The following is a 121896-nucleotide window of genomic DNA, read 5'->3' on the forward strand; positions in this document are numbered from 1 at the left end:
CTGTGCGAGCTTGTATTAAAGTTTCCTGCCATGGATGCTCGCTTGACATGATTCTAGCTAACACAGGCGTGGGTGTGGATATAATGTGGAATAATAGAATCACCGTTTTTTTGATGATTCAATAAATAAATAGTATAAAAGGTTATTTTTACACAAAATGAGTAAGTAAACTTGAAATTCAACGTGAGCTAAAGTATACTGCTACAGCTCAAAATCACCGTCTAGTTAAGTTGTCGGAACTTGGTATAAGTAATTATTTTTAAATTGGGATTTAATCGCGCATGGCTACATATTAAACTGACCTCCAACGGCTCCAACGTTTCAGGGATGGCATTTTCTCTGAGACTACGGGGACAACGCCGTCCCTGAAACGTTGTAGGCCAGTTTAAAATGTAGTCAGATTTAAAAATAATTATGTGTAATAATCGTGAAAGTTTAAACCAATGTTTTGGTATAAGTACTAAAATACAACCAATGTTATTAGAAGACGGTGGCGGCACTAGGAGATGAAGAGGCGAGACGAAGAGTCACTACAACGTAGACATCAAGAGTTTTGAGTATTCACGGTTTTTTTCATTAGACTTATATGACCGGGATATAGACCGTGATTACCTATTTGATTTTTCCGTGATCATGATGCGTGCAACTGCTTCGAAATATCGGGTGCTCGACAAAACGTTGACATCGATCTCGACTCCTAAATCACCCATGGTAAGTACGTGCAACGTCGCGTCGTTGTCGGAACTTGGTATAAGTACCAACACTAGCAATGTTATTAGAAGACGGTGGCGGCACTGGCAGACGAAGAGGCGGCAAGTTTTTGTGACGCCTAGCGTGCAAGTTCGGAACGAATCAAACTACGTGTTTTGTATTGCTGCTTGGAAGCTTCGATTCGGGAAGAGGGAGGTGTTTATGCAATAACGCATAATGCTTTTTTATAAGGATTAAAATCTTCAGCAGCAGCAGTTGTTCTCTTTTTTAAGACAATGGATAATTATAAAACTGTAGTTTGCTTGTTAGGATTCTTATTGCTCAATCCCTCAACTTATACGCAACTATGGGAACAAATCAAATTATTTTAACAAATATTCTGATTTGTGTTTTTTACGTAGTCACACTACTATATATAAATTAAAAATCGAAATAAGATGTCATATATTAAAGAAAAAATGACGAGCACAACCAGTGGTGAAGGCCGGATTCGAACCGGCGTCTTTTAGCAATCCGGGCCAAACGCCATCACCCCTAGGCCACCTCGCCACAGCGGAAGCCGTCGAAATTTCTCTTCTATATGTCATATTTGTAAGACTAGGCGTCTTTGACCAACTCTAAGGGCAAGCAGTAGCCCCTCAACTTATGTTAGCATCAATAAATAATTATGGACGTCATGACGAGAAATTAATGTTCTGTTATTGGCAAGAATAAAGTAGCCTACTTGAAATTACTTGCTTCATTAACACAATAATCACACATCATAGCACAATCTAGGCAACATTCAACATAAAGTTTTTTTTTTTATTTGCTATTGGACATATCACCCAAGTACACACAAAGACCAAACATTCATGAATCGTTAAAAGATTGTCTTCAATATTGAATCAATTGAGAACACTATAATAATGAACATCCCCGTGTGGTGACGGGTTAAGAATTTCACCACCCCCTTCCTTCCCGTGGGTGTCGTAGAAGGCGACTGTGGGATATGGGTTAAATTGTGGCGTAGGCGAGATGCTGGCAACCTGTCACTGCAATATCACAATTTGGATTTCTTTCAACCCCTTATTGCCAAGAGTGGCACTGAAACTTAGTAGTTCATGTGCTCTGCCTACCCCTTTATGGGATACAGGCGTGATTATATGTATGTATGTAATAATGAACATAAAGTTTAGTGAAACTAAAGCATTCCAAAAATCCATTTAAAATCAGAGATCCAGAAGTTACTATCAATATTAAACCATCTTTTACAACCGAATCTCTTCGTATGCACTTTCAGAACTTCGTATAAATCTCACTTCTGCCACTGTGTCTTATTACATAGCGCGTTTCAGTCGTAACCGTCACGGTCACGAAGCGTATTGAAAAGTTCCACCTGAGTTTATTTGAGTTATTCGATTACGACGTCGGAAGTCCGCGGAGGTGGCATTAATCTGCCATGTTACTCGAAAACGACTTATTCTCCATGGACTTTTAGTGACTTAAGCCCTTTTTAGAGATCGTGGAGGATTTTATTTGGACAGAACGGCAGCTGGCGCCGGATTGGTTAAATTTAACTTTTGTTACTTCGAAGAACTATTGGTACAAGGGGAGAGGCGATCAATAATTTGGTTGGTGTTATGTATGCTAACGATAATTAACTAAAGAGTATGTGATCTGGGTTCAGATCAGACAAGTGCTCAGTTTATCTTTTCAAATCACGCATAATAGTTAAAAACTTATTAATCTTATTATACAACGGTATTTAACGTATAAAGTGTGTGTTTATAATTACCTACACAAAACTGCGATTTGGTTACGAAACCGTGTTACTCGTGTATATGTTATGGACCAAGTGATAAATCGGGCACTATACATAATGCCCGGGCATTATGAATAATGCCCATTGTGAGTGGGCAGTTTGATAATAACTATTCAAATAATTAAATTGCCCGGGCATTATACATAATGCCCATCCTCTGTTGGGCAAAGTAATAATAACACAGCGAATAGCTGAATTTTGCCCGGGCATTATACATAATGCCCATCCTCTATTGGGCAAAGTGATAAAAACAAACCGAATAGCTGAATTTTGCCCGGGCATTATACATAACGCCCATCCTCTGTTGGGCAAAGTGATAATAACATATCGAATAGTGGAATTTTTTCGGGCATTATGCAAAATGCCCATCCTCTGTTGGGCAAAGTAATAATAACACACCGAATAGCTGAACTTTGCCCGGGCATTATACATAATGCCCATCCTTTGTTGGGCAGAGTAATAATAAAACATGTAGCAAAGCTAATAGCTAGATTGGCGTAGCTTCAGCAGACTTTCGTGCCGATCTGTTCAAGAGACTGAATGCAGTTTCATATCAAACAACAAAGCCTAATAGGTTGATAGTGCAACCTATTTGATGGGTATGATTTTCTCGGAACTCAAGCTGGGAAATAAATTTTTCTCAAACATGCAATGAAATATTGTCTTTACGTTCCTTAAAATGGGCTGGGAAGTATCGCTTTTTGGGCGCAACAACTCGAGAGGACTGTAAAGGGATTTCATATTATTTTTTAGGCCTAGGCCTGCAAAGTAACTTTTTTAAGTAAGCTGTCAGTACTGTCATGTCACTTTTTTTTTAATTTTTGTGTGACCTGGATACTTGTCACACTTGACGTTTGAGTGTATTTGTATTTTGTCACTTAATAAATAAAATATTGTCCTTCAGATCATTTTTTTTTATTTCATTGTATGTTTGAGAAAAGCACTATACATGCCTCGGCGTGAAAACGGATTCCCGGCCTCGTATCCCTATCCGGCCTCGCTCGCACGCTCGCTCGGCCGTATATACCCACTTGGCCGGAAATCCTCATTTTCCCGGCCTCTGATGTAATGTACTATTACTTTATTCAATATTTGCCTAAAGAACCCGAAATCTGGCACAATAACAGGCCAATTCGAACTTACACCGTTATCTGAACGATACCCGTAAAATGTCATTCAGTCATCGTGCGTCTCGACTCGCGCTCGCGCCAATGGCGTGTGTCACCGAGTGGTGGCGCTGATTGTCACAATGACGTGTCATCTTATGGATATGTCCAACATAATTGCTAATGGCGGCAGTTGGCACTACTTTAACACTGTAAAATTTAAATTAAACAGTAGCCCACAAAATAAGGGCAGCACCAGTTGTGGACGTAGCGAATACAGCTACAAGCACGATATCCGAATAACATCCTTCAGATGTAACATCAGTTCAAGTTGACGTGTTAGACTTGGTTTCCCAATGAATTGGAAAGATTTTACGTTGGGATGTCAAGCACCTCAGGTGCCGTCGTAGTCAAATGGCATTTCTGCGACGCGAAACGAAAACGAAACGCCGCGTAAGGTAGTCTGGCTCTATTGCGCCAATACGCAAGAGCGATAGAGAAAGATATCTACGAGCGTTTCGTTTCGTGAGCGTTTGTGCCATTCGGCACCGTAAGCTGGTATTTACAATTCAACAGGAAAAAAGGATATGAAAAGGAAGGTTAAGGAGGAAAGGTTAAGGTTAAGTCTGTATCATTTACGGTACCTTAACATTGATTAGAATTTTGGTAGCACCGACTTTGTATCTTGCACAAACAACCCCTAATGTATGAATATTAATACAAACACGTATTACGAGCAACACTGAATATTTGATAGTCCTTATAATTATCTCCTCCACCTAATTAATGCCACACGACGTGCTTATTAACAAACGCTTCCGCTGCGATGTTTACGTACACGAACATAATCATAGAGAAATAAGTGAAAATAGAAGGCTCACTCCATTTTTTTTTTGATAAAACGCCTATTTTTTTTAGCCGCCATCACTGATGTGCCCTTCCCGGAGAAATTCGCAAAAACAGAAAATATTTCCCACAGAAGGCAATTTTTCTCCGTAATCCTTAACCCACCGTGGCCAGCCACGTTTATCGCATGCATCCGGATAGGTGGGCTAACATAGCCACCAAGTGGATGCCCACGAAAAAGCGTGGGCCGGGCAGGCCTAGGCAAAGATGACGAAACGATCTTGACACATTTCTGAAGAACTGGCCGGAGGACACGGAGAATCAGGAGTCATGGAGAGCCAGGGGAGAGGCCTTTGCCCAGCAGTGGGACACTCAAATAGGCTAACAACAAAAAATCCTTTGCACCCGAGCTAATACGATAGTGAGGTTGTTAACATGGGTTATCCTCATCTGGCAGAATAATTTTAGTCAGAAACACACTTTGCATGACATGTTTCGCAGAAGCACTATCGGTCAAATGGTTACTTTGCAGAAAACTTAGTTGGCATTATTACTACCACGCATAAGACACATTTGGCAGAATATTGTTTTACAGAACATTACTTTGGTCGACTTTGATTTAGCATAGTTTTATGTACCATCATAATAATCGTATAGCATACTATAACATGAGCAGAATTATTAGACGCTATCAAAAAGGAAATACTGCCCCAGAGTCACCGTTAGGTGCGACGACGAGCGAAGCCAGGAGGAGTGTTAGGTATCTTGAATCCTCAACACATCCAACTCGCTGTCAAAATCAAATAGCAACATTACGCAGCCTAAATATTATCTGCGAAAGTATTGTTCGACTAGAAGATTATTCACATCACCATTACGACAACAGACAAATATGTATGCCAAAGCATATTCTGCGTCAGGTGTTTCTGCCAATCGTGACTTCTGCCAAGAACTATTATACGAATCAAATATATGCGAAAAAAGTTTATGCAAGACAATAGTGACTATTATATGGCAGAAACTTTTTACGCATATATTTGATTCGTATAATAGTTCTTGGCAGAAGTCAAGTTTGGCAGAAACACCTTACGAAGAATATGCTTTGGCACAAATCATTTCGAAGATTTTTGTAATACCGAATCGTCTGTTGTCATAATGTTGATGAGCATAATAGTCTTCTAGTCGAACAATACATTTGCAGATAATATTTGTGCATAATATTTAGGCGGCATAAAGTTGTAATTTGCTATTTGATAGCGAGTTGGATGTGTTGGGGAACTTGGGGATGCAAGATACCTAACACTCCTCCTCGCTTCGCTCGTCGTCGTACCTAACGGTGACTCTGGGGCAGTTTTTTTTTTTCTGATAGCGAGTAATAATTCTGCTAATGTAATATTTTGCTATAAGATTATTATATGGTACATACAATAATTATGCTAAACCAAAGTCGACCAAAGTAATGTTCTGTAAAACAATATTCTACCAAATGTATCTTATGCGTGGTAGTAATAATGCCAACTAAGTTTTCTGCAAAATTACGAAAAATTGCGAAACATGTTATGCGAAGTGTGTTTCGGACTAAAATTATTCTGCCAGATGAGGGTAACCCTAGTGAACCTGTTAACATATTATTATAATTGTCAATTTTAACACAAGTCATTAAAATTCAAAATTAAGTTAATAAACCTCGATTTTTTCGGTTGCGAAGGGATAGGGAAGATCCCTACTAAGGTAATTTCATTGGACATCTTGCGAAAAGTACTACCGGCTAAGTGACAATCGTTAACGCTCCGCGGCGAACGATACACAACTGAATCTGTCGCGCCAATACAAGAGCGATAGAGAGAGAAAACTGTAACGATACGGAACGTCAAAGATTGCACGCTTGGCTGGAGGGCCTAACAAAATCGATGCTTGACGCATGTTGCTACGAAAATGAAAAGCGCTTTGGTAAGTAAACTGTTGTATGGAGTGAACGCTCTATCGTTACTTATTTCTGTATGACATGTCTGCCGCCGGGGACACTGTTGTGAACAGGATAATTAGCAGGATAATTATGACAAAATAACTATAGCGATTATTATTAGAATAACTATAATCGTACATACAATGCTGTTCCTCAAGATGACAAAATTATAAGATACTCCTGAATATAGCGTTAAGTTGCAATACCTGCACTCGGGTAAATTTAATTTGTAACAGTAATCTTGAATTGTTTTCTCCAGCAATTTCCTAGGTTGTAACTCTAATAAATAAATAAATGTTTATTCCGCACAAAATTAAGATCCATCCACGATAGGTGAATAGTGAAATTACATGTCGCTATAATTAGATGTCGCTTATAGCAATACGAGAATACCAAACAACCTAAACTAAACCAAGGACGATTATAAAGGACCAGCAGAGTCCATACTAAATACCGTACCCCGTTGGCAGCCGTAAATCTATGTCGCTAGATGTCACTAAGAGTGTCATTTGAATAAAAATGTTGTTTTTTTTTTAAATACGCACGCGGTAGTTCAACGGCATTACAAAGTGATACAGTGAAAAGTATATAGATGACGCTAGGGGCCCGTGTCATGTTTCAGTCCCTGTTTACAACGCAAGCCATCGTTCTTATTTTGAATTATGACAATCATGCAAAAGAGTACCATACTGTCAAATTTTCTATCTCTTTCATTTTGAGCGTGACGTCAATGATTAGTAATGTTACTTGCAATATATTTAAAATTTAGATTTTAATGAGGCCATTTCGAACGGTGTTTATGATAGATATCATGTTGACAATCAATCTCCTGACCGTCTCGCTCACACCAATATATTCCCCTATATTTGAACGAGTGCGACCGAAACAGTTGAGTATTATTGAAGATTTTTGAATGTTTAAAATCTTATTGGTAGTTGTCGAAAACCCGCTTTTTCCATAAAGTGTTGGCGTGACGTCAAGTGGGTGATAGGCGTACGAGCAAAGTACGCGTTGGATGGTCGACTACTATGCGCGGCGGTTTTTACGCGTACTTACCACCGTAACCATACACACAATCGAAAAAGGTCGTCGAGCCATAAGTACGCATACTTGCTCGTATCGTACGTCTATCACCCACTTCAGACTGCTTCAGACTTCGATCGGCGTTTAGCGTCAATAATTATCAGCTTGGCTTCATGGCTTTACGAACCTCAGCTCGGACCATCGAATATGAAACTTATAAACTTGTTTATACACAAGGGTATAAAGAAGTTTATAACCAGGTGCTCCATGACACCATTGCACCAATCTGTCGCCAGCACCACTACACTTAAACGGCCAAGTCACACAACATCCATACTAATATTATAAATGGGAAAGTGTGTGTGTCTGTTTGTTTGTCCATCTTTCACGGCAAAACGGAGCGACGTATTGACGTGATTTTTTAAGTGGAGATAGTTGAAGGGATGGAAAGTGACATAGGCTACTTTTTGTCTCTTTTTATATCCCCCCACTTCCTTAGAATGGAGGATGGAAGTTTGCGGAGAGATTTTCGAATTTAACGCGAGCGAAGCCGCAGCAAAGGCTAGTTAACTATAATAATAAAGAAATCGCAGTAAGGAACTTTATGTAGATTTCATTACTTTTTAGAGATAAACAAGCAGTTCCATCGAGACGGCTATTTATTACAGAATGTTTTTGGTGGGATATACATAGGCATATATAACACTAACCAAATATCAATTGTCTTAGTCCGTTTTCACATTATCCGATCTCATATCGGATGTCGGAAGGATTTAAATGGAAAAAATCCAAGATAGCGCCTGTAATGTATGGGGTATCAGTCCTACATCCGATATCGGATCGGATAATGTGAAAACGCGTAGTCTCATTAATTATTACTTATGTCAGAGTTTCACTAATTATTTCTTTTTATTCATTTATTATCTCAGTTTAGGTTTATACGAGTACCAAACGAGTAGTATAAGAGTAGAAAATATATTATCAAAACAATACAATCTATCATTAATTTATTATAAAAACGTAATCCAAAGTGCCACACCTAGTCGGCCAGTGCATGGCCTACGCTGCCGATGGTTAGGGTGCTCGGAGTGACATACAAGAAAAGAAACGCTGAACTATCCGCGTTCTGTCCAAGACGAAGCCTGACCGACGAAGCTAGCAAGTCTCTCTAAATGTTAGCTGAAATACTGTCAAACCGTTCACTGTGATTACTCAGATTATTATAAGCAAAATGATCTTCGAATGAACTTTCTGGATAATTGAGATGCATGGGCGCAGTCGAAACCAGCTCGCCCCTTCAGCCGTGTCCCGTTGAAAATCGGAAAGATTCTTTTCCTTAGCACATTTAATGTTTACAAATTGGATTCGCCTTCTGTCACCTAAACTGGTAAATTTATGTATGAGGTCATTGGTCAATACAATTATTAATTTATACAGTTATTAATTCTGTATCTCTACTCGCATTGCTGCTGCGATTCTAAAATGTTTAATATCCATATTATGAATATTCAATAAATCATACAATGACATTTGTGACGTGACATGGATGTCACATCTGTTGGCACAATGATTGCGTTTTGTTGAACGTATTTGAGCTTAACATATAGGTTTATTATCACTAAGTATATTATATTAATGAACAACGAAACGGATGTCACATTTTCCTAGTCCACCAACGTCATCTAGTCATTTTATTTGGCAATAATTAGACAACATGCGAACAAACTTAGCCAGCGATGCGATCACAACTACGTCGAGGCCGACCAAAAAATACAATTTGTAAAAATTGTGTTTTGAGCCAATATTTTGATATTAAAATAAAGTTTTTTGATAGTTGTTCATAGTATAATATAAAAACAAGTAAAAATATGGGTGAAAATATGTTTTTTTCCACTCCCGGGTTACGAAACAACGCCATCTAGTTTTAAAGCAAAAACTAAGCTTTTTTCAGGGGTACGCTTTTTAGTATGGGCTATATCAGTCTAGTATTAAATGGTCCTTGACTAAACTAAAAATCTTAGACCGCGGTTCCATTAACTCAATATCCTTAACAGGCAAACGTTTACTATGTTTTACAAATTCATTTGCAGCAACATCGTGCAGGAAACCTTTCAGCTTATTAACATAGCAAAGACCCGAAAATCACAGTAGCATGTTAGATGTTTAATCGATTGGACCTACCAGTATTACCAACGTTAGAAGCCAATTCTCACGCCTAAATCAACAACTTAAGCATCTTGTAAACAAATTCCTACAATAGACTAGCATGTGGATCTTCATTTCATAATTTACAATCAAAAACCAAATATGAATCTTTTGAGCTTACTTTTTGAGTCGAACCTTGCGTAGGCATTCTTCATCAATATTGAAACCTCTTCGTATTGACTTTGCCTTTGTAAACACTTATAGGAATTCAAAAGTGGGAACTAGTTAAAATGAAACAGTGAATATGTTAATTTCGTTAGTGTAGTAAGGCTGACCGAGCCCCAGAGAGGACTTTTTCGTTTTATCTTCACCTACTGCACCTAATTTTTTATGCAGTCTCAATCAGCAGAATGCAGTGGCAGGACTACCTAGTGTTTTTCGTGGCGTGTGCGGACGAGTGCTGAAGGTAAACGGACTATGGAACTCGTGGCTATGCATGAAATGGCTGAAAATAAATTTAATACCTAAGTAATTTCAATATAACAAAAAAAAAACAATAGTCTAGAGTCAGTCTAAGATAATTTGGCAAAGATTTTGACAGAATAGCCAGCATTGTAATTTAACCAGGGTGGCTAGCCGAATGGCACAATCGCTCACGAAACGCTCACGAAACGAAGCGCTAGTAGATATCTATCTCTATCGCGCTTGCGAATTGGCGCGACAGAGCCAGCGGCGTATCGCTTTCGTTTTTGCAGTTTTTACTTTATTCAAGGTCAAATTACTTTACCCACTAGTGGATAAAATGCGTTTTTAGCTGGTAAAGATTTTGACAGAATCGGAGAAATGCCATTCGGCTACGGGGCCAGTAGCCCACTACTTTTCTTTTGGTATGTCACATCACATCTTGCTCAGCATCCTTTAAATAATAACCACAAAATTTAAATTTTGAAAAGAAAACCGACATAGTGGACCGATTTTCATGAAACATGGCTAAAAGCACTCCCGATTAACTCAGCTTTCAAACAAAAAAAAAACTAAATCTAAATCGGTTCATCCGTTCGAGAGCTACGATGCCACAGACACACACACACACAAACAGACACGTCACATTTATAACACCGCGTCGTTTTTGCATCGGAGGTTAAAAATGAAATCATAAACGAAAGTATCAACGACACAAGAATAATTGTTTAAGCTCCAATCTGCTTTTTATTCCCTTTGAATTACGTTCTCGATGTCTTTATACAATTATTTTATACGATTTTAAGTTAGTACAGTCGCCATCAAACACATCGAACCTGCTCTCAAAAATATCGGAATACGCCTCTAACGTTTTGACAATAGAGTACGTTTTCCGATATTTGTGAGAGCTTTGGAGCTCCGATTTATCTGATTCTACCTTCAAATAAAACGATGTGACGTACCTTCAAATAAAAGCTGTCGTTTTCAATCTAAAGGATAGGTACCGTCAACCAATTGCAACCCTAGGCCATTGTAGAACCATGTCAAAATGACAAGCAGTAAGAGATTTCTTACAATCTGATTTATAACGTCACTATGGCATAGTTCTATAGTGGCCTAGAATTCCAATTTAGAAAAAAACTGCGGTCCCTTACGGATACACGTCGAGTTCCAATTGGTTGACTGTACTTATTGTCGGCTGCAAATAAGGCGCTAAATCCATAATAGCTTCAATGTGAAATCGATCTTATCGACATCCGACAATGTGGTTGGTGCCTTCTGATTGAATGTGTCATGAGTCACATATTCTCTTCGAATATTATAAATCATGTCGTAGGTTTACTGTAGTACCTCAACTGATCACTTATATACAACGATAATTAGAATTTTGTGTACGGAAATCGTCTCCCACAACAGCATTTTGATTAAAAATATCATCCCTTAATGTTGGTACTAATTTGTATGTAAATCATGAGGCAATATATAAGAAGAAAGCAGTATCTCAGTAATTTACGTATCGCGAGGAATTCTTGTCACGCTTTCTTATTTAAATTCAAATTACTTGAGCGTTTCCTCAAATCTCAGTCTGTGTTAGATACGTAAACTAGTAATTCCAGTTATTTAATTATATACATATCAATAAAATGTATCTGTATCGTATTCCTATCCAATTCTACTTTAACAGTGTACCCCTTACATTTCATTAAAGTGTCAAAAGGGCCTCTACGCGTTGGCCTCGGCCCCGCGCACGCCTCCCAAAGGTCCGGAACACCATTGTTCCGTGATGGGTAAGACGATGAATTTAAGACCTGTTCTGGGAAAGATATTATTCAACTTAATACTACAAGCATTACACATAATAATTACGAAATTACGATATCGATATGACCAAATAAAACGTACGTGAACATGCATAAATTTTCCTGGGTAAGCATTTTTCCCAAAAAACTATTCAGGCGAAATATGCTACCGAGCTGGTTTGAAAGTACGATTAAAAATTGGTTTCCATTTTTCAGTAGTAATAAAGCAATTACGATCGAAATTCAAATTTCTCATCTCAAATCATCTGGCAAAAAGTTAGCTCGCTTACCTATACAGGATAAATTTTTTGTAACCGGCAATATTTTTTGGATATGACTTGGCTATGTAAAAAGTTTGTTTCCGTTTCAATAAGTCTCTACGCACCTATCTATAGCACCGCCGCACGCTCAATGCCCATAATTAATGGTAATTTAGGAAAATAAGGGGTAAAAGTAACGTACACTATTTTATTGTTTCGGGTACCTATCAGCGATATAATCACCTCATTAAACATCGCCTGTTATAAAAATAACAACCTGTATTAAGTCAGATTCTACTTTTTTTCTACTGGACAGTGGACGCAATCATGGCGTCTCGGGGATAATAAGTCCCATTTAACTGCACTTCCACTTGTCATGTTTAATCAGTGTGAGTTACAATTTGTAATCTTGCAGGAGTAATGTCTGGGCGTCTCAGTTACATGTGACCATTCTTAGCCGACGGGATTTAAACCCTTGATGACTTATTGTTAACCATGCATAACTTGAAAGTGCGAAGATTGTTATCTCAATATGAAATAATCTGTATGTATTTAGATGAACACAAATATCCCTAGCCCATTTTAACAGTGTAAAATTAATTATCTGAAATTAACTACAGTTCAATTTCTATAAAACGCTCGCTGATCAAAATTGACTATTTTCATACTCGTAAATAGATTTCATTGAGAATTGAGACTGACTTCCAAAACCATTTAAATCTTTGTTCCACCACTACAACCAATCCTTTCCTTTGGGATTTATAGTTTAACAAATTCAAGTTCACCTATGTAGGTGCCTCCGTAAATGAAATTAGAATTTCAATACTGTTAAGAAAGCATTTTGATATTACTGAAATGGCTTAAGGTTTAATTGAACTCAAAGTTATAAAGATTTCCTAAAAGCATTAAATTTCCATAGAATCTGAACATAACGAGCTGTAACAGCTCAAAGCTGGGATTTACTTCTGTACGGAATGGACTATAAAATACAAGTGCTAACTGACGGCATACACGTTTAACGAACACTTGATCTTTGCCTTTTAAAGCGGCGTTTAGGTCCAAGGGAAACTCCAATGACGAAATGCTGCAAGAACTATCAGGTATCCGAGTCAAGATTGTCCAGTATCCGTGCGCTCTTCGATTACATGCAGTTGTTACAAATATTAGGGTCAGGTTACACTGGTTGCCAACCTTGCATCCGCCGGCACGGTCAATAAGAGTGCACGGGCAGTTCACAAGTAATGCTAACAACCCGCATGGACTTGACCCTGTACTATGAGTTTGTGACGTTTTGGAACACGTTAGTCGATAAAGTTCATTTCACACAACCTTTATTAATTAAAAACACAAAGTTTTACACACTACACAGGCAATCTTAAATTAAAATCAAAAACACTAATCACATTTGAAAAGTCATCCACAACGCAGGCTTCGTCAGGTGGCCACAAATGCAAATCAGCACCATGCTTCGTCACAACCAAACCAATGATGATATCCGCAACAGGCTTCGTCATATGTATATAATATGTCGTCATATGTCGATAAAGTTAAGGTTACCAAAAATGTTCTCATTTGGTTTTAGTCCAGTGATTCAAAAGTTCAAACCAAGAGATCTATCTTCGGACCAGTGCGCGGGTGTTGTGTCTTGTGCGATGGGAAATGAACATTAACTAAAAGCGGGTAGATTACATTTATTTTTCTACCCTGAACATTTATGTAAACTAATATGGGGTATTTTTGTGTTGTTTACATCTCCGTTGACACTTTGCTGGGACGTCTTCCGCGACCACAGCCAGAGTGTTAATTATTCGCATTCGACCTGTGAGTGACTTGTGAGTGCGAGAACTTAAAGTCTTATAATATAAACATCCGTCGGAGCGCTCTTCACTTTTTCCATACAATTAATATGATTTTCCGTGACGCGTAAAGCTATCGAGGAAACCAGTGGTAAATGTGAGAGAAGCAAGTTAATGATGAGAGGACGGACGATAGAGATAATATGGAAGAGCAAGACAAGTTGCGTCCACCTCAATGGACTGGGGTAAGCGAGTAATGTAAAAGCTATCGAGTAACGTAAGTAATTTCAAACTTCAAATACTCATGGTAGCGGTTTTGAGTTAAGGTTTGAATACGTGCCACCGGTGGCGGTGTATGCGCATTCAGACTCGAAATAATCATGATACTCATATATCATTTGGCTAAAAGCACTGTTAAGTGCTATTAAACTTTTTACACCTCTGTACGTAATAAAGTATCTGCGCCAAAGAAAGTCCGGTTCATGTCCGGTCCTTAAGTTTGCCTGCGTTTGTAACCAATTGGAACCTAAATTGTATAATATTTATGTGTACACAGAAGCAGTTTGACCTACTACAGATAGAGGTAGACAAACATTGAAATCTGTATAAAGCACGAGATAACTTAAAAATGAATACTCTTGCAGACAAACTTTTCATGTACACAAACACATAATTTGAAACTAAGACAGTCCACTTCAGTGGGACAAATTGGCTATTGGATGCACACCACAGGTTTTTGCAGTGACAGAAAGGGGCATATACTTAACCGTTACGTGTAGTTAAAGAATGAAGGCTTCAGTGCTGTTGGAGATAAAAGAAGCTATTGATATGTCCTCCAGCTAATCTAAATTTGGGTACATTTCAAATCTTTCATCAAACAAAACAAAAAATCAACATTGGTATTTTGCTACAAGTTACCTCTGTTACAGTACCGTACAGTTAGTCTATAGTCAACTGAACACTATATGTGACGCCCACCGCTTATTGTATGGTAAATAGTGCATTTTCCTGGCCAGGCTGTAACTCGATCGGTCGTACATGGCCTGGGACGTCCCGTATTGGTGTTGCGTCGCTAAATACGTGTGGTGTATTAACGCTTCGCGCTGACAACCAGTTCCCTAACGATTTTAAATGACAACTAACAAGTTATTGTTTTCAATAGGGGAATATATTACCTATACAATTATTTACCACATTGAAGTTGCTGCAGAGCTGTTGCAGAGGTACTGGTATGTTAAGTCCGGACGTAATTGAAAGGATTTTTTCCCCTCACTAGCTCGGAAACACGTGTTTTGTCCTTTAATACCAGCGGGTAAAAACGCATTTTATCCACTAGTGGGTAAATTAATTTGACCTTGAATAAAGTCAAATTAATTGCTTGAATCTAGTAATAAAGATGATTTACCACCTGTGGAACTACTACTGGAAGCAGTGATAAACGCATTTTTTGCGTTGTTGTTTCCTCGCTATAGTGAGGGGAAAAGTTTTGTGTTACACTCGGGTGCAAATGTATTTTACTTCCCGTGTGTTAAAAAACTCGCAAGTTCAGGATTCTATTCTCAAACCACTCGCTTCGCTCGTGGTTCAACTATAGTATCCTTTCACTTGCTCGTTTTTCAATTCCACACTCGGCGTTAAATAAAATACAACTTTGCCCCCTGGTATAACAAATAACTATTTCACCACATCGAATGGTAAAGGCTCTCTTGGCTATTCGAAAACAGATAGCAAAATTGCATTTTATCCACAAGAGTGCAAAGTAATTTCATGCAAATTTTAACTTGATGTCTTAAGCTGGCTGGTAGGTTTTACATATAAATGATTATATTGAATTTTAAATATTGAATAGAATGGATTTGATTAAGTTTGATGATTTAAAGTCAGTATTTTGTTCGTTTTGGTGAAAAAAAATGTGTTTCACTCGGTGGCAAAGGTTGTTTAACCTTCGTGCCTTGAAACCGTCGCAACGCTTAAGATTCCACATTTTGAACCACTCACTACGCTCGCGGTTCAATATTGGAATCTTTGGCTTCCTCGGGTATCAATATAGGCATGTGCAGTTAAACAAGTAAGTGCCTCCTTGTAATACAAAATAACTATTAACCGATTTCATCAGCTAGTATGTGCCGTTAACTGAAGGCAGTCTTACAGTTGAGCATGTTCTAGTTCCCAGTTCTAGGAATTGTCATCGCTATTTTCAATTAAACAGTCAGGTTAAAGACAATCGAGCTTCGCGTATGTGGGGTACGGTATGAGCAAAATAATACTTTCAATCATAGTCTCTGCAAAACAACTTTGGCAGTCGACAGTCCTTTAAAATGTAAATTAAAGATTCTACTACTGAACCTGCAAATAAATACCCATACCTCGAGTAGAAAAAACCATGCTTTTAAACTGTGGGATGATAGTTTAGTATACTGTCGAAGTTTAGAAGTATCGTACGCTGTGCTCCACCCAAGTAAGGTAAAGTATAAAATAGAACTCTTCCACTTTTGGAATACTTCGGTGCTTATACATGATACATGGTTAATCTCTTTGCTGTTGGCGCAGTGATAATGTGGAAGTTTAGAACGCAAACTCGGTAGTTTTTGAGTTACGGTAGTTTTTCTTTAGGAAACATTCTACACCTAAAGCCGTAAAATGTGGTTTTGTGATAACGGGTCCTCTCAAGAAACTGGGGGTTCGTAAAACTTCCCAAGTTCTTAAAATAATAAAACTAGCAACTCTTGATGATAAAAATGCTTTAACCTGTTTCACGGCGCCATTTTGTCGTAGCTGCGGTAATTTTTGTTATTTTATTTAAAAAGTTCATGACTGTCTATATCATTTAAACATAATTCAATAGTAATAATGAAAAGTAATCTGATGTTCCCCTATATTTGACAGCAGAATATCTAATTATTTCGATGAACTAGTTCGTTTCGAATAAGCAATATACACTAGGTATGTACCTTATTAGGTTGCGGTTATATTACCAAAGGGTGAACATTGCTGCGGAATCCGCGACCTACTGTACTGTAAGAGGTTTCATATACGGAATGAAACCTTTTACAGCATTTTTGATATTCGCTGACTGGCAGTCCCCGATTTGAATTTTGAATAATAGATAAACGTCAAGGAGGACGAACACTTGACAGGGCATTCAGATAGAAGCAGCGATTGAGAGTGGTTTCTTGTTTTGCTTTTATAGATAATATATGGTTATTCTATTTACCTTTTTTCCGACGTTTCGGCCTTGCACTGGCCGTGGTCGCGGAAGACTGATCCCGGCACAGTGTCAACGCAGATTTAAACAACACCAAACTACCTGATATTCGTTTTCATAGATACCTATTCGGTGTTGACAAATAAAATTGATTTTTATCACGTTCGAGACGTGTGTTACTTTACTAAAAATTTGTTACTAAATAACTATATTCGCGTCCGTGTGTCATACAGGAAACTAGTGTATAAAAATGTAGTGCGAAAAGGTTTAACTTCGTATTCTTACGGAAACGTACGAACGCGTCATGCTATTTCAGTTAGTCTCAGTACAAGACGTATACTGACACTGTCTGAACCAGCATGACAAATACGAACGATTCCGTAAAAATACGAAGAATAAGCTCACATGTGCGCATTCCCCCACATTCTCCGCTGCCGCGAGCACCAAGCCCGCTTCCGCTAGTCGCCCCAGGTCGCGCATCAGTCATACTGCGTCAACCTCGCACGTCATCTGTCAAAACGCGAGCTCCGCTTTAATGGATTATTGAATACGCCCGTTTTCAATCAACACGCGAAGCGATTTTTTGCGGTCAAATCTGTCATGTGGCCTTAGTTTCGTGATTTGCTTTCAGACAGTGGGCAGGTTATGAGCAATTAATGTCAGAAAACACTTTTAGTAACGACAGGGTTGACATTCGTCAGACTGCATTGTCATAGGCTGTAAGTTTTCTATAGATACGGTTTGTCTAGATACAGTAAATAGGTAATCGTTTGCTAAATTTGATTCCTTGCCGGCGGCTATATTTCCGAGCTCGTATAACCCGCAACCTTCAAATCAAGAGTGAACAGGCATCTTCTGGGCGAGCTCACTGCATCGTAGGCCACGTCTTTGCCTTTGGCTATTCAGTGGCCAAGAGTAAAGTCGCCGTCAATAGAACTTGTGAACAATGTAAACAAACCTTGTAGTCAAAATGTATGTAATTTCCATTCTAACTCATCAGATACTGGCTAAATCCATGTGGTATTTAATCAATTCATATCACATTATAATCCTCAACATTTAAAATAATAAAATTGTGCTAAAATATTGATATTTTATATAATGGTTTGTTTACATTGTTGAAAATTTCTATTGACAGCTATTTTAAGTCCATTGATAATAAAAAAAGGACAGCGTGATACACATGCCATGTTAATAACATTTACGCATGCCAATGTTATATAACATTTATGACAGTCATGCAGTGTGGAAGCACCACAACGTTATAGAGCAGAATATAATAGAATGGCAAGAGAGTAAGGAAATGAATATAATTGGGCCATCAACAGCGGCGCTCAACCTGGCTTACATACTCATTGATTTTTTACTACATTATGTCTACTAGATGGCCATTTAAGTTTTTACGTACCTATAACAACTTAGGTACATACATTTTATTAAAGAATTCTGATATCAACAGACTGCAGATTTTATCGACGAAAACAAGTCTGAAGCAAATTATTCTAGTGTCGCTATGGGGTGACTTAGAATTTTAGTTTGGTATACTTTTATGGTCAACTGAAACGGTGATAAAAATAATATACTAGTGCCATCAACTTCATTTATTTTTTTATAGAAATCGTACCTATATGTACGGGTATGCTAGGTTTGTCCGAAAATCTCTATAAGTAGAGTATATGTATGTATGCTGACTGTCGTCTTTTCTTCTCACACAAACTCTAGCAGATATAATATAATACGTAGATGTATAATATAATAACGACTATATATTACAAAATAAACATAATATATTTCTAAAACCATGTAGCCCACATATTTATATTCACTCCCTTTCCGCGTGTTTGTGACAAAGACACGTTCATAAGTCCTTGTCGCAAAAGCTTTTAAAGTAGGCGCTTCGCTTCCTACACATGTAGTGTGCAAATACTTGAATAATAAACACACTAAATTGTGCAAACACCGACGGAGCCCTGCAGATCTCGTACTTACTCAAAAAATGTTCCCCGTATAAACAAATGTAGTGAGGGTGAGCTTTTTTAAGGTTTCTGGGGGTTTTATGTAAACAGAAAGAAATGGTTCAGTAAAAAAAGATGACATTTTAATTATGTAAGCGCAGAACAAGAGAGTATTACGATGAATATTTCAACTATATATAACTATACAAGAAACTTCAACTGTTCAACCCGGTAATTATATTTACCTACGATATTTACATATCTACCTACTGCAAACTTGTTAAAAAATATTTGATTGAAGCAGCCATTACTGTTTAAAACAATATGTGTCATGTTGCTTTTATTAAATCGACTTGTTGATTCAAACAATTATATTGTTGATTCAAATAACGAGTAGGCTAACTGTAGAATGTACCAGTTATATATACTTAACAAAGTCTAACTTGTTTGAACCAAAGAGAACGTAGGCGCTATTTTAACCAAAAAACTTGTTGAACGAACATGAAAAGTGGTTGTTTTTTTCTCTTAGTGTGTAGCTGTGTAGGTACTGAAAAAGCGTATTTTGGCATAGTTCGTTCACAGCGCACTGTTAAAACCAGAAAGTATGATACTAACATTACCATTTAAACCAGAAAGTATGATACTAACATTACGAATAAAACCAAAAAAATATGATACTAACTCGCTACAAAAAAAGACATTTTTAACACGATTTCCGTATTTTTCCAAGCGCCCGTCAAAAGAACCCCAAAAACATGCGATGAACAAACAAAATACCCCAAAGCCCGCGTTTAACATCAAATAGTTTTACATTAACATCCCTCCGTTTGTTTATTTCACGAGGCGAGCCCTAATAAATTTTAATATGCTCTTTTTATCTACTAGAGGCAAACAGAGTCTGGCGCGGATCAAGTAGCTTCATCGATGATATTTTTATGAGCAATCTAAACAAGGTTGGATCTTTAATGTTTTAACTTATAATACATAAATATCATCCCTTTTCTACCTTGTTTTTGAAAAAGCATATTTTATGATGTAGATTCGATAACGCAAAATTTGCAGTTTTCAGTTCTTTGGTAGATCTTTATAAAGATTGTAATGTATTTCAGCCGGTAACTATGTATTGTACACATTTATATGAAAAAAAAAGAAATAAGATCTCAACATAATTTCCTTTTTTTTTAATTTTCTGCTCGTATTTGTGTTATACTAATTTTGAGAAAATCACCAAACCTTTTTAAATAAAAGCGTAGGTAACTAATTAACACGTTTCATGCACCTCGTAAAGTAGCTAGGCTGGAGTTTATGAAGTAGGGGCTGTTATTAATATAGTTTACTTTTTTTATTTTCTTTCATTAGCAACGAGCTTTCAACAGGGTTAGTAAAAACATGCAGCGTTTTAGGCGTAATGTAATCTAAACAAGGCCCTATCCTAATTAAGGAATAAAAACTCTTTTTTTACATAATTTAGCTCAATTTTGTGAGTGAATCGTTTGAGGGCTTAGACCTCCATATATCTGACATTTTACTGCGTCGATACGGCTTTTACCGCGCAGAACTTAAAGTGCCGTAAATATACAACAAGAAACGTCTCATTGGTAGCGTTTAGGAGCAATTCCGACCAATAAAGCGGTACGCGTGGGCTGCCAGCATCGACCAGCGGTCTCTGACCCCTGACTCACGAAATCCAGCACCCTTATTAATTAAATAAATGTTAAAGCTGCTCTGGGACGAAGCTCGCGTTAAACTGGTCAATGTGATATTAAAAGCGATTGCGCCGCGAATGCAGGAAGGTGCGTGGGAGTCATTATTTTATTAAAATAACTCTAATTCTGGAACAAGTATTGAGCTTATGTAAATTCCAAAAATTATGTGACAATCGCAGTGCAGACATGACTTTTTACGTTCCCAAGTAGGTTTCATCGGCGGTTATCTTCCTTGAAATGGTATTTGCTGATAAGCACGGTGGAAGTTTACTTTGCAATATTTTCGCATAACTTAAGTGCGACAACTGGTTTAAAAGTCTCGTACATACTGTTTTACATAATAAAGACATATTTAACACGGTGCTAGTCGCCTCTAGCACCTCATTTTAAAGTCATTCCCCGTGTTTATCATACTCAATTTAAAAATTATGCGGGCATTTGTTATTTGCATTTACATTTAATTTTACCAGTGATTAAAAGAATTTAAAAAGTGATTTATAACAACAAATTCTACTATTACTATGCGGATACATTTTGTTAAACAAATTTAAATTCCCAGGCATCAAAACAGGAAAAAGAAAACAATTTCGTGTTAAGTATCACATATATAGATGAATTTCCATTTACAAATTTAGAAAAAAAATTAAGTATGCAATACAAATTAAGTATGCAATACAAAATATTTTTATTTCTCAGCGCAAAAATATTTGTACTTTTGTGTCTACAGCCGACAATGCACCCCAATTTGTCAGTTGCCATAAAAATGCTTTGACAGGATAGCCATATAAAGAAACAATCAAATATCTTCCTTATTAGCAAGCAACAAAGTGAGTCGTTTTGACAGCCACATCATGATTTTTTTTAAACATCGGAAAAAATCAGCAAGTAATGTAAAATCACGCAATATTTTAGACATTACTAGTCGACGTCCCAACATACTTTGACATCCACCGGACACCACGCCGAAAAAAAAAACAATTTTTTTATCCGATTAACTCGGCATTCGAACTAAACAACTAGTTGATTTACAGCTATATCGCAATAAACAATCAAGTCTATTCAGTACGAGCCACTAATTATGTGCGTGCACGCAGGCAGGCGGTCTTTGTACGTGCACTTTTTTCCTTGGACTCTTAAAAAAAAAACAATTACGTCAAGAGGAAAGGGGACGATTCTCCTTACAAACTAAGCCCTAATTTTCTATCCTGGCTTTTGACATTCCTCGTGAGGCCCAATGTACATTACAATGTACATAGTTGTTGCAATCTAATTTGAATCTTTCATGAACCAAATAAAGTAGAATTTCCATTGATTTTTTAAACAAACGAAATTCGTACCAATTTACTTATAGAACAAGGCTCAAATTCAAAATGGGAAAACTAACTATGGTGGGCCTTACGAGGTTATAAAAAATATTTTTACATAATTAGATGAATAAAAACCATGGATATTTCCATACGTTTTTTTACCATTTTGTCATTAATTCAAAAATTTAAAGAGAAAAACAGTGTTCATACAAAATGTTTTTGTTAAATATGTGCGTCAAAATGCTTATTTTACTTATCAATTTGTATCTTTTTACTGTACTTAATACACGCGGTCTAAAGCCTTTGGCGCCTTATACAGTTTAAAGTGTTGCTCACGCGGTGGAAAATCTTCGACGTCTCACACTTATACAACATTCGAAAAAATCGCAAAGCCATTGTTAAAGTAGCAGTGGCGGCTGGTAAAAATTTCTGCTAGGCAACATTAATCCAAAAGAAACCAGCCTTTACATTAGGTACTTTACTAGTAGGTAATCAATTTCAGGCAAGCCTGTGGGAATCCGCTTGTATGGATCGGACGCTACTGTAAAATAGATATTCTACACAAAATTGTATCAAAACATTTTCAATAAATGTCAATATCCATGGAGGAAAATGAGGACAACGTTTGTATTGAAAGTCTTTTTCACGGGAGTCGACCTCTTTCATCTTAAACAATTGCAACTATAAACTGAATCTTATACAAGTTAAGGTATAAATTGAATGGTGTTTCTTATCTCATGTGTCAGTTTGTATTCGAGGCCGGGGGTTAATTTTCGCTCAAATGTCGATGTGTCAGCGCTGATGCCGCGTGACGTGCGCCGAGCTTTTGATGTCACCGCGGTAGCGGGGAACTTTTGTTTCTTCGTTTGCCAGTCGTTTTTAATTTGCGATTGGCTACTTACGAAACTGATGCGTTTTTAAATATCCATATAAATACCTATATTTCTGTAGTTTTACTTGTACGATGGTCGATGAGTTACAAAATTGCATGGCAAAATTATGGATGAAGTTATTGATAAATTTAGCATGCACAGTTTGCAGCTCACTGTGTGAGGTTTATCACACAAAAATCAAGGAGTGTACAAGTTTCTAATGGGTCGGCAACGCTCACGTGAAACCCCTTGAGTTGCAGGCGTCCATAGGTTACGGTGACCGCTTTCCATCAGGAGGGCCGTATACCTGTTTGCTACCGACGTGGCATTAATCAATCAATCAAAAATTGATTCAATAGTTATTTGTTATACAAGGATGCAAAGTCGTATTTTAACGCCAAGTGTGGAATTGAAAAACGAGCAAGTGTACTTTCTTCCCTCGCGGTTCAAGTATAGAATCTGCGAGTTTTCAACACACGAGAAGTAAAATACATTTGCACCCGTGTGCAAAGTGCAACGCAAAAAACGCAAATATTCAAGGTCAAATTACTTTACGGTTTACATATGCTTATTTACCTACATTTATATATTTATGATGATCACATGATTTCTTGTATTTCAGACGAATAAACATAAGTGATCATTAGTATTATCATAGACTAAACTAAATAAAGGAAGACATGTAACTCAGTACATCGCTTTATATGTTTGACTCGTAAAACAATAGATGGCATTACTATACTCTCGCGACAAATGGTATTGTTCAATTCACGAAATAATTTCATTTAAATGACCCAAGTCGTAATATTTAAAAATTTGGAACTTGATCATACAACATTATCATTATATAACACCGAAATTTACAAAAACAATTAAGTATTTTTTTACCAATCGGGATTTTTCGTACAGTTCGCATCAGAGTAAAGGACCTCCCCTAGGAAATGACATGTGTAAGCGTTACATTTTTTCGTCAGCATCGGTAAGAGGATAGTTAGTGTAGCGGCTACTCCGTCTGATTCGCAAACGTGAGGTCCCCGGTTCCAATTCCAAGAATGACATATCTTTTTGTATTTTTTCTTGTTTTACTCTGATATTTTTTTTATTATATTTATAATTAAGAAAAGTAACAAATTTTTATTATAATATTTATAATAAAGAAATCTTTGCTTAAATGAACATGAGGTATACAGAAAAAGAAAGGCACTTTGCTAAAAATAAAATTATTTATTTACTTAAACATAAATTTTCGTAACGTTTATTAATAAACTTCAAAATAATAACACGAGCTTTTTTATAGTCATACTTGTTATGGAGAATTTCTGGCCAAAAGCTGCACTTTTGGATGGAAGCAAGCCGCTTTGCATGGTGATATTAGACATCATAGTAAACGATTTTTTCCGAAAATATTGAAATTTCATCCCTTAGGAAACCGAGCGTAGCGAGGTGTTTTATGAAAATGAAAAAATTCTATCTTTTTATTGTATCGTCCGATTTTGACAAAACGTATCTCAAATGAAAGGTATTGCTTTATGTAATTAAAAAAAAATATTATAAAAAAAAGTAAGAAAAAACTTTAAAAAAGTAAATTTACGTCTCACACAGCTCACACTGAATAGCTTCAAAGAATGACAGACAAAATGTACAATGTCGATATATGAGTTTTTTTTATATCAAAGACAGATAAATTCATAGTTGAAAACTAAAGACCGCATCGAAATCGGATTAGCGTTTTTTAAGATACAAGTTGCCAAAGTTGGGAAAATTTGCTTTATATGGCCACTTTGAAATTCCTTTGCCAGAAAGTCAGAAATAGTATATTTTTCTTACACCGAAAAGTACATAGTGACAGTACAACTCAAAATTAAATAAAAAATTCCGAGGATATCATAATTTCATGCCTTAGGTTAGGACGACGAGCGTAGCGAAAAAAAATCTTATTTTTTTGTACGTCGTCCGATTTTGACAAAACATATTTCAATTGAAAGGTATTGTTTTACGTAACTGTATATGTGTGTATGATGTCTATTACAAATGCATACTTATAACTGTAAGAAAAATATAATGTTTCTGACTTTCTAGCTAAGGAATTTATAAGCGACCATATAAACAAACTAAGCCAACTTTGACAACTCGTATCTTAAAAACTACTGATCCGATTTCGATTCGATTTTTAGTGCTGATTATAATCATGAATCTATTTTTCTTTAATTAAAAAAAAACATATATCGATATTATACATCGTGTCTACCGTTTTTTGTGATACGAAAATTTATTTATTTTTTAATCTTACATTTTTCTAATTTTTTTCAATATTTTTTTTGAGTTACATAAAGCAATACCTTTCAATTGAAATATGTTTTGTCAAAATCGGACGACGTACAAATTTTGTTTTTCGGTTTTCTTAACAGACTTCGCTACGCTCGTCGTCCTAAGAGATGAAATTATGATAATTATCCTCGGAATTTTTAATTTTATTTTGAGTTGTACTGTCACTATGTACTTTTTTGTGTAAGAAAAATATATTATTTCTGACTTTCTGGCAAAGGGATTTCAAAGTGGCCATATAAAGCAAATTTTCCCAACTTTGGCAACTTGTATCTTAAAAAATGCTAATCCGATTTCGATGCGGTCTTTAGTTTTCAACTATGAATTTATCTGTCTTTGATATAAAAAAACTCATATATCGACATTGTACATTTTGTCTGTCATTCTTTGAAATTATTCAGTGCGAGACGTAAATTTCCTTTTTTTATACATTTTTTTTTTTAATTTTTTTTTCAATTACATAAAGCAATACCTTTCATTTGAGATACGTTTTGTCAAAATCGGACGATACAATAAAAAGATAGAATTTTTTCATTTTCATAAAACACCTCACTACTAGGGAATGCAGAACCGGTACCAGTCCCAGAACCGTGACTGAGATTTCCGGTACTGGGAAAGAACCGGTAAATCCCGGTTCTTCCGTACTTTTTGGTACTGAGGGTTTACTAGTACATTTGTTGAGGTTACATACCTACAATTTAATGTTCCTACTATACAACTCATGATTTAAATAATTCATATGATCTATTATTTTATTCCGTCCTCTTGACTTCGGCGGCAAGTGATTAGAGAGTCGAGTAGGTATAGGACCTATACCTATGGTTTTTAAAAACAGACAACAAGTAGGCGCGAACAATACTTAATTTTCTATGATTCAACTTCAAATCATACTTATTTTTCTAATATTCAATTATATATATAAAAAAAGTAAAAAACAACAATATAACTGTTTTTCAAACATATTAAAAAAAATCCGGACCTGGGTCTCGAACTCGGGATCATAGACGTGCAAGTCAAATACACTAACCCCTAAGCCAAAAAACAAGGAGCCGCCCGGCTCAAAATATTGAATCATATTCAGATATGGTTACTCGGCAATGTAATTAATTATTATCTCACTAGACGGCACTTTTAAACATTGAAAATAGCGCCATCTGTAAATAACTCGAAAACTAAGAGGTACCAGCGACGATAACTCGCGTTAAGTAGGCCGTGTAGCGATGTACTGAGTTACATGTCTTCCTTTATTTAGTTTAGTCTATGGTATTATAATAAAAATGGTAGGTACCTATTTTATGTTTCATTGCCTGTTGCTCATTGCACGTGAAGCAATCTTATGTCTTATAACCGGTCTTTAGGTTGTTTTTAGCTTATTCCGTTAGCCATATTTTGTGATGTGAACTTATCTGTCATATTAAGTAGCCAATAAAATTAATAAATGCCCACACTTATAGATAAATAATTTTGCTTTCATACAGATACTTTGCAGTTCACCAAATTTTCCCAATTCAAAGACCATTTGACGGTCTATCGATCCAAACTTAAACGAGACTCAACGCGAGTCAAATTGCAAAAACCGCATTGCTCCTTAAGTGCAGCGTGGCATGCACCGTGCTTACTGCGGAATGCCCGAAACGAGCCCAGCTGTCGGCGCCGCCACTGCTATAATTGAAGTGAAAGAAACTGAAATATTGTGTAATTATATTCGGGCGTTAGCCGCTGACAATTTACCCGCAAAAAATCTGGTGTAAAGATTGACGCAGGGCTGTCAATTGGGAGATTTTGCCGCTTTGGTCAGAATCGGCATTCCGACCGCTTACAAAATGCAGATAATCGAACGCTGTGGCCAGTAATATAAATTACGCTTCTCGATTTTGTTAGGCATTTTCTTTGCTTCCCACGGTTAAACTGGACCACTTCTGTATTCTGTTAGAGCAGACAAAACTAAATTGGCAACAATTTTGTTATTCCTGTCTGTGGAAGGACAGTAAACGTCATATTATGTAGAATAATTATAGTTCATGCATTTATAACTGAATGCGAGTAGGTAGGTAGCAAGTAGCATAATATGTCCCTCCTCCTTGCTTCACTCTCTTCAATGCTGAGGTGTCGTGACCACCTACGAGGATCACATGACTCCGGATGACAGATTTCCGGGATTCCTTTCGTCCTCTTTGCGACTTCTAAAGGAACTTCTCGTCCATCGTGTTGGGCGCTAATAACGACGGGTTGGAATATAATATCGTCACTACTTTTAAAAAAACTTGTATCTTCGTCTGTCAATGAAAAGAAAATTGCAGTAAGTATGTATGGAATACATATAGACTTACTGCGTTTCAACTTTGAGGAACAGCGTGAGATACGAGATTTTTTAAAAGTAGTGACGATATGTACATACTCGCAAAATCACCTGTGACAAAAGGCCAGACCGACTTATCCCCCAACACACCCGTATTGACCCGACTTATCAGATATGGCATGCCCCGTGCCTCATGCATGCTCATGTCTGCGAAGCAAGTTTAAAAATGTAAAGATACAACTTTAAAATAACATAACAAAAAATAAAACCGCCTTCAAAAATAAGCGCGTTACAAAACACGGAGAAACTAAAAAGCCAAAAATAATAAACCTTTCAATTCAGATTTCTTATCGTATTGCAATAAGCTAAACATCCAAATTATAAACAAATCAATTATTTTTGTAGTCGGTACCAGACCTGTTCGTCGCCTTGCTATTGCCTGTTTGCCCCACCCAACCATACACAGGCTGGTACCGACTCCAAAAATAATTGATTTGTTTATAATTTGGATGTTTAGCTTATTGCAATACGATAAGAAATCTGAATTGAAAGGTTTATTATTTTTGGCTTTTTAGTTTCTCCGTGTTTTGTAACGCGCTTATTTTTGAAGGCGGTTTTATTTTTTGTTAAAAAGTTTATTTATTTGTTGATTTTTAGTGGTTCCTAGTGATATTATATATATCAGTCCGAATACATGTACAGTAGTGAAAGAATTATCCTTTAACTCCTAACCATTGAGGAGTTGACCTTCCATCATCAGCTCAGTTGATTTTTAGTGGTTCCTAGTGATATTATATGTATCAGTTCGAATACATGTACAGTAGTGAAAGAATTATCCTTAAACTCCTAACCATTGAGGAGTTGACCTTCCATCATCAGCTCAGCCACATAAAATTATTACCATCAGACGTAAATACTGGTGTACCTTTGAAAAATAGACTAAAAACATTACATAAGCCTATAACATTTGAAGAGTTCCCTCGATTTCTCCAGGATCCCATCATCAGACCCTGACTTGGTGCCAATGGGACCATCTCGGGATTATACCGGTTCGATCAAAAAAAAATTTTTGAAAATCGGTCCACGATTCTCGGAGATATCGAGTAACATACATACAAAAAAAAAAAAAAAAAAAAAAAAAAAAAAAAAAAAAAAACATTCAGTCGAATTGAGAACCTCCTCCTTTTTTGAAGTCGGTTAAAAATTTAAGAAGCCGCAATGTAATCTGACCCGGAATTGCCCCGGGAGCTGCTTTCATATTAAATTATTTTTGACTGACGTGCTTTTGTTGAATTCTTCAGCCCGCGCCTTTTACCTAGGGAATAGTGGGAAGGCCAGTCAAAAATGTTGTCTACAAGACACTTGAAATAGGATCCAACGTAAATATAAAAGCAGGCGTGCACTGCGGAAAATGTTATAACCAAAGATTTTTACACCGTAAAGTATTTCAATAAACTTATATACATTAATAAGGAAGACATATGCTTCTATTCTAATATGACTGTATGGCAAGCGACAATGTGAGGATTTCTGCGAACGACATTATACTTAGTGAATTAAAAAATATGTTTAAAAAAAATCATGCTGCAAATATAATATTTTACAAAGTTTAGATACTTTGTTCTTAGCTGTAGTTAGCATCCAAATATTGACTGACCTTACTCGCCTTACTCGATCGACAATCAGTATTTCTCAAAAAAGGTAAGTACTTAAATAATTATTCAAACAAAACAGTAAACAGCTCGATTCATTATCACCTTAAATCTTATAACAGCGGCATCTTTTGGTGAAGATAATGGTTAATGTGGCACGGTTCTTGCACCCAGTACCACTACGACATTTAAAAAGGCCGTTTGAAACGTTCTTTATCCACAGACATATATCGTTTTAAAACATGTCGTGTATCCACGACAGACTGACTCGCCGCCCACCGGTTCTAGTACACAACTACAACGATCTATTTGGGTAATAAAATTCTTTAATCTGATAATAAAATGGTAACATTATTGACAGTGTAAAGTTTGATAAAGCGTAGTAAACTTAAATATGTCAGAGTACATATTTAGCTATAAATTAGAAGGTATACATATAACAAAGTAACAACATAGGTTAACAAACTCTTGCGTAAAGATATTTTTATACTTACCTACTCGTTAATTATTTTGTAACATTTTACTTCTTACATATTTTTTAAACGTTTTCCTGGGTGCTTGAAATCGCTCAATAAAAGTAAAATCGTTAGATGACTAAAAACAAACCCACTTCAGTTTTTTTCTGACATGCTGATTATTGAATTTTATATTTATTTTTTATATCAAACTAGCTTTTGCCCGCGGCTTCGCTCGCGTTAGAAAGAGACAAAAAGTAGCCTATGTCACTCTCTATCCCTTCAACTATCTTCACTTAAAAAATCACGGCAATTCGTCGCTCCGTTTTGCCGGGAAAGACGGACAAACAAACAGACACACACACTTTCACATTTATAATATTAGTGTGGATTGTGGGTAATTCTAATTATGACCAATGAAAAATTATTAATAATTTTATATTTCATTCTCACGCACTGTATTCATGGCTCAATTGCATTATTGATGTCACTGCTTTTCTATCATTTTCACGATTGGAATGTTCAATTTACGACCCCATTGTTTTGATATAGGTCCGTAATATTAGGTCTAGAACTCTAGACACGATATTGCACATGCCAATACCAAAAACACGTTTATTGGTTGAAAGGTCTCCTTTGTGATTGACGGATCGGAATCATATCTTAGACAAATATTAAAGTATTGTTCGAATAGGAACCAAGTCACTAATTTGGTACCTACATGATCTCGTCGAAACAGGGACGGCTCACTCCGCGATCTTTCGCCGAGCTACAAGTACATATCGGCGGCCGCTCGATCGCGGCCCATTCAGTGGTGACAATAATCTTCGCGCGACAACTCAATGTCGGATGCTCGCCTGTGGTCCGTTTATTACTGTAAGTAAGAATTATTAAAGACGCATTTTGTGAACATCAAAGCAATGAGCCTTCTGTACTTGTACTATTAATATATTCTGTGATCGAACTCCGCTGCTATCGCAATTCAAATATCGCAATTCAAAATAGAAAGTATCATCTATCAATCTCACATAAGATTGAGACATGAGATTTTCTGAAAAAAAATTCTTTGACAGTTTAATTATGAATAAATTTTATTAGTCAACTACCTACAAAATTATTTAAATCTGTTTCTTGCTTAATCTGCATTGTTCACATTTACTATATGAAATAAGGCACTAGTAAATTCGATATCGATTCGGATTCTGTAACGTTCAAAAAAGAGTATATTAAAGTAAAAATATTCTAATTTACGTCTATTTATAGAGCGGATATTAAGGTACCTACATATAGGTTTGAAAGTATTCCATTGGTACGAAATTTTTGATAGAGTCATTACTGAAAAAATTATAGTTAGGTATTTCATGCAGATTGTGTGCTAATTAAAATTAAAATATAAAAGAGTACAAACATTAACTGAAACAACAGTTTGATTAGAATTAGTCGAAGAAAGTCAAGAAACGAAGCATAAAATACATTATTTCGGCATGTCCGTTGTTAGACCGTCCGAGCCTTTGTTTCGTAATCAATTTGGACGAAAAAATCTGTCATTTCATATCCGATAGCGTAAGATGTCCTCTATTTCAATTCGTTTTGAGATTTGAGATGTTTTTATTTTATCAAGCAAAAATACTATTTTCAGTAATTAACCCAAAATGTATGAAAAAAAATTGTGAAAGTAGAATTTCTAATAAAAGTGGCCTACTTGCAGTTATTTAATTACAGAATACTTAGGTATCGAGAAATATTATTCATCTGTAGACAATTCAATTTTCTCAAACAAAATTCTTGCTAATTCAAATGAATAAACGAATTCCAAGTTAGCCCTCAAAAACCTTTGTAGCTGGATTGCTCTCGACAAATTTAATTCATCGGCAGTTTTGCTCGGTCTTCAGTTACAAAAGACGGGCTTCGAACACTCCACCAGGCTTACCCAGTTTGTTGTGTTGTACCTTGTTATTCCTTGCCCCTACCATGTTTTACCAAAAAAATGGTATGTTTTTTTTTTTTGCATTTCAACACAATTTATTGTTCATTTATGATAATAGGTATTGATAAAATACAAAGTTACCATCTATAGTTGATCATTCCACTAACTTAAATTGTATATAGGTATTTTATTACTATCAAATATTTTTATTAGTCATACTAGTTATGAAAAAAAAGCTGCACTTTGGATGGAAGCAAGCCGCTTTGCATGTTGATAGTAGACATCATAGTAAACGATTTTTTCCGAGGATATCGAAATTTCATCCCATAGGAAGCCGAGCGTAGCGAGGTGTTTTATGAAAATTAAAAAAATTCTATCTTTTTATTGTGTAGTCCGATTTTGACAAAACGTATCTCAAATGAAAGGTATTAATTTGTCTAATTAAAAAAAAATACACAGAAAAATTTTTTGAAAGAAAAGTAAGAAAAAAATTAAAGAAAGTAAATTTACGTCTCGCACTGATTAACTTCAAAGAATGACAGACAAAATGTACAATGTCGATATACGAGTTTTTTTTAATCGAAGACAGGTAAATTTTTAGTTGAAAACTGAAGACCGCATCGAAATCAGGGGCCTATTGCATAACAATTTACAACTTGTATTACAAGTGGAACTCTCTTTCTTATAAAATGAATTGGAGGGGGACTACCGCTTGTAATATGAGTTGTAAATTGTTATGCAATAGGCCCCAGATTAGCATTTTTTAAGATACAAGTTGCCAAAGTTGGGGAAGATCGCTTTATATGGCCAGTTTGAAATTCCTTTGCCAGAAAGTCAGAAATAATATGTTTTTCTGACACAGAAAAATACATAGTAACAGTACACATCAAAATAAAATTAAAAATTCCGAGGATATTATAATTTCATCCCTTAGAACGACGAGCGTAGCGAGGTCGGTTACGAAAACCGAAAAAAAAATGTCATTTTTTTGTACGTCGCCCGATTTTGACAAAACATGTTTCATTTAAAAGGTATTGCTTTATGTAACTTTAAAAAATATTGAAAAAAATTGGAAAAAAAAATGTAAGATTTTTTAAAAAAAACCTTAATTTTCGTATCACACTGAATAACCGCAAAAAACGGTAGACACGGTGTATAATTTCGATATATGATTTTTTAAAATTAAAGACAAATAAATGCATGATTATAAACTAAAAACCGAATCGAAATCGAATCAGTAGTTTTTAAGATGCAAGTTGTCAAAGTTGGCTTAGTTTGTTTATATGGTCGCTTATAAATTCCTTAGGCAGAAAGTCAGAAACATTATATTTTTCTTACAGTTAAAAGTATGCATAGATAATAGACATCATAATAAATAATTTCTTACGAGGATATAAAAAAATCATCCCTTGGAAAGCCGAGCGTAGCGATGTCTGTTACGAAAAACAAAAACCGGCCAAGTGCGAGTCGGGCTCGCGCACAAAGGGTTCCGTAGCAGCAAATATAATAAACTTATTATGTCAATTTATACACCTGCCAAAATTACAGTTAAATCAACCTATCTCAAAAACTATAAGAGATACTTTGATCAAACCAAAAATCGTTGAAAGAGGTTATTAGCATGCATCACCTCTATTTTTTTTAGAATTTTATACCCCGTAGTTATAAAAATAGAGGGGGGGGGGGGGGACATACTTTTTACGACTTTGAGAGCTGATATCTCAAAAACCGTTCACTTTAAGAAAAATGTTTTTTAGAAAACTTTATATCATTTTAAAAGACCTTTCCATTGATACCCCACACGGGTATGTACATCGAAAAAAAATTTTCATCCCTCAGTTACATGTATGGGGGCCCCACCCCAATTCTTTTTTTTACTATTTAGTGTCATAATTTTGTAGCGGTTCATACAACACATATTCCCATCAAATTTCATCACTGTAGTACTTATAGTTTCCGAGTAAATCGGCTGTGACAGACGGACAGACGGACAGACGGACAGACGGACAGACGGACATGACGAAACTATAAGGGTTCCGTTTTTGCCATTTTGGCTACGGAACCCTAAAAAAGGCAGTTTTTTTTTTATTGGATCGTCTTTCTAAGGGTTTCTAAAGAATGAAATTTTTATATCCTTATAAAAAAATGTTTATAATGATGTCTCTTACCTATGCATACTTTTAACTGTAAGAAAAATATAATGTTTCTGACTTTCTGCCTAAGGAATTTATAAGCGACCATATAAACAAACTAAGCAAACTTTGACAACTTGCATCTTAAAAACTACTGATTCGATTTCGATTCGGTTTTTAGTTTATAATCATGCATTTATTTGTCTTTAATTTAAAAAAATCATATATCGAAATTATACACCGTGTCTACCGTTTTTTGCGGTTATTCAGTGTGATACGAAAATTAAGGTTTTTTTTTAAAAATCTTACATTTTTTTTCCAATTTTTTTCAATATTTTTTTTAAGTTACATAAAGCAATACCTTTCAAATGAAACATGTTTTGTCAAAATCGGACGACGTACAAAAAAATGACATTTTTCTTTCGGTTTTCGTAACCGACCTCGCTGCGCTCGACGTTCTAAGGGATGAAATTATAATATCTTCGGAATTTTTTATTTTATTTTGCTGTGTACTGTTACTATGTATTTTTCTGTGTCAGAAAAACATATTATTTCTGACTTTCTGGCAAAGGAATTTCAAAGTGGCCATATAAAGCGATCTTCCCCAACTTTGGCAACTTGTATCTTAAAAAATGCTAATCTGATTTCGATGCGGTCTTCAGTTTTCAACTAAAAATTTATCTGTCTTCGATTGAAAAAAAACTCGTATATCGACATTGTACATTTTGTCTGTCATTCTTTGAAGTTATTCAGTGCAAGACGTAAATTTACTTTTTTTATTTTTTTCTTACTTTTCTTTCAATTTTTTTTTCTTTGTATTTTTTTTTAATTACACAAATCAATACCTTTCATTTGAGATACGTTTTGTCAAAATCGGACGATAAGATAAAAAGATAGAATTTTTTTCATTTTCATAAAACACCTCGCTACGCTCGGCTTCCTAAGGGATGAAATTTCGATATCCTCGGAAAAGATCGTTTACTATGATGTCTACTATCACCATGCAAAGCGGCTTGCTTCCATCCAAAAGTGCAGCTTTTGGCCAAAAATTCTCCATAACAAGTATGACTATATGTGAACTAGTATCATGTGGCCATTGTGTTGACAAGTAGGTAACTTTTTAAATTGCACAGTCAGAATCAAAATGACGATAAATTGGCAAATTATCGTAAAGTACCTTCCTTAAGAAAAAATCAGGCACGTTGGCTTTTGATATCTACGAGTATTTTATCCTGAATGTGAGTTAATAAGCAATAATCCAACTGCGTATTAAAATATGTAGAGAAAAGACATATTTTTTTTAATTTTAGAGCGAAATTAAAATAAAGTCGAGTTATTAAATCTTGACAAAACCAAAAATACCATTAAACGTGTACGGTAAAGCAAGTAAACAACTGCTTACAAATTCAAATACAACTATAACTTTTTATAAGTAATGGTTACTCAACACCAAGGACGATATAATACGCGACAGAAAAAGCCCATACAAAAAAGCGTACCCCTGAAATGTATGGGCCTTTTAGGATTAAAACTAGATGGCGCTGTTTCGCAGCCTGGAAGTGGCTAAAATCAAAATTTCTCTCAAATAGTTTTGCGCGTTTTTATTTTTTCATAAGAACAAATGACATGCTTCTTTATTTTAATATCATGATATCACGTCAATACAGTTTTTGAAAAAAAAATGTAGGCATCATAAGTGGCGCATCAGTTAATAGGTGGCGCTTAAAAATCGAAGTACGATTCTTAGTATGAAGTATGTAAATCCAAACTAATATTATAAATGGGAAAGTGTGTATGTATGTCTATTTGTTTGTCCGTCTTTCACGGCAAAACGGAACGCCGAATTGGCGTGTTTTTTTAAGTAGAGATAGTTAAAGGGATGGAGGCTACTTTTTGTCTCTTTCTAACGCGAGCGAAGCCGCGGGCAAAAGCTAGTCCTATATAAATAATCCTTGCTTAATAGCAATCGAGTTCGCAAAAACAGAGTAGCACCCCGAAATGTTAACCGCCGACCGCAAGCGGGTCAATGAAGCCCTTTGATCCGAGCTCTCACCTGTCTCCAAAGCACTCGACTGCGGACCAGGCACTCCACCGGCACTTCGGGATAAATTTGTTTCTTGATTAACGCTTCTACTGAATAAAATGTGGCCATGGATTCCTGATCTTATCTTAGAGAACGCAGTGCCTTTGCCTGGAAAAGGTTTGAAAATTACAGATGTAACTATTGGTTTTAAAATGAAAGAGTATTTTTAGGAAGATTATTACCCTTTGTGGCAAGCTCTCATCTGTCTCCAAAGCACTCGACTGCGGACCAGACACTCCACTGGCACTTCGGCATAAATTTGTTTCTTGATTAACGCTTCTACTGAATAAAAAGTGGCCATAGACTCTTGATCTTAGAGGACGCAGTGACTTTGGATGGCAAAAGTTTGAAAATTACAGATGTAACAATCGGTTTTAAAATGAAAGAGTATTTTTTAGGAAGATTATTATTATTACACTTTGTTGCAAGCTCTCACCTGTCTCCAAAGCACTCGACTGCTGACCAGGCACTCCACCGGCACTTCGGGATAAATTTATTTCTTGATTAATGCTTCCACTGAATAAAAAGTGGCCATGGACTCTTCATCTTACCTTAGAAGACGTGGTGACTTTGCATTGCCCTGTGCATCGGTCAGTATAAATTGTTCATTGTTTAGCAAGATTATTCATAGGTATATTTAGATTCAAATATGGTTCAATGTTCGATTTTTTTGCGTGGACAACCAGTTTTCCTTCTATTAATATTGCCGAAGACTATGGGATATGGGTTCAAATGTAGTATAGGCAATGGTCCAGCAACCTGGCACTGCAATACCACTCTCTTGATGGGCACAGAAACTGGATCAGTTTCATGTGCTCTGAATGTCACTTTGTTTATCCACTTGAACGTTTTGCATACCAAGAACTAAAATGGAAACTTCTCCGAAAATGCCATAGTACCCCGAAATGTAAACTGACAGCAAGCAGGTCAATGGAGCCTTTGATCCGACCTCTCACCTGTCTCAGCGCACTCCAACCTGCAGACCAGACACTTCGCCGCCACTTCAGCCCGCGGCGACGTTTACACAGCACCCTGTGTACGGGATATTAGGGATTAATTGTTTATTAATTCCTGCTAACAGCCAAAATGAAAAACCCATATCCATCTACCCTTCCGGAACATGAAAACCTTATGTTGTAATTGATGTCCTCTGGCAGTTTCTGATGTATTTTTTTATATCTTCAAATATTAAAACACTGGATGCTACACGAAATACGCCAGAAGCAGCTAGTAATTTATATATTTCTTAGCATGTAGGTAGGGTAAAAGCACCAGTGCCCAGCCGTGCGCCAGTGGTCAGCCTTTTTTGTACATTTCGGGCTGTAATTATCAAAGTGTTTGTTAAATTCGTGTCAAAATTAGATAAAATTATAGATGGATTAAATGGTAATTATAAAATATCTCAATATTTACAATTGATTTCAAGAATTAAGCACAAAAAAATTCAAAGAGGTGCAGTCTTCTGACATGAAGCATTATGTGCTTTCGCCATTTTTTTTTTAGAATGTCACATGATATTTTGCTAAGATGTTAGCAGCCAAATTATGATTTCTTGGTTAAGGAAGAAGAACTTTTTCGCTTAATTAATACTTAAACTATCTGAATAAAGTAAAGAAATAAAAAAAAGTTATGTGAAAAGCAGATTTTTAAGGGGGCTGGTTATTGGAAACTACTTTTTTACACAAAATCTAATAGTCAGCCACCTGCGGCTGACCACTGGGTTCAAGGAAATATGCCATAATTCCAGAAGTCAGCCTCCCCGGCTGACTATAGGATTTAAGACTTCGTTTTGTTTTCAAATGGTACGTAACCCTTAAATATTTATGCACTTATAACTATATTTGCTTGACATATATAAAATATCCAGTAGTCAGCCCATGGTTGACCACTGGGCACTGAGGTCACGGAACACAGAACCCACTAGTCAGCCGAGGGCTGGGAACTGGATACTTAATAGGCTATATTTCTAGTACAAACAATAAACTGTAAAGGTTTATTCTTTTCTTAAATTAAACTTAATTAAATTCTTGAAGTATAAAAACCTTAATCACTCAAATCGGTCTATTGGAGATCAAATTAGACCTCTTTGAAAATATAATTTTCGATTTGAGGCTGACTACTGGTGCCTTTACCCATGCACTTTCTATTGGGAAAAAGCAAAAATAGGCATTTTTCTTACATAGATCTATCTATCTGTATAGTCGCTACATTTTGGGCCTAGTCTTAAATGTCGCTACCTTTTGGGCCCGCACAGTCTGAGACCATCGACACGAGAAGAAGAAGATCTATCAGTAGATTATACCAAAAACGTTATTCATATAAAGGCTTGTGAATATAATCATCCAATCATAAAGCGATCACACATCACCGTCTTAAGTATCGACAGGCTCAATCTTCTTCAGTACGTATTTGTTTTTTTATTGACGTTATTTTCTCAGCCCTTCTTTGACTACTAAGTTGACAGAAATACTTTTATGAGCCACCCTAAATCAAAACATTGAATAATGACAACAGATGTTAGAAGTGAAGCATGCTATTTAATAAAAAGTGATAAAAAACAAACTACCGAAGAGTCCCGGCCTAATCCCGCATGAAAGAAGCGTCGTAACAATTTAACGATAATTTATTAATAACGTACACATGATCAAGAATACGGTTGAAGGACCAGCGTTTTTCTAAAAATATTTTGTGAATGAACGGCCACCGATAAAAAGGTGTTTGTATTTTGTGGGTCCAGTACCGATTTGAATAATAATAGTGTTCGAAATTTATTTGGCCATAAAACCTGCAAGTGTTACATTGGCTTGTGACAAAGGCGGTTTTATCGCTGTCGGTGAGCGGTCATAAATTGTGCTTCGGCTGTCAAAACAGTGTGCAGGCCCTTGTCGCATTCTCACTGCTCACGCGGTGGAAGTAAGTTGGGCGCCCAAGCAAACCTGACTAAAAGTGACCTTGAGGCTAAATATGCCAACACTGATTTTAACCGTTAGCCAATTTCTCGTCAGGTGAGATACGTACAAAATAAAACTAAGCAACAAAAGTGTGTTACGAATGATTTACGATAGCTTCAACCATTGAACGTCACTATCTACATCCTCGTATTTACTAATTCTGATGGTATACTTTAAACAAATTAATGACAGATAAATTCAATGCAACTAAACGAAATTACGAAGTAACAAGATTTTGTTTATCGTAGTTCAGTATTAGCCATGTCAGTATCGATAGAGTAAATAAAAGCCATCGGTACGCGATCAGAATAACGATTTTGCCGTAGAACCCAACGTGCAAGATGCTAAGCAACGGAGACTATAAAAACTCTATAAAGAAAGAAACCTTACAAACTCTTAACAATATTACCGACGAGCCAAAATGGATTTGAGTACTTATTACATATTAAGTTATACCTTTTGACCAGTTAACTGCTTATTGTAGTGAGAAGGCGTTGACAAAGTTATTGTGCATTGCAAAGTTTATTTAAAGTTTTTACATGAAAAACCATCAGTCCACCAACAGCTACGCTTAGGGCTACTTGCACTACCCGCTTAACTCAAGGTTAGTGGTCTGTCAATAAAATGGTCCCATTTTCAGTGGTGCAAGTGGCCCTAAGCGTTGCTGTTGGTGACCTGTAACCTGAGGGTTAACCCACCAATTTATATGGAATTTGACAGATGACAGCCCACTAACCCCGAGTTAAATGTTTGGTGCAAGTGGGCCTTAGTAAGTTAGTTGCTTTTAAATGCCACATGATGATGATGCTATGTAAACTATGTACATGGAGCTGTAACCGTGTAAAGAATATCAGTTTGGAAGCTTGAATTATTTTTTATATGAATTTTATTCAGCGAATCTCGGTTCGCAGTTCATAGATGGGCCATTTTTTAGGGTTCCGTAGCCAAAATGGCAAAAACGGAACCCTTATAGTTTCGTCATGTCCGTCTGTCCGTCTGTCCGTCTGTCCGTCTGTCCGTCTGTCACAGCCGATTTACTCGGAAACTATAAGTACTACAGTGATGAAATTTGATGGGAATATGTGTTGTATGAACCGCTACAAAATTATGACACTAAATAGTAAAAAAAAGAATTGGGGGTGGGGCCCCCATACATGTAACTGAGGGATGAAAATTTTTTTTTCGATGTACATACCCGTGTGGGGTATCAATGGAAAGGTCTTTTAAAATTATATAAAGTTTTCTAAAAAACATTTTTCTTAAAGTGAACGGTTTTTGAGATATCAGCTCTCAAAGTCGTAAAAAGTATGTCCCCCCCCCTCTATTTTTATAACTACGGGGTATAAAATTCTAAAAAAAATAGAGGTGATGCATGCTAATTAACTCTTTCAACGATTTTTGGTTTGATCAAAGTATCTCTTATAGTTTTTGAGATAGGTTGATTTAACTGTAATTTTTTTGCTGCTACGGAACCCTTTGTGCGCGAGCCCGACTCGCACTTGGCCGGTTTTTTAACATTAAAGTCAGTGTCAAGTGTTAATTTTTTTTTAAAAATTCGATAACAGTAAAATTAAGGACGCTAGTTTCTTTGACAAATCAATAGTATTTGACCTAAAGAGCCTTCCCTTAACGTTAACGGAATTCAATTAAAACACGGTGTAGATATCGTATAATTATTAACTATACGTATATATGTAGTATTAAGGTCTTTTTGTCTGAAAATCGATTCTAATATAACAATTTGATTTGGGTTTGATTTTGATACGTATGATCATGAATAGTAAATAGTGTGGCTGACAAGCAACTTGATGATGTGCCGTTTCCAGTAAATTTTCATGGCGTGTGTTCCCAGTGACGTCAGCAGCTCCACACCTTGTTATTGTTTTAATAATGATTCTACAATTTGTTATTAGGTGCTCAATTATGACAGATTTAAGTACTATAATTTATGAAATAAAACTATGGAAACTGATTATATCGCGTATCGTGTAATTTACAAATTCATCCCGACGTTTCGAACGCCTTACAGCGTTTGTGGTCAACACACTGAGGAAAATTACAATGTGCTAAAACTACCCACATACAAGAAATATTAATGAAACATACATTTTAAAGGCTGGTTCAAACACTGTTAATAAAGCTAAAATAAAAGTAAGTAAAAGTAAATGTAATGTTTTATATTTGAAAACAAATTATTATGTCATTAATGTATATGCCAAATATCGACACAACCCTTCCCTGTTTTAAACGATTAATATAATATATAATATTAAATGTTTTAAATTAGTGACACGTGGAAAATATTACTCAATATTTCATACTTCCATAATTGTACGTCAATACGCGCGAGATAATTATAACGACAAAACAGATTATATGTCATGAACTCACAAAGTTAATAATTTTGATGAACATTTAATTGTTATGATAAACATAAATACCGGGCACAATCTATGACAATAATTAAACTATCGTTGACACCATTTCGGAGATATAAATTGAATCACCGAACTAATGTGAGGAAAATTAAACAATAATATTGGACATTGCTGGACGTAAATAACTACGTTTATTTTACAGACCGCTTAGCAAAAACTGAGTAGCAACGAAGCGTGTAATTGTAAGTACCTACATAAATAAATTAATCTATTTAAAATCGTGTTGTGTTTTAAATCGACATGTTGTCGGTAGGCTCTCATTTCCTGTAATTATATTTGATACATTACTTTGCACCGAAAAAAAAATATTTTTTTCGTTTTCATATATACATAACAAATTAATTAATAAGTGTCAGAGAACTTGAAGAATGTAAGAAAAAAATGAAATGATGAAATGAAATAAATGTTTATTTAAAACTAAAACTTAAAACTAAACTTTAACTTCTGCCAAACCCGAGTATAACACTAGTTTCTAAGAAAAATTAGTAGCATTAGACTTAAACCCATCCCTTAAAAACAGAAATAAAAAAAACACGGTGTATGTCCTTTTTAGACCTTTTAGAAAGCGATAAATGATCATAATCATTAATAATCCTTGTCAGCTCATAAAAGTCAAAAAATACATACATTGTTTATACAAAAAAAAACTTTCCCTGGCTGTCAGTACCAAGTCGACAAGAGACGAGCTTCCCGCACAAAAGTTTCCCGTTGTATAATAACCAAATTATTCTCGGTGTTTCCCTAAATCGTTTATACACAGCGTTGTTCACTTAAATATTAGCTGAACTAATTTTCTCGGCGTTGTTTAATTTATGCGTAGTTTGTACCATTTGGGATAGTTTAACTTAATAAGGGTTAACATGATGACATTAATATGGTTTCAAGGTTTCATTAGGTACTAAACAATTTCCAATTTATACCTTCACCCTGTTTTTAGGGTTCCGTAGTCAACTAGGAACCCTTATAGTTTCGCCATGTCTGTCTGTCCGTCCGTCCGTCCGTCCGTCCGTCCGTCCGTCCGTCCGTCCGTCCGTCCGTCCGTCCGTCCGTCCGCGGATAATCTCAGTAACCGTTAGCACTAGAAAGCTGAAATTTGGTACCAATATGTATATCAACCACGCCGACAAAGTGAAAAAATAAAAAGTGGAAAGAAATGTTCTATTAGGGTACCCCCCCTACATGTAAAGTGGGGGCTGATATATTTTTTCATTCCAACCCCAACGTGTGATATATTGTTGGATAGGTATTTAAAAATGAATAAGGGTTTACTAAAATCGTTTTTTGATAATATTAATACTTTCGGAAATAATCGCTCCTAAAGGAAAAAAAAGTGCGTCCCCCCCCCTCTAACTTTTGAACCATATGTTCAAAAAATATGAAAAAAATCACAAAACTAGAACTTTATAAAGACTTTCTAGGAAAATTGTTTTGAACTTGATAGGTTCAGTAGTTTTTGAGAAAAATACGGTAAACTACGGAACCCTACACTGAGCGTGGCCCGACACGCTCTTGGCCGGTTTTTTATTTTCAAAGTTGTCCACCCCACTTTTTTGTATTTGGAAACTTTTATGTGATTTCCACTCAGAATCGCGAGCTCCTGATAGGAGAGAGAGATCAATCCTAATAGGAGAAAAAAAGTGTCTCAAGGTTTTTTCTCATTCCGTTACCATTTTTTCATACATTTTGTATGGAGGTTCTGAAAATGTATGGAAATCTTGAGACATTTTTTTTTTCTCCTATCAGGATCGAAAGACCTCGCGATTCTGAGTATGAATCGCGTAAAAAATACCCATGTTACAAAAAAGTGGGGTGGACAACTTTGAAAAAAATGGCCCAGTTAATAAAAGATCAAGTGCGCACCTAATTTAAAGGTGATTTCTTACAACTCACTCATGATTATTGTTTTGAACTTATTCCACACACATGAATAGGTCTAATATATAATAAAGTTATAGTACCTATCTAGTAGGAGCACTAAATATAATCCACTTGAGCACATTTGTACCTAAACCCAGTATTCGTTTTTTTACCACATTACTATTATAAGTGTTCTTTGAACGTTTAAAAGGTTAATTTACCGACGTAATTTGCCCGCCAGGCATCAAATTTTACAAGCGATCAAGTGCTATCGAAGTCTAATCGTTAAAGTTTTATCGCCCGTTTTTGCATTCATATAGATTTATGGTCAATTGAAAAGCAATAAAAGTACTATGGAGCTACTAGACTTTATTGCCTTCTTGGTGAAATGTCCGCGAATGCAAAATGGCAGCTGTTTTTGGCAGTTATTTTATTTTATTGAATGAATGTGGATGATATGATACAAGTAATCATAATTTTATTGAACTTTTAAGTACCTATTTCAGTTACGTATTTTTATGTCTGTGTGTATGAAATCCTCAAATTTGAAATTGCGTTTATTGCGTCACCCTGTTTTTATCGAATCCTGTTAACTTTAAGGGAAGGTTCTTTAGGTTAAATACGATTAATTTCTCTAAGAAACTAGCGTCCTAACTCTTACGGTTATCGAATTATGAAAAAAAAAATTATTGACCACGTGTGTTTCATCTCTTACCACTTCCTTATGTTATTTGTTTTGAAATCCGTCAGAAACTTGACACTGACTTTAATGTTATGATTAAGGTCCTCTCACACTAATTATGTATGGAAACGAAAACATTTTTTTTTTTCAAATTTAACGAAAAGCGATATACAGGGTTGTTCCAGGTGATGAACCTAACTGCGTGTCGAATTTAACGGAAAACAATAAAAACACGGTGTATTGAGTTTTCATTAATATGGCCCTAAACTATCTGTATCTACGTGATGTTAGTGTTTTTTTGGGAGGAGGGAGGTTTTTGGAGGGGCAGCTATTTGTAAGTTGTCACCTGTACTTTATCATATAATTACACGTATGAAGTTGTTTAAACTTAAATATCTAAATAAGTATTTGTCTCCGAATACATAATAACCACAAAATTAAAATTTTGAAAGAACCCCCGACCGCAACATAGTAGACCTATTTTCATGAAACATGGCTAAGAACACTCCCGACTTACTCAGATTTCAGAAAAAAAACTAAATCCAAATCGGTTCATCCGTTCGGTAGCTACGATGCCACAGACAGACACACACACAGACAGACAGACAGACAGACAGACAGACACGGACAGACAGACACACACACAGACAGACACACACACAGACAGACACGTCAAACATATAACACCCCGTCGTTTTTGCGTCGGGGGTTAAAAACATTAGCAATTTGAGTAAATCTACAATTTATATTTTACAAAAAAAACCTCGCGTCCAATTTGCTAAAGACGGCAAAATGGCCCAATAAACAATTTAATTCAGAGTAAAAAAAGGCTTCTAATTTAGTACTTTATGCATATCTTATGCCTCGCTGCCTTTGTTTCCCGATAAACAGTGCTCGTTCCGAGTTTCCCTATTCCCGCTTTTTTATTGTTACGGCCACATTTACCTGGCCACATTCTCATTGCTTGACTAGTAAACGATTAGAATTATGCGTAAACCACAGAGTTAAATATTATGAAAAGTTAAATGTTTCAAGATTATGAATATTATGTTTCTGAGCAATGTATTGGTAATTTGTCATAGATCAAGGATTATTTATATAGGATTTACATACTTCATACTAAGAATCGTACCTCGATTTTTAGCGCCACCTATTAAATATCATAACAACACAGATGATGCCTACAAATTTATTTATTTTTTCATATGTGTATTGACGTGATATCATGATTTTAAAATAAAGAAACATGTCATAATATGTTCTTATAAAAAATAAAAACACGCAAAAATATTTGGGAAAATATGACTTTCGCCACTTACAGGCTGCGAGCGCCATCTAGTTTTAAGCCTAAAAGGCCCATATATTTCAGGGGTACGCTTTTTTGTATGGGCTTTTCAGTCTAGTATTCGATAATACTAGACTGAAAATTTACTAGAGATTCTTGTCATAAATAAAGGAGTTTATTTAGTAGGTAACGTTGAATGACTGAAAAATATGTAAAAAGCTACCAAAGCGCAAAGCGCCTGAGCTAGCTACTGCGCTTCTAGACCAGTAATCAACAAACTATATTTGTTATTGATTAGGTATTTGATTTTGGGCAGCATCCTAAATATTTATTATCAGATTGTCTGTCTGAATGTTTGGCTCTTTGAGGGTATTTAGGTCGTAGGAAAAATACCGGCAACGTTAATATCCATGAACGGACTATAATCGTGGATGCATATATATGTAGGCATGTACATTATAATTATATTACTTATATAAAACTACGCAGTAGTTCCGTGTAGGTATCAATCTCACATTTAGGGACATATATTATTAACGTTACATGACAGAGATATCTGGTAATTCCCACACAATCAAATTTAGCGAACGCTAAATTGGTGACAGACAGTCTGATGCAACTGACCCTTCGTCTTCCTCAGTTCCTCATGGCCGAGGGTCGCGACCACATGAAGTCATTATTTTGCGCACCAAAGCTCTCCAATCAGCACGGTCTTCTGCAGTCTTAATAATAGGCGCCTGTGTCAATCCCTGGCAGGTCTTCTTAACGCTGTCCACCCAGCGGGTTGGTGGATGGCCACTCCGTCCTCCATCCACCATGCCAACCGTAATGCGTTTCTCAAGGTTTTCCTAAATTCTGACCCTCTCTGGACCCTGAACTGACCCTTACACTGGTTCTAAGTAAGCGATAGCTCGAGGACGAAGGCAAGAAGAGCCGTGCGACTGTTTAGTTCTGAACGCACAGTTGGAGCAACGTATTCCATTTTGCAGAGAATCTGTTGCGGGAAGTCGTTTGGGGTAACGCTTCAAATAATTTTACCGAAATTACTATTTATTTTGACTTACAATAGGCATTTACAGAAATATACAGCATATATCTGAACGAAAAGCCAACACTTAAACCCGTTAACATCTAGATCATACTGAGTAATTTCTGCTATGAGACCAAGACTGAAATCGCGAAAAAAATATTGAAGCTCCCATAGAAAAATTCAGCTTCACACGACCAAAATATAAGTTCAAACAGCCAATTTTTTTTTGGGAATTCAGGGTTGGTCCCTTAGTAAAAGTCGCTCAGTATGATCTAAACGTTAACGGGTTTAAGTGTTGGCTTTTCGTTCAGATACATGCTGTATATAGAAAGTCCGACTACCAAGGACTTTCTTTAGAAAGTCTTACTATCAAGAACTTCTCCTCCGTATAATTAATTTCAAAACTAACAATTTTGACAATTCTGAGTAGACATAAATTAAATATGCAACAAAAAGGTCTTCCCAGAATAATTAATCTCAGAATTAACAATCTTGACAATTCTGAGTAGCTCAGATTGGCCCATAATATTTATAAACGCGCTAAATTATACGGAGGACTAAACAAACAGCCTGTACAAATAGAGCACGTAATAAACTCTCGCTTAAGTTTAAACAATAAATTCATGTATCATAACAAAACGGTAAACAAATACATCAATTTGTCACAATCCCAATTACTCTGAGTACGAAAACGCCAGGGCTCGCGTAAGGCATCCCTCACAATATTGTCTCACAGACGAAACAAAATTAGCCTCCTCGTAATAAATTTAAATCACGGCTCACCGTAATTTGAGCCTCCTTTTTCACCAACGTACCTAACTAGCGGCAAAATTGCTTACGCTTCGTAGCTAGCTATCCCTATCGCTCTTCTGTAGTGGTGCGACAGAGCCAGATTGCTTTTCGATCGTCACGTAGCGTCAACAATTGTCACTTCGGCTAGGCCGGCAGGAGATATTCGCGGTGGATTCCTTAATTTGCTTTTGCGTTATTGTTGTGGTTACTTCCGTTGTTATTTCTCGGTTTGTTTTACCTCATTTTGGTTTCATATTGTACCTATAGATGAATTTGATTTCTGAAGGGTTTGTTACATATAACGTTGTCTCATTTGATTTTAGAATAATTGCAAAAGTGAAGTCAGTCATGAAACGGAACAAATATTCTACTTAGTATCCAAACGATAGCTCAGCTCAATCGCCAGACAAAGCACGGTCAGAGTCACATCATGAAGGTTAATTTTTGTACATTTTGCCACGGAAACCTGATATTTTTTTCATAGAAAAAGTATTAAAAAAAAACTAGTGCCAAAGTTTTAGATGAATGAAGCTACTTCGTATCAGAATGTATGTCAACATTTTCAAGCATAAAATAACTAAGATAGTAGGTAACCATGCAGTTGCCAACATCGCGAGGTCGTAACCACATCATAATAAATCATAATCACTGACTATTAAGACGAGTTTCAGCGTTAGTTGCAATCGATAAATTAATAATAAAGCTACCGAGAGCGGTGCATTAATCACTACTTCACGAGGCTTCCGTTATGAGCGGTGTTTGTTCAAGCTTGCCGACTGCGGGTGCTTAGGCTGTGTTCCAGGTTCAGGTAGATTCAAACATGTTGAAACATGCTACCAAGAGGATAATGCGGCTGTGTTCTAAGTTGACGTTTCAAACATGTTGAAACATAGACTACACCTTAGTCGTTCGTACTCGTAGACTTAACATGTACACATTACGAGTATCATTCACTAAATGCAAAACAGGGCGCAGGGTGCTTATAAGAAGAAGGAAACCGTACACAGTCTACTTCTTATAAGCTTTGTAGTTCCTAGAGTTGCTTCTATTAAGGTCAGTGTGGGGAAGACCGTCTACCCGGAAAGACCGTCTATTGACTATAACTTTTTTGTTTATATATCTACGCCTCTCACACCTCTGGAGGTATAGCAGTTTTTCATCCTTAATCCATTGGTCTTCAATACATATCCCTAAGACGAACACTAGTTAACAATAAACTTGTTTCTCGTTTCGAACTCGAACATCAAGTTCAACATGGTTCCGCAAAAAAATAAAATAAAATAAAAGCAGTCGGAATATTTGTATATAATGTATGTAACGCAGTCATTTAATAACCGTTATTTCTGACTTAGTACTATTATTCTACTCAAAACGCGCTCAATTTCTAGTTTTATGTTCTGAAATATGTAACTTAGAAATTGTGCCTAGTCAGAAAGTCCGGCATAAAAGAGAAAGGCAAGACCGGCATATGATGAACAAGGAGTTGCCAACCTTTTTTAGGCTTTATTGGAAATAAGTCGAGTCTAAACAATATCAATATATAGGTACGTTTTTGGCTTATGATAGTTGTACCTTTTTGATTTTAACTTCGAAATACAGTTTTGATAATGATTCGTATGGTGTTACTAAAATCATTCGAAAGTATTAAGTAAAAATAAAATATATGTGACATGGTTGTGAAGAATGATAAGAGGTGAACAGAAGTAAGCCTACACTGCATTATTATTCATCATCATATTTAAGTTGGTAGAATTATCGTAAGCTCTATTTAGCTTTATTAGCCGTTTTTTATTATTTTTGTTTAAGTACATTTAGATTGTGCAATATGCGGTGACAAATATTTCAAAAGAGAGTAGGGTTTCAAGTTGGTTATTATTTTTATAATCAGCATTACCCAACAGGGACCGTATGGGTACCCTTTAAAACGGTTTTGACACTTTTGACCGACTATTTTACGGCTACCCGACCGTTAATTGACATTGCTGGCTGTCACTTTGACAAAAAGTCGTCATGGGTGTCGTCAATAGGTTTTCGGGGGTGGTAGCTCAGGTAGGTGGTAACTCTGGTAGTAACTATAGAAAAACCAAGCATTGCTAAGAAATGTTACCAAACCAATTCACGACATCTTAATATCCTATTACCTTTTCTTAATAAAAAAGTTTCAAAAACAGATAAGTAGTTGGATTTATATGAGTCTGTAATATCGTGACTAAATTGTATCGCAGGTGTTCGTTGTAAAAACAGTATTATGCAATATCTGGACCTGAAAAGAAAAGGTTATGAACCCCATCTACGGGACTTATGCCGGTCTTGCCTTATAAATAGAAAAATGCTTATATGTTCAAAATTTTAACATTATTTTATTAATTATCTAGCACATTCTGCCCTGTTATTACGTAAAATAACAATGATCATGATTTTGGAACCTAGTCTCATAGGAAATTACGCGACAACAAGCACTAGACGGTCTTTCTGTACTCATCGCGGGAGGACGGTCAACCCGCCGAGCCTTATAAAATGTGATTTTTATGACTTAAAAGTACCTTATTTCACCAAAATATTATAAAAGCTTTGTAAAATATAATATTTGCTATCTCATAGGACCATGCGCATTACGCCAAATTACATTAATTATAGAGTTTTATCCACTCAAACTTTATTTCAAATAAACTATGCCGGTCTTGCCCGCACTGACCTTATTTTTTGACTGTTGGTGTGACATTTTTTCCGAGTTTGAAACGGAAGCAAACAATTCGCAAAGGACGCTAGAATAGAAAAACCAACGCATTTATAAACCAAATCAATAAATCAAATTAAAACATGGAAACAACAGGTATTTAGCACACTAATGATACTATTAATGAGTGCGTTTGTATTCGAATGTACCTAAATACTGAAATATTGTCATTTTGTACATATTCATTGTTTATATTGTGTTGCCGGAACCAATATAACCCTACAATTTGTTGCTTGTTCCATTTATCCCATCCCACAGTGCGATGAAACCCCGATCTAGGTGGACAAAAAGGGTCACGCTATTTCATTATCTGTGGTGGCTATAGCGATAGCCAACATCCTAGAAGGAATGATTCCAGTAATAGTTTTGTCCTACTACCTTCATAAAATTAATAAATAATGTCGAAGCGAACCGAAACACTGTCATCGATAGTGAAATCGTGCGTTTTACTGCTCTTCGCTTATCAATATTTTATAATAATTATCAATCAGATCGTGCTACTTCTAGTCATGGATCGTGAAGTAAATGGTAAGGACTACATTTTAAAATATTAATTGTTAAAAACGGATATTCCTTTGCCAATAAAAATCAACTTTAACGTAAAAAATTCCAATTTTTTTGCATGAGTTTCGTGTTTCATAGACAAGGAAAAGGATGCCCCCCCTTGCCCCCGGGCTGGTTTTTTTTTTAATGATAGAGTTTTTAATGTTCTTTCGTTTGATGCATGATAGATACTGCGATCTGATGCGAGTCTTTGACTTTTTTTTAGAAATCGAACTATTCGTATCTAGGAGGGAGTTTTATGAAGAATGGTTAAAACACAAACATTGGTTGCATTTGAATTAGATCGTATACCAATTGAAAAACGTACCATGACGTACTCCACAATTTTGGACTTAATTAGAAAAGTACGAAATGAAGACAGTTTACGTGACGTTAATTTGCCTAGTTTTAGCGATTCAGAGTAAGGTACTTACCTAATAAACCGCATAAATTATTAGTGTTGTTTTATTTACTTCATAGTGCTGTGAAAAATAATATGAATATAAAATGTGTGTCAAAAACTACATTTGTACTGCCTAAAACAATTCCAATATAAATTGGCCTTCACGCGTGTAGTAATTATTAGTACCAATAGGTCAGCTTATACTGGTTATTAATTTTAATGTGAATTTGTAATTTCATTTCTATTTTGACATCATAATATGACCTACTAGAGTCGGTTTTGAGGCTTAAATAATATTGTCCACCTAGATCGGGGTTTCATCGCACTGTGCATCCGTTCTAATAAAATGAAATTCCTCTCGTAAAACACCGAAACATCAAAGGGAATCGACAAAAAGCCACAAAGTCAAAGTTGATTCCGATATAAGTGTTAGGTACGTATAGGCGAGTTCATGTTATATGTTGAACACTACACGCGAGGGATGGGCAGCGCGTGACAAGAATGATAGATGAGGAGTTCGGGATCATGCCTCTAGGGACTCCTTTTGGCTGCGAGGGAAGATTTAGGAAAAAACACAGCATCCTACCAAATCAAACAACCAACACCAAACTCTAACCCCCCGATTTAAAACTCAATTCCTTCCGACTGCCCATTTCGTTTCAGCGTAAAAATACTTAAGCTACTTCGAATTAATATTGCAAAAAGTAGCTGTTAGGGTGCCAGTGTAAAGCCAACCTAAGTTGTATTTCTCAGATATTAAGATTCTAATTTGGGTGGGTTATGTTGTGGCTGAAGTCGACGGAAAACGTTAGCCGTGAAAAGCCAGACAGCAAATTTTAATGTGGTTTCAAGACAGCCAAGTCACGGGGAGCGGAGTAAGAAGTATTTACTGGTTTTAAACAATAATAAGTAGTATTAGGGTTTATGGATAAAGTTTCTGTTTCCTGCATTAATTACTGCACATGTTTCACTTTGTAATTGTTTCTAATTGTTATAAAATAAATAAATAAATATTACAGGACATTCTTACACAGATTGACCGAGTCCCACGGTAAGCTCAAGAAGGCTTGTGTTGTGGGTACTCAGACAAAGATATATATAATATACAAATACTTATATACATAGAAAATATCCATGACTCAGGAACAAATATCTGTGCTCATCACTCAAATAAATGCCCTTACCGGGATTCGAACCCGGGACCGCGGCGTAGCAGGCAAGGTCACTACGCGCTAGGCCAGACCGGTCGTCGTTATGGTAAGTGCAAGAGTTGATATGATTAAAATTACACACACATCAACTTCATAAACATATATGATGATACTTTACGCTATTTTACGCTATTGTAATATCTATAATACAAATACAATAAATACAGCAAATAGCAACAGTAACATTTTACTAACTACATTCAACAAATTGTGGTTTAGATGTGACACTTGTGTAAAATATAAAAAAACATGTTACTTATATCTAAATAATTAACAAAATCAACACAAATTCAGTATCAACATGGCTTTTGCAAGTTTTTAAGTTCCAAAAAATATGCTTGGGATGCATTTTAAATTAAAAAAATCAATATACACAGAATCAAAGCGCATGTAAAATAAATTAAAGGTTAAAGCTCCCAGTTCGTTGCACTTGCCCTAGTGTTGGTTTAGCTGTTTAATGTTTGAACTCGAAGCCATAAACCCGGCACACCTGACAGAAACACTTGTATGCACATATTGCGACTTGCCAGTGACAACTCAGGGTTCTTAGCCAACATCACAATCGCTTATGGTTTGTAAGCGTTTCGCAGCTAGCTCTATATTGCTCCCCTGTAGTGGCTCGAGAAAGCCAGACTGCGTTTTGATAGCCACGTAGCGTTAAAAATTGTCACTTCGGCTCAGCCACTTGACAAGTAGACTTATCGCGACAAACGTTCCCCATAAAACGGACGTTTTCAAACAACGAACGTTTCAATCGTTCATATTTTCCATTGTATTGTGCATTGTTTTAAAATTTGAAGCCTGGTTGATCTTGCAATATTTTATGACATGCGTAGTTTCTCGTAGCGAGAAAGCGATTACTGCTGCTCATGGACAGACCAGAGAGGTTTTACTTACATTTTAAAAGTCTCAAAACAATGTTTATTATCTTTAGTTCACTAAATTATACCTAGTGTTAGTAATCTAGGTACTGCAGAGAGTAGATGTCTAATAAGCCCTATATAGATTCCTATGTTATACCTACTTCCAAACACCGCAATCCGAGATTATTGTGACATGTTCTTTTTGCGTTCTGTTTACTTATTAAAGCGAAGCGCCGGAGGTCATAATCTTCTCCATGTCTGTTTTCCCCTCCTGTGTAGGGCGCCGAACGCACTGGCTTTGCTTCCGGTATTACCCCGCTGAAGAATTAATGTGCAAATATTGCAGTTATTTCCGAGAACATCTTTAGCATCTATAGATGCGATAGATATGTCATTAAATATCTGAGTAGATGTCGAGTGCTTCGTGGGTTTGATGTGACTTGTATAAAATATAACGAAAAATTTATATTTTATTATATTTATTTATCTATCTGTAAATTATTCCTACCGATGTTATTAAAACTGAAAAGTAAGTTAGGAATCGTAATTTTGTTGACACATTCAAAATTGCTGAGATTAAATGTTTTAAACATACCTACTTATTTCCAAATATGATTCAGATTTTAAATAGAATTAAGTATGTGATCTTAATCTACTATAGCTGCCGGGTACGGGTACATTTAGCTTGTCCACGGGTACATTTATTTTTTATAAAGACACATGAGGTTAATAACTCATTAAAGTCATTATGATACCTAATCATTCTCTAAATGACATCAAAATGTCAAGTCGAAATAAAGAGCACTTTTTAGTACAATGCTACTATCGGTAAAGGAGCCATAAGATATATCGGAGCTACTAAGTGTGTTTTCACATTATCCGATCCGATATCGGATGTAGAACCGATATCCCACATATTTAAGCCGCCATCTGTGATTTTTGCCTATGAAATCCTTCCTACATCTTGACAGTAGGGGAGTGTTCCGATATTTGTCAGATCTTTGCCATCTCCGATATATTTGATGGTAACTGTATACCTGCCTACAAGGACTATCCATCCCACAGAGTCAAGCGCTAAATAATCCCAGGACTAAAATATCAAGATTGTGGATAAAGAGGGCATCCTCTCCCGTTCGATCAGATCTGGTGCAGGACACGAAACCACTAAGTCATCTGCTGCGTGATCTTGATCAATACATTGTAGTGGTAATACGGTATAAGTACGTGTATAAGTATAAACTCTCTGAAAGTCTAGCCTCACATCTAATAATAGTGCTTGTTGGGATTCCACGCGCGTTTCTCTTAAGGTTGCGTATTTCGTTTCATACACAAGCGGAGCGGATTGTTTTTGAGTTATATTTGGCATGTTATAAACTGTTGTTTAAAAGTGTAGAAAAATAAATCTTAACCAAATAAAAAACATCCTTCGTTTTTACGTAAAATTCTGTAAACTACATACCTATAATACCTAGTTATAATACCTAGGTACTTTAAGTACATATGGCACTTATGCCAATCATACTACTCGTAATTGTGCAGATAAGAATGGTAAAAACGTACAAAAATAATATGCCTAATTGATTTTTGCTAGTAATAGGTATATTTATACCTAGGTTCATAGAAGTAAGATGAGGTGTTTGAACTCTGCTACTATAAATAAAGTGCGTATTGGTCACCTCTTCTTTGTTATGTGACCTTTATTTCCTTTCATAGTAGTGGGACTACTTAAACTACAATAAAATAAAATAGAATGTCACCTGGAGGCGGAGCGTAGAGAACAGGGAGAATAGAGGTAAGGAAATCTGTCGAAGTAGAAAAGTAGTAAAAATGACCGGCTGAGGCTCTTTAATTGCAGTTACAAATCTCTCCGCTTGGAGCACATGTCTCGCTCAATGAACAGCGACGTGACATGACATTAGACTTAAGCCCTTTACATTGTTTGCCCTATCTTAGGATTCTTAGGTATTGTTGTAAGTCTTGCGAATGAAGTTTAAAAAAAAATTGTAACAAAATATTTTTGGATATTAAGAAAATAAAATAATTCAGGAAAAAATATTAGTAGAAAAAAATAAAAAAGCTCTCACCAGGATTTGAACCCGGGACCTCTTGCTCCGTAGGCGGGGTCACTACCGAAAAGGCTAAGAGATTGTCAAACCCTTATGTACCTGCAATTGCAGCGCCACCTATCTTTTCTTTTATATGTGCACTTCTGATATTTAAAGCTTTCGCTCCTTACCTCTAATCTCCATAGTAGAGAACGAGCTGCCGGAGTTCGGACAGTTGAAACGAGGCCAAGGCGGTGGCTCAAGATAGAAAGGCGTGGAAGGATCTTGTGGAGGCCCTATGCACTTATGGGGTGCCCTAGGACAATCAACAACAACAACAAAATAAAATGCAAAAATTAATTTGTCATCTGTGTCAAGTTGTCCACATAAGTTCTCATACAATGATGTCACAACCCCGCTACCCCGATCACCCTCACCTCAGCCTTAGAAGCTATCACTTGAAAATATAGGCTCTGCAGGCAATGGGCTCAATAGGTGTAGATGAGTGGACGATCGTTATCCGGAGTTTATACGACCGTTTTGGCAGTCGCCGCCGCCGCTATACTCGCGAGGCGTTAAAGCCTTCTATTTTGCTTTGACTGAAGGACTTGAGAAAGCTGCAATTTCTTCTATAAGAGTCTATAAGGCTGCAAAGCTATTTATGGATTGCTGTATTAGGTTTTATTATGTGCATAAAATTTAACTAGAGAACAATCCATACTACTTAATATTATACATGGGAAAGTGTGTGTGTCTGTTAGTTTGTCCGTCTTTCACGGCAAAACGGAGCGACATAGTTGTAATTCGACTTGAAGAGACCTTATACATCTCTAATTAATTGTAGTAGCGTTATACATTGGGTAAAATTAGTATTGTATCAATTGTAATTTAAATTCAAATATAAAAATTATGTTATGTATGTGACATAATTTATTTAACAACCTAATATATGATAACTAATTTCCTTCATTCACATTACCTTCTTATTGTGAATTCAATCGTATGCAGTACCGTATTTCAAAAGAACTAATACAAATCTGATGGCAAAATTAAGTAAGTCAATTGGTCTAAGTAAAACAGGCTTGAAATAAATTAAAATGAACTTTAATTAAGTTGCAAGACGGAACTAACGCATGGCAACTTAGTTAGGACGCCATTAACGTAAGTTGTCTCTAAACTTACGCCTTGAGAAGGTCAGACACACTATAACACCAACCGACGTAGCAGTTCCGGGCCCCTAGACATGTGGCCGATTGTTAACACTCCATGGCGAGCGATTCCCAACTGTCTATAATACAGGCGGGCAAGTATTATAACATGATTCTCAGGGTTCTCAAAGGTCGGCAACGCATAAGTGGCTCCCCTGATGTTGCTTATGTCCATGGGCGGCGATGACTGCTTACCATCAGGCGGCTCGTCTGCTCGTTTGCTGCCTATTTCATTAAAAAAAAAAAAGATATAGTCTATCGCGTAAGAACGTACGAAAAGGACGCACCGACGCGATAGGCTGTAATATCATGTTATAATACTTGCCCGCTATATGACACTTTGTGTGTTAGGCCCGCAGAACAGAGCCACGGAGCGTTTGCGAATGGCCACTTGTCTACGGACTCTGCTCGGCTTACAAAGTAGTACAAAGATTATCGAGCGACTTACTACCGTACCCACGATATCAATTCACATAATAGGTTCTGAACCATTGCGAAACCCATTAAAAAGGGTGAAGGGATCCATAAAAATAGCCTAATCTCTCTTAATTGCAACCCGGCCACTGATCCAAGAGTTCAATAATAAAAACGGACTCCTTAAAGGCGAACCCTTTTAAAATGACCCGAAAAAAATATCTTTGCATTCAGGGGCGGCGTCCGGTGGCCCTGTCCGCGGTTGATTGCGTTCAACCCGTGAATAATACCCACTTTGTACCCAATAAAAGTTTTCTTCCCTTCCCCAGATATTGGAAACAATGGCTTTGATTCTCAATTTTCCCGCCGCGCTCGGAGCGGGCTGCGGAAACGGGCCGGATTATAACGTTCTTTTGATTTGAGGCTAAACGTGATGTCGTTCCAAATAAGGACGCTTTGTTTGTGGATTTACGTAAATACACGTTTTATGTTGTTTTTATGGGGAGAAAAATACGAGCTTAACCAGCTTTTGAGCGTTAGCGGAAATAGATACCTCGTGGTTTGGATTTTTCTTTAGGTATTCAGTTTTCTCCCCAATATTATAACCAACCTGATAATCGCAATAAGCTTTTTTTTGAGATTTTGCCGGGATAACGCAAGAAGGATGATGAAAGACTTGAAACATTCATTGTATAAATTTTCAGTAACATTTTTCGCATGACTTTTCATATTTTATTAATTTTAGTTAATAACAATATAGTACACATCTAAATAAGATATGTTATCTTCCTGCAAACCACAGGCAAACTGTGCTGCAAACTAAACAAAAAGAGCAGCGTATCAACTTTTTCAACTCGATTGCGCTCGTTATCTCCAAATCCAGATTGGGCTCCCTTCGGGTGGTATTAGCCCTAAGTCCTGACTTAGGGCTAATACCACCCGAAGGGAGCCCAATCTGCTGTACTTCTTATCTCAATTTGATGCTCGTATTAATTCAGTCTTTGTCTCATTTGGAGATAACGAGCGCAATCGAGTTGAAAAAGTTGATACGCTGCTCTTTTTGTTTAGTTTGCAGGATAAGTGAGGGCCCGATTGTTTGCAGGGAGTTACAAAGATTAGCGGAGAGTGATGCGACTGGACATCTCGTTGTAAGCAATTTTGCGACCTATTCGCCATAACTTCACATAAAAAAGTACCTAACATAATAATCCTTAGTGTGTATTATCCGTGCGATGACCGGCTACCAGCAGCGGCTGGTCCATACAAGCCGATTCCCACCGGCTTGCCTAAAATTGATTACTAATAGTAAAGTACCTTAATGTTAAGGTAGGTTTCTTTATGTAGACCACTCCATGCTTTTGCAGAAGTTAAATAAGTATGGCATAAGAGGACCTGCCTTAAACTGGATTCAGACGTACCTGTCTGGAAGAAAGCAGTACGTTGATATATCGTCATTAAATGACCAGGGTGAGGAGATCCACTACCATTCACAAACTCTGTATAATAATGTCGGTGTACCTCAAGGTAGTGTTTTAGGTCCTTTAATGTTTATTATCTATGTAAACGACATATGTGATGCAATTAAATATAAATCTATTTTATTTGCTGATGATATTTCAGTTGTTGTTACATCAAATAAATATGAGAGTTTCAAAAAGCACGAGGAAAAAATAAATGAAATGTTGAATGTAGTAATTGAATGGCTAGGTAAACATAATTTACAAATAAATATTGACAAAACTAACTATGTACAATTTAACACAAAACTTGGCAAAAGTCAAGAACTAAATATACACTATAAAAATAAAACCGTAGCTGAAATGGATAGTGTATCGTTCTTAGGTTTAAAACTAGATAAATATTTGGACTGGAGTGAACAAATTGAACATGTGTGCTCAAAAGCAAACAGATTTGTCTATGTTTTGAGGAGACTGAGACGCACATCTGGCTTACAAGCCTCATTAGCTGCTTATCACGGGTATGTCTCTTCCAATTTAAGGTACGGCCTTATACTTTGGGGGGCCTGTTCAAGTTTGGATAGAGCATTTATTGCACAAAAAAAATGTATTCGAGCAATCTGTAATTCACGCCCATTTAAATCGTGTAGAGAAATGTTCAAATCTCTAAAGATCCTTACACTTCCGTCTTTATATATTTTAGAGTCATGCATGTTCGTCAAAAATCATATGGACCTTTTCACGACGGCTCAATCCGTGTTTCCGAGGGGTACGAGAAATGAAGGCCGCCTCGTGCATGACAGTATTCCAAGAACTTCATTATATCACAGACAGTGTTTTGCAATGTGCATTAAATTGTATAACAAGTTACCGAAAAGCATGAAAGAGTTACATGTAAATAAGTTTAAAAAAGTTCTTGTTGGTTATTTATTAGATAAAAATTATTATTGCCACGATGATTTTCTCAAAGAAAACATGCAGGAGCAAAATTGTTAATTAATTAAAAATAGTTATTAAGTATTTTGTAAAATTTTGCATGCTAGTATTTTTAAATACATATAGCAGAATAAGCAACAAATTGTCAAAATAACATCTGTAGACATAAATCATGTAATACTTATTCTATGCAAATAAAGCTATTCTATTCTATTCTATTCTATTCTATGCTCAGTGTTGCCCAGCAGAAATTTTCACCAGCCGCCACTGCCGGCTACAGATGTAGTGCGAAAAGGGTTTCCTTCGGAAACGTTCGTATTTGTCATGCTAGTTCAGTCAATGTCAGTACATCTTGTATTGACACTGACTGAAATAGCATGACACGTTCGTACGTTTCCGCTACAATTCGAAGGCAAATCTTTTCGCACTACATTTCTAAGTATTTTGCTCCCGTGTGTGTCATAGAAGTTGACTGTGGATATACAGTGACGTGCATAGGACGTCTACGTAAACACAAAGTGATGTAGATAAAACAGTTTTATCTATATCATTTTGTTTTTACGTAGACGTCACAGAAATGCCAATGACCTGATACGTACTACACCAAGTAATCTATATAACCTTGAACTTGTTTCCCTTATATCTTTGACACTAAATAAAATGGACATTTTAAATCACTATAGACCGTTAAGCAAAGCATCATAGTGATAGTCAAACTTTGACGATAGATATATAATATGTAATAAGATTAACCAGGATATTTCCGTTTCGTGGGTTAAATGCGTCTTTTGAAGATATTATTGTAAACAAAACATTTTAGAACTATTACAACCTTCTAAATGCCAAGTATGGCCATAAAAAATATCTTCAAAGACGCATTAATCCCAACCAGACGCAAATTTAATATCCCGTTTGACCTTAGACTTAATAGATACCTAACATTAGAAAACTTTATCATTTCATGGAAAATGTAAAGCTAATCACTAACTAATCTAACTATATCAATGAATAATTAATCATCTAATACTTTTTTCCGGATAAAAACTTATAAGTATCATCATAATTATCCATATCTTACCAGTCCAAGACATCGTCTTGTTATGCCATAAAAACCTACTAATTAGATAAACACTTTCTTACTATAGAGTAGTATTAGTTCATGCGCTGCTTCGTCCAAACGCATTTTATTTTGGCAGTTATTATATATTTTGTCACAAAATAAGAAACTCCAAAAATTTAAAAAAAATCGCGCTTATTGGGGCAACGGTAGACAACTAATATTATAATATCACCTTGTAAGTACTAGAGTCAGGTTAAGATAAGTTCGCAACGATTTCGGTACACTGAGAGAAAATACAACCAGTTTTCATGTTCGTTCAACAAGTTTTTTGGTTAAAATAGCGCCTACGTGCTCTTTGGTTCAAACAACAAGCTACTTGTCATTTGAATCGGCAATATATTTGAATCAACAAGTCGATTTTATAAAAACAACCTGACACATATTGTTTTAAACATACGTTTGGCTGATTCAAACGGATAAACCGCAACAAGTCGAACTTGTTCAATTCACAATGCAAATTTCTCTCAGTGTAGCCCTGGCTCTGCCTGGGACGCCTATGTAAACGAAATAATTTCATGAAAATTTAACTTGAGACTGTCAAAATCGTTACCAACTCATCTTCTTACCTTATACTAACTCTAACCGAAGCGAGTGTACTGTGTAGTGTTAAACAAAAATGTTATGCTTCATATCGTCTCTGTCTAAGTACTGTAAAAAAAAACTTGTATCTTCTTCTGTCAAATGTAAGTAGATTAAGATTCAGGATTCACCTTCCCGAATGGAGGTTGAGGGAGGCGATGGCTGAGATACGCGTCATACTCGTGAACGGGTGCTGTTTGTGGAGACTGTCTGTTCAAGCTTACCTGGGCCACATGTTTTGTTAGATTATTTAACTTTACTTTTGAGCGGATTGCGAGACACTACATTCGGTTCTTGTAAGAATTAAACTTAAGTAAGTAATGTCTTAAGGATGACACTAGAGACCATCACGTTGTCGTTTAATTTAGTTAATTTTAGCTTTTGGACACTTAGAGACTTTATACATCTCTGAGATTTTGATTATATTTTATTTTAAAATAGATTCCTTACTTTAATGACCTTGTTGTCGTTTGATTAAGTTAATGTTAGTTTTTTGGACACTTAGAGACCTTATACATCTCTGAGATTTTGATTATATTTTTAAACTTAATTTGTAACCTTGATTGGCCCTTATTTGTAAACTTGATTTGTTCTTTAATGATTGACAACTAGAGACTTGTACATCTCTTGAAATGTGTAATTTAGCTGTTCATTTTCTGTATTTTTTTTTTGTATTATTTGACAAAGGTTTTTACTTTTAAATATTTTAATTTTATAAAATTTGACTCTTGGAGACGCTATACATCTCCATGGATTATTTGATTAAGTATAATATTTTTACTTGTAATATTCAGTCTTTTACAACTATTGAAGTATTATAGATTTCTTTTATCTTTGTATCTGTTTGCACTTTCTTTATGTATTGATTATAGTTAGTAATAATATGACATTTAGAGACTTTATACATCTCTAATTCTATATCAGTGTATAGCTACTTTGCTTATGATTAATATTTTTAGTTAATATTTCTATTAATTTCATTTGTTTAACTTTAATGAATACTCTGTAATGTTGACATGTAAAAGTGCCCCCGTGGCCTATTTGCTGAATAAATGATTTTGTATTTTGTATTTTGATTGGTAATAAAGTTACCGTCGTCATTGTGTACCATTTTATGTAATTTGTCAGTGTCAATACTAAGAGTACTGACGTTAGCAAATGACAAAGGCTTATTCATTTCATCTGTACAAATATTAAATTGGCATTGTAGTTCTTTATACCTGATATGATGTGAGTAGTTAATTATTTGGCTTTGAATTTCCTTATTGCGTAGGTACTATCAGCTGCAAAAGTGCATGGCGAATTTATCAATGAATTCATTCATATGAAATAAAACTATGGAAACGGATTAAATCGTGTATAATGAATTTTAAATTCATCCCGACGTTTCGAACTCTTTACAGCGTTTGTGGTCAACGGGTGACTGAGGAAAAATTACAATGTGCAAAAGCTACCCACATACAAGAAATATTAACGAACCATGACCACAAATAATATAGATTTTTAAGGCAGGTTCACACACTATTAATAAAGCTAGTTATACAATATTCAAAAAATTTACCATTACTATGTTATATTCATTATACGCGATTTAATCCGTTTCCATAGTTTTATTTCATGAGTAACTATCGCGGTAACCGAAGACAATATTAGAATTCATTCATAATTTTTCCATGCACTTTTGTAGCTGATAGTACATATAATATGTTTGTCTTAATTTGAAAAACGTGCATAAATTGTCCTACATAATTAAATTCACATCACTTAGTTTTTAGCTTCGGCGAACTCGCACCTCAAACCAGTAAGTTATGTAGATGTCATATATATTTTGTATGTATCTGGTTTCCAGTATTTTTCGTCTCTTTTCCGTAAACAAGACAATTTTAAAATATCCCCGACAGGTGGGAAAAAAGGAAAAACTGATAGTTGAAGTAGGGTGCATTGGGGTAATTTCGGAGCACAGAAATGCTCGGGTAATTTCGAAAGGGGAATCTTGATATGATTAAAATAATGGCCTCGAAATGACCTCAATGCACCCTAGCACATCCTGGGTTTATTTAATTATTTAAACACATTTTCACTGTTCGCATAACGTTAAATTTCAGAGACACCACCAATGACTAAAATGTTGTTTTTGGGAATATTACTTCTGAGCGTAATGTTGGTGGATGGCCATCTACCACATGAACTGCCGGATTATGTGTTACCCGATTCAGTGCCCTTAAAAGGTAATCGTTATTATCAATATCACTTTTAAATGAACTAGCTCAAAGTGCTTACTTGATAAGGTTTAAATTGAATTTAACCTTTTCTCCACCTCTTGGAGATTGTATGAAATCTAAAACTAGGAATGGGATCGTCTGGCATCAAAACGAAAATATTGCCTTTTTCTGGAAACCTGTATGTTATTCCGAAGTTTGTAACGCCAAGCTTCATTCATTTGAGGGAAGGTCTTCTAAGACCGTTTTCACGAAACAGCACAGGATGTAGCTGCGCCCATGCACTGACCCACTATCAAAATAACTTCTGATTCCGTAATTCCAAGAAACCTTTTTAGGGTTCCGTAGTCAACTAGGAACCCTTATAGTTTCGCCATGTCTGTCTGTCCGTCCGTCCGTCCGTCCGTCCGTCCGTCCGTCCGTCCGTCCGTCCGTCCGTCCGTCCGTCCGTCCGTCCGCGGATAATCTCAGTAATTGTAAGCACTAGAAAGCTGAAATTTGGTACCAATAATGTATATCAATGACGTCAACAAAGTGCAAAAATAAAAAATGGAAAAAAATGTTTTTTTAGGGTACCTCCCCTACATGTACAGTGGGGGCTAATTTTTTTTTTTCATTTCAACCCCAACGTGTGATATATTGTTGGATAGGTATTTAAAAATGAATAAGGGTTTACTAAGATCGTTTTTTGATAATATTAATATTTTCGGAAATAATCGCTCCTAAAGGAAAAAAAAGTGCGTCCCCCCCCCTCTAACTTTTGAACCATATGTTTAAAAAATATGAAAAAAATCACAAAAGTAGAACTTTATAAAGACTTTCTAGGAAAATTATTTTGAACTTGATAGGTTCAGTAGTTTTTGAGAAAAATACGGAAAACTACGGAACCCTTCACTGAGCGTGGCCCGACACGCTCTTGGCCGGTTTTTTAGGATATATTTTTCTAGTTTCGAATTTTCTGGTATCAGTTATCGTGGTGCAAGTAACAATTCTTATTCCGCAATAATCCGTGATGATAATTCTCCACGCTTGCTTTGCTTCCTTATTTGCACTTAGATGGTGATTCGTTCGACTACATCGTGGTAGGCGCGGGCGGCGCAGGTACTCCTGCCGCGGCGCGGCTGGCGCTGTCCGGCGCTAGCGTGCTGCTGGTGGAGGCAGGCGGTGACCCCAACCTGAATACCAGGGTAACAATTCCTTTCAAACCCTTCAACAATATTCATGTGTGACGTCAATCAAATATGTACATAATTTATCATCCTTCCAGATCCCTGGATTGTACTCAACGCTACTCGGCTCAGCTCTGGACTGGCAGTACCCAACCGTCACCAATAACATGTCATGTCTCTCATCTGCGGGCAAACAATGCCCCTTTGGTCGAGGAAAGTGTCTCGGTGGATCCACCAGCATAAATTTCATGATGTATGTTCGAGGTAATCACCGAGACTATAATGAACTTGGCTTTAACGGCTGGGCCTGGGAGGATCTCAAGCCCTACTTCTTAAAATATGAGGGCTTGCGGGACTTGAACAAGTTACCTTATACTTCTATTCCGTACCACAACACCACCGGCACTATGAAAATAGGATTTTTCGCTAATCCTGAAAACAGTTGGCATTCAAGGACCATAAGAGGGTATAGACACCTCAATTTTCCTTACAACTATGATGTAAACGCTAAGTCACAAATTGGAATATCGCAAGTAATTGGGTACGTACATGAAGGTGAGCGCATGAGCACGGCGAGAGGTTACCTAGCACGCGACGACGTCAAATCAGCACTGAAAGTGACCAAAAATACACACTGCACAGGCGTCATCCTGGACAAACGCAATAATGCTATAGGAATCAAGGCGGTAGTGAAAGGGAGAACACTTCAACTTTATGCGAGAAAAGAAGTTATTATTTCAGCAGGCACGATCGGAACTCCGCAGATCTTAATGCTCTCTGGCATAGGACCGAAGGCACATTTAAAAGATCTAGGTATCCCAGTGCGCGCTGATTTACCTGTAGGCGATAGCTTAACTGATCACGTGTTTCCCCAGCTCTACGTATCAGTAAATCCTGACACGTCAATGCCTTCACAAGATGAAGCCATGGAAAGGTGGTTGTATAATCGCACGGGGCCCCTCGCCTCCATCGATATTACCGACTTAACAGCATTCCTCAACACACGCTGCTATGACGTCGTCCAGCGGAAACTTATTTACAACAGCTCCGACTGTGAAATATCTACCATGCAATTAGCCAATTCGTACATTGGGTTGTATCAACCAAGTTCCAGCTTGAACGAGGGCATCGCACAACAGCTCACTGCCGCAAACAAAAACAAGGCCCTAATTTTTTTTTGGCCTCTGGTGCTGCGACCATTTTCACGCGGCAGTATTCGTCTTGCCAGCAGGGATCCTTTACAGAAGCCATCTATTTTCCCAAATTACTTATCAGACGAGAGGGATGTCGATGAGATGCTGCGCGGTATAACTATCGTGGAGCATTTGATAGAAACGCCAGAGTATAAGGCGCGCAATGCGTCTATCGTGCACCTAAAGTTGCCTGGTTGTCCGGAGTACGCGAATGATCGTGAAGGATACTGGCGCTGTTACTGCCGGCACATGACTTCCACAGTGCTGCACGCAGTGGGTACTGCTCGACTGGGCCCGGTGATGGACCCTCAGCAGCGCGTGCATGGCGTGAAGCGCCTGCGAGTGGCAGACCTGAGCGTGCTGCCGGAGGTCCCGCGCGGCAACACTGCCGCCGTCGCCATCGCGATTGGGGAGCGCGTCGCCGACGTCATCTTAAAAGATGCCAAAAAATGCTAAGGTCCGCTTGCACCAACCACTTACCTCAGGGTTAGCGGGCCGTCATCTGACAAATTCCATATAAAATGGTGGGTTATCCCTGCATTTTCGTTGGTGAAAGTGTGACGATCCGATCATCTCGTTTCGTACAAATCTATGCATGCATAAATATAATATTATTTTCATTCCAAATAGAAACATCATTCAAAACATCGGTAGCAAAAGTTCTAGGAAACAGGTCGAAACTCGACTTGGCGTCAGGCGATGGTGCGCAGCCAATCACGATCGAGATGAGCGCGTCGGCGCTGGAGGGTGCGCGTCGGATGCCCATATATGGTAATACAAGCGAGCAATGCCGTCGGGGCTCCGGGGGGACGCTAGCGTGGCAGGTTCGGGCGGGGCCGGCACCCGAGCGGGCTATATAAGCCAGTACACGGGGCACAGGGGAAGATTCAGGAACGAGTCGCGGGTCAAGGCAGCCACGGGGAGATCTCTCCAAAGATAAGAAGGAGTCATGTGAGTTCTTTATTATTTATCACTGTTTTTCTTTGTGATTTCATTATGATGTTCTATTGTGCTTTATTATATGACTATTTTGTGATACTTTGAAACATAACTGATTTATTAAGGGTTTTTATTATACACTATGAATAATCTATAGATTTTAAATAATTCTCTGAAATTCTGGAGCATATTATATTATAATTTTATTACAATGCTTATCTGCATATTTTTTGTGTATGAGATCCAAGGGTCTTCCATTAATTCCAATGAATGCTGAAGCAAACTAAATTATTTTATATGAGAACTTATTACAATGTTAATTATATGGTTATTTATACAAGCTTTTGCTTTTAAGTGAACTAAGGTTCTAAACAACTTCAGAAAAACAATGCTTAACTGCATGCTTTTGTGTTTGAGATCCAAGAATCTTACATTAATTCCAAGGAGTTCTGAAGCAAACTAAATGATATTTTATGTGTTAATTATATGGTTATTCTGTACAAGCTTTTGCTTTTAAATGAACTAAGGTTCTTAATCAACTTCAGAAAATGCTGAAGCCAATTATATTTTATTTATTCCTCAGAAATAAAAGATTATTTTTATTTCTTTATACGTGATATTATATTTTTATTATTTATTATATCTGTAGAATGAGCTGCTAATGGGGACTATATCTTTGGAGGTTTAATTGCTGAAGTATATGGGATAGCTGGGTTTTGAGAAGCTTAGGGACTAGGTTCTGTCGGGAATGCCAGTTTGAATTAAATATTTTTATTTCGGATTTGTTTTTGATAAATTAAAGAGACTCAGGTCTTTTCTCTTGCTACTTGGCATTGGAGTTATGATGCTTGTTTGGGCAGGAGGTCCAGGCTTGAGTATATCAGCTAAGCGTAACGTGACAGTTGAGGCAAGTTTTGTATAGCAATGCGTACAAGCTTACCACATACAATGATGGCCATTAAATGGAATTGTCTTGTTCAAATATAGTAATTGTAATCTTCATTAGTCAATATGTTGGAGGAGAGTCTGGGGTTCTATGGTTTATAAAGATCAAAATTTTTAAGAGAACCGGTTGATAGGTTCACATTCCAGAAAAGATGATTCTAGGAAAGGATCCAAGGCCTGGCATTTTAGATGACAGAATAGGCGACCTTACCTCATGCGCAAACCAGGAGGTATTTGCCTAAATAAAGCCCTGAACACAAAATAAAACAAAGGGTTCTTGGAATTCTTGAATTGCTGAGAGTTTTCCTTTAATTATCTTTGAATAGTATTAATAGTGAAGTTGTATTCTCATTTTCGCTGATTCTCACTGATAATTTAAAATAGAAACAATAGAAATAGAGTTCCAATTTTATATTCGATTCAAAGAAAGAATTGAAACTGGCAAATAGCTCTACGTTGATGGTCAGAGCTTAGTATGTATTACCGACTATGTATTGTAATTCATACTAAGACGCGTTGGGGATGAAACACCTTTAAAAATAAAATTCCTAAAAATTTGACAAATAAATTGAATTTTTCACCTTAATTATTGTATTTTATTTCTTTCTACTTCACAAAGTGTATATTTGACTTTGAGAATTGAATGAACATGTTGGTTGTAATTGCTCTTTAAAATAAATTATGTATCGGTACTCATCTATAGGGAATATCAGAATAGCGGAAACTATTATTACCTAGGAGGTAGAATTTGTAAATGTTAGGGGAATATCTAGTGTGTTGAAACTTCCTACACTTGAGAAAAGGATTTGTGGTTACTTTGTACAGCTTAGGCGTCCTTCCTCTACTAAACGATCATATTTTATTATTTTTCTTATGGCCAAACGTTTTAAATGCAGAACAAAACAAACAAAATAAATTGGGATTAAATTCAGGGGTAGTTATTGAGCTTAATGGGTCTTGGGTTGTTAAATATATGAGGTGCTTATAGTAGAGTATAGGCTAGGGTAGGTAGGTCACCTTTTGACTGTTACAATTTGGTGCCGTGACCAGCACGGGCTATTTGTGTGCCACAACCTCAACGGGCATTTGTATGCCATGTTGCGGTTGTTTGCCACATTAGAATGTTGTTAGCTTCATTTGTTTACATTTGTTCATGTTTTTGTTATACTTAAGAGTGTGTTTGTTTTGTCTTGCAAGTGACATGTTTTAATGTCACAATTTGTTGCTGTGAAAAAGGACTCAAGTTGTAGTTTCAACTCATCGTATTAAGTTTGAGCAGTTTTGATTATACGCATCTTATTTATATACAGTGTAACTATAAATTGATTACTAACCTTACAGCATTTAACGGGTTTGAAGACAATAAATGGTGATTGACCATTTTCTTTCCACATATCACTTAACACTAGTTCACAATTCACTTACACAACATGTGGTAGTTACTGAATATCTAACACATTACACATTTTAACTAGATTTGTTATATTTCGTTTCACAGTAAATGATGAATTTCACTGATAGGTTACGTTGTTTTGCCGGTTTCAATAGTCGTGGAATTGCGGTTAAATTATCACTTATTTTTGTACGGGGGTTATACCTCATTGATTGTTATGTATGCGAATATATTTCCTCTTGAAAAATTAGAATAAGTATTACTTTAAAAACTTGATAAACAAGTGAAAACACGGAGCGGGAGAAGGTTGTTTGTTTTTTTTGACAAACTATGGGACTATTGTTACTAGTGAGGAAAAGTGCCATCTGTCAGTGAACTTCAGCGGGCAACATTGACAGAGCGAGTATAGTCTGGTGGGTTACGTGGTTACTAGACGGTGCGCTCAGGTTGAAAATATACGAGGGATTCAAAATTTCATCACAAAACGGATTTTGATTTTTAGAGGGTTTTATGTCGTTTTTCGAAAAAATTGTTCAATAAACTGTAAACAGGGGTTTGGTAGGTTAAGTTAGTATTATTGTATTGTCACTAGGATTAGATAAATAATAATAGATACCTAGTTATTTATTTTACAAGGGGGCAAAGTTGTTGGTTAATCGTATTTGTCAATGTTGATATTCGCGTAAGCGAGAGATTCTAGTATTAAACCGCGAGCGTAGCGAGTAGTTTGTTGTTTGACTAGTCGTGCCAATGATGATATTTTAGTATCTAAGCGGGGAATTTCAGCATTGAACCGCGAGCGTAGCGAGTGGTTTGTTGTTTGACCGGCCGTGCCAAAGTTGATACTTGAGTACTTAAGCGAGGGATTCTTGTATTGAACCGCGAGCGTAGCGAGTGGTTTGTTGTTTGACCGGCCGTGCCAAAGTTGATATTTGAGTACTTAAGCGAGGGATTCTTGTATTGAACCGCGAGCGTAGCGAGTGGTTTGTTGTTTGACCGGTCATGCCAAAGTTGATAGTAGGGTATTGAACCGCGAGCATAGCGAGTAAAATTGCTATGGGTAAGTTTGACGCGTCTGTCTGTACGTATGTATGTATGTCTGTCTGTCTGTCTGTCTGTACGTCTGTCTGTCTGTTCGACTGTCCGTGTGTCTGTCTGTCTGTCTGTATGTATGTATGTATGTCTGACTGTCTGTCTGTACGTCTGTCTGTCTGTTCGACTGTCCGTGTGTCTGTCTGTCTGTTCGATTGTCCGTGTGTCTGTCTGTCTGTCTGTACGTATGTCTGTCTGTCTGTATGTAAGTATGTCTGTCTGTCTGTTTGTCTTGTGTGTGTGTTTGTCTGTGCTATCGTAGCTCCCGAACGCAGGAACCAACTTATATTTATTTTTTGTTTGAAAACTGAATTAGTCGGGAGTGTACTTAGTCATGTTTCATAAGAAAGCGTAGGAAAGTTAGTTTTAGTGTTTAGTAATGTTAGCGAGCTAAAATTTAAGCTAAAATCTTTTATAGGTAAAATTGATCAGATTTAGGGATTGTGGGGTTTTCAAACTATGTCACACGGGAGGATACTGGTCAACAAATTCGAGCTTATGCTAACAGCGTATGTGGCTCAGCGGTAGTACATCGGACATGTTATTCGAGGGTCCAGAGTTCGAACCTCTGATGGGATAATCAAATTTTTCTGTTTTTACTTTTTCTGTTTTTCTAGGATATTTGGGTAATTTATATTTATATACAGTTATATTTTTGATTTTTTGATTTTGATTATCTACAGAATTTATGAATATACTGTTATGCTATTGTTTGTAAAGTTGTCGCCGATTTATTGTTACACCTACGTTTCGATACGTAATGAATGATTCAGTTTAAAGTTCTAACGACCATTATAGATTTTGTTGGATCAGCGAGAAAAAAAATCTACTTAAGTAGAATAAAATGGGAGATTCCAAAAAGTAAACATCACAATTTGTATTCACATATTTTTAGGTACCTTAAGTTCTTGTTTTAAGTTTTATTTTTAGTTTAAGTATTATTTTTAGGTAGTTTTAGTTTATTTCTGTAAGTTTTACTTTGTAAGTACATAGCCGCAATAGGTTAGTTTCAATGACTTCAACATACCTACTTGTTTAGCATTTATTTAGTATTTTACGTGTAGTAAGATCAGTCGATAGTCGCTTTCGTAAAACTAGTGCCTACGCCAAATCTTGAGATTCAAACGAGAAGAGGGACGGCCGGGCTCGCACCCGCGCCGCCGCCTCGTCGCCTACCGCCGCCGCCTCACCTCACCGTGTCGTCACGCGCCACGCGTTTGTCAGCCTTCGCCGCCGCCGCCTCATGCACCGCCTCGCCTAGTCATGCTCCATGGGCTAGTCAGACCGCTTACCGTCGCCGCCTTGTCTGCCGACGCCACCTTGCCTGCCGTCGCCGCCTTGCCTGCCATCACCGCCTTGCCTACCGTCGCCGCCGCCTCGCCGCCGCCTCGCGCCGCCGCCTCGCCGCCGCCGCCCGCCGTCGCCGACTAGTCCCAACTGGTTGACGACTACTTCAGATAGAGAGCTCTGGAAAACCTAGGAGCAGGACTTTATCCTATAGAATAAGGGTTCTCACTTAAAACTTAACATGTTCTGAACTTACCTTTACTTATTTTTATCTTTACTTAAGCTTAGTGTTGATAGGACAGGTATAGGTCTATTGTATGGTTATCAGCATTAGAATATGAAGTCCTTTAATTTGATATATGGTCAAATTAGAATAGATTTGTGTTTACCAACGGCAAACAGGATAGTCTAGTGAGTTGGATTTTGTTGGGAGTATGGCACAAAAATAACGCCTGTCATTATGTAATAGCAATTCTACGTAGTGAACGATTGTGTCCTCAACATTTAGGATACCATTGTTTATATACGCGGTTAGTGTAAGGTTTCATGTAATCTTTATTCAATTAATTAACATGTATTAGTTCTTATTTAGTCTCAAAGCTCGTTTTAATCCTTCAATTTTTGTAATGAGCTGCCATATAGTTTATAAAACGTTCTTATGACGTCAGGGTTTTAGTGTTAGCAACTAAAGCAAAGATTACTTCAGCTTTCTTTGTATGAATAGTGGCACTGAATCTTGGTAGGTTATGTGCTCTGCCAGCTCTTTATGGGATATAGCCGTGATTATAATATGTATGTATGAGTAGGAATATGAAAGGGTTTCAAGAACAACACTGAAGGAACGTTTTTGTAGGGATTGTTATAAGGACATAACACTTTAAGTACATATCATTAATCATCATCACTTAATATTATAAGTAAGTAAGTATGTAAACATACTTATTGCACCATTTTACACATTACATTTATGTATACATAATGTTGAGTGGGAGTATAAATAGGTAGCAATAGGTGGTCTTATCACTAAAAAGGAATCATATAGTTCTCCATGTCAGCGACTTTTACATCTTACTCTTATGTACTTGTAGGTATAAAACTCGCAAAGCCGAACTTGGTTTTAAATGTCTTCGATTGTTATGTCTGCCCATACAGCTAAACAGTAGAATGAATTGTAATCGGCGTTATTTCCGGATCGATACTACTTTGAAATCTTCAAAAAAAAAAAGTGTGCACCTATCTTAAGGGCCGGCAACGCACTTCCAACACTTCTGGTGTTTCCGGTGTCCATGGGTGGCAGTGATCGCTTACCAGTAGGCGACCTGTCTGCTTGTTTGCCTCCTACCCCATAAAAAGTTATATGTTTTACCAAACATAGTCACGTAATGTGTAAATATTATGTAAGCACGTTTAGGCTGAAACTTCTGTTGAAGGCGGGTTTTTGTCCAACCAAGTCTTTCAGTAAAGTTCGAAATCAGAGTAAAAGTAGACGATAGTTGCATAATTTTTATTTCTCTTATAACATTGTGTTTTTATATTTTTAGGTCTACACTACTTATCTTGTTCTTGTATAATGGTGGGTCAAGACTTTACTATAAGGGGGGGCACGTGAAGATGCAGGAAGTTAGCAAGATTGAAGGAATGAAGATTAACAAGTTAACGGGATATATTTGAGATGTTTAATTACTCTTTTGTTGTTTTTACCAACCCTATTCACTTTTGTTGCGTACTGTTATGTATTTCTATTGTTTGTTTTTCCATTTGTAGCTTAGGAAACTTAAGGAGTTATCAAGATTGAAGGAATGAAGATTTACAAGTTAACGGGACATATTTGACATGTTTATTTACCTTTTTGTTGTTTTATACTAATCCTATTTACTTTTGTTATGTATGTACTGTTATGTTTTTCCATTGTTTTGTTTCCCTATTTATAGCTTAGGAGATTTAGAAGTTTATGTGAATTGACTCAAGGCACAGTGGAGTAAATATCAGCCAGAAGATATTAAAAGGTTTCAAAAATTGTTGCGGGGACCGCTTTCCATCAGGCGGGCCGTATAATTACCTATTTGTCACCGACGTGGTAGAAGAAATTGGTAAAATGGTAAATGAAGTCAGACTAGTTAGAGTCAGTTAGCAGTTTCATATTATGTCGAGGTAAGTGAGCATGTCTGAAATATTATAATCTTCGTAACTTTATAGATTCGGCGAGATAAACCTTAATGCATTCAATTAAATTGGAATCTTCTTGAGTGATTATTTTTATTGGCCCGAGACATGTTGCAACAACAGCGATATAACAATGTGAGTGCAACCGTAGTATCATTGAGTCTTCTTGTAGTTTATATTGCTGCATAGTTGTTAGTTTTAACATTGCTACGTTTATTCAACATTAGAAGGATTTTCATGTTATTAAAAACTAGTTGTACTAACAGTTTTAGTAATAGTTTTAGTCTTTAAAATAACTAGTCTTTTAATTTTTGATAAACATCCTTAAGAGTAAACTTTTAGATTACCATTAGAGTCAAATAAGGTCAAATATACAAGTAGTATTACAAAATGTTTCACTCTTAACTTTAACTACTTTCTTAAACCAAGTAGGTAAGTATTTGTTTTACTAGATATATTATTAGATTACCATTATCGTCGAGTATACATAATATTGCTTTCGTCAACGCCGAGCTCACGGAGGTCTACCTCTACTCTATCCGCTCAACGGTATTTAGGGAGACCAGCAGGACGGCGTTCTCCCATTCTCTCAAGGTGGAAGGTGAGGTAACGATACCGCTCAAGACCGAACAAAACGGCGCGTTCTTGTGTTGAAGGATGAAACTCATTTTGGGTTATCATGCCAGCCAAGTAAGTAGTAAGTATTTGTTCTATTATATATTCTGTGGAAGTAGGTATATAAGTAGGTATTCATAATATTGCATGTCAAAGGAAAATTATTTTTCATACCTACTCAGTAAAATCTGCGTCTATTATATTCAATTGTTTAAATCCAATTTTACATTCCATTTCTATAGCATCGATTCAGTAAATAAGGGATAGTTCATTATGTTTTTCATAAACGTAGGTATTTATATTTTCTAGCTATTTGATTTTGATTTTGAAAATATACCTACATGTGACTTACTTAGAAATAGGAAAATTTTTGTTTGTCAAATTTCAACTCAATGTAACTGTCAGCAGAGGGTAAGAGTATGTACTAACTATTGTATTGTAGTACGGGCGATTGTCCGCAACCGATTTCTTGCGCGTATTTTGCGTGATGTATAAGCTAACTATTATCAATAGGTATTCTAATTATAAGCAGATTAACGAAATAAGACGTAAGTAGTTTGTCATTACCATCATTATACATAGATAAACTTACATTAAGAGGTTAAAGGTGCACTCTACTCAGGGAGTTTTCGCATTCGATATCGGTCGGATAGGATAGTGTGAGAACTGAGAACACACTTAAAGTTAAATTTCAATTTTCATAGTTGTGTTTGAATGTATGTACCTGTAGTTGTGTGTTTGAATGTAGGTATGTATAGTTTTGTTTTTGAATGTAGGTATGTAATGTATGTATGTTACGAGACTATTTAGAAGTCATTTATTTTCTATTACGGGCTATTCATCTATTCATTTCTTTTGAAATCGTTGACGTAATTAAATAAAGCTTAAAGTAAGAGAAATAAACTATTTTCATCACCAAAACCTAAATCATAGAATTTTTGTCTGTAATTTGTGATAGATGAAGAAGAATTAGTTTCGCAAAGAGGACCTGAAGTAGGACAACAAGTATGAGAGGGAACACTTTTGTATTTTAAATGTATTTGTAGGTATGTGTATGTATGTTATTTTAGTATTCGTTTGTTTCAAGTGATACGGTAATGCTTGTGGTTGAAACATGATGTTTTAGCATAACATCGCATTACATGATCCTAATAATGCCATCTAGTTTCAATTTGTAGACTTTAGAGGGCAACGGGTAGATTGGTGACAACATACATTTAAAATGTAGGGTGTCGCGAAGAAAAGAAGGAAAGTGGACCGTCAAGAAAGGCGAGAGGTCAATGAGAAATTCCGTCAATGTCGTCATTTTAGAAATGTAAACTGGAAAGTTTAATTGTTTTACGTACGTGAAAAAGACGGTGTATACCGTAATCATATGTACAAGCGGTACGTGCGAGTGTGTTATTGTCGCGGGGTAAGTGTTATGCAGCTGATCGTGTATTTACAGGACTAGGTCTAAATGTGTTTAGTGTCCGTTTATGTTTATCGTGTGACATTTTGTCCGCAACTTTTGGTGACGCTCTTGCTTCTACGGTGGTAAAATAATCAGAAAAGATAAATGAAAGAAAATTAAACATCAAGGCAATCTGTCTTCGTCGATATACATTGCCTATTTCACCACAGTCGCCGTAGCACACGTAGTTCAGTGGATTGGGCTACGAAGCGGTAGATTACCGGTTCGAACCCCGGCAATGAAATATTTTTGTGTAATTTATTTTATTGTTTGAGTTTTTTCCTTCTAATTTGTTTTAGTTTAGTTTTAAGGTTCTTCCTCTATATTTATTTTAGTTTTGTTTTTAATCTTATTGTTCAAGGTTATCCATTTGTGATTAAACTTTGGTCAATTTTTTCCTTTATTTAGCTTCTCACAATTTGAACCCTTTAGAATACGCTAAATTTTAGTTGTCACGGGGGCATGTATGCCAGCGAGTAAAGAGAGTTGTAATTATTACGACATGTGTTAAAGATGACTTTTGTTGTGAGTTATTCCCGGGTCTGGTTATCACAACTGATTAAGTAAAAGTTTAGTTCGCAGGGGGGCACGTGTGCCAGCATGTAAAATTGTAATTAGTTTGAGTAAGCAACAGTTGATTTAAATTGTAAGTGTATGTGTATGTTACTTTTGTTTCCGATTAACTTAATTAATAACTGAGGGTGCTCGTCATCATAATTCGGCAAAGGTTAGAAGCCAGAAACTAATAGTTTTACATTTACAGAGTTAGTCAATAGCATAAAACTTGCAATGACATGGGGGCAAGTTTCATAAGTAACTTTCGATAAAAGCGTTAAGATATCTAGTTATGGTGGCGTAGTAGTATCTATTTACGCATCGCTACATGACAATATTGTTCTTTAAAGTATGTTTCTTATCGTGTGTTTGGGAGTTGAATGAAAATATTTTATTTCAGTACCTAGCAACAATGCACTACAATGTAATCACTTTGTGCGAATCTCGTTGTTTAGAAAGTTGTACGAGAACCTATTAATTAGATCTTAGTTTGATGAACCAATTAGCTACTTACATTAAAATTTATTATTTTGTTTACCAGGCATAGATTTTGTCATGGTTTTCTATTCCCAAGTAAAACTGATTATAAATAAGGGACATCCGTCTTTAAGCCGTCATTTTATCCTCCACCTAGCTAAAAATATCGTGTAACTGTAACAGTATTAATTTTGCAATGTTGTGTTGGGGAAACTAAAAATAAAGGATAATCCAAAGTTCATATTTTGTTTGTAATTACGCTAACTCGACGCGTTTCGTGCTTCGAGCTTTTTGAGTTACAGAGCCAGCAGCAGTTGTACGGGACAGCAGTAGTTGTACGGGCCAGCAGTTGCAGTAGAAAATCTACGAATTGGAGTGGCTGTCTTCGCCTGAAGCCCTCCAAGAACGTATTTGTGCAGTCAGCAGGATCTACTACTTCGGCAGAATAAACAAGTTCAAAAACATTTGAAGAGGATCTGGATAATGAAGAATGAGACGTGGGTAATCGTTTGGTTCAGGATATCAAATGTAAGATGAACATGTTACCATTTTGTAGTTAGAATACCTAAGTTAAGTGGCATAGCGCGTAGTAATTTTGATTAAAGCAATTGGCGTAACTAATTTAGCGTAAATTAAAATACATTTTGCGTAAATTTAATTGCAATTTAGCGTAAATAATTAAGCGTAATTTTTAGAGCATATAAGGCGTAACCTAGCGTAATTTTTAGAGCATATAAGGCGTAACTTTTATGGTTGAAGTGATGTGGGATTGGTTTTTGGTGGTTGTGGGTGGCCAGTGCATGTGCGGGGCTATGGCTTTTTGTTGAACAGCAAGTCATGGTTTCGTATGTGTAAGGGTTTATTCATGACTATCAGGAATTAATTCTAACGTTGCTCTGACTATATTTATTTTTAGCGTAATTTGTCTCAACCAATTACGTTAAACATTAAGCGTAAGCGTAAACTTTAATTATAAGTTATGTTTTGTAGTATAGTATACTATGTAGATTTTTTCAATATAAAGCACAATGCAGTAAATATTTTATTCAAAAGGAAATGGGATTGACTTTTTTTACTGTCAATATTTTGATTGTTTGCAACTTTGTATTAAACTGTATGAAAGAGCGAGTGAGGAAGAATAAAAGATGATTGAATGGAACATGTATGATATGTGTGTACGACTCAGATGATGTATGTTATGTGTAGATGTAAGAGAGGATGGATGAAAGAATTGATGTATGATTTTGTATGAGAGAGTTTATTAAGAGTTGTTTATCATCAAATATTGACAACAGTTATTGTTATTTGCAAACGGGGAAAAGGGGAACAAAGATGTGTTATCAAGAGAATATTGGTGTTAGGTTAAGGTCATACCTTTTATAGGTAAATTCTTTTTGATAACACAATACTCTACAAGAAGCTATCACTATTCGTCCGTCACACTCTCTATGAACGAGTGGGTTTGCAGAAGGAGTGTTTTGATTTAGTTTGCTTAACCTATCTTAGGGGATCCGGGGTACCGGGCTGCACAGCAAGCACGTGGAAAAAAAAAAAGAACCATGTGTTTGAACTGCAGTGACGTGGCGGTCCTACCTTTGGAGAGAAATGTGTGCCTCTGATAGACAGTTTTGGTTATTGCTATTTAACTGAAAAGCTTTCTATAGAAATGATTTTTTTGAAATCAATTGCATTGTAGATTAGTATGGCATTTTGCAGCCGATATACATCCAGATATGTATAATTTTTATAGTAATTTTTCATCATAAGTAGGATTATGATAATAATAACTTCCACAAAATAAAATAAAGTTATTATTAATGTAATAGCAAGGCTGAGGCTGTCCAGGAGTTCCTTTCTGTCCATTTGTATTACCAGTAACTCGGTCGAGACTTTCAAATACTTTTAAGGATGTCTTCTACATTCTTAACTGACCATTTGGCTGACTCCTGAGCTTACGTGATGTGGGGTGGTCAAGCATGTGAATTAAAACACATGTTTGAATTACTTCGTGTCCATCTATCCTGACGCTAACCTCAGATAAGGACTTTTAAAGAGTTCGTTTGGGTTCCACACGAATAAAAAAAAAAAAAAAAAAATCGAGTGGAAATCATTTGAGCCATAACGTAATATATATGAATTCAAAATACTTCTAGCTTTCTTGCTTGGAAATAGAGTACTACATCAAGCCAAGAAAGAAAGGAACCGGTTGTCCTGTGTGGGTTATTGACTGGAGTTATTGCCACTGGGAAAAAGTGTTGGAGGTTACCGCAAAGGTTTTTCCATTCTTTATGGGGAGGTTTTCGTTGTTTCTGGACATCTGGGCAATGTAGGTGGTGGAATCTCAATGGCTACGGTCGTAGATTCCGGATGAAACGCGAGGACTTTGCTACATAGGGCTCACTTGCCTCACAACCAAGTGTCGCATGGAGGGTGGAAATTCTGTCTGAAAGCAATTGGACTCATGGGTCATAATTCTGTGGGTTTATAATTTCATGCCGGATAATTTGTTTCCTTTCTAGTAATGGTCACTTTACACACCACATTTACATCAAAGGGTTAAATAACAATATCTGATTTAGGGTGGGAACATTTGTGCTCCGAGTCAAGGTTTACAAAACCTTTCCTCTCTGACAAATGTTGGGGGCAATTGTGACGATCCGATCATCTCGTTTCGTACAAATCTATGCATGCATAAATATAATATTATTTTCATTCCAAATAGAAACATCATTCAAAACATCGGTAGCAAAAGTTCTAGGAAACAGGTCGAAACTCGACTTGGCGTCAGGCGATGGTGCGCAGCCAATCACGATCGAGATGAGCGCGTCGGCGCTGGAGGGTGCGCGTCGGATGCCCATATATGGTAATACAAGCGAGCAATGCCGTCGGGGCTCCGGGGGGACGCTAGCGTGGCAGGTTCGGGCGGGGCCGGCACCCGAGCGGGCTATATAAGCCAGTACACGGGGCACAGGGGAAGATTCAGGAACGAGTCGCGGGTCAAGGCAGCCACGGGGAGATCTCTCCAAAGATAAGAAGGAGTCATGTGAGTTCTTTATTATTTATCACTGTTTTTCTTTGTGATTTCATTATGATGTTCTATTGTGCTTTATTATATGACTATTTTGTGATACTTTGAAACATAACTGATTTATTAAGGGTTTTTATTATACACTATGAATAATCTATAGATTTTAAATAATTCTCTGAAATTCTGGAGCATATTATATTATAATTTTATTACAATGCTTATCTGCATATTTTTTGTGTATGAGATCCAAGGGTCTTCCATTAATTCCAATGAATGCTGAAGCAAACTAAATTATTTTATATGAGAACTTATTACAATGTTAATTATATGGTTATTTATACAATCTTTTGCTTTTAAGTGAACTAAGGTTCTAAACAACTTCAGAAAAACAATGCTTAACTGCATGCTTTTGTGTTTGAGATCCAAGAATCTTACATTAATTCCAAGGAGTTCTGAAGCAAACTAAATGATATTTTATGTGTTAATTATATGGTTATTCTGTACAAGCTTTTGCTTTTAAATGAACTAAGGTTCTTAATCAACTTCAGAAAATGCTGAAGCCAATTATATTTTATTTATTCCTCAGAAATAAAAGATTATTTTTATTTCTTTATACGTGATATTATATTTTTATTATTTATTATATCTGTAGAATGAGCTGCTAATGGGGACTATATCTTTGGAGGTTTAATTGCTGAAGTATATGGGATAGCTGGGTTTTGAGAAGCTTAGGGACTAGGTTCTGTCGGGAATGCCAGTTTGAATTAAATATTTTTATTTCGGATTTGTTTTTGATAAATTAAAGAGACTCAGGTCTTTTCTCTTGCTACTTGGCATTGGAGTTATGATGCTTGTTTGGGCAGGAGGTCCAGGCTTGAGTATATCAGCTAAGCGTAACGTGACAGTTGAGGCAAGTTTTGTATAGCAATGCGTACAAGCTTACCACATACAATGATGGCCATTAAATGGAATTGTCTTGTTCAAATATAGTAATTGTAATCTTCATTAGTCAATATGTTGGAGGAGAGTCTGGGGTTCTATGGTTTATAAAGATCAAAATTTTTAAGAGAACCGGTTGATAGGTTCACATTCCAGAAAAGATGATTCTAGGAAAGGATCCAAGGCCTGGCATTTTAGATGACAGAATAGGCGACCTTACCTCATGCGCAAACCAGGAGGTATTTGCCTAAATAAAGCCCTGAACACAAAATAAAACAAAGGGTTCTTGGAATTCTTGAATTGCTGAGAGTTTTCCTTTAATTATCTTTGAATAGTATTAATAGTGAAGTTGTATTCTCATTTTCGCTGATTCTCACTGATAATTTAAAATAGAAACAATAGAAATAGAGTTCCAATTTTATATTCGATTCAAAGAAAGAATTGAAACTGGCAAATAGCTCTACGTTGATGGTCAGAGCTTAGTATGTATTACCGACTATGTATTGTAATTCATACTAAGACGCGTTGGGGATGAAACACCTTTAAAAATAAAATTCCTAAAAATTTGACAAATAAATTGAATTTTTCACCTTAATTATTGTATTTTATTTCTTTCTACTTCACAAAGTGTATATTTGACTTTGAGAATTGAATGAACATGTTGGTTGTAATTGCTCTTTAAAATAAATTATGTATCGGTACTCATCTATAGGGAATATCAGAATAGCGGAAACTATTATTACCTAGGAGGTAGAATTTGTAAATGTTAGGGGAATATCTAGTGTGTTGAAACTTCCTACACTTGAGAAAAGGATTTGTGGTTACTTTGTACAGCTTAGGCGTCCTTCCTCTACTAAACGATCATATTTTATTATTTTTCTTATGGCCAAACGTTTTAAATGCAGAACAAAACAAACAAAATAAATTGGGATTAAATTCAGGGGTAGTTATTGAGCTTAATGGGTCTTGGGTTGTTAAATATATGAGGTGCTTATAGTAGAGTATAGGCTAGGGTAGGTAGGTCACCTTTTGACCGTTACAAAAGTGGCCCTAAGTGGATTAAAAGGTTTTTTTTTAAATACTAAGTCGGTACTAAAATTAGATATTAGGTAATAAATAAAATTTCCATTTCCTGTTGTAAGTCTGTGTTGATACTAAATACTTTAATTATATGCTTGTGCATAAATGTTCGTGCATTACATTTTTACTCTCCTCGATAACCGCCCTCTATGAGACTCACTTCAAAAGGCACAAAACTTCCTCAACAGCTTCCAATCGGTCCATTCATCTATTTATCGAACCCAAAGGGTAGCAGGGTGTCGGTGTCGTTAGTAATTGCAACGCCGGCGGCAACCGGTTTGTCGTTCGGCAATCAACACAGGACGTGACGCGAAATCCGATACCGGATAGACCGTAATGATCGCCGGCCATCGGGCAATCACGTGGCGATTTCAGCTTGTAATCTATGATAATAGCCTACGAAATGGCGTGCGTCTATTGGCGTAAAAGCGCTTGAGATGCGAAAGTTGGGTTAGACGGTGATTTTTTGAACGTTAACGAGGATTCTTATATGCATCATCAAAAGAGATCAGAGATTTCTTTTTCTCTGTGTTAGCAGAATTCAGTATACTAGCGTGATATAGTCTATCGCGTCGGTGTGTCCTATTCGCGCTTACAAAAAATGCAAAAGGGACGCAGTTGACGCGATAGACCATATCATGCGACCGTGCTTGCCTGCCTTACATACTCTCAAAGTCTATATTAAAAGTACAATCATATTTTTGTTGGCACATAGAAACTGCTCTCAAACCATGTTGTACCTTTTTAAAGATTAGATACATTCTGGCCTTTCTTTCAGCTCTTCTATTTAATTATTTCTGATTAAGTACTTTATTTCAGATTCAGTATCATTATAGAATTAAAAATTAAACCTAGAAGTCTTAAAATATCTACCAAAAATTAAACCTAGAAGGCTTTCCCATTCAGGGTTTTGAGCTCTTCGAAGTTGCCATTCAGTATCCAAACAAATGTTGTATAATTATATTTTTATTTCAACGTTAAGCATACCACCCCTACATAAGTAGGTACATATTTATATCGCTCCTTGTGCGTGCACGTTCAGAATTACTTAGTTATTTTAAGAATCCCAATAACATACCAAGCAAGAGAAGCTTAATTTCCGTATTATAAGCATAAAATAAATATTTTCGCAGTGTTAAAAAGGTTTACACAAGAGATATTGCTCAGGCGGGTTCCGCTCCGCCTCATATTAAGTTGACTTAGTTCAAACATTCGGGGTTAGCGGCGGCCTAACAATCAAAATCTTGTTTAATTTAATTTAGTCTAAATAAAGTGTTCAATTCAAATATAGTATATAAAAAAATACACATTTCATGAGAGCCCCTTATAAATTTGTGTCGAGATAAAAAAACCTTCATATAAAGACCTTATCGGCAAACCTTCAATTTTCCGATTTGACCACCGATTTACATTGTCAGTTTGTGATGACTAAACATTACACCCAAGCCCCTAATTACCAATAAAAATTACCACCCTAATTACAAATAAAAATGTATCTTGTGTTAGCGATATAAAAGTGTGTTTTTCTATACTACCCCAAGAGCTATCCGGTCTTGCTACTACTGGGAAAATAACTTAATTCTATAACAGTACTTTTTATGTCACCAAAAATTAAGTTTGGTAATTTGGTATAGTTTTTTTAGTTAAGCCACCAAAATTTGTGACAAGAAACGTATAATATAATAAAAAAAATATTATTTTAATTCACTAAAAATCAGGCGAATTTTATATCAGGACTTTTGTTTTAAATTCGACTACGTACTTTAATTTATGACCTTTATAACACATTAAGAAACCACTTCTTTTTGTGAATGATACTTCGTAGTAACAAAAAGCGGACTAAATAAATTAGTTATGACGCAAGCAATAAAAGGACAAGTGAAGTTATGGTTGTTTTGTATATACATTATGTGTTGAAACACTATTTCTACTGAAACCACCCTAAAAACAAAACGGAAGTTCAATATTTTACTAGCTCGGAATAACATTCACGGCAAGAATTATATCAATAAAAAAATTGGAACAGACTTTTCGTTAAGATCAAAATAAAGAAGAATAAAAAATAATCCACCTTTGAATGCACGCCAAGAAGCGCTAAAACCTGTACTGAAAGAAGTATTTTCATATTTTTCATTTACCTACAAACTCTACTATTGACGATGTATTTCAAAAGTGACTACTGTATTCATTCGTATTTTCAGTACATCGCGGTATAATAATATATTTCGCCATCTTTACTATCGCTTAAATAGCTCAGTTATAGTAGCGTAAGACGAAAGGCGCGGTCCTGACGTCGTGGGTTCGATCCTCGACAGAGGAAATCTTTTTTTTTCTTGTTATTATTTTTTTATCTTTTATACCCTTTTCAACTCTCTTTTTTAAATATTGATTTTTTAGGGTTCCGTAGTCAACTAGGAACCCTTATAGTTTCGCCATGTCTGTCTGTCCGTCCGTCCGTCCGTCCGTCCGCGGATAATCTCAGTAACCGTTAGCACTAGAAAGCTGAAATTTGGTACTAATATGTATATCAATCACGCCGACAAAATGCAAAAATAAAAAATGGAAAAAAATGTTATATTAGGGTACCCCCCTACATGTAAAGTGGGGGCTGATATTTTTTTTCATTCCAACCCCAACGTGTGATATATTGTTGGATAGGTATTTAAAAATGAATAAGGGTTTACGAAAATGGTTTTTTGATAATATTATTATTTTCGGAAATAATCGCTCCCAAAGGAAAAAAAAGTGCGTCCCCCCCTCTCTAACTTTTGAACCGTATGTTTAAAAAATATGAAAAAAATCACAAAAGTAGAACTTTATAAAGACTTTCTAGGAAAATTGTTTTGAACTTGATAGGTTCAGTAGTTTTTGAGAAAAACACGGAAAACTACGGAACCCTACACTGAGCGTGGCCCGACACGCTCTTGGCCGGTTTTTTTAGTATTAGATTCACAACCTATTTCATTGAAATTTTGTTAGACACATGTAATGAAATAAGTTTAAAAATTGTCTTTCAGTATTAGTATTGACTGAAGGTAACCTAAGGTTCAACATCGTACCCGTAGAGTATATTGAATAGTATATCGTACCTACTAACAGCAATACTCTGTCTTAGCTAACCATCGCTAGACGTTATGCTCTTGTAATAAGGACTACAAATGTACGGTGACAGTTGTCCGGTATGACGAAAATGCTCAACGAATAATTGGCTAAATAGTAATCAGAAAACAAGCAAAAAGGGTGAAATATATTTCTATAGGTTATTTCTTTGGATTACATTACAAAATGAATGTATACTCGTTGTAATTTAATAGATTTAAATAAATAATTTTATTACATCAAATTAATTACCGTCAAGGAACAAAAACTATTGAGTCGCTATTAGACCGTTTTCACATTATCCGATCCGATAACGGATGTCGGAAGGATATTAATAGAAAAATCGAAGATGGCGCCTGTAATGTATGGGATATCGGTCCGACATCCGATATCGGATCGGATAATGTGAAAACGCACTTAGGTCTACATTTTACACTTTTTAAAACCAAGATTAATTAGAGCACAAACCACATACACCGTTAAGTGACTACACCAGCCAGCAGTTCTGCAGCAAGGACTCGGAGGCGATGGCCACGAAAGGGAGGGAGGGACAGGGGGGCTCATCGAGCCTGCTCGGACGCACGCGCACGCATGACCCAGGTCGTCGGTCAGAGGCGTATGATGCAGGACGCTAACAACCTCCGTCCAGACGAGCCTGTGTCAAACGAGGGTGCGCATCCGGGCCTGCTCGTGTTCCCCTACCGTCTTCTGCCGCCCCTGCATGGTCAGCGGACCCTCCTGCCCGAGACACCGGTGAGCCAATAGTACGGGTGGGGAGTGTAGTTAGAGCACAAACCACATACTCGTATATACAGACTAGTCGTCCCGTACAACAAAATGCGACCGTCAAAACGAAACTATTGATTCCAGCGAAAATGATAGATGTCACTCATAGTCCCATTTGGCATTGATCTAAATTTAATAAATTTTGAAACATGGCTAATTTTTAAATTTACATGTTAAGATCTAATTTTCTTGACATATAGTAATAAAAACTGTTTCAAAAAACATTAGAAACAAATTAAATCTATGTTTACAGATAACAGAGCAAATTTTTAGCGCCACCTATCAAAAAAACAAAAAATCACTGGTATCTAAGCGGTTAAGGTTTCAAATTTACCTGAACAATTTGACAAAATAGACGTGTCGACAAATATGGTCGAATATTGAATGAATAATAACCGAAGCCGAAAAATTGGGACCGTGTACACTGTACAACGAGAAGTAAGTAAACATTGTGAAAAAATTAATGGAATCTTGTGTTATTTTACTATATTAGACAATTTTGGACGATGGTGGTTATAACATTATCGCCAATAACATTAAAATTGTTGTTTTCAGTGAGAAATTAACAAACTGGTGACTAAAAAGGGGTTTCGTGCCATCACGAAATCATTTTCCAACCTGAGACAATGAATAAAGGCAAGAAATTGGTTCTAGCTGGGCATTTTCTAGAGATTGAAGACATTATTCCACCATTTGTACTTATGTGCAATATAGTATAAATAAATCATTGGCTTTTGAAATTGTTGATATGTCATTTTCATAGGCTAACTGTAGGTATTATATTATTTAGGGACAAGGTACAGGGTTTATTGTAAAATAAAAACAAATTAGCTATAATAACTTTTAATTATAATATACATTACAAAAACTTGTTTCATTTACTTGAAAATATTAGAGGTTTACCATATCACATCAAATATGTAATCCAGTAGTACATCTGATAATGGAACAAGCACGACGAAGGCTGTGAGGCATTTGTGTTGTATGGTGTTGGACATTTGCAGTTTGTTCTTTGTCAATTTTGTGTAGATTAATTGGTTAATTATTTTTTAACATAGTAATGGTAAATTTTTTGAATATTGTATAACTAGCTTTATTAATAGTGTGTGAACCTGCCTTAGAAATCTATATTATTTGTGGTCATGGTTCGTTAATATTTCTTCTATGTGGGTAGCTTTTGCACATTGTAATTTTTCCTCAGTCACCCGTTGACCACGAACGCTGTAAAGAGTTCGAAACGTCGGGATGTATTTTTAAATTCATTATACGCGATTTAATCCGTTTCCATAGTTTTATTTCATAAATTTTATGGTATTTATTGTTTAACTTTAGGTACATAATACAATGGAAACTTAGTAATATAAATTTATCTGAAACTATAACGAAGTACAAAACTAAAACTAATAGGTACCTAAAAATTTAAAAATTATATGAAAATAAATTTAAAGTACCTATTAACTAGGCAAGTATATTTTATTAATTTTAGTTAATAACAATATAGCACACATCTAAATAAGATATGTTATCTTCCTGCAAACCACAGACAAACTGTGCTGCAAACTAAACAAAAAGAGCCGCGTATCAACTTTTTCAACTCGATTGCGCTCGTTATCTCCAAATGAGACAAAGACTGAATTAATACGAGCATCAAATTGAGATAAGAAGTACAGCAGATTGGGCTCCCTTCGGGTGGTATTAGCCCTAAGTCCTGATAAGTGAGGGCCCGATTGTTTGCAGGGAGTTACATAGATTAGCGGAGGGTGATGCGACTGGACATCTCGTTGTAAGCAATTTTGCGATCTATTCGCCAAAACTTCACATAAAAAAGTACCTAACATAATAATCCTTAGTGTGTATTATCCGTGCGATGACCGGCTACAGATGTAGTGCGAAAAGTTTTTCCTTCGGAAACGTTCGTATTTGTCATGCTAGTTCAGTCAATGTCAGTACATCTTGTATTGACACTGACTAAAATAGTACGACACGTTCGTACGTTTCCGCTACAATTCGAAGGCAAATCTTTTCGCACTACATTTCTAAGTATTTTGCTCCCCTGTGTGTCATAGAAGTTGACTGTGGGATATTATTAGATGTAGATGTAGATGTAGTGTAGGGACGCCTGGCCGGATACAGGCGGGCTGTCGATCGCTGGTGCGTTCATTCAGCCCAATTCCCTGGAGTTGGAGCTGCAGGTTACTGTCCCGGCAGCCCTCCCACACTTCTCTCCTCAAATCTTCTTGTTTTCCTGCAGAACAGAAGGACATCTTTAAGTTCGACATCCTTGAGTTCATCTTCTCTCAAATTGTCTCTGCCGAATGTATCATATCGCGGTGCCGCATACATGATACATTCTGCTCACGACACTAGACACAAAACGCCAATTACGTAAGGAAAGACCTAAGCCCTCCTACGTGTATACATACAACACGGCTGATCAACTGTACTGCCGTGAGTGTGATCGAATTTTTAAGAGCAAGTTTGGCCTGGCTAGCCACATAAGAGCTCACAAGACGGAAAAATCTTGACTGCTGAGGTCGCCGTCATCGAAATCGATGTGGAGGACTATATACTATACATTCTGCTAGTAAGTACAAGCTAATCTCCTTACCACAATGTGGACAGGATTCGTCGCTACTGATACCTATTAACTTCATATGTCTGTTGAGAGTGTTGTGTCCCGTTACGATGCCGGTCAACATTCTTAGACTATTCTTACCTAGTTTCAAAAGATACCTAGTTCTCCTTTGGTCTCTACCTTCTATCATCATCTTCGTTTGTCTACAACTGGTCTCTTTTTCCCAGTCTCTTTGTGCTTCCATCTCTTTTATCTTCTCAATGACTCCTTTCGTGACGTCAGCTGACATCGGCAGAGCCGGTTCCGGACCCAAGAATTCCGTCTCCGCCCCCGCCCTTGCCAACTCGTCCGCTTTCTCATTACCTGTAACTCCCTGGTGTCCCGGTACCCACGCAACCGTTACACTTCTATCCTTGCTTATCGAGTTGAGCTCTTCCCTACATTATTTCACCAGGGACGAGGTCACCGATATTCTCTTCAGAGCCTTTAGCGCCGCTTGGCTATCGGTGTATATTACCACGGCTCCATCTTGAATGTCACTTTCTTTTATTATACGTGCACAGCGCGCTATGGCACATACCTCTGCTTACCTTTTCTCCTAGTTTCGGGATTACTATTCCCGCCCCTGCTAACTTTGTAGAGCTTTTCCTAGAGCCATCTGTGAAGCATATAGTCGTTGGGTGCACGACCCCTACCTTCCAGTTGTCTCTTTCTCCTATATGTACCCTGTACTTCTTATCGAAAATCTCCTCCCTCTTTATGAGGTCATTATTGGCCATCAGCATTTCTAGTTTTGATAGTGCCTCTCTTTGTATCAGTGCATGTCTCTTGTCCACGCAACTTCCTCTCCATTCCTTACATGCTTTCATTCTGTACCACTGTTCCATGGCTCTCTTCTCTGCCTCAATCCAAAGGGGCTTTAAGCCTATCAGCACCTCCATAGCATGTGTCGGGGTCGTTCTCATATCCCCCGTCGTCATGAGGCAGACTAGTCTTTGTACTTTTGTCAGATTCTTCCGATATTCTCCAATATGGATCCTGTGCCACCAGATCACTGCCCCATATAGCACCCTGGGTAGGATAATAGCCTTGTAAATCCAGTGGATCATACCCGGCTTCAGTCCCCAGTTCTTCCCCACTGCCCTTTTACATTGATACAGCGTTCTTATGGCCTTAGCCGTCTGCTCTCTGATATGAGTCCTGTATCTGAGTGAACTGTCAAGAGTAATACCCAGATATTTGAGCTCGTCTACCATTTCTAATTCTACACCCTCTATCTTTATGGGTTCCATCTCTTTTTTCCTCTTGTTAGTGAATAACACCAGCTTAGTTTTCGACGGATTGAGATCCAGTCCTCTCCCTCTACACCATCCCAGTACCTGCCTGAGACCTCTTACCATTATGTTCCTCATGACACTAAGGACCAGTAGTACTCCGTCATCAGAGTAGGCCTGCATATACAAGCCTCCCCTGTTGAGTTCTCTTACCATAGAATCCAGAAGTAGACACCACATCAGGGGTGACAAGCAGCCTCCCTGCGGGAACCCCCTCCTGGGACTAATCGTCTTTACAATACAATACAATACAATACTCTTTATTGCACACCTTGATAAAATACAACAGTACAAAACATGGAAGCAACACGAACAGAGGTAAACAACAGGCGGTCTTATCGCTATGGTCTTTGTTGTACCTCCCAACTCCGCCGTTATAGACCTGCACCTAAGCATACTGCCTATCCACTGCGCTAATGTCGGTCGGATGCCTTCTCTCTCTAGACTCTCTTCAACGGCCTGGAAAGTAGCCCTGTCAAAGGCCCCCTCCACGTCGAAGAAGCAGCCTAGAGCGTACTGTTTTGATTCTAGTGCCCTTTCTACCCGCTAACTAAGCTAAAAACAGTTGCCATTTGTACCATTCCGGTTACATTTACGCCCCGAATTTGTATAAAAATCATCTAAGACCGTCATTTACGACCCTATCAACTCTAATTGTTCAAAAAAATCGTGGGTGTAAAGGACGTTCATAGCATTTTGACATGTCCTTTACAACCATCTAACTTCTAAACCGTTTATTTTATCACTACAGGTAATACACTAGGTTAAGGATACTAAAAATCTACATATTTTTCTATATACGTCACAAATATAGGTCAAAAAACAAAAAAGATATAAAAATTTTTCTAAAAAAAAAGTTGTTTTTTGTTTCTCCTGAAAACCTGCATTTTGTCCTTTACGCCAATTGAACCCAAAGGTATCGATATGCTATTTCAGTCAGTGTCAGTACTGTACTGACATTGACTGAACTAGCGGAAACGTACGAACGTGTCATGCTATTTCAATCAGTGTCAGTACGACACGTTCGTACGTTTCCGCTACAACTCGAAGGCAAATCTTTTCGCACTACATCTGTAAGTATTTTGCTCCCCTGTGTGTCATAGAAGTTGACTGTGGGATATTATTAAACTGTCACTGCAATATAAATAAAGAAATTATGAATTATTATATCACAATTTCGGTTTCTTTCAAATCTCCTGCTAAGAGTGCCACTGAAACTGGAGCAGTTGCATGTGCTCTTCTTAACCCTTTTAGGAATAGAGGCATGAGTATGTATGTAAGTAATCAATCAATAACTATAACCCATATAACCCGGGCTCATATAACCCGGAAACCTTCAAATCAAGAGTGAACTGGCATCTTCTGGGCGAGCTCACTCCATCGTAGGCCACGTCTTTGCCTTTGGCTAGTCTGTGGCCAAGAGTAGGCCCATTTATAAAAAAAAAAACTGTAACAAATAAACTACATGCAGTTTTAAGTCGATATTTAAGACAGTTTTTTTTTAATTAACACATTTAGATACAAAATTATAAAAATGTATAGGTACCTACTACTTGCCTAATGAGTAATATTGGTACAGTGACATGCATAGGACGTCTACGTAAACACAAAGTGATGTAGATAAAACAGTTTTATCTATATCACTTTGTTTTTACGTAGACGTCACAGAAATGCCAATGACCTGATACGTACTACAACTACACCAAGTAATCTTTGCCTTTGGCTAGTCTGTGGTCAAGAGTAAGCCCATTTATAATTAAAAAAAAAAAAAGATAACCTTGAACTTGTTTCCCTTATATTTTTGACACTAAATAAAATAGACATTTTAAATCACTATAGACCGTTAAGCAAAGCATCATAGTGATAGTCAAACTTTGACGATAGATATATAATTTATATGTAATAAGATTAACCGGGATATTTCCGTTTGGTGGGTTAAATGCGTCTTTAGAAGATATAATTCGAAGATAGAATTTAGAAGATAACTGTTGCAACCTTCTAAATTCCAAGTATGGCCATAAAACTATAAATACGGCATAGTGCTAGGTAATATATTCCGGTTAAAAAGTATCTTCAAAGACGCATTATAACCCCAACCAGACGCAAATATCCCGTTTGACCTTAGACTTAATCACAGAACTTAATTTAGATAGAAGAAACAAATTCATATATTTGTATAGAGGCCGAGCGTGTCAAATTTTGTACTGAAGTTGATTCTTGCCTGTAATTTTAAATATGTCTCAGGCTCTTGATTGTTCATAATTTTTGTGTTGTTGCAATTGAATATCACGTAACGAGGCATTTTTTATGTTTTGGTTGACTTCAACTTACAAAAATTGACGCCCGAAAGCTGCAAGCTGCGAGTAAAGACGGACAACTCAGTGGATTTCACTGAGTTCATTTGACACGCTAAGTAGATACGTTTGCTTGATATATATGACATCTGTGGACTTAATAGACACCTAACATTAGAAAACATTATCATTTCATGGAAAATGTAAAGCTAATCACTAACTAATCTAACTATATCAATGAATAATTATTCATTGATCTAATACTTTTTTCCGGATAGAAACTTATAAGTATCATCATAATTATCCATATCTTATCAGTCCAAGACATCGTCTTTATGCCATAAAAACCTACTAATTAGATAAACACTTTCTTACTATAGAGTAGTATTAGTTCATGCGCTGCTTCGTCCTAACGCATTTTATTTTGGCAGTTATTATTATATATTTTGTCACAAAATAAGAAACTCCAAAAATTAAAAAAAAAATCGCGCTTATTGGGGCAACGGTAGACAACTTTATGGAATGCTTCAATATTAATATTTTATTTATTTTATTTATTTATTTAATCAAAAAGTAACACAGCATTACAGTTTACACTAAGGCACTGTGAAACTACAAAATACAAAACAAGACATAAACGATAAATATTACAAAAAAGAATACAAATTAAACATTAGATTTGGGCGACGACGTAACAGCGTGGCTCCGTTGCGTCGTCTGACTCGGTGTAGGATTCGGCAGGTTGCCCCGGAACCGCCGAAATACCACACCCTTCGGCCAGAAGTCTGCGCACGCGATGGTGTCCTGCAGCGTGCGTGGCACGCGCACAACAAATGAAGTGAAGTGCACGTAGTGGCGCGACTGCAGCTGTTGCACCCTCAGCGTGTAGCCAGTCTTCCGGCGAACATACTCCACCACCTCATCAGCCCCGGCGGAGTAATGCAAGCGCGACACGTAGAGCGCTTTACTCGGTGTAGCAACTCGCAGACCAGAAGTAATCGGCTCCGCGGTACCACACAGAGTCTTACGAGGCGCCCTACGCGCCTTGCTCTTCCTTTGCACCAGTGTGAACCCCTCCTTATCCACATCGGCACGGGAGGACTTCTCCTTGATTGGAGCCCGTTCTTCACACACCTTTGCAGGTGCGCTGACCCGGTTCGCTGCGGCGTTGCGTTGACCGGCTAGGGCGGCTACATCAGCATATGGCCGCTGACGTGAGCTCGACGTGAGGGGGAGGCGGCCGCACGCGCGGGGGGCGCGCGGGCGGCGGAGCGGCACGTGCGACATTTTTAATTGTGTCAACGCGCAAACTACCTGACTCGACACTAGTGTTGTCAGGTCGATGATCGGACGTCAGGTCTGAAACCGCTGACCGAGCAGGAGCATTACGTAAACAACTAATTTCGTCACGTAACTCGGCGATTGTTTGCAAGCTGGTTTCAAACCTTGTAATAACTACAGCTAAACTTGTTTTTAGGGCCACGATTTCCCTTAACAAGCTGCGAACGTTGACGTCATCCGGATCGCACGACGGAATGATGGAGATATCTGTCGCCACAAACTCCGGAATTCGGTCCTTGTACTCCTTGAAGATCTTCGTAATGTCTTCAAGGCTCTTCTTCCCGGTTTCATCTCCTCTCCGGTGAGGAACGTAGGTGCCAGCGATTCCTAGGGACTCGCACAACACTCTCTTCGCTTCGCAGATGTCTTCGACAGTGAACCTTGATGCACGCGAATTCATCTGGACAGCATTCTCCGCATCCATCGCCCCTTCCAGAATGAGCTTATCTCTTTCTTGAAGAAAGGCGAGGAACTCGTTCACGACAGGTTGCCTCCATTTAGAGTCTGCCATCGCGTCAAATACTGGCAGCGGCCGAGCCGCGCGATTTCGTAATTATATGAATTAAATCATCAATGCGACTGCACCGCTGCGCGCATTAGACACGACTGTATATCACCTTGTAAGTACTACACCTACCTGTCACTGCAATGTCACAGTTTCGTTTTCTTTCAACCCCTTATTTGCCAAGAGTGGCACTGAAACCGGAGTAGTTTCATGTGCTCTGCCTACCCCTTCATGGGACACAGGCGTGATTGTATGTATGTATGTATGTAAGTACTAGAGTCAGGTCAAGATAAGTTCGCAACGATTTCGGTAGCCCTGGCTCTGCCTGGGACGCCTATGTAGGTAAACGAAATAATTTCATGGAAATTTAACTTGAGACTGTCAAAATAGTTACCAACTCATCTTCTTACCTTATACTAACTCTAACCGACTGTGAGTGTTTTTTTATACTTCGTCGGTGGCAAACAAGCATACGGCCCGCCTGATGTAATTAACACGTTCCCTGTGTAACCGACAACCAGCAATTGACTCCTCACGTGCATTTTTATTTTTTTGTAAATTAACTCGGAACTGTATTATATTGTTATATTTATACACAAATACATCTTTTATGACGACCGTTTTCCCTATTTTCCCATTTTTCCGAGTGACCCACATGTGATGCACACACGTATAGGCTTCTAAACTAGTGCCCACAATGTGATGCATGCACGTACTATCTCATTGCTGAGTGCATCACTCCTATATTTATATACATATTTTTAAGTAATTTGACGTTCTTTTTGTTTCTATATATGTGGCCTACGTTTGTTTAAGCCATTTTTTTGAAGGAAGAAAGTTTCACAAAAGTTTGATTGGTATATGAATATGCCTAGTCAATTGTCAGAAGTGTTTGGTAAGACGGATGATAATCATGAAATACTCTTCAAAACTAAATGCGATTAGTAAATTTTTTCCATATACCTACTTATGAATAAATATAGATAATTTTAGAGGGAGTGATAGAAAAGATCATGGACGAATGGGAGCAAATTGATGGTTCTAACATTTCTGGTGATAGGGCCTGTATCGTCCTTGGACTATTGATGACATAAAATACTTTATTAATCGTGATTATCTTGAAGATTCCAGAATGGAACAATTGGAGATTACGTGGCTTTGCAAAAACTTACTAAGACATAGCCTGAACCAGGTTTGCCGCCTCTAGTTCAAAATGCAAAATGTGTACTGCCAGTACCAAATTTGACGTCTGACAACCGACAATCTGGAGCTTTATATAGTTGAATCCTTGCATCACAGTTTACGAATTTATTTGATTAGTCTTTTGTTTTCAATATAACGTGACATTTATGCAAATAATTAATATTGTTTAGTTATTTAAAATAAAAAGATATTTTTTTATAAACAGCCATCACCTGGCAACATTATGAAAATGTCCTCCGGACGCACGTGTTTTCTGTCAAAGTTTTCGTACCCAATATGTGCACGCAAATAAAAAACATCTAGCTCACACGTGCAATTTTTGGCGATGCCTTATGTTCACGAGGGGTCGTGCATCACCCATGATGCATGCACGTATCATGTACACCCTAAAATGCTACACATATGATACATGCACAGGGAACGTGTTAAACTGACGTTAGCAAAGATATCATGACAAAGGATTTTTCATTTCATCTGTACAAATATTATATTCGCATTGTAGTTCTTTATACCTGATATGATGTGAGTAGTTAATTATTTGGCTTTGAATTTCCTTATTACGTAGGTACTATCAGCTGCAAAAGTGCATGGCGAATTGATCAATGAATTCATTCATATGAAATAAAACTATGGAAACGGATTAAATCGCGTATAATGAATTTTAAATTCATCCCGACGTTTCGAACTCTTTACAGCGTTCGTGGTCAACGGGTGACTGAGGAAAAATTACAATGTGCAAAAGCTACCCACATACAAGAAATATTAACGAACCATGACCACAAATAATATAGATTTTTAAGGCAGGTTCACACACTATTAATAAAGCTAGTTATACAATATTCAAAAAAATTACCATTAAGTACTATGTTATATTCATTATACGCGATTTAATCCGTTTCCATAGTTTTATTTCATGAGTAACTATCGCGGTAACCGAAGACAATATTAGAATTCATTCATAATTTTTCCATGCACTTTTGTAGCTGATAGTACATATAATATGTATTATCTTAATTTGAAAAACGTGCATAAATTATCCTACATAATTAAATTCACATCACTTAGTTTTTAGCTTCGGCGAACTCGCACCTCAAACCAGTAAGTTATGTAGATGTCTTATATATTTTGTATGTATCTGGTTTCCAGTATTTTTCGTCTCTTTTCCGTAAACAAGACAATTTTAAAATATCCCCGACAGGTGGGAAAAAAGGAAAAACACACTTTCACTGTTCGCATAACGTTAAATTTCAGAGACACCACCAATGACTAAAATGTTGTTTTTGGGAATATTACTTCTGAGCGTAATGTTGGTGGATGGCCATCTACCACATGAACTGCCGGATTATGTGTTACCCGATTCAGTGCCCTTAAAAGGTAATCGTTATTATCAATATCACTTTTAAATGAACTAGCTCAAAGTGCTTACTTGATAAGGTTTAAATTGAATTTAACCTTTTCTCCACCTCTTGGAGATTGTATGAAATCGAAAACTAGGAATGGGATCGTCTGGCATCAAAACGAAAATATTGCCTTTTTCTGGAAACCTGTATGATATTCCGAAGTTTGTAACACCAAGCTTCATTCATTTGAGGGAAGGTCTTCTAAGACCGTTTTCACGAAACAGCACAGGATGTAGCTGCGCCCATGCACTGACCCACTATCAAAATAACTTCTGATTCCGTAATTCCAAGAAACCTTTTTTAGGATATATTTTTCTAGTTTCGAATTTTCTGGTATCAGTTATCGTGGTGCAAGTAACAATTCTTATTCCGCAATAATCCGTGATGATAATTCTCCACGCTTGCTTTGCTTCCTTATTTGCACTTAGATGGTGATTCGTTCGACTACATCGTGGTAGGCGCGGGCGGCGCAGGTACTCCTGCCGCGGCGCGGCTGGCGCTGTCCGGCGCTAGCGTGCTGCTGGTGGAGGCAGGCGGTGACCCCAACCTGAATACCAGGGTAACAATTCCTTTCAAACCCTTCAACAATATTCATGTGTGACGTCAATCAAATATGTACATAATTTATCATCCTTCCAGATCCCTGGATTGTACTCAACGCTACTCGGCTCAGCTCTGGACTGGCAGTACCCAACCGTCACCAATAACATGTCATGTCTCTCATCTGCGGGCAAACAATGCCCCTTTGGTCGAGGAAAGTGTCTCGGTGGATCCACCAGCATAAATTTCATGATGTATGTTCGAGGTAATCACCGAGACTATAATGAACTTGGCTTTAACGGCTGGGCCTGGGAGGATCTCAAGCCCTACTTCTTAAAATATGAGGGCTTGCGGGACTTGAACAAGTTACCTTATACTTCTATTCCGTACCACAACACCACCGGCACTATGAAAATAGGATTTTTCGCTAATCCTGAAAACAGTTGGCATTCAAGGACCATAAGAGGGTATAGACACCTCAATTTTCCTTACAACTATGATGTAAACGCTAAGTCACAAATTGGAATATCGCAAGTAATTGGGTACGTACATGAAGGTGAGCGCATGAGCACGGCGAGAGGTTACCTAGCACGCGACGACGTCAAATCAGCACTGAAAGTGACCAAAAATACACACTGCACAGGCGTCATCCTGGACAAACGCAATAATGCTATAGGAATCAAGGCGGTAGTGAAAGGGAGAACACTTCAACTTTATGCGAGAAAAGAAGTTATTATTTCAGCAGGCACGATCGGAACTCCGCAGATCTTAATGCTCTCTGGCATAGGACCGAAGGCACATTTAAAAGATCTAGGTATCCCAGTGCGCGCTGATTTACCTGTAGGCGATAGCTTAACTGATCACGTGTTTCCCCAGCTCTACGTATCAGTAAATCCTGACACGTCAATGCCTTCACAAGATGAAGCCATGGAAAGGTGGTTGTATAATCGCACGGGGCCCCTCGCCTCCATCGATATTACCGACTTAACAGCATTCCTCAACACACGCTGCTATGACGTCGTCCAGCGGAAACTTATTTACAACAGCTCCGACTGTGAAATATCTACCATGCAATTAGCCAATTCGTACATTGGGTTGTATCAACCAAGTTCCAGCTTGAACGAGGGCATCGCACAACAGCTCACTGCCGCAAACAAAAACAAGGCCCTAATTTTTTTTGGCCTCTGGTGCTGCGACCATTTTCACGCGGCAGTATTCGTCTTGCCAGCAGGGATCCTTTACAGAAGCCATCTATTTTCCCAAATTACTTATCAGACGAGAGGGATGTCGATGAGATGCTGCGCGGTATAACTATCGTGGAGCATTTGATGGAAACGCCAGAGTATAAGGCGCGCAATGCGTCTATCGTGCACCTAAAGTTGCCTGGTTGTCCGGAGTACGCGAATGATCGTGAAGGATACTGGCGCTGTTACTGCCGGCACATGACTTCCACAGTGCTGCACGCAGTGGGTACTGCTCGACTGGGCCCGGTGATGGACCCTCAGCAGCGCGTGCATGGCGTGAAGCGCCTGCGAGTGGCAGACCTGAGCGTGCTGCCGGAGGTCCCGCGCGGCAACACTGCCGCCGTCGCCATCGCGATTGGGGAGCGCGTCGCCGACGTCATCTTAAAAGATGCCAAAAAATGCTAAGGTCCGCTTGCACCAACCACTTACCTCAGGGTTAGCGGGCCGTCATCTGACAAATTCCATATAAAATGGTGGGTTATCCCTGCATTTTCGTTGGTGAAAGTGGCCCTAAGTGGATTAAAAGGTTTTTTTTTAAATACTAAGTCGGTACTAAAATTAGATATTAGGTAATAAATAAAATTTCCATTTCCTGTTGTAAGTCTGTGTTGATACTAAATACTTTAATTATATGCTTGTGCATAAATGTTCGTGCATTACATTTTTACTCTCCTCGATAACCGCCCTCTATGAGACTCACTTCAAAAGGCACAAAACTTCCTCAACAGCTTCCAATCGGTCCATTCATCTATTTATCGAACCCAAAGGGTAGCAGGGTGTCGGTGTCGTTAGTAATTGCAACGCCGGCGGCAACCGGTTTGTCGTTCGGCAATCAACACAGGACGTGACGCGAAATCCGATACCGGATAGACCGTAATGATCGCCGGCCATCCGGGCAATCACGTGGCGATTTCAGCTTGTAATCTATGATAATAACCTACGAAATGGCGTGCGTCTATTGGCGTAAAAGCGCTTGAGATGCGAAAGTTGGGTTAGACGGTGATTTTTTGAACGTTAATGAGGATTCTTATTATGCATCATCAAGAGAGATCAGAGATTTCTTTTTCTCTGTGTTAGCAGAATTCAGTATACTAGCGTGATATAGTCTATCGCGTCGGTGTGTCCTATTCGCGCTTACAAAAAATGCAAAAGGGACGCAGTTGACGCGATAGACCATATCATGCGACCGTGCTTGCCTGCCTTACATACTCTCAAAGTCTATATTAAAAGTACAATCATATTTATGTTGGCACATAGAAACTGCTCTCAAACCATGTTGTACCTTTTTAAAGATTAGATACATTCTGGCCTTTCTTTCAGCTCTTCTATTTCATTATTTCTGATTAAGTACTTTATTTCAGATTCAGTATCATTATAGAATTAAAAATTAAACCTAGAAGTCTTAATATTTTCCACGGCTTTCCCATTCAGGGTTTTGAGCTCTTCGAAGTTGCCATTCAGTATCCAAACAAATGTTGTATAATTATATTTTTATTTCAACGTTAAGCATACCACCCCTACATAAGTAGGTATTTATATCGCTCCTTGTGCGTGCACGTTCAGAATTACTTAGTTATTTTAAGAATCCCAATAACATACCAAGCAAGAGAAGCTTAATTTCCGTATTATAAGCATAAAATAAATATTTTCGCAGTGTTAAAAAGGTTTACACAAGAGATATTGCTCAGGCGGCCTCATATTAAGTTGACTTAGTTCAAAAATTCGGGGTTAGCGGCGGCCTAACAATCAAAATCTTGTTTAATTTAATTTAGTCTAAATAAATAGTTCAATTCAAATATAGTATATAAAAAAAATACACATTTCAAGAGAGCCCCTTATAAATTTGTGTCGAGATAAAAAAACCTTCATAAGACCATTCGGCAAACCTTCAATTATCCGATTTGACCACCGATTTACATTGTCAGTTTGTGATGACTAAACATTACATCCTAATCCCCTAATTACCAATAAAAATTACCACCCTAATTACTAATAAAAATGTATCTTGTGTTAGCGATATAAAAGTGTGTTTTTCTATACTACCCCAAGAGCTATCCGGTCTTGCTACTACTGGGAAAATAACTTAATTCTATAACAGTACTTTTTATGTCACCAAAAATTAAGTTTGGTAATTTGGTATAGTTTTTTAGTTAAGCCACCAAAATTTGTGACAAGAAACGTATAATATAATAAAAAAAAGATTATTTTAATTCACTAAAATTCAGGCGAATTTTATATCAGGACTTTTGTTTTAAATTCGACTACTTTAATTTATGACCTTTATAACACATTAAGAAACCACTTCTTTTTGTGAATGATACTTCGTAGTAACAAAAAGCGGACTAAATAAATTAGTTATGACGCAAGCAATAAAAGGACAAGTGAAGTTATGGTTGTTTTGTACATACATTATGTGTTGAAACACTATTTCTACTGAAACCACCCTAGAAACAAAACGGAAGTTCAATATTTTACTAGCTCGGAATAACATTCACGGCAAGAATTATATCAGTAAAAAAATTGGAACAGACTTTTCGTTAAGATCAAAATAAAGAAGAATAAAAAATAATCCACCTTTGAATGCACGCCAAGAAGCGCTAAAACCTGTACTGAAAGAAGTATTTTCATATTTTTCATTTACCTACAAACTCTACTATTGACGATGTATTTCAAAAGTGAGTACTGTATTCATTCGTATTTTCAGTACATCGCGGTATAATAATATATTTCGCCATCTTTACTATCGCTTAAATAGCTCAGTTATAGTAGCGTAAGACGAAAGGCGCGGTCCTGACGTCGTGGGTTCGATCCTCGGCAGAGGAAATCTTTTTTTTCTTGTTATTATTTTTTTATCTTTTATACGTACCCGTAGAGTATATTGAATAGTATATCGTACCTACTAACAGCAATACTCTGTCTTAGCTAACCATCGCTAGACGTTATGCCCTTGTAATAAGGACTACAAATGTACGGTGACAGTTGTCCGGTATGACGAAAATGCTCAACGAATAATTGGCTAAATAGTAATCAGAAAACAAGCAAAAAGGGTGAAATATATTATATAGGGTCAAAACGAATGTATACTCGTTGTAATTTAATAGATTTAAATAAATAATTTTATTACATCAAATTAATTACCGTCAAGGAACAAAAACTATTGAGTCGCTATTAGACCGTTTTTACATTATCCGATCCGATAACGGATGTCGGAAGGATATCAATAGAAAAATCGAAGATGGCGCCTGTAATGTATGGGATATCGGTCCGACATCCGATATCGGATCGGATAATGTGAAAACGCATGTACAATCGCCCTCGAGTAGGGAAATTGTAGTTGAGAAAATCTAACGATCTATGCCAGTGAAAGCGAATCAAATCGAAAGGCCAACTCACCCTGTCTCCGCTCGGCGAACAGCTGGTCGGTACCGACTCTCCTCGATGGCGGGCTGGTGCTGGAGACGTCGCGGTGAGGGCCTTGATCACCTCAATCGACAATTTTAGCGAGTTTTTGATTTTCGCGACGAACGACCTTGCGCACAGGGCAATGAGCAGCCATCAAATCGATCTACCTTCAACTGGCTTTTATAAATGTCAAATTAATTCGAAGAAACTACCCTACGTACTGTCGCTAATAGATTTGCGTTCCATTTTACGATATACAAAAAAGGACATGAATTTAAAAATACCTAAATATATACCTAAACTAAAGTGAGTATGGTGTCCGGATCGATCATTCCGCCCACCAAATACGAAGTATTTTAAGAATAAGCTAGTCTATGGGTAAAGGGCACACCTTTACCAGAGGTCGTTGTATTAGACCTGACTGTGACCGAAGTGTGGCTACGCGGGAGGTTCCGTCCTTGCCCGGATGCAACGATACTATACGACCAAGTGACCAATGAAGCGGTTTCAGTTGTTCATCTTTAATTAATACTAATGCGCCGAGCTTGGGCTCATCAATATCCGAATGCCATTTCGCGCGTTGATTTAACGTATGCAAGTACTCTAAATGCCGTCGCTTCCAGAAATCGTGGTGAAGTTTCTGTACTAGCTGCCAGCGATTTGAGATGGACATATTCGTTTCGGTGGTTGAAGTGTCCACGAGCGAAGTCAAGGGCTCTAAGGTGAGAAAATGTCCCGGCGTTAGCACGGACATGTCATTAGGATCGGAGCTCATCTCACAGAGTGGCCGTGAGTTGAGCGTTGACTCGATTTGAGCTGCCACCGTCAGAAATTCTTCGTAAGTTAAGATTTGGTTTCCTACAACGCGAGCGAGATGTGTTTTAAATGATTTAATATTAGATTCCCACAGGCCGCCGAAATGGGATGCGGCTGGTGGATTGAAAGAGAATTCGATATTCTCATGAGAAACCGCCTCTTGCATGAGTGGCAGCAATGCGTTATAAGCTCCTACGAAATTCGTACCCCGGTCACAATGTATGCGCTGGCAACGGCCACGACGAGCGATAAATCGACGCAAGGCAGCGAGAAAGGCTTCTGTGGTTAGTCCTATAACAAGTTCGATATGAGAGGCCTTAGTCGCGAAACATATGAATAAACATACGTGTGTTTTAAAGGGCCTGGCTCCACGATAACGTTTAATGTACGTGGGAAAGGGACCCGCGAAATCGACACCTATACACGAGAAAGGCTTTACTTGCGAAATTCGAGTCTTAGGGAGATCTGCCATGCGAGGCACCAAAGGTTTTGGATTAGCGCGAAAGCATTTTATACATTTCGATAGGCGAGAACTAATTACACGTTTAGATGCGAGGATCCAAAAATTTTGTGCGATCAGGAAATGGAGTGTGCGTAACCCCGGATGTTGATTATCATTGTGTACTTGGTCGACAACGAGGTGCGTCATACGGTCCTGGCTGGGGAGAAGTAAGGGGTGCTTGCAATCATAATCAAGTTCGGAGTGAACCAGTCTACCGCCCACCCTCAACAAGCCTGACCTATCGATAAATACGCTTAGTTTTTTTAATTGCTTGGGCAATTTTTTACCTGTTTTTAAGGCATTAAACTCGTCAGAAAATGACTTTTCTTGAGTTAGTTTTACTAGATGTGTAAGAGCACCGTCGAGTTCCGATTGAACAAGCGGGCCGAAACGTCTACTGTTAGGGGAGCGACAGTTATTTACGAAACGAAGAATGTAAGCGGCGACGCGCTTAGTTTTATTCAGACTTGAATGTCTGGATAAGAAATCGTCAAGCTGATTGACAGCAATGAACAGTGTGGTCTGCTTGAGAACACTTCGTTCTTCCGATGGATCCAATTGCGATTCGATGGTTGATGGTGGCTTTGGCCAACAGCTACTGTCAAGTGCTAACCAAGCGGGGCCTGTCCACCATAAAGGGTGATTTACAAGTTCTCGGACGGTTACTCCGCGAGAGGCACAATCGGCAGGATTGGTTTCTGACGTGACATGGCGCCAATGACCAGCCGGTATTTTGTCCTGTATGTGGCTTACGCGATTACTGACGTAAGTCTTCCAACGATGCGATGGCGAGCGTAACCAAGAGAGTGTTACGGTAGAATCTGACCAACAGAATACGTCTTCAAATTTGATGTCTCTGTCGTAGATCTCCTTTACGTGTACAACGAGGTCCGTCAGCAAAACTGCAGCGCAAAGTTCCAGACGAGGAATTGAGGCGCGTTTCAAAGGCGAGACTTTGCAGCGTGACATTATCAAATGGGTGGTGATGCTACCATCACCGTGCTCGATGCGAAAGTAAATGACCGCTGAATATCCTGCTTCAGAAGCGTCACAGAAGCCATGCAGTTGAACACTGCAGGACTTCGTCGATAGGATGAATCGAGGTATCTCGAGAGACGACAATAACTCGAGATCTGTACGATAATGAAGCCAGCTTTGGTTGATGTTGGGGGGTGCTACCACGTCCCAATCCAGACCGAGAGTCCAAAGATCTTGTATTATGCGTTTAAACGAGAGTGTCAAGGGTGTAAGAAACCCAAGAGGGTCAAATATGCGCGCCAATTCTGAAAGAATGTTTCTTTTGGTGCACTTTTCATGAAGCGGATTGACAGTGAAGGTGAACGCGTCTGCGGACGGGTTCCACTCCATACCGAGCACCTTAACAGGAGATGTCGGTTCCGAATCGAAAGAGAGCGTCTTATTATGACAATGGGCTGGGTCGAGACTCTCGAGCAGGCGGGGACAGTTACTCGACCACTTACGGAGTTCAAAACATTCCTTCTCTAGGATCTTTATGACCTGAGACTGAAGGTCGAGCGCTGATTCGACAGATTCAGCGCCTGTCACTACGTCGTCGACGTAAATGTCCCGTTTAAGGACTTCAGCTGCACGAGGGTATTCTGTGCCTTCGTCGATGGCTAATTGGATCAATGCACGAATTGCGAGAAAGCTAGATGAAGACATACCGTATGTCACGGTATTTAAGCGAAATTCTTGTATAGGTTCATCGAGTGAGAACCTGAACAAAATGCGTTGAAAGTCTCGATCACTAAGAGAGACTAAGATTTGTCGATACATTTGACGTATGTCGGCTGTGAAGACAACCGCATGCAAACGAAAACGAAGTAATATCGAAACGAGATCAGATTGCAGTTTCGATCCAACCAGCAACTGATCAGTCAACGAGGGACCTCCAGCAGGCTGAGCAGTAGCGTCGAAAACTACCCGCAATTTGGTAGTGGAACTGCTGGGCTTAAGCACGCAGAAATGTGCCAAGTGGTAAGCTCGGCCATCCGATCGAGGTGCGACCGGGTCCATATGTCCAGCATCGAGATAATCACGCATAAAGTTATTGTATTCTGTCCGAAGTTCCGGTTCACGAGAGAGTCTCTTTTCGAGAGAGTTTAGGCGGCGCTCGGCAAGAGCGCGCGAGTCACCAAAATGCGGATCGACGTTTCGGAACGGTAAGTTTACGATATATCGTCCGTTCGGGTCACGTGTATGAGTCGTATTTAGGGACAGGGTACAGGGTTTATTGTAAAATAAAAACAAATTAGCTATAATAACTTTTAATTATAATATACATTACAAAAACTTGTTTCATTTACTTGAAAATATTAGAGGTTTACCATATCACATCAACTATGTAATCCAGTAGTACATCTGATAATGGAACAAGCACGACGAAGGCTGTGAGGCATTTGTGTTGTATGGTGTTGGACATTTGCAGTTTGGAGTTTGTTTTAGTCAATTTTGTGTAGATTAATTGGTTAATTATTTTTTAACATAGTAATGGTAAATTTTTTGAATATTGTATCACTAGCTTTATTAATAGTGTGTGAACCTGCCTTAGAAATCTATATTATTTGTGGTCATGGTTCGTTAATATTTCTTCTATGTGGGTAGCTTTTGCACATTGTAATTTTTCCTCAGTCACCCGTTGACCACGAACGCTGTAAAGACTTCGAAACGTCGGGATGTATTTTTAAATTCATTATACGCGATTTAATCCGTTTCCATAGTTTTATTTCATAAATTTTATGGTATTTATTGTTTAACTTTAGGTACATAATACAATGGAAACTTAGTAATAAAAATTTATCTAAAACTATAACGAAGTACAAAACTAAAACTAATAGGTACCTAAAAATTTAAAAATTATATGAAAATAAATTTAAAGTACCTATTAACTAGGCAAGTATTTATTTTATTAATTTTAGTTAATAACAATATAGTACACATCTAAATAAGATATGTTATCTTCCTGCAAACCACAGACAAACTGTGCTGCAAACTAAACAAAAAGAGCCGCGTATCAACTTTTTCAACTCGATTGCGCTCGTTATCTTCAAATGAGACAAAGACTGAATTAATACGAGCATCAAATTGAGATAAGAAGTACAGCAGATTGGGCTCCCTTCGGGTGGTATTAGCCCTAAGTCCTGATAAGTGAGGGCCCGATTGTTTGCAGGGAGTTACATAGATTAGCGGAGGGTGATGCGACTGGACATCTCGTTGTAAGCAATTTTGCGACCTATTCGCCATAACTTCACATAAAAAAGTGTGTGTGTGTGTGTGTGTGTATTATCCGTGCGATGACCGGCTACAGATGTAGTGCGAAAAGGGTTTCCTTCGGAAACGTTCGTATTTGTCATGCTAGTTCAGTCAATGTCAGTACATCTTGTATTGACACTGACTGAAACAGCATGACACGTTCGTACGTTTCCACTACAATTCGAAGGCAAATCTTTTCGCACTACATCTGTAAGTATTTTGCTCCCCTGTGTGTCATAGAAGTTGACTGTGGGATATTATTAAACTGTCACTGCAATATAAATAAAGAAATTATGAATTATTATATCACAATTTCGGTTTCTTTCAAATCTCCTGCTAAGAGTGCCACTGAAACTGGAGCAGTTCAGCCATCGGACTCTTAGACGCACGGCAGGTCTCCATCCTTACTTGGTGGATATTCCACGAATCCGCACGAAGCGCTTTGCTTCTTCTTTTCTTATGCGCACTGCCAAGGAGTGGAATTCCTTGCCGGCGGCTATATTTCCGAGCTCATATAACCCGGCAACCTTCAAATCAAGAGTGAACAGGCATCTTCTGGGCGAGCTCACTCCATCGTAGGCCACGTCTTTGCCTTTGGCTAGTCTGTGGTCAAGAGTAAGCCCATTTATAATAAAAAAAAAAAAAAAAAAAAAAAAAGTTGCATGTGCTCTGCTTAACCTTTTTAGGAATAGAGGCATGAGTATGTATGTAAGTAATCAATAACTATAACCCATATAACCCGGGCTCATATAACCCGGCAACCTTCAAATCAAGAGTGAACTGGCATCTTCTGGGCGAGCTCACTCCATCGTAGGCCACGTCTTTGCCTTTGGCTAGTCTGTGGCCAAGAGTAGGCCCATTTATAAAAAAAAAACTGTAACAAATAAACTACATGCAGTTTTAAGTCGATATTTAAGACAGTTGTTTTTTAATTAACACATTTAGATACAAAATTATAAAAATGTATAGGTACCTACTACTTGCCTAATGAGTAATATTGGTACAGTGACGTGCATAGGACGTCTACGTAAACACAGTGATGTAGATAAAACAGTTTTATCTATATCACTTTGTTTTTACGTAGACGTCACAGAAATGCCAATGACCTGATACGTACTACACCAAGTAATCTATAGATAACCTTGAACTTGTTTCCCTTATATCTTTGACACTAAATAAAATGGACATTTTAAATCACTATATAGACCGTTAAGCATAAATAGTGAAACTTTGACGATAGATATATAATTTATATGTAATAAGATTAACCAGGATATTTCCGTTTCGTGGGTTAAATGCGTCTTTTGAAGATATTATTCTAAACAAAACATTTTAGAACTATTACAACCTTCTAAATGCCAAGTATGGCCATAAAACTATAAATACGGCGTATGTTAGTGCTAATATATTCCGGTTAAAAAATATCTTCAAAGACGCATTAATCCCAACCAGACGCAAATATCCCGTTTGACCTAGACTTAAACACCTAACATTAGAAAACTTTATCATTTCATCAGTAATCACTAACTATAATCTAACCACTTATATCAATGAATAATTAATCATCTAATACCTTTTTCCGGACAGAAACTTATAAGTATCATCATATTCATATCATATCTTATCAGTCCGAGACATCGCCTTTTTGCCACAAAAACCTATTAATAAGATAAACACCTTCTTACTACAGAGTAGTATTAGTTCATGTGCTCCTTCGTCCAAACACATTTTATTTTGGCACAGTTATATTTTGTCACAAAATAAGTAACTCCAAAAATTTAAAAAAAATCGCGCTTATTGGGGCAACGGTAGACAACTTTATGGAATGCTTCAATATTAATAATCACCCTTATAAGTACTAGAGTCAGGCCAAGATAACTTCGCAACGATTTCGATAGCCCTGGCTCTGCCTGAGATATGCGTCCCAGGACTCCCAGGCAAACGAAATAATTTCATGGAAATTTGACTTGAAACTGTCAACTGTCGTTACCAAGTTATCTTCTTACCTTATACGAACTCTAACCGACTGTGAGTGTACTGTGTAGTGTTAAACAAAAATGTTATGCTCCATATCGTCTCTGTCTAAGTACTTTGAAAAAAAAAACTTGTATCTTCTTCTGTCAAATGTAAGTAGATTAAGATTAATAAAGTTACCGTCGTCATTGTGTACCATTTTATGTAATTTGTCAGTGTCAATACTAAGAGTACTGACGTTAGCAAAGATATCATGACAAAGGCTTATTCATTTCATCTGTACAAATATTATATTCGCATTGTACTTAGTTCTTTATACCTGATTGAATTTCCTTATTGCGTAGGTACTATCAGCTGCAAAAAAGCATGGCGAATTTATCAATGAATTCATTCATATGAAATAAAACTATGGAAACGGATTAAATCGTGTATAATGAATTTTAAATTCATCCCGACGTTTCGAACTCTTTACAGCGTTCGTGGTCAACGGGTGACTGAGGAAAAATTACAATGTGCAAAAGCTACCCACATAGAAGAAATATTAACGAACCATGACCACAAATAATATAGATTTTTAAGGCAGGTTCACACACTATTAATAAAGCTAGTTATACAATATTTAAAAAAATTACCACTACTATGTTAAAAAATAATTAATCAAACCAGTAAGTTATGTAGATGTCTTATATATTTTGTATGTATCTGGTTTCCAGTATTTTTCGTCTCTTTTCCGTAAACAAGACAATTTTAAAATATCCCCGACAGGTGGGAAAAAAGGAAAAACTGATAGTTGAAGTAGGGTGCATTGGGGTAATTTCGGAGCACAGAAATGCTCGGGTAATTTCGAAAGGGGAATCTTGATATGATTAAAATAATGGCCTCGAAATGACCTCAATGCACTCTAGCACATCCTGGGTTTATTTAATTATTTAAACACATTTTCACTGTTCGCATAACGTTAAATTTCAGAGACACCACCAATGACTAAAATGTTGTTTTTGGGAATATTACTTCTGAGCGTAATATTGGTGGATGGCCATCTACCACATGAACTGCCGGATTATGTGTTACCCGATTCAGTGCCCTTAAAAGGTAATCGTTATTATCAATATCACTTTTAAATGAACTAGCTCAAAGTGCTTACTTGATAAGGTTTAAATTGAATTTAACCTTTTCTCCACCTCTTGGAGATTGTATGAAATCTAAAACTAGGAATGGGATCGTCTGGCATCAAAACGAAAAAATTGCCTTTTTCTGAAAAGTTTGTAACGCCAAGCTTCATTCATTTGAGGGAAGGTCTTCTAAGACCGTTTTCACGAAACAGCACAGGATGTAGCTGCGCCCATGCACTGACCCACTATCAAAATAACTTCTGATTCCGTAATTCCAAGAAACCTTTTTTAGGATATATTTTTCTAGTTTCGAATTTCCTGGTATCAGTTATCGTGGTGCAAGTAACAATTCTTATTCCGCAATAATCCGTGATGATAATTCTCCACGCTTGCTTCCTTATTTGCACTTGGCTTACAGATGGTGATTCGTTCGACTACATCGTGGTAGGCGCGGGTGGCGCAGGTACTCCTGCCGCGGCGCGGCTGGCGCTGTCCGGCGCTAGCGTGCTGCTGGTGGAGGCAGGCGGTGACCCCAACCTGAATACCAGGGTAACAATTCCTTTCAAACCCTTGAACACCTTCAACAATATTCATGTGTGACGTCAATCAAATATGTATATAATTTATCATCCTTCCAGATCCCTGGACTGTACTCAACGCTACTCGGCTCAGCTCTAGACTGGCAGTACCCAACCGTCACCAATAACATGTCATGTCTCTCATCTGTGGGCAAACAATGCCGCTTTGGTCGAGGAAAGTGTCTCGGTGGATCCACCAGCATAAACTTCATGATGTATGTTCGAGGTAATCACCGAGACTATAATGAACTTGGCTTTAACGGCTGGGCCTGGGAGGATCTCAAGCCCTACTTCTTAAAATATGAGGGCTTGCAGGACTTGGACAAGTTACCTTATACTTCTATTCCGTACCACAACACCACCGGCACTATGAAAATAGGATTTTTTGCTAATCCTGAAAACAGTTGGCATTCAAGGACCATAAGAGGGTATAGACACCTCAATTTTCCTTACAACTATGATGTAAACGCTAAGTCACAAATTGGAATATCGCAAGTAATTGGGTACGTACATGAAGGTGAGCGCATGAGCACGGCGAGAGGTTACCTAGCACGCGACGACGTCAAATCAGCACTGAAAGTGACCAAGAATACACACTGCACAGGCGTCATCCTGGACAAACGCAATAATGCTATAGGAATCAAGGCGGTAGTGAAAGGGAGAACACTTCAACTTTACGCGAGAAAAGAAGTTATTATTTCAGCCGGCACGATCGGAACTCCGCAGATCTTAATGCTCTCTGGCATAGGACCGAAGGCACATTTAAAAGATCTAGGTATCCCAGTGCGCGCTGATTTACCCGTAGGCGATAGCTTAACTGATCACGTGTTTCCCCAGCTCTACGTATCAGTAAATCCTGACACGTCACTGCCTTCACAAGATGAAGCCATGGAGAGGTGGTTGTATAATCGCACGGGGCCCCTCGCCTCCATCGGGATTACCGACTTAACAGCATTCCTCAACACACGCTGCTATGACATCATCCAACGGAAACTTATTTACAACAGCTCTGACTGTGAAATATCTACCATGCAATTAGCCAATTCGTACGTTGGGTTGTATCAACCAAGTTCCAGCTTGAACGAGGGCATCGCACAACAGCTTACTGCCGCAAACAAAAACAAGGCCCTAATTTTATTTGGGCCTTTGGTGCTGCGACCATTTTCACGCGGCAGTATTCGTCTTGCCAGCAGGGATCCTTTACAGAAGCCATCTATTTTCCCAAATTACTTATCAGACGAGAGGGATGTCGATGAGATGCTGCGCGGTATAATTATCGTGGAGCATTTAATGGAAACGCCAGAGTATAAGGCGCACTATGCGTCTATCGTGCACCTAAAGTTGCCTGGTTGTCCGGAGTACGCGAATGATCGTGAAGGATACTGGCGCTGTTACTGCCGGCACATGACTTCCTCACTGCTGCATGCAGTGGGTACTGCTCGACTGGGCCCGGTGGTGGACCCTCAGCAGCGCGTGCATGGCGTGAAGCGCCTGCGAGTGGCAGACCTGAGCGTGCTGCCGGAGGTCCCGCGCGGCAACACTGCCGCCGTCGCCATCGCAATTGGGGAGCGCGTAGCCGACGTTATTTTAAAAGATGCCAAGAAATTCTAAGTAGATTAAAAATCAGAAGTTTTTTTTAAATACTAGTCAATATTAAAAAGAAGATATTAAATTAGGTAATAAATTAAATTTCTATTTCCTATATGTTTGTAAATTTCCAGGCACTTGAATATAAGACATTAACTTTTAATTATTAGTGTACATATGTATTACTGTATTTCCCGTTGTATGTGTTGATACTATATACTTTAAATAAAATATGCTCGTGCATAAATAATAAATATTCTAAAAACACCGGATTTAGTTAATCAGATTAAATTATTGCAAACACTCAAGTATATCAAAATCTTAGTTTCCTTTAGTGCGTTTTCACATTACCCGATCCTATATCGGATGTCGGAACGATATCCCATACATTATAGGCGCCATCTTGGATTTTTTCTATTGAAATCCTTCCGACATCCGATATCGGATCGGATAATGTGAAAACGGTCTTATACGATTTAATTCTAAGACTTAAAATTTATGGCCGTAAGAAATAATTATAAACCAAATAATAAATGATATTATAGATCTACTTGAAATCTACCTACATATAAAACTATTCGTGCATTAAATTTTTACTCTCCTCGATAACCGCCCTCTAGGAGACTCGCTTCAAAAGGCACAAAACTTCCTCAACGGCTTCCAATCGGTCCATTCATCTATTTATCGGACCCGAAGGGTAGCAGGGTGTCGGTGTCGTTAGTAATTGCAACGCCGGCGGCAACCGGTTTGTCGTTCGGCAATCAACACAGGACGTGACGCGAAATCCGATACCGGATAGACCGTAATGATCGCCGGCCATCGGGCAATCACGTGGCGATTTCAGCTTGTAATCTATGATAATAGCCTGCGAAATGGCGTGCGTCTATGGGCGTAAAAGCGCTTGAGATGCGAAAGTTGGGTTAGACGGTGATTTTTTGAACGTTAATTAGGATTCTTATTATGCATCATTAAAAGAGATCAGAGATTTCTTGTTCTCTGTGTTAGCAGAATTCAGCATACTAGCGTGATATAGTCTATCGCGTCGGTGTGTCCTATTCGCGCTTACAAAAAATGCAAAAGGGACGCAGTTGACGCGATAGATCATATCATGCGACCGTGCTTGCCTGCCTTACATACTCTCAAAGTCTATATTAAAAGTACAATCATATTTTTGTTGTTGGCACGGCTTTCCCATTCAGGGTTTTGAGCTCTTCGAAGTTGCCATTCAGTATCCAAACAAATGTGTATAATTATATTTTTATTTCAACGTTAAGCATAGGTACCACCCCTACATAAGTACCTATTTATATCGCTCATTGTGCGTGCTCGTTCGGCATTACTTAGTTTTTTTAATAATCCCAATAACATACCAAGCAAGAGAAGCTTAATTTCCGTATTATAAGCATAAAATAAATATTTTCGCAGTGTTAAAAAGGTTTACACAAGAGATATTGCTCAGGCGGGTTCCGCTCCGCCTCATATTAAGTTGACTTAGTTCAAACATTCGGGGTTAGCGGCGGCCTAACAATCAAAATCTTGTTTAATTTAATTTAGTCTAAATAAAGTGTTCAATTCAAATATAGTATATAAAAAAATACACATTTCATGAGAGCCCCTTATAAATTTGTGTCGAGATAAAAAAACCTTCGTAAGACCTTATCGGCAAACCTTCAATTTTCCGATTTGACCACCGATTTACATTGTCAGTTTATGATGACTAAACATTACACCCTAATCCCCTAATTACCAATAAAAATTACCACCCTAATTACTAATAAAAATGTATCTTGTGTTAGCGATATAAAAGTGTGTTACAAAATTAAAAAATGTAACTTAACGTTCTGGTTACCGCCAGAGAGCGGGATCATAAAAGGCTCGATGTTTTAGGTTCCCCACCTTTAAATTATTCAGTTATTATTCATTTTTTCGCTCACTTCTCTCTCGACGAGAAGTAATTATCATTTTGAGTGGGAAACGAAAATTAGCTGGCACATTATGCCCAACAATAGTTGTTTATAATGGAAAAACGTGGACCGGCCGCCCTTAGGATGGAATATTAAATTACTTTAATAATAAATTAGGTTGGATGCCGAAAAAAAACGTCAACGCATAATGAGTTTTACAGCTTAGGGGCTAGCAGAAGCTGTTTGCTTTTTTTTTCTAAATAAAAATGTACAAAATACATATACTTACTAACAGATACTATATACATTATGTGAGCTGTCAGTACAATTAAGGGAAAATACAAAAATGTACCTAGTTTTATATAATATAGTAACCTATTAAGCATTTTTAGGGTTCCGTAGCAAAACGGTACAACAGGAACCCTTACGGTGCGACTCTGTCCGTCTGTCCATCTGTCACATTTCTAAATATCTCGAGAACTACTTATGCTATCGACTTGAAATTTGGCATAGTTATGAACATCGTTAACCTCTACAAAGTGATAGTATTGCATTTTTTAATCTATAAATATTAACTATAGAAAATGGCCAAAATGAAAGGGGGGCAAACTGTAAAAGTGAAGTTACTAGGTCAAGTGGGTTATCGTTAGAAAGAGCTCAAACTGTAAGTATCAAAACTATTTTTTATAATTATTACGTTGGAAAAAAAAATGTTTTTTGAAGGAAAATGTAAACGTTGTCAAATAATATAATTTAATATTAAATATTACTTGTTAAGTGGGAAATTGAGTCTTGAGGGATTAAGTCAAGTCTGTAGAGTTATATGACTAACATTTGATGATTCAACTATCGAAAGTTGTACAGAACCCTCGGTGGGCGAGTCCAACTCGCACTTGGCCGTTTTTTTTAATCAAAGCAATAACAAAAAGAAAAATACCACAGAGACTAAGGGTGCCTTTCCACCAGAGATGCGCCACGTGGATGTGTTTGATATAAATTTATAAATTGATTTATATTTATAAATTTGATATTCATGATGTAAATAAACACCCTATAATATAATAATCGTAAACACCCTATACCTGTATTTGCATGTACATGTACTTTATGCAAATAAACAATCTGAATCTGAATATCCACCAATCATGTTCATTGCTCCACAAATAAGCATATAGCGCTAGTGGGAACGGGTTCGACTATTATGGATGGGTGGATATCAGACGCGTCCATAGCAACGTAGCGTAGCATATCCTATACTAGACAAATATTTATCTACTTATAGTAACCTACAATACTATAAAAATACTCTTTTCTCAAACATGCAATGAAATATTGTCTTTACGTTCCTTAAAATGGGCTGGGAAGTATCGCTTTTAGGGCGCAACAACTCGAGAGGACTGTAAAGGGATTTCATATTATTTTTTAGGCCTAGGCCTGCAAAGTAACTTTTTTTTTAATTTAGACAACATTTTTTATTTCATTGTATGTTTGAGAAAAGCACTATACAGGGTGCCCATGAGGAAAGGGAAAAAATTAAACCACGCATTAATGGGGTCATAAGGAGTAATAAATGTTATATAAACATAGGTCGAATTATGCTTTTTAATTTTGTAAAAATTTTCTTACATAATAAATACATAACTTTTGATTCTCTAGTATAACAGTGCCTTAGGGCGATCTGGCAACGTTTGTTGTTGCTATTTCTTTTATTTTTACCAGAGGCAGTGTCATGAAGACTTTTTTGGGCATAGATTATTCAAAGCGAGGTCTAAATCCTTCTTTGTTAATAACCGCAACACGCTGAATATTAAATAAGAAAAAGGTTGGTTTACACAAATACACGAATACGAAATATATCTTTCTCGCTTCCTAAGACCACCAAAGAGAATCCTACTACTCAACAAACAGTTTACAAGAGTTTCGCCATCATAGATACTCTTTAGATGCGATAAATGAATGGCCACTTAAAAATTGTCCATGTCATTCAACATTCAGAATGACTTTAAACGTCAGTGTTGTTGTTGTTTATTTTTGCAATGAACCTGGATTTATCAGAAATGGACTTTTAAACGAATAATATTAGTTTTACGAAGTACATGCCTACACGAAGTTCTTAAGAGTCACCGATTAATATTAAAGAACAAGAGGGTTCTATCTCGTTCAGACGGTCAGCCTGTAATAACGGAAGTTTACTGAAACGATGTGTTGTGGTCGAGTGAAATAACTTCTATCATGCATGTTCTATCCGGCAACATCGTGACTTGAGAATTTAGCTGTTCCAGGTGGGAGGACGGATCCTAGACAGCCATCAAGGATTTGCAATTAAATTTATTCTTAAAAATTGTATTGGAAATAGTGATAGTACTAGTTTGTATCGTACGATTTAAGTTGTAATTGTAAATTGAATTTCAGGTAGATAGACTTTTTTAAATAAATGAATACTAAAGATATTGTGTACGTTAATTAATGGGCTAAATGAGATACATAATAATGAGCGTAAACTTTTAATACAACTCAATACATAATTACAAAAAGAACTTGAAACGACATACATTAGCACCTTTTACTACCATATCCGTAATGGAAAAAGACATTCTATCTCTGAAACAAATATCATTTTTATTTAAATACAACATTGTTGTAGGTATGTGGCTTTCCACGTTTAGGTACCTACTAGTACCTAAATACGGGAACTAACGAGTCACAATTCAAAACTTGTTGTTGGCTTGCAGGAAATTGCATTGCAAGATTGCAATTAATTCGTAAACTGTTCTATTCGAAATTATTTACTGATGTTCCATATTTTGGAATAAAAAACATTTTTAGGGCTGACAAGTCAACATTGACATTATCAAACTGGGCTTGACTTATGCAGTCAATTTAGACGTGTCAGTCTGGCAACGTCGCAATCATAAAGGTGTTTTGTACTGGTGATTTACTTACAACTTTTTTACACAAAAATGGCAATATCTCAAAAATAAAGCCGAATTTAGCAAACATTAATTAGCCTTTTTAACTTCTAATATGGTCAGAAATATGGTGTTAAAATATTTCCCTTTCCTCATGGGCACCGTGTACATGCCTCGGTGTGAAAACGGATTCCCGGCCTCGTATCCCTATCCGGCCTCGTATCCCTATATATACCCACTTGGCCGGAAATCCTCATTTTCCCGGCCTCTGATGTAATGTACTATTACAAAAAAATACAACGTGCAAAAAATCAAACTAAGAAATGCTAATGACTTGGTTCTCAGGCCTCCACGTACAAATTATGGTAAAAAAAGTATAGTGTACGAAGGTGCAAATTTGTACAATAAGCTGCCTAAAGGATTCCACGTCATTTCGTACATTCAAAATACAATTAAAACAACACATAACACATCTGTACATAATATTCACGTGAACACATTGGAAATAGGTTACCTAATTAAATTGCGGACTGAGCAAATTAGTAATAAATTAAGTTTCTAATAAGCACAAGATACAGTTACTTTCATTTTTTTAGTAGGTATACAAAAATCAAACAGTAGCGCCGCATGTCAACTAATTTGGAAGAACGACTTCACACATGTGTAGTTTTGTAGGTTACGGCCACTGCACCGACCACCCGTAACGAACTACCATGTGTTTGTTTACAACAGCCGCAGCCGACATACGCACCTACAAATCAGCTTTAAACATGTTTGGTAGTGGTAGGCATTTGAAGAAAATACTTGGCATTTCGTACATAGTATTCGCTAAGTGCACGACTGGTACACCCTACGGCGTACTACCCTTATTTTGTAAAGTTTTAGATTATCGCTTAAAGTTTATGTGCCTAATTAACACAGAAACAATATTTTTATTGAAATTTCATACTTAACGACCGGTCCAGCTCAGTCGGTAGTGACCCTGCCTGCTAAGCCGCGGTCCCGGGTTCGAATGCCGGTAAGGTCATTTATTTGTGTGAGGAACACAGATATTTTTGTTCCCGAGTCATGGATGTTTTCTATGTATATATAAGTATGTATTTCTCTATATAAGTATGTATATCATCGTCTAGCACCCATAATACAAGCTTTGCTTAGTTTGGGGCTAGGTAGATCTGTGTCCCCAATATTTATTTATTTATTATTTATAACTATCGTCTCAAAACTGACAGTGAGTTAATTTTTGTTAACGACTTACGCTAATTGGGGGGTCCCAAATTCTGAAAATATGCATAATTGCATAATTGTACGGAGTTTGATTAGTTCTAAGTGTTCTAACAGATTACGTAGGTACGTACATACGTATTAGTGATAAGAAGCGCCATTATCTCACGCGCTTTGCCAATGGATTGAAAGAAACGTGTAAAGTCGGTATGGAACGTTTATAAAAGCTCCAAGCGTTTATTTTTTGTTTTCTAACGTACATGAACCTTTCATACTCCGCAAACACTGTATAATAGTGTAAACCTGCGACCCTTTCGCGATAATTAAACCGGTGAACCAGTGGCGGGACCGCGTGTCAACAAATCGCGCCGACCACCCGTATCCGCTACATGTTTGTTTACCCGGCGTGCTATTCTACCTCCGTTTACCAAACACAGTCGCGAGGAATCAAGAGAACCAGTATATAATACATTTTCAACTGATTATAATTCCAAAGGATATCGGGGTCAAGTTTCAATGGTCAGTTTTGCCGCGCTCGCGTAACCATTGCGAATACACGGTCAGAATCTAAAAGTCATATAAGTAGGACACAAAAGACTGAAAAACAAATCCTGTCCGGCCAGTAATAAAAGTAGCTTATATTACATACATCAATATATTAAACCTAGATATGTATACTTGTATAGTTCAACTGGCGTTTATAACATTGCATGTCGCTTAGGGAAGTAACGTTCATACTGTTTATATCGTTACAAATAACGCAACAGACTTGGAATTTTCGATGCAGTAACGACTTCCTAACACTATTCTTGGGTTTATAAGGAAATACTCGTCATGAACCCGATTAAGATACGCTAATGTTAACATTAGATCGAACGGTTCAATGGTTTTACTCTTAGGGCCAGTTGCAGCAACTACATCAGTTGGCAGACTGACCAATGTCACTCAGCCAGCAGAGATCTATGAAACTTCTTATGAAATAAAATTGTACAAGACGGGTTGATACAACCGACCCTTAGTTCTAACCAAAGAGAATCGAGCATTATAGAGAGTTACTGTCAAAGTAAAATGTGTAATCACAGTGCATAGACTGCCATCTTTCGACACAAGCTTAAAACTTTTGAACCTCAGTTTTCACAATTTGGCCCATATTGTTAGCTTGATATGTGTTAAAATGTCAAATCCGCCACCATCTAGCCGCGCGTTCCCCAAAGGTGTAACGCCATCTAGGCCACCGTACCTTTTTCTCTATGGCTTTAAGGTACGTTTTTTTCTTAGACCTTATCCGTCTATACGGAGTTACATGCCTTTGGTTCTAACCTAAACAATGGGCCAACTGACTATCAGTTAGAAGCAAAAAGTGACAGCGCAGCGCCGTATAACTGACATTTGCCTGACTGACACATGCCGTTATCATTCGTCTAACAGTAGCCCCGAAGTCAGCGAGCCTTAATCGAATATTTTTTCGTAACTAGGGACACATGGGTTAAGATTGAAGGGTAAGTCTTGCGAGGTAAGATAGAAAGCCGCTGCAGTTTTTCGTTATACGGAACATTTTTCATTTTATCCCTCAAGAAAACCCTTCAATGTTACCCCATGTAACCTTAATATATTGCAACCTAAAAATAGTATAATATACTTCAAGGATAGTCATATCTGTCCGATGCCGTTTAATGACTATAAAGCAGTTTTTTCTAATCAAAGAGGAAAATTGTGGATTGCACAGCTTTATTTTTCATGCTACCCTTATTAAGCCTAAGCCTTCTTAAGCACATTGTTATATGGCTGAACCTTGGCCACTTTTGTGGTGTGTTTGTAGGTGTTTTCTTTTTCGTCTTACTCTTGGCCACAGACTAGCCAAAGGCAAAGACGTGGCCTACGATGGAGTGAGCTCGCCCAGGTTGGTTTTCCATCAAAACAGCGGTCTCTGAGTTATTTTATTTCGGAACAAAGAATAATTTATGATACAAATATTTCGTGAAAAGCATTATTTCGTGATTTAAACAAAACTGGCTCGATTTAATTCCCATTACTTACTTTTTTAAACGTTTCACATTACTGACATTACTGTAGATGTTGACAAATTGTGTTCTTAAAGAACCAGTGACTTTCAGTAAGTTTCCATAAACTAGACTAGGTAAGAACTGGATTAGGTAAGAGCCCAGTGTGGGTAGCCGAATGCACAAACGCTCAGGATAATATCTCTTTCATAGCTATCTATCTCTATCGCTCTTGCGTATTGGCGCGACAGAGCCAGGCTACATTTCTGCGGCGTTTCGGTGGCGTTTCGCGTCGCAGAAATGGCTACGGGGCCTGAGCCGCCAGACCTTCCTCATTTTCTCAAGTATGAAACTTTGGGATACTTAATGTAGATCTCGTATCGAGGCTGATGTTTATATATGTAATAGAAAAGACTGTAAGGATTTGATAATCATCAATTCCTGACCATTTCCGCCGGCCGTTACTTTTACTAGACGCTTAAAAGTCTCTCTAACTTACCCTAATTTCTCAAGTATTTTCTTCTAATACATCTATCAGCCCTGAAAGTTTAATTTAAGGATATTTACTGTTAGCTTAAACCTTATAGCAAAAAAATGGCCTGCGGGCCGAACTAGGTAATATGCAGACATTAAACGTCGATACGAACTCTACATTAGCCCAAAGTTTCATCCTTGAGAAAATGAGGAAGGTCTGGCGGGTCTGGGCTCTTAGCCCATTACGTGTATCAAAAACCCTCTGTCAATAAATCTAATAACGTATCTTAAAATGTATCTCTAGGCATCGTGACAAACCAATTACATTCAAGGAAACCCTCTCAACGTAACAGGTTTATCAGGGGAGCCTGTAATTTTGTTCAAATAAAATTAGGTATGTATTGTTTGCCGCGCCCGCATGTTAGCTACACGACCGAATTTTCCGGTCTGCGAGGCCCTTTGTGATCTGTCCAATGGAACCCAAAACTATTTTTCATTTATATGCAAATAAAAGATAGAAATGAAAACTAGTGCACGAATGATTGTTATACAGTTATTGTATAGCGGTGAGGTTAATACATATTTGGATAAACGGGAAGAAGGCATGTGCGGATCCAGGGAAGATGATCATGGTGGGCATAAAGACTGTACCTATCGATAAGTATGAAGACAACTTTGAGTAGCCATATTTATTTGGTATCATATTTTTTTCTTATAACAAGAAATGGGCTTAATAAGTCACATAATAAGGTACGCATTTTGTCCTAGAAACACGACGTAAAGCATATGGTTTAGACCGTATTGATTTAATCCTCCCGAGTACCAATTACGATTTCGGACAAATGCTACTAGAAAATTCACAAATTGCGTACAAGACGATACGACTGCGAAAAGAAATTGTACGGTGCGAACCTCAACTACACATGATCCACAAAGCAGAATATCTGGACATAGTCTAGCCACTGTTATTTTTTTTAATAAAGTTTAGGGCCTGTGTATGGCGGCCATTTAGAGAATGTGCCATGGCGCTTACCCAAACTCCGACATTGATGTCGAATTTATCTATCATACAGTGTTTATATCGATCTATTTAGGGACTGTTCAAACACCATGAATGTCTATTAGACTTTGGCCTATGGCAATTTTTTTTGTCTGTTTCTCTCATCCTGCTTGCATCAAAAATTTACGGCAATCCGAAACGTTGCTCAAAAATGCGTTTTTTTTTTTAATTATATAAATTCACCGCATTTATACTGCAAGTGCCCAATTGAACAACCATGAAGAGGACTCTTAAAGAACATGTTTTGGCAGCATATTAACCGTTGTTAAAATCGTACAAAGAGTCATTGGAATATTCTCTATTTAAGCCAGATAGGGGTTGTCCGAAATTTATTTGCTAGACCTTAATGCCGTAAACTCCCTAAAATAAATAAAAAATATCAGACATTCTTATATCAAACAGTGCTTAATACCAATACACTCTCACCGTTTTACGTGGTCACAGTTCTAACCTAACCTAACTCACTTTTGTTTTGTTAAGCCTGACATGTTTGAGAACAATGAATATGTGGGCAATCATTATTATACGGATTATATATTGGGCTAATACATTTGAGGCGAAAAGTGTTATGGAATAATAGTATAGATCAAAAGTTTTTATGATCATAAATTTTATAGCAAATAAAATAAGGCCTTTTAAGTAATATAGTAATAATAAATAGGACAAATAAAGATTAGGCCTTCCATTACAGTATGCCAAGTATGATGTTATGCTAAATTATTATTAGGTTACATGCCCATTAGGCCAAAACGGTTAGGCCAAGTGATAATAGAGCAAACGTTCTTAGGAATGTAGAGGGACACCCTCATGAAATCGCACGTCACTACCTCCCACAAAGACAAAGGGAAAGGGCCGGTTTCCTCGGTGAAATCTATGCATTACTTCTTTTTGCTCTTAGCGACTAGGGCAAATCGTATATCATTTTCGTGTAATATAGGGACGAGTTAATTATTTCTGAAAAAATCGTTGCAACTTTTCATACAAAAATAACGATTTTATAGCAAAATAATGATTTTTTATGTATTTCATTAAGTATGGAAGTTATGGCATTTACAGTTACATCGCGGCAATTATCAACAAATAAAACATAGGAAAGATTAGCCAATAACCCAGTTCTGATGATGGAATCCTGGAGAAGTCGAGGAGGGAACTCCTCAAATATTAAAGGCATAAGATATAGTGATCTTTGTGTTTCTATAAGAACAGCATGCATTTACTTTCAGAACAGCGACAAATCGTTATTTTTGTATGATAAGGTGCAACGATTTTTTCAGAAATGATTAACACGTCCTTATATTACACGAAAATGATATACGATTTGCCCTAGTCACTAAGAGCAAAAAGAAGTAATGCATAGATTTCACCGAGAAATCCGGCCCTTTCCATTTGTCTTTGTGGGGGTAGTGACGTGCGATTTCATGACTATTGAGCTAAATCGGATCGGTTTGACCCAATGAACAATTTTATGAAGCAACATCGCCACAGGTAAAAGAGCAAAGTCGCTAGTCTTACTTACCGTTCAGGTCACCAAAGAGAAATATCGTTAGGGGAAAATGAGCATAGTTTGAAAATTATAAGTTCTAGCTTTATACTTCCATAGACAATATTGTAGAGAATTTTATGAAGAACATATTTCTCCTAGACATCGTGATTGTAGCTTTCACGGTTTTCATGGAAATATTAAAATACTGAAATCAGGGATACAAAAGTGGAGGGAAAGAGGGGAAACATTGACACCTCGGCGTGTTTCTACTTCCATATTTTCTTATAAACCTATAAGCTATATACATGCCAAGTTTCATGCTTTCTGCCAGACGGGACTATAC

The 121896-nt window shown here is 37.2% G+C and overlaps 4 protein-coding genes across 4 annotated transcripts; 3 read left to right on the plus strand and 1 right to left on the minus strand.

Moving 5' to 3' along the window:
* The first annotated feature begins 62168 nt into the window (after nt 1-62168).
* Nucleotides 62169-81042, plus strand: LOC125229751 (ecdysone oxidase-like). The gene is made up of 5 exons (XM_048134684.1): nt 62169-62188; nt 62493-62615; nt 63663-63793; nt 63874-65523; nt 80899-81042. The coding sequence occupies exons 2-4, from the start codon at nt 62504-62506 to the stop codon at nt 65422-65424; spliced, it is 1794 nt and encodes a 597-aa protein (XP_047990641.1). The 5' UTR covers nt 62169-62188; nt 62493-62503; the 3' UTR covers nt 65425-65523; nt 80899-81042.
* Nucleotides 81043-95126: 14084 nt separating this feature from the next.
* Nucleotides 95127-97903, plus strand: LOC125229434 (ecdysone oxidase-like). Its single transcript, XM_048134268.1, has 4 exons — nt 95127-95169; nt 95323-95445; nt 95900-96030; nt 96111-97903. Exons 2-4 carry the CDS (start codon nt 95334-95336, stop codon nt 97320-97322), a joined length of 1455 nt encoding a protein of 484 aa, XP_047990225.1. The 5' UTR covers nt 95127-95169; nt 95323-95333; the 3' UTR covers nt 97323-97903.
* Nucleotides 97904-102637: 4734 nt separating this feature from the next.
* LOC125229833 lies at nt 102638-103658 on the minus strand. The gene is made up of 2 exons (XM_048134775.1): nt 102802-103658; nt 102638-102713 (listed from the first exon to the last, which is right to left on the minus strand). Exons 1-2 carry the CDS (start codon nt 103656-103658, stop codon nt 102638-102640), a joined length of 933 nt encoding a protein of 310 aa, XP_047990732.1.
* A 392-nt stretch (nt 103659-104050) lies between these two features.
* LOC125229435 (glucose dehydrogenase [FAD, quinone]-like) lies at nt 104051-111039 on the plus strand. The gene is made up of 4 exons (XM_048134269.1): nt 104051-104158; nt 108192-108314; nt 108753-108883; nt 108973-111039. Exons 2-4 carry the CDS (start codon nt 108203-108205, stop codon nt 110521-110523), a joined length of 1794 nt encoding a protein of 597 aa, XP_047990226.1. The 5' UTR covers nt 104051-104158; nt 108192-108202; the 3' UTR covers nt 110524-111039.
* The last annotated feature ends 10857 nt before the right edge of the window (nt 111040-121896 follow it).

Source organism: Leguminivora glycinivorella, chromosome 9, assembly GCF_023078275.1.
Source record: "Leguminivora glycinivorella isolate SPB_JAAS2020 chromosome 9, LegGlyc_1.1, whole genome shotgun sequence".
NCBI lineage: Eukaryota > Metazoa > Arthropoda > Insecta > Lepidoptera > Tortricidae > Leguminivora > Leguminivora glycinivorella.

Bases quoted from the DNA above. Each gene is read 5' to 3' on its own strand.
- LOC125229435 (XM_048134269.1), top strand. From the start codon at position 108,203: ATGACTAAAATGTTGTTTTTGGGAATATTACTTCTGAGCGTAATATTG. The intron at 108,315-108,752 runs GTAATCGTTATT...CTTGGCTTACAG, and splicing joins CGATTCAGTGCCCTTAAAAG to ATGGTGATTCGTTCGACTAC. The intron at 108,884-108,972 runs GTAACAATTCCT...TCATCCTTCCAG, and splicing joins ACCCCAACCTGAATACCAGG to ATCCCTGGACTGTACTCAAC.
- LOC125229751 (XM_048134684.1), top strand. From the start codon at position 62,504: ATGACTAAAATGTTGTTTTTGGGAATATTACTTCTGAGCGTAATGTTG. The intron at 62,616-63,662 runs GTAATCGTTATT...ATTTGCACTTAG, and splicing joins CGATTCAGTGCCCTTAAAAG to ATGGTGATTCGTTCGACTAC. The intron at 63,794-63,873 runs GTAACAATTCCT...TCATCCTTCCAG, and splicing joins ACCCCAACCTGAATACCAGG to ATCCCTGGATTGTACTCAAC.
- LOC125229833 (XM_048134775.1), bottom strand. From the start codon at position 103,658: ATGTCTTCATCTAGCTTTCTCGCAATTCGTGCATTGATCCAATTAGCC. The intron at 102,714-102,801 runs GTCAGATTCTAC...AGCCACATACAG, and splicing joins TTTGAAGACGTATTCTGTTG to GACAAAATACCGGCTGGTCA.
- LOC125229434 (XM_048134268.1), top strand. From the start codon at position 95,334: ATGACTAAAATGTTGTTTTTGGGAATATTACTTCTGAGCGTAATGTTG. The intron at 95,446-95,899 runs GTAATCGTTATT...ATTTGCACTTAG, and splicing joins CGATTCAGTGCCCTTAAAAG to ATGGTGATTCGTTCGACTAC. The intron at 96,031-96,110 runs GTAACAATTCCT...TCATCCTTCCAG, and splicing joins ACCCCAACCTGAATACCAGG to ATCCCTGGATTGTACTCAAC.